At 39.1% G+C, this 144,179-nt stretch overlaps 2 protein-coding genes across 4 annotated transcripts in view; both read left to right on the forward strand.

The window, feature by feature from the left end:
* Nucleotides 1-7,486: 7,486 nt before the first annotated feature.
* Nucleotides 7,487-76,940, forward strand: HSDL2 (hydroxysteroid dehydrogenase like 2). Of its 3 annotated transcripts, none has more exons than XM_049636427.1 (11): nucleotides 7,487-7,841; nucleotides 19,525-19,688; nucleotides 20,844-20,942; nucleotides 26,619-26,733; nucleotides 32,481-32,584; nucleotides 33,269-33,367; nucleotides 44,735-44,929; nucleotides 48,824-48,895; nucleotides 56,556-56,705; nucleotides 60,907-61,035; nucleotides 66,331-66,609. In XM_049636427.1, exons 1-11 carry the CDS (start codon nucleotides 7,816-7,818, stop codon nucleotides 66,381-66,383), a joined length of 1,206 nt encoding a protein of 401 aa, XP_049492384.1. In that variant the 5' UTR covers nucleotides 7,487-7,815; the 3' UTR covers nucleotides 66,384-66,609. The 3 variants fall into 3 exon arrangements, with proteins under 3 accessions (XP_049492384.1, XP_049492374.1, XP_049492379.1); XM_049636417.1 differs by lacking the exon at nucleotides 66,331-66,609 and adding an exon at nucleotides 76,236-76,940 and having other exon boundaries at nucleotides 7,490-7,841; XM_049636422.1 differs by lacking the exon at nucleotides 66,331-66,609 and adding an exon at nucleotides 76,236-76,940 and having other exon boundaries at nucleotides 7,491-7,807.
* Nucleotides 76,941-91,104: 14,164 nt separating this feature from the next.
* The window catches only part of KIAA1958 (KIAA1958 ortholog), a 158,011-nt gene continuing 104,936 nt past the window's right edge, over nucleotides 91,105-144,179 (forward strand). The window contains exon 1 of the mRNA XM_049636173.1: nucleotides 91,105-91,190. The gene's annotated coding sequence lies outside the window, so the exon portion shown is untranslated. The remainder of the gene's footprint in view (nucleotides 91,191-144,179) is intronic.

A 144,179-nucleotide genomic window follows, 5' to 3' on the forward strand; every position in this document is an offset into this window, starting at 1 on the left:
TATTAATATAATAATATTCCCTCATGTAAACCTCAACCCTTTGGCTAATAGTTGTGTGCGGATGGTGTAGTAAATAAACCAACAAGCAAAAAAGTGAAATAAGGAATGATCCATACACCCACATACCTAGTCCACTACTTGCACTCAAGTAAACTAGCACTTGTCTATTGAGGGAATTGTTTCTTGGAATTCTACGAGATGGCAGCTGCAAAGTGAGGAAAACCCACAGTGTACCTTGGAGCAGTGAGAATATCAGAAGGCTATGTGGGAAACTCAGGAGGGTACTGAGACGACTGCCCCCCCCAACCCTAACCTTTCTTTCATGAATGTTGTAGGGGAAAGTTCACCTTTGAAGGAGCCACAGGAAAGGGGAAGGCTAGTCCCCCCCTCCCATGATTGTAACATAGATGCTGCTGTTCCAAGCATCACATCCAGAAATAACATCTAGAAGAGGCAACTGATTCTGTTGTCTTTCTTAAAATAAGAAAAACTTTCCCAGCAGACCTCACATTTGCCAGAACCAGATAACATGCCCACTTCTAAACAAGGCATCGGCAAGGGCCATGGGATTACATTGACTAAGGTCAGTGACTCTCAATCTTGGCCACGTATCAGAAGCACTCAAGGGGCTTTAAAAAAATACCACCTGTGTGAGGGGTGCCTGGGTGGCTCAGTGGGTTGAGCATCCAACTTTGGCTCAGGTCATGATCTCACGGCTTGGCTCGTGGGTTTGAGCTCTGCATCAGGCTCTGTGCTGACAGCTCAGAGCCTGGATCCTGCTTCAGATTCTCTGCACCTCCCCTCATACTCTTTCTCTCTCTAAAATAAATAAATAGGCAAACAAACAAACATTTAAAAAAATACCACCTGTGTACTCCGTGTCAACTTAATTAGAATCTCTGGCAGTAAGACCCAGACATCAGAATTTTTTAAAGACCCCCAAATGATTTCAATTTGCAAACATAGTTAAGAACTACAAACCTACGTCTTCTGGTGCCCCAACCAACAGCATTAGCATTACCTGGAAACTTAATGGAACTACAAATTCTTCAACTCCACTGTCTAGACTTAATCAGAAACTTTGGGTCAGTCTCATTAACCTGCATTTTACAAAGCTCTTTAAGTGATTCTGGCGCACATTAAAGTTTGAGAACCACTGGCCTAGACTAATCAGGATTTAAACATTTTTTTTAAATTTTTAAAAATTTATTTTAGTTTGAGAGAGAGAGGCAGAGAGGAAGGACAGAATCCCAAGCAGCCTCAGTGTCATCAGTGCAGAGCCCGATGTGGGGCTTGAACTCATGAACTGTGAAAACATGACCTGAGCTGAGATCAAGAGTCAGACATTCAACTGACTGTGCCATCCATGTGCCCCTAATCAGGATTTTATTCTAAACTGTAGTTATGTTTACCTTTTCTATTTAAAAAAAAATTTTTTTACGTTTAGTTATTTTTGAGAGAGAAAGAGACAGAGTGTGAATGGGGGAGAGGGAGAGAGAGAGGGAGACACAGAATTCAAAGCAGGCTCCATGCTCTGAGCTGTCAGCACAGAGCCTGACGCGGGGCTCAAGCTCACAAACTGTGAGATCATGACCTGAGCCGAAGTCAGCCGCTTAACCGACTGAGCCACCCAGGCACCCCTATGGTTACATTTTCTAAAGCATGGATGAACAAAATTAGCAAGGACTAGGAGCTGAAAAAGCACAGGCAGGCAAAGAATAGTGTCAGCTGTAAGCATTTGCTTTCGCTTAAAGAAAACCTTTCTAGTTTTTTTTCGTAATTTTTTTAATGTTTATTTTTTTGAAAGAGAAAGGGGGCAGGGAGGGGCAGAGAGAGAGGGAGACAGAGGTTCTGAAGTGGGCTCTGTGCTGACGGCAGAGAGCCCGATGCAGGGCTTGAACTTACAAACCATGAGATGATGACCTGAGCCAAAGTAAGACGCTTAACCAACTGAGCCACCCAGGCACCCCCAGAGCTTTCTAGTTTGAATTCATTTCCAGCTTAGAGGAAAGTTGTAATAAAAAAGGAACTCTCATATATCTTTACTCCAAATCACCAATTTTTAACATTTATCTACATTTGTTTTAGCATACCCTCTCTCTCTCTACACACCGCATGTGTGTGCACACGCACACGAATAGGTGGATCTTAATTTCCTTTTATTCCTTAATATTTCATACTAAGAACACAGACATATGTTCTCTTAACCCCAGTACAGTTATCAAATTCAGGAAATTTATCATTGACCTAATACTTTAACCTGTAGTGGGTAGACTATTCTAATTTGTTGATTGTGCTATGGCAAAAATTTTTTTCTATATAGAATCCAGTCTAAGATCATGTGTTGTGTTTAGTTGTAATGTCTTTTTAGTCTTCTTAAATATCTCTTACAGCTCTTCAGCCTCTCATTTTTCTATTACACTGACATTTTTGACTTCTCATTTACCTCCGTGATGATGTAAACAATCAGGGTTAACTTTGCTCTCCAGGGGCTATTCAGCAATTTTGGAGTGTCAAGACTGGAAGGGCTGGGATGGTGGTGTTGGTTGTACAACAATGCGAATGTACTTAAGGCTACTGTGCACTTAAAAATGGTTGACATGAGGGGTGCCTGGGTGGCTGAGTCAGTTGAGCGTCTGACTCTTGATTTCAGCTCAGGTCTTGATCTCATGGTTTTTGAGTTTGAACCCCACATTGGGCTCTGTGCTGGAAGTTTGGAGCCTGCTTGGGATTGTCTCCCTCTGTCTCTCTCTCTGCCCCTCCCCTGCTCTATCTCTAAAAAATAAGTAAACTATTAAAATTATTTAAAAAATGGTTAACACGAGAGCCCCTGGGTGGCTCAGTTGGTTGAGAGTCTGACTCTTGATCTTGGCTCAGGTCATGATCTCATGGTTTGTGAGTTGGAGGCTTGAGTCGGGCTTCGGAATTCTCTCTCCTTCTCTGTCTGCCTGTACCCCCTCGTGCTTGTGCATGCTCTCTCTCTCTCTCAAAATAAATACACTTAAAAAATTTTTAAAAAATGGTTAACATGGTAAATTTTACATTATATATCTAAACATACATACATGGAGGTGGGGGCTCTAGCATCTAAGGGGTACAGGCCAGGAATGCTGCTAAACATATGAATACACGTGGCAGACTCCTCAAACAAAAGATTATCCAATCCAAAAGGTCAATAGCAGCAAGGTTGAGAAATACTGGTCTAAGTTAAGGTTGACCCTTGAACAATGCAGGGGTTAAAGGCGCTGATGACCATATGGTCAAAAATCCGTATATAACTTTTGACTCCTTCAAAAAGTAACTAATATCCTCCTGTTGACCAGAAGCCTTAGCAATAACATCAACAGTCTATTAACATGCATTTTATACATTATATGTATTATATACTGTATTTTTACAATAAAGTAAGCCAGAGAAAAGAAAATGTTATTAAGAAAATCATAAAGAAGAGAAAATGATTATAGTACTGTACTGTGTTTATTGAAAAAAAATTCATGTAGAAATGGACTCCCACAGTTCAAACCAGTGTTGTTCAAGAGTTGACTATATTAGCACAGCCTTGCTAAATGGTGTTATGTATATCCATTGAACAAACAGTTTTGATTTTTGAATTCTAAGGAAAAATGAACAGTACACAATGATGCATGCACAGAAGCTTTTATTGCAAGACTGTTTATAACAGGGATGATGTTGAGACAAAATGTCCATCACAAATGAGAATGATAAAATTAATTTCAGTATATTTATATAAAAGAAAACTATGTACCTCTTTTTAAAAAGTCAAGGTAAACCGTTAGTTGTAAGCTTGTAAAGATGTCTATGATATATTAAGTAAAACAAAAACAGGTTCCAAAACAATCTCCCCTATGATTTACAAATGATCAAAACCTATATAAAAATTTCAAAGTCTTAAAGGAAACATGCCAAACTGTTAATGATTATCTCTGAAGGATGGTATTAGAGGGAAATTTTCACATTCTCTAGATTGGTGTAGTCATCAGAAAGATAAAGACATTAAAATACAGCATTGAGGTTAATATCCAACAGTTACTAATAAAATAGCGACTAGTAATAATTCTTTGAGCAACAGAAGTTACTTCTACCGGTCCAATGGGGGAAGATTTGGTACATTGTCAGAGGAGCTGCCATACCCTCAAAATCCCAGGGACTTCCCCTGTTTAACCTGGATCAGGGTGAGCTGTCCTGTGGGTGAAGGAAATGGAAAGTTTCAAGAGCCCTGACTCTTCCAAAGCCATTGAAAGCATCTGCATTGTGTTCTTGGCCTCTGACCATTAATTAGTAATTTTATATTTGACTGGAGAAGGCTAAAATATCTTAAAAGGCAAGTTGAAAAATCACAATGGTAAATTATAACACACTGAAACTGTGTTTTCCAAACAGTAGGTTATGATCCATTGGAGTCATCAAAATAATTTAGTAAGTTATGATCTGCTTAATATGATAGAATATAATAGATTCAATAAAATAGAAAATTGTGTTTACTGGATCTGGATGAAAATATCTTTCTTTATGTGGATGTGGCCAACAAACATGAATGTTACTGCATTACACACTTAAAAATATATATTCTTATGCAACATAGGGTTAGAAGAGTCCTTACTCAATAACTTAAGATTAAAGTTGTTCTCAGTGTCATGTCTTTTAATTTTTCAATTTAAGTATGCATTTTCAACTTCCCATGTGTTTGAAAATTACTTCTTAATGTTGGTAAAAGTAACTAATTAGTAATTAATTTAAATAATAAAAGATGAATTAGGATATCACATCCTGTTTATTTTTTATTAAAAAAATTTTTTTTATGTTTATTTTTGAAACGGAGAGAGACAGAGCATGAGTGGGGGAGCAGCACAGAGAGGGAGACACAGAATCCTTAGCAGGCTCCAGGCTCTGAGCTGTCAGCACAGAGCCCAATGCAGGGCTCAAACTCTTGAACTGTGAGACTGTAATCTGAGCCGAAGTCGGATGCTTAACCAACTGAGCCACCCAGGAGCCCCTAGAATATCACATCCTGTTTTTTAATTATACAAAGTATTTTCTTTAAGGAATTTAAAATTTATACATCCTATTTCCCCTTTATGGGAGCCCTGTAGCTCTTCATGCTATTTTTGCCTTAATGCAAGTCAGATTATATTATACCATAATATTGTTAATAAATTAACATTTTGCTTAATAGAATTCTGAATTTTAAAATAACAGTGCCATCTGGTGGTTCTTTCTCTTTGGGTATAAATCTCAAAGTGGAATTGCTCTTTTTTTTTTTTTTTTATTAACATTAGAGAGAGAGTGAGAGAGCACAAGCAAGGGAGGGGCAGAGAGAGGGAGACAGAAAGAATCCCAAGCAGGCTCTGCACTGTTTTGTTTTTTTTTTTTATTAACATTTATTTATTTTTGAGACAGAGAGAGACAAAGCATGAACAGGGGAGGGTCAGAGAGAGGGAGACACAGAATCTGAAACAGACTCCAGGCTCTGAGCTGTCAGCACAGAGCCCGACGCGGGGCTCGAACTCACGGACCGCAAGATCATGACCTGGGCCGAAGTCGGCCACTTAACCGACTGAGCCACCCAGGCTCCCCGGCTCTGCACTGTTTGAACAGACCCCGTTGTGGGGCTTGAACTCAGGAAGATCACCACCTGAGCTGAAACCAGGAACTGTGAGATCATAACCTGAGCCGAAACCAAGAGTCTGATGCTTAACCCACTGAGCCACCCAGGTACCCAAAAAGTGTAACTGCTCTTTTGCATATGGATATCCAGTAGGTGGTAACTTAAGGAGCTGCAAAACAGTTTCCCAAAGTGGTTTGTGCCTTTTCACATTCTCACCAACCATGTATGAGAGTTCCACTTTATTTATTTATTTTTATTTGTTTATTTTGAGGGGGTGGGGGAGAGAGAGAGAATTCCAAGCGGGCTACACCCTATCAGTGCACAGCCGATGCAGGGCTCAAACTCCCAAACCGTGAGATCATGACCTGAGCTTAAGTCAGACGCTTAACCAACTGAGCCACCCAGGAGCCCAGAGAGTTCCATTTTCTCCACTTCCTGGCTAACATTTGTTATTTTCCATATTTTCTATTATAGCTAGCCTAGTGTATGTAAAATGGAGTTCCATTGTAGTTTGGATTTGCATTTCCCTAGTAACAATTGTTGTTGGACATCTTTTCATATGCTTGCTGACCACTTGCATATTTTTTTTTAAGAAATATCTATTCAGATTCTTTGTTCACTTTTTAGTTGTGTTTTTCACGTTTTTGTTGCTGAGTTGTAAGAGTTCTTTATATATTCTGGTTACCAGACTTTATTGGATATATGAATTGCAAATATTTTCTCCCATTCCGCAGGTTGTCTTTTCACTTCCTTGAGTGGAGAGTAAGCTTTTCATTTAACAGTCCCTATCAACTCTTTTTGAAACAGCAAATATTTACAACATTCTAAACAACACATTGGCCACTCCTCATTCCTCCCACGTAGGCTGACCTTGTCTTTTTTGTCCTGCTGCATCTCGACAGTGACCAGCATGCACTAGATGCTGATATTTATTGAATAAAGAAATTCTTCTGTTGTCTCTAAGGACAATATCATAGATCGTCAATTCAAATACCTATAGGAGGCAGGCAGGAGATATACATGAATAGAGCCGTTTAGGGTTTGCAGTAAATGGTAGAGTACATACCTCATCTCCAAGCTAGTTTAACTAGTCCTCAGATAACAACCTCATCGCCCTGTTGTATCATTTCAAAATAAAATTTCTTCATGTCTCCCTAAAAATATGTTGGTCTTTAGTTCATTAGGGTAGCTAACTAATGTCCAAAGATACTACCAAAAGCAATACTGCAGTGCACTTGCTGTGATGAGCACTGGGAGTTGTATGGAAGTGTTGAATCACCATACTGTACACTTGAAGCTAATATTACATACACTGTATGTTAACTGGAATTTAAATTAAAACTTTATATGTAAAAAAAGGCAATACAAGATCCCAGAATTCACCTTCTTCCAGCACTGAGTTTGGATGTTCCTTCTACGGGACCAGAGCTAAATATGCATTCTTCCGCGAGACTCCTGCAGAGTTCTGACTCAGAAGCTGCTGCTCATCACAGGGCTATGTAGAGCTGGGTGAGGTCGGCAGGCTTTAGTCCAGATTCCATGGGAGAGTCCAAATGCGACGCTGGCCGGCTTCTGGCAGAAAAGTACCTGCCGAGGAAAACTGGTTCCTACTAGGGGAAATTCGACGGAGCGCATGCAGCTGGACAGGCTCCCAGGTTCGGGTCATAGAGGGAGAGAAGAGGGAGAGCCAAGTACTCGCAGCTCAGTGTCTGCAGAGGAGAAGCCGCACCCTAGCCTTCAAGGTCCCTAGTGCACGACTCAAAACGGCCACCCCACCGGCGCAGGAACGAAGCGCTGCGCCTAGGAGGCCTTCACAGAGCCGGAAAAAGCGTGCGTAGCGGCTGACGCCGACGGGAAACCGATTGTCACCGCAGAGCCCCGCGAGTGAGGTGGGGTGGAGTTGCCTTTCCCGACGCTAGCGCAGAGAGCTAGTTTCCAGGGGCCAGGCCGGGGAAAGAGGAAACTAGCTCCGAGAGCCAGGAGGCCCACGGCGTGCGCAGGCGCACTCAGAGATCTGCGAGTACTTGAAGCGTCCGTTCCCCGCAGGCCTCGGGGTGGGGCCTCGGGGGATTGGCGTAAATGAGGCGGGAAGGCCCGCCCCTCGCACACCGCTCTCTGCCGCTGATGCCATTGCTGTCGCCACCACTTTTGCCCTAGGAAAGTCATGTTACCCAACACCGGGTAAGGGGATGGGGGCGCCGCGGGAGGAGACCGGGTAAGGGGCGTGGTGCGCGGCTAGGCTGGAGTGGATGGCTTGGGTTCCGAGGGGTGGGAGGGCGCTCCTTGGAGTGCTGGTCTGCGCTGGACGCGGTGTTCATGGAATCTGCGGTGATGCGTGAGAGTAACCCGGAGTTATGTACTTCGGGGTGGCAGCCACGTGCAAATCTCTCTCACATGTAAAGGATCCAGAGTGGGTTACCCCGCCACTCGCGGGGCGGGCCCGACCGTGGGTTTCTCCTTGGCTTGTGAGGTCTTTCAAGTTCTAGGTGAAAGGTCACTGGAACGCTGCACCGCCAGTGAGCCTTCACTTTTCCTGAACGCTCAATTCTGGAATAATGAAATAATAATGGGGTGTTTAAAAAGTGATTTTCAAATGAGTAACAAACTAATCTTAAAGTATGGGTATCTTTTTGGGGGGGACGGTTCACTTAAGTTTTTTAAACATTGTGGTAAAATACACATAACAGTATCTACCATCTTAACGGTTTTTAAAAAATGGTTATTTTTCAGAGAGAGTGAGAGAGAAAACGCAAGTGGGGGAGGGGCAGAGAGAGAGGGAGGCACCGAACATGAAGCAGGCTCCAGGTTCTGAGCTGTTTGCACAAACCCCAAGGTGGGGCTTGGACTCACAAACTGAGATCAGGACCCGAGCTGAAGTCGGAGGCTTAATGGACTGAGCCACGCAGCCACAATTTTAAGTGTGCAGTAGTGTTAGGTAGATCCACATTATCTGCAGCCAATCTCCAGAACTTTTTCAACTTGCAAAACAAACTCTATACCCATTAAACAACTCCTTCTTTCTCTCCAGACCCTGGCAACCACCATTCTGTTGTCTGTTTTTGTAAAGTGTAGGTGTCTTGAGCTGAGTGACATGTCTATTTTGTAATTTGCTTGAAAGATACAGGCGCGTGGCAAAAAGACTTAAACAGCTCTAATGGTTAAGGTAAAAAGTGTGTTTTCTCATCCTTAACATTCAGTCCCCCAGTTACTCTGGTTTGTTTCCAGAGATAGTCTATGCATTTATAAACATTTGCACACCACCTTAAACACACACACACACACACACACACACACACACACACCACTTTTAAAAATAGTAGCAAACTCCCTTCTGGGCCTTGCCATTTTTACATAATATGTATTGGGACACACATTTTAGGTATGTATATGTGGATTTTTTTCTTTTGGTAGTTACATGGTATCCTATTGATGTACCATAATTTATTTACCCAGTCCCCTGTCATTGAATACCAGATCATTTCTAGGTTTTTGTTACTGCATATTTGCTGCAATGATTATCCTTGTATCCACTGTTTGCACATATTTGAGTGTGTCTATATATAAATTCCTGGAAGTGAAGTTCCTGAATGAAAAAGTATATGCCTGATATACTTTGATGGCTGATATCCTTAGCACTCCAAAGAGGTAAAAAGGATGAATGAGATTTTCTAATCCAACATGTTGGCAAACAACAAAATGTTTCATCATAAAAACCTAATTGAAAAAAAAAATGGCACTTCGTTACAGTTAAATTTTGCATCACGAGCGAGGATGAGGATCTTTTTACCAATTTGACCCTCATAGGACATTTGGCAATATCTGGGAACATTTTGGTTGTCCTAATTGTGTATGCGTGGGGGTGCACGCTGTTGGATCTTTAGAGTCCTGGAATGCTGGTAAATATCCTGCAATGCACAGGATGGATAGCCCTTTACAACAAAGACTTAACCTTGTCCAAAATGTTAGCAGTGCAGATGAGAAATTCTGATTTAAAGCCACCTGTGTGTCTTTTCTTTTTCTGGCTTACACAGTTAGGTTTGTTTGTTTGTTTGTTTGTTTGTTTGTAGTTTTTATTATTTTTTTTAGTAATCTCTACACCCAACACGGGGCTCAAACTCACCACCATGAGATTGAGAATTGCAGGCTCTTCTAAGCCAGCCAGGTGCCCCCACAATTAGGTTTTATTGATCTCTGAGAGTGCTATTTGAAAAAAATTTATCATATGTGGTACAAATATTTTTGGATTTTTTTCCACTGTGTCTTGATTTTGATTATACTATTTGTTTATCATGAAAAAACATGTTTTTACTAAGTCAGAGTTAATCTTTTAAGGCTTTGTGGTTTCGTGACAACCTATAAGGCCATCTTAAACTAGGATTTTCTTTTGAATTGGTAAGTATTCTTCTAGTATTTTTATTTGTATTACTTTTGTTTTTACTCAGATTTTTCATCCACCTGAGGTGAAATACTATTTTGCTTACTATTTTGACATAGGAAGTGGGTTAGAAAGTCCACTTCATTTTGGTTTGGATGGCTGGCTGCACAGTTGTATTAGTACCATTGACTGACTAATCTTTTTTTCTGTTAGAAACTCCACATCTATCATATATTGAATTCTTGTATGTATAAGGATCTGTTTCTGGATTTTCTATTTTATTACATTAGAGTGTCTATTCATGCACTATTGCCAAACTATTTTAATTACTCTAGTTTTATAAAATGTTTAAATATTTGGGAAGGGTGGTTTCTGTCTCATTTGAATTTTTTTCTTTTTTCAGAATTTTCCTGGTTATTCTTGGATGTTTATTTTTCTAAATGAACTTTAGAGTAACTTGTATAGTTTTTTTTTAAGTTATTGTTTTTCTTTTTAAAAATTGTTAATAAAAATTTCATCACATTGACTCTGATTTTGAGATACCAGAGAAGTTTGGTAAACTGTGTTGTAGATTAATTCTACATTAGCAAGTTTTAGCCATTCACAAGTTTAGATTCAGTGTGAGGAGAAAAATGTCCTTTATCCTACTGGGAATCAGTCCAGCTAGACCAAAGGCAAAGGGATGGAGCTTTTAAAGCAACAGTTAAGACATTTTCATGTTAATACTTAGACTAAAAAAATCACTTTAATAGTCTGTACCCCTGCACTTGGGTGGGTCAGTTGGTTAAGCATCTAATTCTTGATTTCCGGGTCAGACTGTGATCTTAGGTTTGTGAGTTCCAGCCCTGAGCCCTGCTTTGGGCTCCCTGCTGAGAGTGCAGAGCCTGCTTAGTATTCTCTTCCTCTCCCTCCCTTTCTCTGCCCCTCCCCCACTAGCATGCCCAAGCTCTCTCTCTCTCAAAAAAAAAAAAAAAAAGTCTATGGTGGGAGCCTGGGTGGCTCAGTCGGTTAAGCATCTGACTTTAGCTCAGGTGGTGATCTCACGGTTTGTGGGTTTGAGCCCTGCATGGGGCTCTGTGATGACAGCTCAGAGCCTGGAGCCTGCTTCGGATTCTGTGTCTCCCTTTCTTTCTGTCCCTCCCTCAGCTCATGCTCTATCTCTCTCTCAAAGATAAATAAACATTTAAAAAATTAAAAAAAAAAAGTCTGTATATACTACCTTTTGTATAAAAAAGGGAAAATTACACACACATACACACAGTGTGTTTTTATACATACATGTGTGTAGTTGCATATTTTGAAAAAAGAACTGCAAGGATAAGAAGCCAGAAGTAATTGAAGCTGGTTACCTACAGGTAAGAGATTTGAGTGTACATATTTATAAGGTTGTAACTTTTAAACCATGTCTGTGTTTTACAACATCCTTCACTAAAGATGAGGGGAAATAAGCTAAAATGGAATGCAAACATTAACAAAGGAAGTTAACTATATATCAAATTTATCCCAAATATACAGAGAAAAAGAAATAATTTTTAACATAGTAATTTGTATACCTTGTGAGGGATTTGGTCTCACAAAAGAAAGAAATATAAAGAGAACTTGAACTTAGTAGATTTATTATTGGAGGAGAGAGATATTAGTACAATAATTCAAATACTGTTGTAACTTATAGTATATACCTTCCTCTAGTTGGTCTGCTTCCTTAAGAGAACAGATGAAGATCCTTACTCTCCCCCTTTGCCTCGGGCAAGAGTGTGTTACTGGGGTTTTTTTCATATCCCCTAAGCTGGCTCCTGGCGCTCTTGTCCTTTTTCTTGTAGAAAGCCATACCTGTGTCAGCATCCCATCCTTGTCTCCCAAAACTGTCAAGGTCTGGAATTTCTTTTTTCTTTTTTATAATTTTTTAAAGGTTATTTCTTTTGAGAGAGACAGAGTGTGAGCAGGGGAGGGGCAAAGAGAGAGAAAGAGAGAGAATCCCAAGCAAGCTCCACAGGATCAGTGCAGAGCCCGACGTGGGCCTACATCCCACGAAACTGTGAGATGATGACCTGAGCTAAAATCAAGAGTTGGATACTTAACTGACTGAGCCACCCAGGTGCCCCAAGGTCTGGGATTTCTATTTATCACATTTAATGTATAAATTTTTTAATGTTTTTTTAAAAAAATTTTAATGTTTATTTGTTTTTGAGAGAGAGAAAGAGAGCACGAGTAGGGGAGGGTCAGAGAGGGAGACACAGAATCTGAAGCAGGCTCCAGGCTCCGCACTGTCAGCACAGAACCCGACCCGGGGCTCGAACCCACAAACTGCGAGATTATGACCTGAGCCGAAGTTGGATGCTTAACCGACTGAGCCACCCAGGCACCCCTAATGTTTTTTTAAATTTATTATTTTTGAGAAAGAGAGAGTGTGAGCAGGGGAGGAGCAGAGGAAGAAGGGGACAGAGGATCCAAAGCAGGCTCTGTGCTGACAGCAGAGAGCCAATGTGGGGGTTTGAATTCATGAATGGTGAGATGACCTGAGCCAAAGTCAGATGCTCAACTAGCTGAGCCACCCAGGTGCCACTTAATGTAGAAATTTTAACGTGTAAATAACTTAAAATCTCTAAAGTAAATAAAATTTTACCACTCCCTCAAACTGTAAGGATCTACAAAACTTAAACTCTAATCACTCTGTTTTAAACTTACATTATTGTAACAATACATTTTAATTCTTTAACCATACAAGTATTATTTATTATTTATGTTATTACTAATTATTATAAATACATTAATTGATTTCTGTTCTTAACTTACCAGTGTTTTTGTGGGGTTTTTGTGTGTGTGTGTGTTTTGTTTGTTTTAATCTTTTTGGTTTTAATGTCTTCTTGCATTTCTGACCTTCCATCTGGGAACAGTTCTTCGAATAAATAAGGCATGAGGGGTGCCTGGATGGCTCAGTCAGTTAAGTGTCCGACTTGAGTTCGAGCCCTACATCGGGCTCTGGGCTGACAGTGCAGAGCCTGCTTGGATCCTCTGTCTCCCTTTATCTCTTCCCCCTTCCTCTGCTTGCGTGTGTGCTCTCCCTCTCCTCAAAAATGAGTAAGCATTTTTAAAAAATTTTTATTAGGGGCACCTGGGTGGCTCAGTCGGTTGGGCGTCCGACTTCGGCTCAGGTCATGATCTCGCGGTCTGTGAGTTCAAGCCCCGCATCGTGCTCTGTGCTGACAGCTCAGAGCCTGGAGCCTGTTTCGGATTCTGTGTCTCTCTCTGTCTCTGACCCTCCCCCGTTCATGCTCTGTCTCTCTCTGTCTCAAAAATAAATAAATATTGAAAAAAAAATTTTTATTAAAAAAATTTTTTTTTTAACATTTATTATTGAGAGACAGAGAGACACAGAGCATGAGCAGGGGAGGGGTAGAGACAGAGAGAGACACAGAATCCGAAACAGGCTCCAGGCTCTGAGCTGTCAGCATAGAGCCCGACGCAGACCTTGAACTCACAAACCGCAAGATCATGACTTGAGCTGAAGTCGGTCACTTAACCAACTGAGCCACTCAGGCGCCCCCAAAATGAGTAAACATTAAAAAAAGTAATAATAAGGCATGAAAAAGAAATAAACGTCTCTGGATTGGAGAGAAAGAAACAATGCTGTCATTATTTGCAGTTGATATTATATAGAAAACCAAAATAATATATAACTAAGTTATTAGATTTAATAAGAGTTTAACAAATTTTCAGGATACAAGTCAGTGAAAAAAATCACATATCTACATAAAGCAAAAACTGCAAGTAATACAGTACGTTAGCAGTAAAACTCAGAAGTCCCAAATCTAAGATATGGGCTGTATACCACAGGACAAATAATCTATATTCTTGAGCAAATAGATGTCATAAATAAAATGGAAGGAGAGCTGTTACAGACTAAAAGAAACTTATAGCAATTAAATGCAGTGTGAGGTCCTTAGAGGATCCTGATTTGATCAAACCAACTATAAAAAGACATTTTTGAGATAGTTATGACTTTGAAAATGGGTAAGTAGTAGATGATGTTGAGGAATTACTATTAATTTTCTTAGTCATGATAATGGGGGCACCTGGGTGGCTCAGTTAAGTGTCTGACTCTTGATTTCAGCTCAGGTCATGATCTCACAGTCATGAGATCAAGCCCCGCATTGGGCTCCATGCTGGGCATAGAACCTGCTTAAGATTATCTTCCAAGGGGCGCCTGGATGGTTCAGTCAGTTAAACATCTGACTTCAGATCAGGTCATGATCTCACGGTTTGTGGGTTCGAGCCCCACGTCTGGATCTGTGCTGACAGCTCAGAGCTTGGAGCCTGCTTCGGATTCTGTGTCTCCCTCTCTTCTGCCCCTCTCCCACTCGCACTCTGTCTCTCTCAAAAAAATAGAAATTAAAAAATTATTAAAAAAAAAAAGATTCTCTCTTCCTCTCCCCCTTTTTCTGGCATGTGAGTGTGTGCGCACTATCTCTATCTCTCAAAAAAATAAATATACAAATTTTCTTAGTCATAATGATATTACGTAAAAAGAGATACACTATAAAGCATTTATAGGTGAAATTATATGACCTCTGAGATTTGCTTCCTGATAATCACTTTCAAAATTTTGATAATTGATGCATTGTTAAACATGAGATCTTACAGTATTTAAGACTTGCTTGAAAATTTCATAATAAAAATTTTATAGTGGTCTTTAAGTGTTTTTGCCTGGATTGTTGATTAGTTGCAAGGGAAAGAATAGTAATTAATAATGGAGATATCTAGTAACACAATGATTGGATGATCAAAATTAATATTACCAGTAAGTATAGATAAGCATTGTGTGAAGTAGAACAATATCATGTTCATTGATTGGAGCACTCAGGGTCGTATAGTTCTTTCCAATTGAATTATAGGTTCAATAAAATTTCTTATCAAAATCCCAACTGATTTGCTTACACAGTTAGATAAGCTGATTCTAAAACAATATGTAGGAAAGCAAAGATCCAAAGATAGCCAGGAAACTCTTGAGGAAGAACAAACTGAAAATATTTGCCTTATCAGTTATCAAGACTGATAAAGCTATTGCAATTAAGACAGTGCTGTCCGGGCACCTGGGTGGCTCAGTCCGTTAAGCATCTTACTCTTGGTTGCAGGTCAGCTCAGGTCATGATCTTACAGTTTGTGAGATTAAGCCCTTAGTCTGCCTCCATGCTATAGTGGGAAGCCTACCTGGGATTCTCTCTCTCTGCCCCTCCCCTGCTTATGCTGTCCCTCCCTGCCTCTGTTTTGCTCTCTCAAAATAAATAAACATTTAAAAACAAAACAAAACACTGAGAGGGGGTGCCTGGGTGGCTCAGTCAGTTGAATGTCTTGATTTCGGCTTGATCCATGATCTCACAGTCCTGAGAGCAAGCCCTGCATAGAGCTCTGCACTGGGCATGGAGCCTGCTTGGGATTCTCTCTCTCCCTCTCTCTGTGCGCCTCCCCTGCTTGTGTGCTCTCTCTCAACAATAAATAAACATTTAAAAACAACAGCAACCACAAAAATAAAGAAAAAATAAAACAACAACACCACAGAGAGGGGTGCATGGATGGCTCAGTTGGTTGAGCATTTGACTCTTGATTTTGGCTCAGATCATGTTCCCAGTGTCCTGGAATCAAGCCCTGTGTCAGGCTCCATGCTTCAGTTAAGTGGAGCCCACTTCAGAGTCTCTCTCTCTCCCTCTGCCCTTCTTCCCCACTCACATGTTCTCTTTCTCTAAAAATAAATAAATAAATAAATAAATAAATAAATAAATAAAATAAGTAAATAAATAAAAACACTGAGGTACCATTTCATGTCTACCAAATTGGCAGAAATTTTGAATGTCTGACATTAAGGCTTGGAAGATATGGGAACTTTTATGGGAACTTTCATATATTGCTGCTAGTAGGAGTATTAACCTCTTTGGAAAGGTGTTTAGCATTATTTGGGAAAGCTGAACTTCAATGTGGATTTCAGTTACCCATTGCTATATAACCAGTGACTCTAAAACATAATGGTTTAAAACAACAGTGATTTTTTTTTTTTTTTTAATCCACAGTGCTTGGGTTAACTGGGTTCTTCTGTTCTGCATAGTATAAGTTGAGGTCATTTATATGGTTGTATGTAGCTGAGTCCTTGGCTGGGCCTGAAACATCGTAGATGGCCTCTCACCCTCCAGGATTTGGCCTGTCATCGTTTGGTAATCTGTCCCTCTGCATCATGGCATCTGGCTACCAAGAGAGAGACAGTGAAAGCTGCCAGCTATCTTACAGTGTGGGGTTGGGAATCTCAGAATATCACTTCCGTCATATTCTGTTGCTCAGAAAAAGCCATAAAGCTAATCCAGACTCAAAGGGAGGGAAAAAATACATTCCTCTTCTTTTTTTTTTTTTTAAGTTTATTTTCAGAGAAAGAGAGCACAAGCAAGGCAAGGGCTGAGAGAGAGAGAGAGAGAGAGAGAATATCCTAAGCAGGCTCTGCACTGTCCTTGTGGAGCCTGATTTGAGTCTGGAACCCACAAACAGCAAGATTGTGACCTGATTAAGGGCCCACCCTACTCCAATATGACCTCATCTTTTTTTTTTTTTTTTTTAAGTTTACTTATTTTGAGATAGAACCAGTGGGGAAAGGGCAGAGAGAGAGAGAGAGAGGGGGACAGAGGATCCAAAGTGGGCTCTACTGACAGCAGAGATCCTGATGCAGGGCTCAAACCCACGAACCATGAGATCATGACCTGAGCTGAGATGCTCAACCGACTGAGCCACCTAGATGCCCCCAATATGACCTCATCTTAACTAATTACATCTGCAACAATCCTGTTTCCAAATAAGTTCACATTCTGGGGTACTAGAGGTTAGGACTTTAGCATTCACTTAGGTAGATACAATTCAATCCACAGCAGGGAGGTAATGTTTGGCTTCATTGAGGTTTAAAGTTAGTGTTCGCTATCATCAAATTGATGGTAGAACGTTCGTCTGTAAAAACTTTACAGATGAGCCTTGGCCCTAAAGTTTTTAGCTTTAGGACTATGCACAAACAGGTGGAGGGTTGGATTTGGCTCATGGCTTAGACACATTTATGTTGGTATTAGAAATGATAAAAAACAGGAATAAGTAATCCTATGTAAACTAGTTGTTACTTTGTGGGGTAGGAAAGAAAGGAGGAGGATAGAATTAGAGGAGTAGACCAGTGGCTTCTGGAGTATTGGTAATATTCTATTTCTCTTTCTTGCAATTCATATTATTTTGTTCTTTATATACATTAGTTTATGTGCTTTTTGTATGTTTGCTGTATTTCACTAAAAATAGTCACCACCTCTGTCTCTTCCCCTCTTCTCCACCCCGCTTCTTTCTTACCAAACTGGTTATTCATGATATTAAAACCCTTCCCATGTTCAAAACATGTTAACATTGTTAACAAACTTGCTAATCTTTGGGTACTGTCCCCTTTTCTCTTTGTCATTGTCACTTCCACTGTATTCTCTTCATCCTTCTCCTTAGGCAAGCTTTTTATATGCATTTAGAAAATAAACAGGGGAGTGGTTTTCCTCCCTATTCCCTGACTTTATTTCCTTTTATTTATTTTATTTTATTAAAATTTTTTTCAGAGAGAAAGAGAGAGAGCATGAGTGGGGGAGAGGGGCAGAGGGCAAGAGAGAGAATTTTAGGCAAGCTGCACGCTCAGCATGGAGCCGAATGTGGGGCTTGATCCCACGACCTGTGGATCATGACTTGAGCTGAAATCAAGAGTCAGACACTCGTGTTGCCTGGGTGGCTCAGTCGGTTAGGCGTCTGACTTCAGCTTGGGTCGCGATCTCACAGTTCATGAGTTGGAGGCCCGCGTTGGGCTCTGTGCTGACAGCTCAGAGCCTGGAGCCTGCTACAAATTCTGTGTCTCCCTCTCTCTCTGCCCCTCCCTCACTTGTTCTCTGTCTCTCAAAAATAATAAACATTAAAAGATTTAAAAAAAAAAGAGAGACACTCAACAGACTGAGCTACCTAGACACGCCCTACCTGATTTTATTTTAGATGTTTCCTTCCTGCCTAACACCTAAGTAAATAGAAAGTTTAAAGTTAAGACAGATGGGGGTGCCTGGGTGGCTCAATCAGTTAAGTGTCCGACTCTTGATTTCGGCTCAGATCATGATCTCACAGTTCATGAGATCGAGCTCTGCACTGACAGCACGGAACCTGCCTGGGATTCTCTCACTCCCTCTCTCTCTCTCTCTGCCCCTCCCCCACTCGTGTTCACATGCACCTGCGCTCTCTCTCAAAATAAATAAACTTAACAAAAAAAAGTTATGGTAGATGAATGTAAAGATGAATGGGCACAGAGAACTTTCCTCAGTACAGTTGGGTCAGAGAATTTCCATCAGTACTCTGAGCTCTTTGCCAGTCTTTTAGGTTTGTTTGTTTAACAACTTTATTGAGATGTGATTCACATACCACACAATTCATCCTTTTAAAGTATACTATTCAGTGTTTTTTAGTAAATTAACATACTTGTGCAACCAACACCACAATTTTTAAAACCTTTTTATCATCTTCAGAAGAGACCCCATACCCCTCAGCTCTCAACTCCCAACTACTCCTGCCCCCAGCCCTAGGCAACCACTGTCCTCATGTCTCAATAGATTTGCCTGTTCTGGACATTTCATATAAATGGAATCATACAATGTGTGGTCCTTTGTGACTAGCTTCTTTCACTTGCATAATATTCTCAAGGTTCACCCATTTAGCACGGATCAGTACTTCCTTTTTACTGTTGAATTTATTGAGCTTTTGTATGGATATTTAGGGTATGGATATGCTGCAGTTTATCCATTCATCAGTTGGATATTTACATTGTTTCCACTCTGGCTATTAAGAGCAATGATGAGCATCCATTATACAATTATTTGCTTTCAGGTAATTTCTTTTTTTTTTTTTAATGTTTATTTATTTATTTTGAGAGAGCATGAGTAGGAGAGGGGCAGAGAGAGAGAGAGAGAGAGAGAGAATGCTGTCAGTGCAGACCCTGATGCGGGACTTGAAGTCACAAACCCTGAGATCATGACCTGAGCCAAAATTAAGAGTTGGATGCTTAACCCAGACACCCCCAGATAATTTCTTTTAAGTGGGTTTGTATTCATTGTAGAAAATTTGAAAAATCCTGAAAAATATAAAAATATGATAAAATTTGTTCATAATACCACCACTCAAAAATAAGCTTTATTAACACTTTTTCTGTGGGGAAAAAAATACATGTCTATATAGGTTAATAATTCCTTATTTCTTAAGATTTACTTGTATCTGAGCAGATTTTGATTGCCAAATCATATCAAGACTGGCCAACAGCCGTTATAATATTATAGCAGTGGCAATATCACAGAATTATTAGCTATCAGGGAGGGAAGGAGGAAGGTTCAGAGCAAGTTTCAGAAGGGGAAACATACGTATTGTGAAATATGCAGAAGTTCCTGTTACTAATAAGTAATTAAAACATTGAGCTTCTTATAAGGTCATATTTGTTCTGTTGTAGGAAGCTAGCAGGATGTACAGTTTTTATCACAGGTGCCAGCCGTGGCATTGGCAAAGCTATTGCGTTGAAAGCAGCAAAGGATGGAGCAAACATTGTCATTGCTGCGAAGACCACCCAAGCACACCCCAAACTCCCAGGCACAATCTATACTGCTGCTGAAGAAAGTGAGTGAATGTGACAGTGCCATTTCATGAAATGTCCTAACCATGGTTTCAATACATAGAGAATTTACTGGAGAGTTTAATTGTAGCTATTGGAAAGGTACCCTAAAAATCATTTTATCTGGTTAAAGAAGTATCTTGTCAGCTGAGGGCAGTGATTCAGAAACTTTTTTTCCCATCACTTTTGAGCGATGTGAGAGACTCCCATTAAAAATCATGTCTCTTGAGGGCAGTTGTTCTTGGATCTACGCAGAAAATGGGGGAGTGGAAATGGAGAGGTGGATGATGTGAGCACTTCGAGAAAGCTCTCCATGTTATTTATTCTCTGTGCCATTTGAAAGTCATTATCTTAATACTTTCAGTTCACAGTTATCAAGTGCTTATATTCAAGGCATTGTGCTAGACACAGTACCGGGAGGGAGGGCTTAAAATTCAACTTTGGTTAATATTGCTAGTTTTGTTAGTCATGTTTATAGCATTGTGGTTATGTTAGGGGAACACATATGAGTGAAATGATGCCTGAGATTTGTTTTAAAATACATACCAGCCAAAAACAAAACAGGATCGGGGGTAGAAAAATTAAACAACTCAAACACCTGGCAAAGCATTAATAATCATTAATAAGTGATAGATTCATGGTAGTTTATTATACTATGTGTTGTATATTTTTTGTGAAATTTTTCATAATAAAGGTTTTTAAAATTACCTTCCCTTTTTTTCTTTTTAATAGGATATTTTTTACTTGCCCCCCCCTTTTTTTTTAAGAGAGAACGAGAGAGAGAGAGCAGGGGGAGGAGACAGAGAAGGAGAGAGAGAAACCCAAGCAGGCTCCTCACTGTCAGTTCAGAGGAGCTCTAAATCAGGAACCGTGAGTTCATGACCTGAGCCGAAATCAAGGGGCAGATGTTTAACCGACTGAGCCATACAGGCGCCCCCTTTTTTTTGTTTTTTAATAGAGTTGGCTTTTCTAATCTGAGGCTGGATATGGGTTAGTCAGTCTGTCCGACTGTAGGGTAGAATCACTAGTAGTTCTAAGACATATTTATTTATATTGATTTTCTGAAAATAGGATACTTATTTCTTTTGATTCATATCAGAATGGAAAGTTTAGTATTTGAATGCCTCAATGCTTTGTTTTTGTTTGTTTATTCTTTGTAGTCGAAGCAGCTGGAGGAAAGGCCTTGCCATGTGCTGTTGATGTGAGAGATGAACAGCAAATCAATAATGCTGTGGAGAAAGCAGTGGAGCAATTTGGAGGTAGTGCCTTAATTCTGAAATAATTATTGAATACTGTAACTATAATTTAAATTAAAAAAAATTTTTTTTAATTTTCTAAGTCATTGAAGGATCATCAGGTAGGAGTATTTGGTTATGTAGAAATGCAGCTTAAAACCATCTGATGACTTTTTTTATTGCTAAAAATTATTTTGAATAATATAACAAATCTACCATTCAATATAAAGTTAGGCCCTTGACAATACATATGTCTAATCAATGAGCTTCCCAGATCCCATCTTCTTGCTTCTCCTCAATTAATGTAGCCCATCATTTGATGACTCTTTGGTATTTATTGGATAAAGTGTAGATAACTTACTGACATTCAAGGTATTTCGCATTCTGATCTCAACAGACTTTTTTTGGTTCCTTTTTTTTTTTTTTTTTTATACCCCTGTGTAAATGCTTTACTCCTGCCCAGATAGTTTACTTCCATATCCTTGCCTTAAGATGTTGTCTCTTTTTCTCTTCCTCTTTCTGAGGCTTCTCTAGTGCCCACCTCTCCATCTCCAATCCTGCCTGAAATGCTCCCTTCTCTATCTTTTGAAATCCCACCTTTCTGTGGTTAAATCTTACCTTCTTCCTGACCTTGCTGACTTATCAGAAGTGTATTTTTCTTTCTCTGAATTCCTAAATCATTCCTTTGATCCTTCTCTTGTACTGCTTTAGATCTTAGTGGGTTTTTTCCTCCTCAGTTAGTTTACAAGCTCCTAGAAGGCAGGTGTTGGGGATTGAGCTAAGGCTTTGAAGGTATTATAGCAAGGCACCTGGCCATGTCCAAATCCTGCCCAAACCATTATCACTCTTCCCCATCCCCCATAGTATTCCAGAGACTGTATGTATACGTGAAAGATAATTGACAACAAGGTAATTGAAACAAGATAATATTTTATTGTTAGCATGGCTTGTGCTTATAACCTTCGGTGCAGAGCACTGTGTTATAAAGGATCGGAACACAGCTTTGGCTCAAGTGGGGCCTCTATCTTTAAATCCAAAGTCTTAACCCCTACCTGGCAAAGTAATGTCAATGCCTATGTGAGAAGAAGAAAGAATGCAAAATTATTGGTTTTATTTATTTATTTCTTACTGATAGGGACAAATGTGGAAGAGAAAGGAGAGGAAGCCACGTTCATGTGCAGGACCTTTTATCTAAAATAACTTCACCTGGTAGTAAAAGTAGCCAATTAGTGCTAATTAAGATTTGGCCTGATTAGCTTAAACATTCCTTTTTAGGGAAGAATTAAGGGAGAAAGTAGATAGTAGAAAGAGAAAGGGGGTAGACAGGAGCTTTTCCTTTCCCTATGTTCTTTTTTTTTTTTTTTATGTATGTATGTATATAGAGTACACACGTGCTTGAGTGGAAGAGAAGCAAAGAGAGGGAGAGAGAATCCCAAGCAGGCTCCATGCTTGTTAGCACAAGGCCCAACATACGTAAGGCTGGATTTCACAAATCACGAGATCATGACCGGAGCTGAGATCAAGAGCCAGACACTTAACTGGCCACCCAGGTGCCCCTCCTATATTTAGTTCAGTGTTAGTTTTTTCTGTTGTGTCTGTCAACTGAGGGTGAGTTTATCCTTCCTGGAGAATGAGATCATCAGAATATCAGAGAGAGCCACCACCACCTTTGTCTAAGCCCTTCCTGTCTTTATTTCTGTCTTTCTCCTGGAAAATGTCAGCAATTCAGCTCTTGTCAGTATGGTCCCAAGAAATGTAGAGACATTAGGTCAAGATAGGACGTTAGTTAAAGGTACTTAAAAGCCATACTGTATAGGCCCAGAATTCATCCCCTGTTTGACTTCCATCTTGAATTCTAGCTGTGCGATCTATCCTGATTCACCAGAAAGACTTACACATTCTATAGTACATGACAGCATAGCACATTAATTTATGCCTGTCAAAAATGGGACGCACCTCCACTGGGCAGTATTGGGCTCCTACAGAGAAATTGAATTCTCACAAATTAATTTCTTCTTGCCACAGAGAATTTAAGGACCCACATTGAAATCTCTTCAATTTTCATACTCTGTTTTGTCCCAGCCAAAGAATTTTCACTCAGAAACATGGATGGTCTGGATTTCTTATTTAGCCATTATAGATTGTCTTCCATTGGTTATGGGATCGTTCCTTCAGCATATTCAATGTTGGATTAATCCAGTTCTGCCAATCATATGATCTCCTTTTCCAGGACAGAGGAAATGAAAGGAGCAAAAGGAAATCTTGGCTTCTGTGTTTTCAGATGCCAGTTGATCCATACTATTGATCTGGCATTTGTGTCTCTGAACTTAAACTCTGTTGGTAGAAATTTTCACTTAAGCGGATGTGTTTTCCATACCTTTGAGGAAGAAAAAAATCTCTCAGTATATTTTGCTACTTTTTATTGAGAGAGGTGTCTGAAACACTTTTATCTTTTTGATAAATTTATAGATTGGCAGTGGAGTTATCTCTGTTTTGAAGTCTTAAGTTTTCCTTCCTTCCTCCTTAGTATCCACTTTGATGTATTTAAATTTTTTTGCTTTCCTTTTAACTATCAGCTTCTGCTTTCCTGCCATAACAATGCACAATTAAGAGGGAACCCGGTTGGGCCACCTGGTTGGCTCAGTTGGTTAAGCCAACCGATCTGACTTCGGCTCAGGTCATAATCTCGGGTGAGCTCCAGCCCCGTCTCAGGTGAACATGAGCCCCACTTCTCTCTTGCTCTCTACCCCTCATGGGATTCTCTCTCTCCTTCTCTCTCTCTTTCAAAAAAAAAAAAAAAAAAAAAAAGAGGGAGCTCTGTTCAACCACTCAGCTGCTCTCTCATAATTATGGTGGATGCCACATTTATAAGAGATGACCTCTAAGATGCTCCTTCCCCCCCCCCCCTGGTTGTTTTTTTTTTTTTTTTTTCCCACAAAGATCCCACACCTTTAGTTTTTATTTGTTTGGTTTTAGTTGCATACTGTGGTTGCTACTATTGTGGCCTTCTGTTTTGGAATTCTGTAGGCCTGTGAATTCTGCCTGTTGGGAAGACTTTACCTTTTCCTGATATTTCTCTGTGCTGGAGAGTTGTCTTTAACAAAGTTCTGAGCAGTTGATAATGCTTTCAAACCTGTGCCCTCAGGGTTCTCTACCACAGGGTGCTCCTTAACACCTTGCTTTCCCTCACCTTGAGTTGTCCAAGCCTTGAGTAAATTATGCTATTTCATAAACCACAGAAACATTCTTCCCTGCTACTTTTTTTCTTCTGTAGCTGGCGTATATATGCTGTTTGTGTATTATTTTTCACTGTTCCCTAATCCATTTTAATTTGGGCCTTTGGAATTTAGAAATTTTAACCTACATCTTGATTGGAGCCATTTTTTTTTTTTCTTTAGCATTGGCAAGTCAAATACAGCTTACCACACCAGTATATTTTCGTTTCTCATTTCCTTTCTTTGCCTGTGGGCCCAGATGTTTGTTCTGCTAACATACTTGTCATTTGTTGTCACATAGTGGGAGAGATGAAGTCAATAAAGTCTGGATTTGCTTAAGGAATCTATTGACTGGTTAGCCCCTGCTACCATCATCTCTCTGAAGAGGGTAATTCTATGCAAGTGGTGTATATACTCCTCAGTCCAGTGTTTCACTCAGATGTACACTCATTTTGCTTTGCTCCCACCTGGCTGCTTCTTTAGTGAGTATCATCTTTCTTGCCTCTTAGGCCCTAGCCTTATATAGAATAGCCACTCCATGATTATCTTTGATGTGGTTGAGTAGCTCATAGCTTTGTGGAATGAGAAGCATGTCCTGTATTTAAAAATTCTTTTCATAGGGGAATGCCTGGGTGGCTCAGTTGGGTAAGTTTCTGTCGGCTCGGGTCATGATCTCATGGTCCATGAGTTCGAGCCCCGTGTCAGGCTCTGCCCTGACAGCTCAGAGCCTGGAGCCTGCTTCGGATTCTGTGTCTCCCTCTCTCTCTGCCCCTTCCCTGTTCGTGCTCTGTCTCTCTCTCTCAAAAATAAACATTAAAAAAAAAATTAAGGGTGCCTGGGTGCCTCAGTTAAGCGTTCTACTTCAGTTCAGGTCATGATCTCCTGGTTCATGGGTTCGAGGCCCATTTGGACTCTGTGCTGACAGCTCAGAGCCTGGAGCCTACTTCAGATTCTGTGTCTCCCTCTCTCACTGCCCCTCACCTGCTGGTGCTGTCTCTCTCTCTCTTTCTCTCTCTCTCTCAAAAAAAAAAAATAAAACGTTAATAAAAAAAAATAAAAACTTTTTTTCACAGGTCTTTACTCCTTGTGAAGGCAGCCATCATTATGTTCCTTCTAGAAAGTTGGTAGTCACAGGGCCTGGTACTTGTCTCAGATATCCAGGTGATTTACTTGAGTTTGAGTTTTGTTATAATGAAGGTATAAAATGTAATGTAGTTGAGTCTAAAGTTATTCTAAGGACACATTTTAAGAAAACATTAGCAACACAAACTGTATACAAAAAGATGTAGAAATTGGGGAATGAGGATGTGATCAAAATGTTATAGTGTTAGTATATATGAAGAAAGGGTGCTTATGACAAAAATGTTTTAGTGAGTATAATAGACTTATTTAAGCCATTATCCACATACTGTGAGAGAGGAGCATAGGAAAGTTAAGAGGATAACAAATAATGTTTATTGCAACAGTATAACCCCAGCAGTAGAAGTTATGATATTCTATTTGATGGAATATTAAGTGCCCTTTATTTTTTCAACGTTGTTTTTTTTTTTTTTTTTTTTTTTTTTTTTTTTTTTTGGGACAGAGAGAGAGAGAGCATGAGGGGGGGGGGGGCAGAGAGAGAGGGAGACACAGAATCGGAAACAGGCTCCAGGCTCCGAGCCATCAGCCCAGAGCCCGACGCGGGGCTCGAACTCACAGACCGGACCGCGAGATCGTGACCTGGCTGAAGTCGGACGCCTAACCGACTGCGCCACCCAGGTGCCCCTTAAGTGCCCTTTAAAAAGAACTATGAATCATGTAGAAACAGAGAAGTGTTTAAGATACTTCTGTATTTTACCATTTTCATTTAACATTATTTAACTAAAACTTGTAATTAAACCTGTAAACAAAATATGTTACATATAGAGGAACTGGACAGAATATACATAAATAATTGTTATTCTAAATTAATTTTATTTTGTGTATGAATTACTAAAACAAATTTGATATACTTTGATGATTTACCTAGAATTGAAAATTCACTCTAGGTCTTTTTTCTTTTCCCAGTTCTCAAGACCAGGAAGGACCTCTTTTATTTAAGTGAGGGTCTTAGGAGGGAGGTCAGTGAGCTTGGAAGGAGGACAGGCCTTGGAAAGATGCTAGAGAGAAGGGAGAACTTTAAGGAAGTTAACCTAAGGTTCTTGGAGACAAGGAGGGAAGACCAGGAGGTAAGAGAACAAATAAGAATGGAAGCTACAAATCACTGAGGACTAAGCCTTACAGTTTCACGCGAAGCTCTGGCGATTGGCTATCTCCATTGTGCCGGTGAAAATACTTAGGTGTTTTAACACAGCTATTGAGTCTTGCATTGGCATATTGGTCAGTCATATTATCTAAAAGAAGTATTTGTGAACCAACTTAGGGTTCAACTATACAGTGTAAATGTTATTTCTTTTTGTTACAAAGTTTAAATTGCATTAATAGGAAGCTGATTATTTGAAAACAGGAATTGATATTTTGGTGAATAATGCCAGTGCCATTAGCTTGACCAACACATTGGAAACGCCTATGAAGAGAGTGGATTTGATGATGAATGTCAACACCAGAGGCACCTATCTGACGTAAGTTAGAGTTGTTGGGGAGAACATTGCAATGTTTTCTTAGAGAACTAGTTATAAACAGATTTGAACCAGATCAGCAATACAATTTAAAACCTAGTCACTTGTTACAAAGGCCTAAAAGTGCTCCAAGCTGGTAGATGGTATTTTAAACAGTTTTATTCAGAGCTCCTTTTCTCTGTGAATCTAATAAAGTCTAAAGTATAGCCCAAGCATTTTCAAACATTTGCATGAATAAACATATACATGCATACCAAGTCTTCTGATTATTCAAGCTAGCAATCACCTTTCCTTCCTCTGAAAAACCCGAGGTTTTAGTTATATAAGTAAGAGGAAGCCTGTTAAGAATCACATTTTTTTTCATTTTTATTAAATTTTTAATTTTAATTCCAGTATAGTTAACATAGAGTGTTATATTTATTAGCTTCAGGTGTCTGTGAATCCCATTTTATGTAACAAAGGCTAATGCTATCTTGGGGATTATCAGGGGCAATACAAAATACAGAATGAAAGCAAATGTAGTCGTGATCTGTTCTGGATGGGTCAGACAGCCCACTCTTGTTTGTTCCTTTTTTTTCTGTTTATTTACCCTCAGGTTCTACCATTTTTTTTTCATGTGGACACAAGGATAGATCAATATAGAACTTGTTGGTCTGCCTTCTAGGTGTCTCATATGTATCTGCCTTACATGTACACACAAAATAGTTTGTTAGGACCTTGGGCTTTGGCGTTAGACTCCTTTGAGTAGGATTCAAGTCCTACTTCCCACCCTTTCTGATGTGCTATCTCATAACTTTGTGCAAGCAACTTCTTGCAGATTCTGTTTCCTCGTTTGTAAGACGGGGATGATAAAATCACAGGATTCGTTGTGAGGGTTAAACGTAAAGTTTGTTAATAGTCTTGAACTTTTCTCTCAGATGTGTTTTGTTGGGTATGCAAAACTAGGCCTTGACCATTTTAAAAAGTTTGTTTTTATTAGCTACTTTGCTAGTTCAGAATTTTATTAGTTGCCTATATGAAAAAGATTAGATTTACACAAAGATCCAGATTTCTGGCTTTTTATTGAAACATTAGACAATGTGGCCACAGCATACTCATGTGGCAACCTTGAGCTGCTGTAGCTGAGTGAGAGTATTAGCTGCCTCAGTAGATGGCATGAGTCTGCTGTCTTTTGGATGCTGAGGACAGGCTTAAAGGTTGCCATTTTTATTGTTGTACTTGCCTTGCTGTTTTTCTTAAAGAGGGAAATAAAATATTTCTCATACCCATGTGTCTGTCTAAAGTGGGAAAATGAGACATATGCCAGGAGGACCATATGTTAAAAAAAATACATTAGAGTTTACTACTTTGTGGATGCGGCGCATATTTCTGTAAATTCAATATGCAAGATATTATCTCTCTTGAATGGAAAGTGTAGTGAATCAAATCCTAGTAAGAACTATGGCAAAGATATAGAAGAGATTGTGGTGAAAAACTTAATGAACTAGAAAAAGGACTAACATTTCAATAGGATTTGTGTTTATTTTCAGCTAAAATAAGCATTGCAGCTCTGTGATGTAGTCATATGTTACATGAAGAAATTATCTGGGCATCAAAATCTTTTACAGATGGTAACTTTGTGAAAGAATTTTGATTAAATATAAACATTCATTTAAAAAGCATTTAGAAAGTATAATCTAACCAGGAATACTGTTGCTCAGCATGTTGAATTAAGGCTTAGAAGGAAACGATTTGTGAAAAGTTAAATCATTTGTGGCAGTTTCAATTGTAGACGATGAAGCCACAGATATAAATACTCCACTCACCAAATTTTATTTATTTAAGGGATCAAGAGAATTTTGAGGTGATTAAGATTTTTTTAGACTAGTATCCATGACATGAGCATGGAAATGACTTGTTAAGTGTTGAGAAACGTCTTAGGAAGTTTAATAGATTTGTCAAAATTTTAGTAACCATAACTATAGATAATGCTATTGTGATGGTCATTGTTAACTTTAAGCCCAAATGGTCAGTGTTAATTTTAGACTTACTAAACTAATGTAGAAATGTTTCACAGAGATGCAGAAGATAATTTTGTTCATTGTGTTATTCATTAGGAATTGCTTTTGCTAAAAAGTTAACAATGGACTATGTTATGAGTTTTAAGAACCACATACACTTCCACGGTTTCAACCACACAGTTAGTTAGATGCTTTACTCATGTGAGCTACAAACATGATTGTCTGCTCTGTGATGAGATTATGTGGCAATGGTGTATTGTTGAAGACATTTTGGCTTTAATTTGAAAGAAATCAACTCTTTTTTTATTTAAACATTTTTTTAATGTTTATTTTTGAGAGAGACACACACACAAAGAAAGAGAGAGACAGAGCATGAGTGGGGGAGGGGCAGAAAGCGAGGGAGACACAGAATCAGAAGCAGGCTCCAGGCTCCGAGCTGTCAGCACAGAGGCTGATGCAGGGCTTGAACTCACGAACTGCGAGATCATGTCCTGAGCCAAAGTTGGATGCTTAACCGACTGAGCCACCCAGGCATCCCAGAAATCAACTTTTTACCACCCATGATAAAATCCCAACTCAATTCCTATAGAAAGATTGGATCAAAGACAGTTTTTTCAGTTGATATTATGACTTATGTAAACACAAATGTTTGATTGTCATTGATCATTCCTTGTGAAATTACGTCTTTGGAAAACTCATTTGGCAAGAGCAATCTGGCCCCTTTCCTATACCATGGTCATTTTCTAAACATGAAAATGATGGCCTAAACTACATTCTTGCAATTATAGATTTGAAGGTTCAGTTCAAAAGAAAACAAAAAAACCACTGTTTTCAAACTATAAGATAGTGAACTAACCTTGTTCAGCTACCTTTTTCAATGAATACTACTTGTGTAGTTGAAGAACTACAAATGGAACGTGTAAGCCATATGGCACTAAGGTACTCAAAACTAAATATGAGTACATTGAAATAGCATATCTACATATATCTCAGGAATAGATACCCTAAAATATAAACCCTTTTTTAAAACAAAGATTCTATTCATTGTTGAAAGTTCCTCCATTTAGGAACAGCTGTTTTTTTATTTAATTTTTTAATTTTTATTTTTGTTTTAAGTAGGCTCCATGCCCAGCATGGGGCTTGAACTCACAACCCTGAGTTCAAGGGTCACATGCTCTACTGACTGAGCCAGACAGACGCCCCTGGAACAGCTATTTTTAAAATAAAACTAAATATTTTTCCAGTTAAAGGCATATTGCAATGCTGAATGAAAGACTTGACATTGGCCTTTGGACCAGAGAAGAGGTGTCAGGTTTTTGGCCCTCTGTGGAAGGTGAAAAAGAGAAATTTGATAATGAAATATTTCCATTTTATTTTTTATTTTGTGACACCCATTTATTCATGGAGGGAAGGTATAGATTGTTTTCTCAGGCAAGCCTGAGAATCATTGTGAGGGAGAGAGTGGGGGCAAGGCCCAAAGAACTCACCTGTTTGGAGGTTTCAGCAAGGATCTAAAAGTGTTTCCTGATCCCTGGCACGCAGGACTCTGTGGCCTGTGACTTGTGTTGTAAAGGTTTAGAGAAACAGGGTTGGAAGGCAGAGAGGGGATAGAAGGCAGACCCTTAATTTATATTTTCAATTTATAAGTTTCAATGAAATATTTAACTTCAGGTGTTATATGTGTTGGTATCATGTTAAATGCTTATAGAAATTCAGTAATAAAGTTTAATTGTAGTATTTCTGAACGGTTGATTTTTCCTGTACCCAGCTTACTTTATTCATTTACTCAAATACCCTATAGGCATTTGAGCTCATAACCCTAATTAGGTAAAATAATTCGTGTAAGAGTAGTAAGTGCAGTGCCTAGCACACAGTAAGTTTTCAGTAAGCTTAACTATTTTATTAAGCTGAAATATTAGTACCTAAGCATGGCACTAATAGTTTTTAATATGTAAGATAGGGCTTATTACTGTTAAAACTGCAGCTGATTTAGGGTCAGTAATGCTGAGGGCCAGGTAGGCAAAGTGCAGGTGGAAAGGTTTTGTCTAATAGATCAAAGGAGAAGCTCTTGTGTATAATGTAAATGAAATGAGTTCTTTACTTTTTGAGTGTACAATGTGGTCATGGTCTTATTGCCTAGAATAGATTGGAGTTTTTTTCCTCTTGAGATTTTTGAGGTGCATCTTCACTATTTTAATGAGTATTAGCTGTAATATTGTTTGCCCCTCCCCAGCTCACCCCCACAAAAGTAAAGCACCTTTGGAAAGGGAAAACAATGTGTATTAAAAAACCCTTTGGTGATATGGATTGTATTTGGTTTCTAGGCTTGAAAAGATGTAGGCTTGAAAACAGGTAATGAGAATGTTGTACATGTTCATAAAACTAACGAGAAGAATGAACTAATTCCAAATCCTAGAAATTATTGAATGTGATGCAAAACTAAAAGCTATACAACTATTAATCTACATATAGTATGTTATAGCTTAATAAATTTAAAATATTGGATCTTTTTGAACATTTTTTTAAAAATGTATAAAAACTAAATATTGCTCCCAGAAGTATATTGCATTGCATATTGGTGCAAATTAAATTTGGGAATGTATTGGGAGTTTTGTTATTAAACTACACTTCCAGGGTAGCAGGAATACCACACCTACTAGGATGAAATAAGTTAGCATATGTAATAGTAATAATAGTTGTTTATTTCATGGTTAGTTATGCACTGTTTTTTTTTAAGTTTTTTAATATTTATTTTTGAGAGAGAGAGCGTGAGTGGGGGAAGGGCAGAGAGAGAGGCAGACACAGAATCCGAAGCAACTCCAGGCTCTGAGCTGTCAGCACAGAGCCTGACAGGGGGGGCTCGAACTCACGAACTGTGAGATCATGACCTGAGCTGAAGTCGGATGCTCAACCGATTGAACCACCCACGCGCCCCTGTGTACTGTTTTAAGTACCTCATATTTATCATCTCATTTTAATCCTTTGGTCAGTCTTCGATGGTAGTAGGTGTTACCAGCATTTACAAATGAACTGAGAGTTAGAATATATTTTGCCTAAGATCACACAATGAAGAGGCAGAAAGAGGGTATGAACCCAGGTCTGTCTGACTTGCGTACCATGTTCTCTACTACAGTGCTGCCTTTGCTGGCCGGCAAATACATTAACTTAACGAAAAGTGTGTGTGTGTGTGTGTGTGTGTGTGTGTGTGTGTGTGTGTGTGTTGGGGAGGGAGAATTGGAAGGATGTAGTTGAGGGTAGCCTCAGTTGGATTTAAGGCTAATGTACCAAGGATTTGATTATTTTCATCAAGCAGATCATGTTAGGCTAGTAAGCAAAACTTCAAAGATTGAAAATTACTGCTTTTCCTGTCTTTGTTCTAGAAAAGTGAAAACAAACAAAAAGTACACTACATTACTGAGCAAGTTTAGTTGCTTTGTAGAAGTAGTTTAAAATATAATTTTAGGGGCACCTGGGTAGCTCAATTGGTTAAGCATCCAACTTCAGCACAGGTCATGATCTCGTGGTCCGTGGGTTCAAGCCCCACATTGGGCTCTGTGCTAACAGCTCAGAGCCTGGAGCCTGCTTCTGATTCTGTCTCCCTCTCTCTGTGTCCTTCCCCTGCTCACGTTCTTTCTCTCTCTCTCTCTTTCTGTCTTAAGAATAAATTTAAAAAAAAATTTTTAATATATAATTTTAAAAAGTGGGTAAGTTGTTAGAAAGCTGTTGACTTGTGTTTTCTTTTGCTTTCAGATCTAAAGCATGTATTCCTTATTTGAAAAAGAGTAAAATTGCCCATATCCTCAATCTCAGTCCACCACTGAACCTAAATCCATTGTGGTTCAAACAGCACTGTGGTAGGTGGTTGGTTGAGGGGATGGTTTGTTTGGTTAATTTGCTTTGTATTAAGTCAGTGTATCTATGATGTGATCAAAATTTGTACATAGTATTCAACATTAAAGTTTCTGTGCAATATTGGTAGCACTTTGGAAAGTAGATTCTTCATCTTTTATCTGTAATTTAAAACGTTGAGGTATAGTTTACATTCAATAAAATGCACAGATCTTAACGGCTCAGTTTGATGAGTTTTGACAAATGTGTATACACCTGCATAACCAATAGCCAAATCGGGATAGGGATTTCCATCATTCCAGAAAGCTCCCTCCAGTCTCAGTAGGTGTGTTTTTGTATATAACTTATTCTTCAATGAAGTTGGTTAAAAGCTATGAAGTACTTTCACTTTCACAGCAAATTAATGATTTGAGGTGTGTATGCTAACCTATAAGAATTATGTATAAGTGCTTCCTTTAATATAGTTGCATCAGATACTTAGTCCTTTTTTGTACATAATTTACTAAAATTTGGACAGGCAATTGGAATAGAAACTCCCAGTAAAACTGAAAGAAGTTCAGTTTTAATTGACTAGATTAAACAGATTTGCAACTTTTTGTTCTTGTTTCACTGGCAGTATAGCCGCAGAAATTGGTTATACTCACAAATTAGTCCATTAATTAAATCCTATTCTTTGTGGTTTCTTTCAGCTTACACCATTGCTAAGTATGGTATGTCTATGTGTGTGCTTGGAATGGCAGAAGAATTTAAGGGTGAAATTGCAGTCAATGCATTATGGCCTAAAACAGGTATGTACTTAAAAAAATATATCCATTTATTAGATTTTCATTTATTGTCCTTGACAGTTTTGAGATGCATCTTGGGTGGGTAGGTTGAGGTGGCAAACAAGTTAAACTTTTTATTATACATACAAGGCTCTTTTCAGTCGCCTTCTACCTTTGACTTGGACTACATGACTGACTTTAAAGCCAGTTACTATGCTAGAGACATCGAACATTGGGACACTTGAAGAGTTTCATTAAAAAGAGGGGCACCCGGGTGGCTCAGTCAGTTCAGTGTCCCAACTCTTGATTTTGGCTCAGGTCATGATCCCAAGGTCATGGCTCAATCAGTAGAGCATGTGGCTCTTGATCTCAGGGTTCTTTTTTTTTTTTTTCAGGGTTCTAAGTTCAAGATCCACGTTAGTCATAGTTTACTTAAAAAAAAAAAACAACTAAATGCAACAGCTACTTAGGAGATTGAATTATAGCATAAAAATGCTTTCTGGATCTACACAGAGATTGTGTTTTGAGTTAAAAAAAAAAAACTGTAGTTGAAGGATTGAGTGGTCATTGTTAACACCTGAATAAGTAGCTTGGACGTTGAAGTGTAAGAGATATCTCAAAATGCAGAGCAAAAACACTCTGAAGAAAAAGAAAATAGACTCACGGGACTTCCCATGTAAATATCAGGAGCCCCAGAAGGAGAAAACAAATAGAGGAAAAACAATAATTTAACTAAAAATAGAAAATGGGTGTCTGGCTGGCTCAGTCAGAAGAGCATCTGACTCCTGATCTCAGGGTCATGAGTTCAAGCCCCATGTTGGGTATAGAGATTAAATAAATACATACATACATACATACATACATACAATTTAAAAAAAAAAGAAAAAGAAAACAATTCCCTTTAGCCAAAGACTTAAATGTGTCAGTTGAAAGGTTTACCAAGTGGGAGGCTGAATTTATGGGGGGGCGGGGGGGTGGTATAGACATCTGGGAGAATCTCTGAATTTCAAGGATAAAAAGAAAATCTTGCAAGCTTTCAGGCAAAATATGTTACTTACAAAGGAAAAAGATTGCATCAATACTAGAAGGCAGTGGAATAACATCGTGGATTACTGATAGGAAGGGACCCAGTCAAAATAACATTTATTGACAAGGGGAAGATATAGGAGCATGCAAGGATATCATATTTGAGAAAAATCTAGAAGTGCTGTTAACCAAACAGCAAATCGGTCATAGTAAAGACTTTTCAACATAGAGGGAAATGGAGTGGAGAGGAAATAATGGCAAGCAAAAAACCCTGTAATGCGTATGGTTAAATGTAAATGAGGTGTGGTAGAATGACCAAGAATATGAAATATAGGGTATCAAATAAGAACTCTTGGTATAGAAGACATGCATAAGAGAAAGCTTTAAGATTAGTCTCTGGGCAAAAGCACTAAACTGTCTTTTTAAAGCTTAGAAGTCAGGAAAGGACGAAATATGAAAGTAATTGAATTCTGAAGGGCTATATAAGCATTGGAAGATTGGGGAGGGAAAAGTATTCCGACAGTCTCATCTTGTGGCAGCCACAATACTAGATGGTATGCTTTTTAAAAATTATATTTTCTTTTTGGGGCTAGGGTATGGAAATGCTTTAGGCTCTTAAAGTTACAGATAACTACCTACCTTCTCTTTTAATTAATTTTTAATTTTAATTCCAATACAGTTACATAGTTATATTAGTTTCAGGTGTACAATATAGTGATTCAGCAATTCCATACATTACTCAGTGTTCATTACCATAAGTGTACTCTTAATCCCCTTCCCCTGTTTCACCTGTCCCCCCACCTACCTCATTTCTGGTGACCATTAGTTCTCCATAGTTAAGAGTCTGTTTCTTGGTTTGTCTCTTCTCTTTTCTTTCTCCTTTGCTCATTTGTTTTGTTTCTTAAATTCCACATATGAGTGAGATCCTGTGGTATTTGTCTTTTCTCTGACTGACTTATATCACTTTAGTTTTATACTCTCTAGCTCTATCCAGGTGTCTCAGGTACTTTCTCTGCAGTTGGTTTATTCACATCAGGATATAAACAGGTTTCACATAGGGGCACCCAGGTGGCTCAGTCAGTTGAGTGTCCGACTCTTAATGTCAGCTCAGAACATGATCCCATGACTGTGGGACCAAGCCCTGCATCAGGCTCTGCACTGAGCGTGGAGCCTGTTTAAGATTCTTTTTCTCTCCCTCTCCCTCTCTTTCTCTCTCTCCCTTTCCCCTTTTGCCCCTCTCCCCCGCTTGCCCTTTCTCTCTAAAAAAAAAAAAAAAAAAAAGTTAACACATTACATTTGTGTGATATTTTTCATTTAGAGTAGTTACACTTAATTTTTTTTCCTCATCACTGATTTCTTGAAAAACCAGGTCATTTATAGAATTTCCAAAATCCTGTATTTTCCTGATTCTTCCCACTGTGTCTTTTTTTTTTTTTTTTAATTTTTTAAATTTAATTTTGAGAGAGAGAGAGAGAGAGAGAGAATGCATGTGAGCACGTGAGCTGGGGAGGGGCAGAGAGGCGGGGGGGGGGGCGGGGGGAGACAGAGGATCCCAAGCCAACTTTGCCCTGATAGCAGGAGTCCAACGCAGGGCCTGAACCCATGAACCGTGAGAGCATGACCTGAGCTGAAGTCAGACGTTCAACCGACTGAACCACCTAGGTACCCCTCCCATTGTGTCTTTTAACATGTTTCTTTATTCTCTAAGGACCTTTATATTGTTTATTCCTATTCTTCTTCCTTCTGAAATTATTTTGTATATTCATTTATTGCTCAACAAATATCTGTTGGACAGTTACCATGTGGCAGACCTTGTGCCAGGGTACTGTGCCTACTTCTTTGACCTTTCACCTAATAGATGACTAGTTCGGTAAGAGTTGACCATGAAAAGCACATTTAATCCAGCATTTTTGCAAAGTATTGCAGCCCTAGTGGTACTTTTGAACTGAATTGCCACATATAACATGTGAAACATACCCAGAGTTCTAGCTTAAGGACAATTGAGAGATTTCTTTTTATCTTTATTCCCATCTGCTGAGTGAAGGGATTTCCTCAGCCTCAAGAAGTAGTGGAAGGGCCAGTGGCCTGTGGTGTTGAAGCTCAGGAAATGGGGCTGTAGGTAAGAATGTATGGAGCCCGAGGGCGTGTTGCTGATACAATTTCTAGGAAAATTTAGCTGTTGCAAGCACCTCTATAGTTACCACCTTGCTTTTCTTCTGAGGGCTCCAAGAATCAATTTTTAAAAATTCCTTTCTTCTGTTTGACCGAGATTCCTTTCTTCCCTGGCCCACTGTGGGATCGGAACCGTGTTTCGTTGCTTCTTAATTTCCCTGATGTTTCTGAAGCAGATACAGTTCTTTTAAGATTTTTCTGGAGAGTGATATTCTTTGCAGTGAGGCAAAAGGTGAGAGTGAATGAGTGCTTCTATAGCATTTTTCAAACTGCATGTCAGGACTCATTGGTGAATCATGAAATCAATTTCGTGGCTTGTAAAATTGAGTTAGAAGGTAGCAGCCAGAATTTCATTGTTTTGTTTTACTTCTAATGGAATAAAAAAGAAAATATTGCAGGTAGTTAGTCGGTACTATTTCATATTTGAATGAATATGTGTGTGAGTGTGTGTGTATGTATGTATTATGTATTACTAGTCATGTAGGTAAAAAGTGTTACTTATTGTGGATCACACTGAAAAACTTTAAAAGCTCACACTTTGTGGTGCTTTTCTTTTTCACCTTCTTTTCCTTCTCTCATCCTTTCTCAGCCTCCCCCCACTTCAGTCGTTGCTGTTACTGGTAGATAGTGAGGGTCAGGCAGTTAATTAGAAAGGGCTCTCTATGATAACAAAGTCCTAATGTAGTATTTTCCCTTTTTTGTACCTCTATTATGTTACTTGTCATTTTCTATTCATTCATCTTCTGAACATTTATATATGCCAGGTACAATTCTCTGCACTCTTTATTCGTTACACATCTGAAGATGATTTATGAAGTGTCCACTTGTGTACGAGGCATTAAGGGGAATGAAGATGCCTGTGATAACAGGCCTTACTCTTGGAGTTTACTGTTTAGGGTACCATTGTCTAAACTTTGTCCTTCCCTTCACCCCTCCACTCTGCTCACCTTTAGGTCTTTGGAATCATGGGGTAACAAAGTTAGAAAAAGCCTAGTCTGACTCTAAGAATTTTAGATTTTATTTGTACAACAGATAATTTTTGGATACCCGTTATGTCCAAGCTCTGTTTGAGTTGTTTAAGACACATCAGAGAACAAAACAGACAAGAAGCTCTGTCCTTTTGGAGCTTGCAGTTTAATTGGAAGAGATACAATAGACAGTTAACATAAAGAAGAGTCAAGTATATAGCATGCTAGAAGGTGATAATGCTATGTAAAAAAATAGAACAAAGTAAGGGGGATTGGGAGTCTCAGATGTTGGGAGGGTAGATTGCAATTTTAAATAGAGTAGAAGGGTTTATATTTTTCGAGAAGGTGACGTTTGAGCATAGACTTGAAGAGGGTGCTGGAGTTAGCCTCAGGAATGTGTTAGCTACAGGGTACCTGAGAGAAGCATTGAAGGCAGAGGAAATAGCCAGGGGAAAGGTCCTAAGAGGTGAGCATGCCTGGCATGATGAAAGAGCAGAGAGAAGGCCAGTGTGGCCAGAGTGAGGGGAGAGCAGTCGAAAATGAGATCGTGTCCATAAGGAAATGGGGATCAGATATTGTAGGTCCTTGCCAAGACTTGGGTTTTTACTCTGAGTGAAATGGGCAGCTTTTGCAGGGCTTTGAGTAGAGAGGGACCTGATCATACCTGAATTTTTTAAAGGATCTAAAGAATAGATTCTTGGGTAAAGGGAGAAACAGGGAGAGCAGTTCAGAGACTACTGCAGTATACATGTTGGTAGCTGTGACTGGGGTGATAGCAGTAAAGGTGATGGAGAGTGGTCACATCCTGCTGTATTTTTTTATTTTTATTTTTTAATGTTTATTTATTTTTGAGAGAGAAACAGAGCATGAGTGGGATATGGGCAGAGAGAGGGAGACACAGAATCTGAAGCAGGTTCCAGGCTCTGACGCAGGGCTCGAATTCACAAACCGTGAGATCATGACCTGAGCCGAAGTCGGATGCTCAACCGACTGAGCCATCCAGGTGCCCCTATTTTGGTGGAACCAACAGACAGGGAAAGCTGCAGATGGGGCAGGTTAGGGAGCAAGGTTAGGAATTCATCTGGGGGCATTGTGCTCATGCATCCGTATGGAGATGGTCAGTAGATGGTTGGATTTGTAAGTGTGGGTGTCAGGAGAGAGGTCCAGCAATTGGAGATAGCAATTTGTGGGCTATCAAATGTAAATGCTACATAAGAAGAGAAAGGACCATTAGCCATTGCAGCATTCAGAGATTAGGAAGGAGAAGAACCATATAGGAGAGAAAGGTAGGAAGAAAACGAAAGAGTGTGATATCCTGGAAGCCAATTGAAGAAAGTGTTTTAAGGGAAGAAGGGGAGAGATTCATTATGTTAAATGCTGCTAGCAGTTGTTATAAGATGGGGACCGACCACTGGATTTAGTAGTCTGTACATCTCCTTCACATCACTAACAACATTTGTAATTAAACTCTTGATGTTATTTAAAAAATTTTTTAAATATTTATTTATTTATTTTTGAGAGAGAGGGAGAGCACACACAGCAGAGGTGCAGAGAGAGAAAGAGGGAGACACAGAATCTGAACAGGCTCCAAGCTCTGAGCTGTGAGCACAGAACCCGATGTGGGGTTCGAACTCACAAACTGCAAGATCATGACCTGAGCCAAAGTCGGACAGTTAATCAACTGAGCCATCCAGGCACCCCTGAACTCTTGATTTTATAACTTGGTTGTTTAATGTCTTTCTTGCTAGAATGAAAGTTTCTAGAAGGTAGAGACAGAATCTGCTTTGCTCATTTTACTGTAGTCATGGTAGACATTCAGTAAATATTTGATGAGTTAATGAATGTACAGTATGATTACCTTCTGCCTAGCTCCAAACAGAATACTGCATGACAGAGAATGTGGAGGTCGCCACCAGGATTGGCAAGAGAAATCAGCTCACTGCCAACATCTTTGTTTTAGGTCTGAGATGTTCATTTTAGAAGTTTTACCAGACAACTTAGAACCATTGGTATTATTTTTTTTAGCCTAGACTTGATGGCACAGTAAGTTGAATTTACAGTCATGTACCTTGTGATATGTGGCATGATGGGATTGTGTACAGGATACTTTTGAAAGAGAGCAGGAGGGCCACGTAGCTCACGTTTAAAGGTCAGGAAAAGAGGTGTTCTAATAGAAGTAATCAATCGAAATAGGACCTCAGGGGGATGTTGGAATTAGCAAGAAGGAACATTGGGCAAGGCATTCCTAGCAGAGGGAACAACCAAGGCCATGGTATGGGAAAATACCGTGTGTTTGGTGGAACTGTCAAGGAATTTGATAATGGTGTATATGTGATAGGCTCTGAGCTTTTTATTTCCCACTGGACTTGGGCAGTTGTCTTGATTGTTGGGTAGGTGTGAGGTGGTGGGGGGAGGAGCTTGAGCTAAGCCCCAGGTCTTGATTGCCAAATTTAGGGGCTTGAATTCTAACTTGTATTCAATAGAGAGCCACTTTAGAATTTGAGAAGCAGGAGAGCAGAGGGAAAATAGGAGCAGTAGAGTGATGTGATTGCTGATGAGGTTTAAGAAGTTTAATTTGGCATCTGAATGTAGGATGGCTTGTAAGATTATGGAGAGAGGAGGCTGGAAAGCTAGCTAGGATGTTGCATTATTCATAACTGAGGCAATAAAAATGGATTCGAGAGGGTGTCCAGGCTCCTGGCTGTTTGTGAGGCCTCTATTTCAAAAACATGGTTTCTCTTCCTAGACTGTGTAGAGCGGCTCTCTATGCTTGCTGGAACCAGAAGTAATCTCCCAGCATTATTCCCTTCAAGGAAAAGGAGATTTATGACACTTAATGGAAGAGATACAGTGTAACATACATTGTCTACAATGTATGTGTCCTGGTCCACTCCTTGTCCTCTCTGGCTCACTGTTTCTTCTCTGAACCGGCTACAATCCCCCTTCTGGGTTTAGAACTTTTCACCCCACTGAATTCAACACATCCAGAGAAGGGATCAGAGAATAGCCCTGAGTGGTTGAACAACATGAGGATCTCAAGCCCCAACTAGGTCACCTTCAGAAGTTTGTCTTTTTACAAGACTTAGTTCATAGTTTCTGTTGAAGTGGAGGGTGGGGAAGGCAGGAGGGAGAAGAGCTGCCATTCAAAATGCCTGCTGCCTCTGACCTCTTGGCTGGTCAGAACAAGTGTGGTGGAAGAGGGAGGTCCACTTCGGGAAGGATTGCATGTGGGCTGGGGTGAGGAGTCTGGACATCCAGCCACCGATCTTGGTACTGGAAGCCGAGTGGAAGATAACAGATGTATCACAGAGCAGCTGCAGGCCTCTGCCACCTGGACCACCCTACATACAGGTGTGGTAACTCCGATAACCACGGAGGTCAGGGTAATGAAGTGGCAGCTGGCCTCTCTGGTCCTAGAAACCGAAACTAGTTTCCTTGTTTTTTCAGGGACTTGCTTACCAACTTGTTTAAATAGCAGTTTATATATATTTCATTGATTCTGAGATGCCCGTGTTTTCATATTTTTACATCTTTGATATCAGGCTGCTCTTACTATTAATGTTGTACAATAGGTTGTTGGCAGGTGGTTTGTTTCTTAGCGGAACACTTTATAATCAGTGGTATCTTTGGTTCAGTGAGTACCCAAAGAATATGTGTGTGTGTTTGGTGGCTAGCAGGTGTTTCAGAGGTGAGACAAACTTTCTTTCCAGAGAAGGAGTCAAAGGCAATGCTGATATTTTAAGTCTGATATGTACTCTATATGTTTATGTGAAAGGAAATCTTTGGTTGATACGAAGACTTGTTACTGTGTGTTTTAAATGGAGCATCAATTGGAAGCTATTAGATTTTTTTAAAATTATTCCTTAATAATACTTAAGTTTTAGGCTCACCTTTAGGATTCTTGTAATCCAAGGCATATCAGCTTTCGTTAAAACTTTTGCTTTTTTTCTTTCCCAGGAATCATCAGTGAATTTCATTTGTTGTATCCTATTGTTAACCTGTTTCTATTGTTGTCAGTCTTATGACCTATTAGGTCAGCCTACGACATTGCAAAACCTTTGCTGAGAATAACTCTGGCTTATTTCCTGATTGTGAGTGTATGTGCCTTTGTATCTTCCTTAGAAAGATTACTGAAGTAAACATAGGTTGCTTGGAGAAATCATTCATTGTTCTTATGTGGTGTGCAGGTCTATACATATGAACACACACAACACATGTATACATCCATGACATACTCTTAATTAAAGCTTTTAAGAATTCTTATACCATTCATATAGTCTACATTGAGACTAGAGTATATACATATGCATATAGACTTAAGGCGCACCGTATTGAAAAAATTTATTTATTTTTACATTATCTCTACACCCAACATGAGGCTTGAACTCATGACCTAAAGATCAAAAGTCATGTGGTTTCCAGATAGAGCCAGCCAGACACCCCTATATTGAAATATTTTTATTTTTATTTCTTTATTAAAAAAAATTTTTTTTTTAATGTTTTTTATTTATTTTTGAGACAGAGAGAGACAGAGCATGAACAGGGGAGGGGCAGAGAGAGAGGGAGACACAGCATCCAAAGCAGGCTCCAGGCTCTGAGCTGTCAGCACAGAGCCCGACGCAGGGCTCGAACTCACGAACCATGAGATCATGACCTGAGCCGAAGTCGGACACTTAACCGACTGAGCCACCCAGGCGCCCTGAAATATTTTTAGAAAAATTGTACAGTTTGGGGCATATGGGTGGCTCAGTTGGTTGAGCATCTGACTCTTTTTTTTTTTTTTTTTTAACGTTTATTTATTTTTGAGACAGAGAGAGACAGAGCATGAACGGGGGAGGGTCAGAGAGAGGGAGACACAGAATCGGAAGCAGGTTCCAGGCTCTGAGCTGTCAGCACAGAGCCCGACGCGGGGCTCGAACTCACGGACTGTGAGGTCATGACCTGAGCCGAAGTCGGACACTCAACCGACTGAGCCACCCAGGCGCCCCTGAGCATCTGACTCTTGATTTTAGCTCAGGTCATGATCCCAGGGTCGTGGGATTGAGCCTCACATTGGGCTCTGCACTGAGCATAGAGCGTGCTTGGGATTCTTTCTCTCTCTCCCTCTCTCTCTCTCCCTCTGTCCCTCTACCCTGCTTGCACACACTCACTCTCTCTCTAAAAAAATAAAATTCTGTGGTTTATGGGAGTGAGAATAGTGTAAACCAAATCTAAGAATGTTGGTTTACAAAGTATGACCCTTTAGTCTCTTGATGGTTAAGATCCTGGCTCTGAAATCAAGCTGTCAGATGTTTGAACTCTAGCTCCTGTAATCTTTTAACTCCTCTGTGCATGAGTGCTCTCATCTGTAAAATGGGAATAACAGTACTGACCTCACAGAATTCATTCACATAATGTATGTAAAGTCTGTAGCAGCATGCCCAGCATAGGCCACATTTAATAAATATTAGCTGTTATATATTTTTTTAAACGTTTATTTATTTTTGAGACAGAGAGAGACAGAGCATGAACAGGGGAGGGACAGAGAGAGAGGGAGACACAGAATCTGAAACAGGCTCCAGGCTCTGAGCTGTCAGCACAGAGCCTGACTCGGGGCTCGAACTCACGGACCGAGAGATCATGACCTGAGCTGAAGTCGGGCGCCTAACTGGCTGAGCCACCCAGGCGCCCCTAGCTGTTATTTTTTATTAATGAAGTGTCACACCAAGAGCAAGACCAGAGCTCTTGAGCTATTGGTTAAGTAAAAAATTCTTCCTAGTAAGAGACCATACTTACAAGATAGGAACAGGATGTATTTCCTAACTCTGTGCTTTTGGAGATTCCCCAAGTTGATTGTGTTGTCTTAGTAGTAGAGGTGTATGCTAAAAGGTAATCACCATGAAGGTAGGAACTTTTGTCTATTTTATCAACCCATTTGTCCCCAATCCCTACAATAATGCCTGACTTATTGCTCGATAACTATATGTTGAATGAATGTAAAGGGGTCAGTGGCTATTAAAAGCTCCAAAGTTTTTATCTTGTGGGCTGACTTATGTAAGTTCTTCCAATGTGTATTGATTTAAAATAATGGCTCGGCAATGGTATAGAGAGAACCTTATCTGAATTACTAGAAACCCTGAAACCTAAAGTACATTTAAACAAATTGACTTTCATTGCTTTAAATATAAGCTAAGATAATGTAAGTAAATTGAGATAAGTTACTGTTCACAATTTTGACAATGTATAATTAATAGTGTACTATTAATGGTAGAGTTTCAAGTTACTTCGTAAACACAGAATTTAAAAATTATACGCAGCTAAAATAGTAAAAATTGTATGCAAATTTTTAAAAATTTTTTAAATGTTTATTTATTTTTGAGAGAGAGTACACACGTGGGGGAGGTACAGAGAGAGAGAGGGAGACACAGAATCTGAAGGAGGCTTCAGGCTCTGAGCTGTCAGCCTGACAGCGGGGCTTGAACCCACGAACCATGAGATCATGACCTGAGCCAAAGTCTGACACTTAACCTGTTGAGCCACCCAGGTGCCTCTGTATGCAAATATTAATAGTAATTATTTCTGGCTAGGGGAATTATAGATAATTTTTAAATTCTTCCTTTTGCTTCTCTATTTTCTAGTATTTCCTGTATTAAAGGAAGTATCTGAACTTAAAAGGGACCACCAAAAATCCAACTAGTATTTATTGAGTGCTAATAATGCATTTGTCATTGTTTTAGCCACGAGGAATACCCTGATGAATGACAGAAACAAAATCTCTGTATTTTAATAGAGGGGTGAGATAATAAACTTAGGAAAGGAGCTTCTTATTGTAGAGTCCGGAAACAGGCCCAGAGATGTTAAAGTGACTTGCCAAAAATCCTGACATAGTTGGCCTAAAAATCTCACTCACCTGGCTTACTGCTCAGTGCTTTTTCTGTTATACCCTCCTGGCTTTCTCAACTTTCAGGAATCCTGTGCAAATTCTTGAGCATTCTAAATCAGAAGTCCAACTGAATTTTGCTGAGTCTCAGGAACCCATTCTATTGTATGAGGCAGCATTGTGAAGAGTAAGGAACATGTGTTTTCTACCCGGTTATGTCAGTAGAACATTCGGCAAATCCGTTAAGCTCTCCGGACCTTATTTTCATCATCTGAGAAGTAAAGAGATCAGCTGTCTGGTTTGTTACTTCCAGAGCCCCATTATTTGATCTGGAGTTCTCTGTATGTGTATTTGCTCTCTCCACAGCCATCCACACCGCTGCTATGGACATGCTGGGAGGATCCGGTATTGAAAGCCAGTGTAGAAAAGTTGATATTATTGCAGATGCTGCCTATTCCATTTTTAAAAAGCCAAAAAGTTTTACAGGAAACTTTATTATTGATGAAAACATCTTAAGAGAAGAAGGAGTAAAAAATTTTGATGTCTATGCAATTAAACCAGGTAATGCTTACAGTTTTTTGTTTTTTTTTTTAATTTTTTTTTTTTAACATTTATTTATTTTTGAGACAGAGAGAGACAGAGCATGAATGGGGGAGGGTCAGAGAGAGGGAGACACAGAATCCGAAACAGGCTCCAGGCTCCGAGCTGTCAGCACAGAGCCCGACGCGGGGCTCGAACCCACGGAGCGCGAGATCATGACCCGAGGTGAAGTCGGCCGCCCAACCAACTGAGCCACCCAGGCGCCCCAGTGCTTACAGTTTTTAAAAGTAGTGATGTCTGTTTCTGCATTTCCTGCAAGGAACACACCTCTGTTTTGTGTGCACGTTTGAGTCATTATAAAATTAATATGTTCTTTTAAAAGCCGTCCTCCTGATAAAGGGTAGGACTTAAAAGAGAGAAAGGAAAAATAGAAGTGAGTTGAGGGCTTTTAAAATGATATGCAGATATGGAAGGCATATCAGCTATTAGCCATTTCCAAATCTTGAAAGAAACCAAAAATGAAAATTGGTTTTTAAAGTTGGCCTTAAAATCAGAGGAAAGACTTTGTTCAAGGACGTGGAAACAGATGATACAGGAGTGAGTTTTTTACAAAACGCTGGGTGGCTCAGTCAGTTAAGTGTCGGACTTGATTTTGGCTCAGGTCATGGTCTCGCAGTTAGTGGGATTGAGCCCTGTGTCAGGCTCTGCGCTGACCATGTGGAGCCTGCTTGGGATTCTGTCTCTCCCTCTCTCTGCCCTTCCCCTGTTCTCTCTCTCAAATACTTAAAAAAAATATATAGACTCCTTCCAAATATTTGTGTCTCTCTCTCTCTCTCTCTCTCTCTCTCTCTCTCTAAATTAAAAAAGAGACAGAGGGAGAGAGAGGAAGACAGAATCCCAAGCAGGCTTTGCACTGCCAGCATGGACAAGGGCCTGAAACCCATAAACCGTAAGATCATGACTTGAGCTGAAGTCAGACACTTAATCATCTGAGCTCCCCAGACTCCCCCAAATGTTTGTCTCTTAAGTGCAGTCTCTTAGAGTAACTCACTGATAGATGGTGAAGATGAGTAAACACAATCTGTCCTTGGTACAAGGGTATGATTTGAGAAGTTCTCAAGGCCCCCTTGTTCAAAGATCATTCTTTCCAAAATTGTAGATGCTGGTGGTGAAAATGAATTCTGACTGTATGTATAAAATATTATATATATGTTTTGATGTTTTATTTACTTTTGAGAGTGACAGTACAAGTTGGGGAGGGACAGAGAGAGGGGAACAGAAGATCTGAAGCAGTCTATGCACTGAGAGCTGCAACCCCAGTGTGGGGCTCAAACTCACAATCTCTGAGATCATAACCTGAGCTGATATTGAATGTTCAACCAACTGAGCCACCCAGGTACCCCTAAAACATGATATATGTTAAATAATAGACAATATAGGGGTGACTAGGTAGCTCAGTCAGTTAAGCAGCTGACTTCGGCTCAGGGCATGGTCTCATGGTTTGTGAGTTCAAGCCCCGTGTCGGGCTCTGTGCTGCCAGCTCGGAGCCTGGAGCCTGCTTCAGATTCTGTCTCCTCTCTCTGCCCCTCCCCTGCTTGTGCTCTGTCTCTCAAAACTGAATAAACATTAAAAAAATTGAAATAATAGACAACATAGCCATAAGCGAGGGGTCTATTTACTTGTGCTAAAGTGTATTTTAAATAGGGGCACCTGGGTGGCTCAGTCTGTTAAGTGTCTGACTTCGGCTCAGGTCACGATCTCACGACTCGTGAGTTCGAGCCCCACGTCGGGCTCTGTGCTGACAGCTCAGAGCCTGGAGTCTGCTTTGGATTCTGTGTCCCTCTCTCGCCATGCCTCTCCCTCGCTCATGCTCTGTCTCTCTCTCTCTCTCTCTCTCAAGAATAAATAAAACATTAAAAGATAAAAATAAAGTGTATTTTAAATATTATTCAGTAGGTTGAGCTTCCACGTCATCCCTGTCTCTTCGGTTTGAACTGAATTAAGTAACTCTTTACAGTTTAACAAAGCCATTTTTTAAAGTTTATTTATTTAGTTTTAATTTTTAAAAACAATTTTTTTAATGTTTATTTGTTTTTGAGAGAGACAGAGAACACAAGCGTGGGAGAGGTGGGGGTGGGGGGAGACAGAGAATCTGAGGCGGGCTCTGCACTGAAAGCAGAGAGCCCAACGTGGGGCTCAAACTCACAAACTGCAAGATCATGACCTGAGCCAAAGTCTGATGCTTAACCAACTGAGCCACCCAGGCACCCCTATTTATTTATTTTGAGAGAGAGAGTACCTGTGAGCAGCAGAGGGGCAGAGGGAGAGACTCCCCAGTGGGCTCCATGCTGTTAGCACAGAGCCCAATGTGGGGCTAAATCTCACAAGATCATGACCTGAACCAAAATCAAGACACTTAACTGACTGAGCCCCCCAAGTACCCTTACAAGGCAGTTTTATATACATTATCTATTTAATCTTCACAGCAATCCTGTGAGAGAAGCAGTATTGTTTAGGGATTAAAAGCATGGAGTTTGAGAGAAGAAACCCAGGTTCAGATTCCAGTTCAGCTGCTCACTAGCTGTGTGACTTTAGGCATATCACCCACTTTCTCTGAGCTTCACTTATTTTACCTTATTGGTAAAATTAGGGGAATAATAGCTTCCATGCAGGATTTTTGTAAGAACTAAGTGCAATAATGTGTGTAATGTGTGTGTCACAGTGCCTGACATATGATACAATTGTAGTATTCAGTAGTTAATATTTACAGTAGGAAAACAGGCTTAAAGAGCTTAGTCTTTGCCTAGGAGCAGTCAGCTAATAAGTGGCAGAACCTGAACCAGATTGAGGTGTCCTGGGTCCTGGTACAATTATCACTTTAGGTTTGAAAGGCACAGGGTCATTGTGCACACAAAAAATTTTTTTAATGTACTCTTTTTTTTAATGTTTATTTAGTTTTGAGAGAGAGAGAGAGAGAGAGAGCAGAGGAAGGGGCAGAGAGAGAGAAAGACACAGAATCTAAAGCAGGCTCCAGGCTCTGAGCTGTCAGCACAGAGCCTGACATTGGGCTCAAACTCATGAACTGTGAGATCATGACCTGAGCTGAAATCGGATGCTTAACCGACTGAGCCGCCCAGGCGCCCCACTTGATACGATTTTTAATCTTAAATTTAAAATTCTGTGCACAATCGGGGCACCTGGGTGGCTCAGTCAATTAAGCTTCTGACTTCAGCTCAGGTCATGATCTCATGGTTTGTGATTTCAAGCCCCACATCGGGCTGTCTGCTGTCAGCACAGAGCCTGCTTCGGGTCCTCTGTCCTCCTCTCTCTCTGTCCCTACCCAACTCACGCTCCCTCTCTCAAAAGTAAATAAACATTAAAAAAAATCGTATCAAGCGTTGAGAGCTTAAGATGAATACGTACTATGATAAGTATTAGGATATAATAAAGACCAATGCCTTCCTGACCTCCAGTTTTCTTAATCTTCTGAGAGGGAGAGACAGAGACAGAGATGGGAAACAAGTTTCTTAATAAGGAACCCCCTTTTCTCAGGGGGCTAGGTAAGAAACGAGTCCTGAGTACTTCGGAGGGATGTAGGACAGAAGGGTTGCATGGATAGATGAGAAGGGGGCAGAGCCTCCTGGGAGGGCAGCTAGGAGCTTAATGTAACAGGTGACTCTGTTTGGATGTTAGTGATGAAATTTGCCATTGGAGAGGAGGATAACTGGGTTATGGGAAAAGTATTTTAGCTTTGTGAAAGTCAAGTAGTTTAACAGTTCTCATGGGAGTCTTTTCCATTGCACAAGAATGATTATTACAATAAAAACAGATATAATGTTCATTAAACAGGTGTTAGGAGTCTTAATATATTTAAGTTGTCTTAGTAACCTGATTATTTTTGGGGTCATTTTTCAGGCCATCCTTTGTTACCAGATTTCTTCTTAGATGAACACCCAGATACAATTATCAAGAAAGTGGAATCACGTGGTAAGATGTAGACCATACTTTATGTAGGAAAATAAAGATACTAACTTACATATTTCTTTCAGAATATAAAATTGGACATTGCTGCCTTCTGGTTTTGATCCATTGTAATTTAAACTAGAGAGTAATATGTGGTCTTGTTAATTCAAGAAGGTTGTCTTTTCCTTCCACCAGTAAGAAGTTCTTAATATATGCTTTTCATTTGACTCAAAAAAAAAATCTTAAAAAGAAAACAGACCCTTTTTTAAGATTTTTATTTCTTTTCCTTCGCACTGTGTTTAGGTATTTCATGTTGATGTGTTATTTTATTTTGAGGAAAAATGTGTCACATCAAAGTATACCTAACAGCATTCTCAGAGTTTGTGCTGTGTGACTGCTTTATTGGAGAAATTCACTTCAAAGGAGATTTTGGTTTTACTTTATTTTGCTTTTATAATTCAGAAACAATAGCCTCCCTTAATTGGTCCAGAGTTTACGTTTTAGTTTTTGTGTTCTGGCATTGTGTCACTAGCTTACTGAAAGATTTCAGAAGAAACACTGTTTAACAAATACCCATGAGAAGAATTTCTCTCATGGTTTATTAACAAGAATGGCTGTGCTTCTCCTGGGCCCTTACTTTATTTTATCTCACAGGCAGTGTGAATCTCCTAAGTGATCACAGATTCTTTAGATGGCTGCTAGAAAATTTAAGAACAAATTTCCTCTATACCTTTATAGCAAATTTATAGAATCTTATACCACAGTGCATTTTAGTGCCACCTTTTTTCTGGCTTAATCTTTTCTACCTTTACCTTATCTTTGTCTAAATTTTTGGAGATAGTCTTAAAAATTACTTAATAAAAATGGCAACTTTTCATTTGTAGCATGGAAAACTTGAAAACACATCTTATCAAAGTCTAAAAAGAGTCTAGGCTTAAGGCCAGGCAAGAGCAAAATCCTGATTTTTGTGCAGCACCCTAACCTTTGATCTGAGCTTCTCTAAATTCCAAGTTTAAATAATAAGAACCACTTATCGATCATGTATATTCATTTTGTTTTTCACCACATATTTATTGGGCACTACTGTGCATCAGACACTAAGCCAGGTGCTTTGTATGCATTGTCACAGTTAACACGAGCCTGCAAGACAAGTATTATTATCTTCATTTTACATCTGAGATCATGGCAGGTGGCGGAGCCAGGATTTAAATTTGTATTTCTCTGATTGCTAAGCCCGTAACTTTAACCAGTAAATTTAAATTGCTTTTCTAACTCCTGAATACTTAAAGTCCTTTAAATTAGCATATTTTCCCCCCAGTAATCCAACTTATTAATTTATAATGAGTTGCCATCTCATGGACTAGGCATACAGTTGCTATGATCAGCCCATTCTCTCCCTTGGGTCCTAATTACATAGGGAACAGAATCACGATCAGAAGGTTGTTTCATGACCATGGAATCAGAACAAGGGAGGTTAGATGAGTAAAATGTAAGATAAATGTTTACTGGCATCAAATTTTGATAGGAATGATTTTGCCTATGGGATCAGAATGTGTCACGTGCATTGACTACAATCCATATATCATCTCCACATGAGGGATGCCCTCAGCCTTGAGGTCACAATACTCAAATTCCTTTGGCTGAAGCTTTTCTTCCCCATATGCTGCTGGAGAGAGCGTTTGCTACTGTAGCTCTCTTTTTTTATTCCCTCTTCTTCCTTGTTCAGTCTACTGCAATTGTACTTAACATTTTCTGTACATACCTTAATATATTCATATAGTCCAGTATATCTGGCTTAGAATCTAACATCTTTCAGGTGATTGGTTAGTCCCTATCCACATCCTCTCTCTCAGAGGTCAGTGTGTATCCCTTATTTCCCAAGGGGGAGCAGCTCACCTTTCTATTAACGTTTGATTGTACCTTTTCTGGTTATTTGTGCTATGTATATTTGTTTTATATAGTGTATTTGTAATTATGAAGTATATTGTAGATTATGTTCATAATTTTAAGTGTTTTTTCTCATATTAAAAGCACTACTGTCATTTCTTCATTGATCTCCCTCCTCCCATTACAACACAGGGAACCCATAGTCTTTTTTGTCTGTTCAGTTTATTTTTGTTTTTTTTTCCTTTAGTTATACTTTTTATTGCTTCTGTTCCAGTTGCTCTGGATTCTCCTCAGAAACACTTATTCTTAGCCTGTTGTCCTTTTCCTTTCCCCTGTAGTTGTCACCATCTTTTATTATTTCTATCTTACTGTTCTTTTCTTCTGCATTCTGAGATACCTGCTCAAGTTTGTACTGTAAATTACCGGTAAGACTTTTGATGGGGCACCTGGCTGGCTTGGTTGGTAGAGCATGCGACTCTTCATCTTGGGGTTGGACTTCAAGCCCCACATTGGGCGTGGAGCCTACTTTAAAAAACAAAGACTTTTGGGGCACTTGAGTGGCTTAGTTCATTAAGCATCCAACTCAATATTGGCTCAGGTGATGATCTCACAGTTGTGAGATGGAGCCCCACATTGGGCTCTGTGCTGACAGTGCAGAGCCTGCTTGGGATTCTCGCTCTCGCTCTCTGCCCCTCCCCTGCTTGCACGCACACTTGCGCTCTCGCTTTCTCTCAAAATAAACAAACATTAAAAAAAAAAGACTTTTGACACTTTCATCTCTGTTCCCTTTGGCCTGTAATATTTATTTTAATTTTATTATATGTTTCATTTCTCATGTTCCCTCTTTCCTTGTCCATTTTATTCCATTGTCTTTTCATTCCAGCCAGTTATATATGACTTTGTGCCCTCGTTTCATATAGTTTTCATGTGGAGGAATTCTTGTGGGTTTCATAGTAAATTATTTTTAGAGGTAGATTTTTTTTCTCTTCAGAATAATTTTCCATTACTCTTGTGTTATGTTGTTTCTCATAGGCACCAGGTTATTTTTCCCCACTGCTAATTTATCTTCATATTAGGAAATATCTCTAGAGCTAGTAGAGTCAAATGACAGGGATGTATAGATTGCTTCTGGCTTCATTCCTTGTCCTTCTGGTAGAATTGCGTTCTCAGAGCTATAGTTTCTGAGTATAGTTGTGGTACCTGTTAGGCACATAGCTAGTGCCTGTGTGCAAGGCTGACATGGGAACTTCTTTTACCTCCTACTGTCCCCTTCATGCCCTGCTCCCAAGGTTCTTCCCTCCCCATTTTTATCAGTATTGCTTTGGGGTGTGTACTTCCCAGGGTGCCTCACTACAAGGGCTCCCCCTACTGTCTGCTCCTCTGATATTTGGGAGCTACAAGCTTTGAAATTGGATTTGAAAGATGGAGGCGTTCTTAAAAGGCAGCATTGTAGAACAGAGGTACAGATCCTAGTCTTCTAGTTGAAACAAGCCCAGAGTCTGGTCCAGTGGTTTAAAAATATGAAAACCTGTCTTCTTTGTTTAAGTTAGTAGAGCTATTCTTTCTCTGAGATCTTTCATGAGGCAAAGCACAGGCAGTTCCGTGTTTCTTAGGCTGACTCTGTCTACCTTAGAGTTATTGAACATTTGTTCCTAGATTCTGACAGTGATTGTTTGTGAGTCTAGGTGATGTTTAGTAATTTTTTTACATGTTTATGTAAGTATGGAGTTAGGGTGTGATGGGGGCTGCTAGTCATTATCTTTTTTTTTTTTTTTTTAAGGTTTTATTTTTAAAGTAATCTCCACACCCAGCATGGGACTTGAACTCACGACCTTGATATGAAGAGTCGCATGCTCCACCAACTGAGCCAGCTGGTCACCCCTCTTTTTTTTTTTTTTTATTTAATTTATCTTTTTAATTTACATCCAAATTAGTTAGCACATAGCACAACAATGATCAGGAGTAGATTCCTTAATGCCCCTTACCCATTTAGCCCATCCCCCCTCCCACAACCCCTCCAGTAACCCTCTGTTTGTTCTCCATATTTAAGAGTCTCTTATGTTTTTGTCCCCCTCCCTGTTTTTATATTATTTTTGCTTTGCTTCCCTTAGGTTCATCTGTTTTGTATCTTAAAGTCCACATATGAGTGAAGTCATATGATTTTTATCTTTCTCTGGAAGTCATATGATTTTTATCTTTCTCTTTTATCTTTCTTTAGCATAATACCCTCCAGTTCCATACACGTAGTTGCAAATGGCAAGATTTCATTCTTTTTGATTGACGAGTAATACTCCATCGTATATGTATATACCACATCTTCTTTATCCATTCATCCATCGATGGGCATTTGGGCTCTTTCCATACTTTGGCTTTTGTTGATAGTGCCACTATAAACATGGGGGTGCATGTGTCCCTTCAAAACAGTATATCTGTATCCCTTGGATAAATACCTAATAGTACAATTGCTGGGTCATAAGGTAGTTCTATGTTTAATTTTTTGAGGAACCTCTGTAGCGTTTTCTAGAGTGACTGCACCAGTTTGCATTCCTACCAGCAATGCAAAAGAGATCCTGTCTGCATCTTTGCCAACATCTATTGTTCCCTGAGTTGTTGATATTAACCATTCTTTTTTATTTTTTTTTTAACGTTTATTTATTTTTGAGACAGAGAGAGACAGAGCATGAACGGGGGAGGGTCAGAGAGAGAGAGGGAGACACAGAATCTGAAACAGGCTCCAGGCTCTGAGCTGTCAGCCCAGAGCCCGATGCGGGCTGACACGAACCGTGAGATCATGACCTGAGCCGAAGTCGGACGCTTAACCAACTGAGCCACCCAGGCACCCCTATATTAGCCATTCTGACAGGGGTGAGGTGGTATCTCATTGTGGTTGTGATTTGTATTTCCCTTATGATGAGCAGTGTAGAGCATTTTTTTCATGTCTTGGTTGGCCATCTGGATATCTTCTTTGGAGAAGTGTCTATTCATGTCTTTCGCTCATGTCTTCACTAGATTATTTGTTTTTTGGGTGTTGAGTTTGAGAAGTTCTTTATAGATTTTGGATATTAACCCTTTATCTGATATGTCATTTGCAAATACCTTCTCCCATTCTATCGGTTGCCTTTTAGTTTTGCTGGTTGTTTCCTTTGCTGTGCAGAAGCTTTTTATTTTGATGAGGTCCCAGTAGTTTGCTTTTGTTTCCCTTGCCTCTGGAGACGTGTTGAGTAAGAAGTTGCCTTGGCCAAGGTCAAAGAGGTTTTTGCCTGCTTTCTCCTCGAGGATTTTGATGGCTTCCTGTCTTACATTTATGTCTTTCATCCATTTTGAGTTTATTTTTGTGTATGGTGTAAGAAAGTGGTCCAGGTTCATGTCACTGTCCAGTTTTCCCAGCACCACTTGCTAAAGAGACTGTCTTTATTCCATTGGATATTCTTTCCTGCTTTGTCAAAGATTAGTTGGCCATACGTTTGTGGGACCATTTCTGGGTTCTCTATTCTGTACCATTGATCTGAGTATCTGTTTTTGCACCGCCCTCTTTTTTTTTAAGTAACCAAAATGTTCTTTCTCATTAAAGCTTACATATTTGTAGTCTACTGATTGTACCTTTCAAATATATTACTGATTTGTTTTTTGTCTCCTGAAGTTTTATTCTCTTGTGCAAAGTCATCATGCCATGTCTAAATAGTCCAGATGATCAAATTATGCAATTTATCACTTGGCAAATGTCTTTTGGGGCTACACTAAAGTTTTTGCTACAGTCTGCCACCACAGGCTTCTGGGGGACTTGTCATATCTTCTTTCTTTAAAAATTTTTTTTTTTACATTTATTTATTTTTGAGAAACAGTGAGACAAAACGTGAGCGGGGAGGGGCAGAGAGAGAGAAGGAGACACAGAATCTGAAGCAGGCTCCAGGCTCTGAGCTGTCAGCACAGAGCCCGACACGGGGCTCGAACCCATGAACTGTGAGATCATGACCTGAGCTGAAGTCGTATGCTTAACCAACTGAGCCACCCAGGCACCCCTATCTTCTTTCTTGACCTAGGTGATGATGACACAGTATATCCACTTATTGATAAGTTTTAAAAAATTATTGAAGTATAGTTGACACAGAATATTACCTTTGTTTCATAGTGATTCCACAGGTCTATACCTTATGCTGTGCATATCACAAGTGTAGCTACCATCTGTCACCATACAACATTACTACAATACCACTGACTGTATTTCCTGTGCCATACCTTTTATCCCCATGACTTACTCATTCCATAACTGAAAGCCTATGCCTCTTACTCCCCTTCACCCCTTTTTACACATCCCCCAACCCCTTTGGTAACTTTTTGAGCTATATACTTACGATCATTATTCATGCATGTTATCCATGAATAAAAAGCAAGGGCAAGGCAGTCGGAGTTGTTTGCCATGGGTGTAGGCAATAAAGAGGTGCACTCTCTAATGAATTTAAAAATAGTAAGAAACTAAAAGTTTATTTAAAAGTGTGTATCTTTGCTCCATTGGATCTTGAGGATTTCATCTTTAATATCTGTTTGGATTTTAACTTGTAAGAAGAGAAGGATTTTCTTGTTTATTTGTTTGGGTGTTTTTGTCTCTGGAATCATTATAGTGGAGGGTAATCTATATCCAGCAAATTCGGGATACTTTTATATTGCTTCTGTTGTACTATGGAATATTTTTGTGCTGCCAATTATATTTCATTTAATAACCTTTGGTGAGTTATATGGCTGGGTGTAATTTGAGTCGGAAAGTAGATGGAGAGTTCATTTTTAGCCTAGAGCACAGATTGGCCTTGGAATTAATTTAATTAATGAATTATTCTCACCTGTTTCTGGGGGCAACTGCTAAACTGCCCACAAGTGATTCCGGGAGGAAAAATAAAGGAATAGAGGTTGGCTTTGGAGGACAGCTTCAAGCTATGGCAATTGAACTGTCCTGTGGACTGCACATCTACTGGCTCGTTATACGCTGAATGGTTACGGCCAATGGGTTACATGGATACAAGTTTAAAAACACTATAACCTCCATTCCCCTGGCCTTATATTTCTAGGCAGGGGTGGGGGGGCTTTCATGAGGCTTGTAGTCTGATCTCCATCTTCATCCAATGGGGGGGACCAGTCTGATGAAACTGGAAGAGGAACTAATTTTGTGTGGTTTAGACTCTTGTGAAGGTTCTTTCTGTCTGAGCAGGTTGTCCCCAGTTTTCACATGACCTGTACTTTTAGAGGCATTTCTAAGCCCTGATGGGAGGAGGCAAATTCAATCCAGGGGTGAAGGAACTAAGTCAAATTTAGAAGCAAAGTTACTAGGAAGTTCACTTGGCTGTTAATTCAAGCTACAATCTCCAGTTCAGCTCTGCTGTTTACATGGTTGATGTTCTGATCTCCATGGTACTTACTCTAGTGTCTTTTCTCATTTGGTTTTAGAACTCGGAGCGGATGATAAAGGAGTGATTATTACTCCTAAAACTCCCAAAAGTTTGTTTAGGTCCCTTAAAAAAAACCAAAAAAACAAAAAACACTATTGTTTAGTAATGGTTTGTTTTTTTTCAACGTAATCTGAGAGTCAGCCTTTTACCTGGAGAGTATAAACCAACTGATGTGTAACTGATGTATTTGGATATTATTTCATCAGGTTGACTTAACACTTTGTCACCAAATATATTTAAAGTCATTTTGGTCAAACAGGTCTAATTGGTGGCAAGTCTCTTTTGCTAATTAATTAATTCTGTGTGGGGCCTTACACTGCCTAGGCTTTAAAGACATTTATATCAATAATGTTTTATAGGTGCTGTTCCGGAACTCAAAGAAGAGAAGCCACAGCCACCACCAAAACCACGTTCTGGAGCTGTGGAAGAAACATTTAGAATTGTTAAGGACTCTCTCACTGATGATGTCGTTAAAGCCACTCAAGCAATCTATCAGTTTGAACTCTCAGGTAAAAATCATATCTAGTAATTTGGCACTTTTGTGAAACAAAGTAGGGTATGTCCCTTGGCAGAAAATCAGCCTCCAGTAGTAATCACCTTGATAGTTGGCTGTATCCAGAACCCTTAACCCTAGAATGTAGACATTCAAGAATAGCAGGGTGCCTGGGTGGCTCAGTTGGTTAAGCGTCTGACTTTGGCAAACCGTGAGTTCGAGCTCCGTGTCAGTCTCTGTGCTGCCACCTCAGAGCCTGGAGCCTGCTTCAGATTCTGTGTCTCCCTCTCTCTCTGCCCCTCCCCGACTGTACTCTTTCTCTCTCTCTCTCTCAAAAATAAATAAACATAAAATTTCATTACCTATACTGTCAGTGTTAAATACATTTTTGGCATATGTAATTGAGAGAAAATCCTGTTTAGGAGGGCATGTGGATCATGACAGGCAGTATAATACAGTAATTTATCATTAGCCGTAGCACCTTACCATTTTTATCTTTGGAATTGTTTAGGTCAGTCTACATGTAGTCAGTTTTTTCAAACTTCTCAGTAGTTTTCTTCTCAACATAGTATTAACACATATTAATGATAGTTTTGAGAACTAGCTACTTTAGTCCCATTGAATGCAAACTTTGACATTATCAGTTCTTTTATCCTTTGCCTCCCCTGTTTCATCTCTTCTTCCTTTTTACCCTTTAGAACCCATGGTCCATTGCTTTAATCACTCTCTTGCCTGTATCCTAAATTTCCTGAACTTTTTGTGCTTATGTCACCATCTGTCAAAAGCCTAATCCTGGATGAATCACGTTATGTGACTGCCCCACAGTTGCACCCAGGCTGCCAAGTCCTCCTGGAGAAATGGAAAAAACCCATCACACCACCCGGTGGATCTGTACCAGTAGAAATTCATCACTGGGGCACCTGGGTGGCTCAGTCAGTTAAGCATCTGACTCTTGATTTCAGCTCAGGTCATGATGTTACGGATCATGAGATCAAGCCCCCCATCAGGCTCTGCACTGTCAGAGCTTGGATTCTCTCTTTCCCTGTCTCTGTGCCCCTCCCCTACACGTGTGGGCTCTCTGTCTCTCCCTCAAAATTAATAAACATATAAAAAAAAAGTTCTTTAAAAAAAAAGTAAAGAAATTCATCATTGCCCTTCTTCAACTGGGGTCTAAGCAGTGCCTGAGAATTCTCTATTTCTGTAGTCAAGCTTACTGCCTCATTTTTTGCAGTAATTATTTTATTTTATTATTTTCTAACTTTTTAAAATATAATTTATTGTCAAGTTGGCTAACATACAGCGTATACAGTGTGCTGTTGGTGTTGGGGGTAGATTCCCGTGATTCATCACTTACATACAACACCCAGTGCTCATCTCAACAAGTGCCCTCCTCGGTGCTCATCACCCATTTTCCTCTCTCCCCTGCTCTGCTGCCATCAACCCTCAGTTTGTTCTCTTTATTTAAGAGTTCCTTATGGTTTGCTTCTCTCCCTCTCTGTTTGTAACTTTTTTTCCCTTCCCTTCCCCCATGGTCTTCTCTTAAAGTTTCTCAAGTTCCACATAGGAGTGAAAACATGGTATCTGTCTTTCTTTGGCTGACTTACTTCATTTAGCATAATACTCTCCAGTTCCATCCACGTTGCTGCAAATGGCATCACTTCATTCTTTCTCATTGCCAAGTAATATTCCATTGTATATGTAAACCACATCTTCTTTATCCATTGATAGATCCATCCAGTTGATAGATATTTAGGCTCGTTCCATAATTTTGGCTATTGTTGAAAGCACTACGGTAATTATTTTTAACCTTCTCAGTGTTCCACAAATCTCCCAGCTCTCCCTTCACCACATCCCTGCCAGTGTCAGCAGATAATCCCACCTCCTCTTTCACAGAGATAATAGAAACTTGCAGACAAATTGCTTCAGCTTCCTGCCATCTGATATCAAATCAGCCATTATGAGCATCATTCTTTCTTCCTTCCCAGTAGAACAGAGTTCATCTCTAGATTCATGCATCTCAAGCTTTTATGTTCATATTGATCACCTGGGATCATGTTAACATGCAGAATCTGATTTAGCCTGTCTCCAGCAGAGTCTGAATTCTGCATTTCTTTTCTTCTTTTTTTTAATGTTTATTTATGAGAGAGAGAGAGTGTGCACAAGTGGGGGAAAGGGAGAGAGAGAGGGAGACACAGAATCTGAAGCAGGCTCTGAGCTGTCAGCACAGAGCCTGACACGGGGCTCGAACCCATGGACCGCGAGATCATGACCTGAGCTGAAGTCAGATGCTTAACCACTGAGCCACGTAGGCACCCCCACAGATCACACTTTGAGTAGCAAAGCTGTAGATCCCATGTCCTGTGGCCTCCTTAGGGACATTGTGCTGGTAATTATGCCCTCTCTCTGACCTGCTCATCCTACAGCCTACTCTCTGGTAGTATTTTAACATTCTCAAAGTCCATACCATCTTCAAATCAAAACACAACCCCCAGCCCCACTTCTGCCTCCACCATTCTTCTCCCTTTTAAGAGCCAAACATATTTCCATGTGCACTTCACTCTGCTCTGGTATATTTCTCCATTCCATTGAATTTGCTGTCACCAAAGTCCTCAGTGACTTCTATATCGTCAGTGGGCCTTTGTCATTCTTACCTTGTCACCACTTTACAGCATCTGAAACTGTTGACCACTCTTTCCTTCTGGAAATACTCCCTTCCTTGACTTCGCTGATAGCCCCTCTCCTCGCTTCCTTCCTCTGTCTGTAATCATCGTTGTCAGTTACAGACTTGCCCTAGAAAACCTCAGTCACTCAAATGGCTTCAATGACCATAGGAAATGATTACTCAGGGGAGCCTGGGTGGCTCAGTCGGTTGGGCGTCTGACTTCGGCTCAGGTCATGATCTCACAGCTTGTGAGTTCGAGCCCCACATCGGGCTCGGTGCTGGCAGCTTGGAGCTTGGAGCCTGCTTCAGATTCTGTGTCTCCCCCTCTCTCTCTGCCCCTCCCCCATACTCACTCTCTCTCTCTCTCTCTCTCTCTCAAAAAATAAACATTAAAAAAAAAGAGGAAATGATTATTTATGTATCTATATTTCTAGGCTAGTCAGACTTCATTTGACATTTTCCCTTGGCTGTCACAAAAATGCCTCAACAATCTGAAAATGCCTAAAACAGCACACCATTCCCAACACCTGCCTCAAACACTACCTATTCAATCTGTTTTTCTTCAGTAGTCGTCTCTCAGTAAAAAATACACCAGTTTTACCCAGTATCCTGAGCCAAAAATTAGCAAACCATTTTTATGCACTCTCCATACCTTTCCTCATCATATTCATTTACCCAATCTTGTGTTTCTTATTTGAAATTCTCAAATAAGCCTACTTTCCCATATTCCCTTTGTCACAGTTCTGGTCCAGGCATACATCCTCAAGTTCCCAAACTACCCCAACACCATCCTAACTTGCCTTTTGCATCCTCTTCATCCCTCTCCGGTATATTCTCTGCACTGCTTTTAGGGTGATTTATTGAAAATACCAGCCTTATGTCATTCTCCTTCCGTAGCCTATCCCTTTAGGATGAAGTCAGTGAATCTTTTACATGGCTCACTGCCCCCCCCCCCCCCCCCCCCCCCGCCCTGCATCTGGACCACTTCATGAGCTCATCTGATGCCACTCTTCATTCTCTTTCTGCCTTCAGTCCCAGTATACGTTTTTCAGTTCCTCATCTAGCTAATTCTTACCTGACTCTTACTCATTTTAAAGTGTTTACTTATTTACTTTGAGAGAGAGAAAGCATAACCAGGTGGAGGGGTGGAGAGAGAGGGAGAGAGAGAATCCTAAGCAGGCTCCACACTCAGCATGGAGCCTGACACAGGGCTCGATCTCATGAACTGTGAGATCATGACCTGAGCTGGATACTTAACTGACTGAGCCACCTAGGCACCCGCTTACCTGACTTTTAAATCTCACCTTCCGCTGGTCTTGCCCGACTCCACATTAACCTTCCACTTCTTCTTGTGTAAGAACCATGTTACTGCGGAGTATTCAGAGCCTAGCCTAGTGCCTGGCATGTGACTACTTAATGGATATTTGCTGAATTTGATAGAGGCCTGAGGGTTTTAACCTGGAAAAGAGCGTTTATTTTAACTGTAGCAGTTATTAAGTTTAAGAAGAACAGGGCTACTTTGGCATTTATTTTTACATCTTTATATTTTGTGTAGGTGAAGATGGTGGAACGTGGTTTCTTGATCTTAAAAGCAAAGGTGGGAACGTTGGATATGGAGAGCCCTCTCATCAGGCAGATGTGGTGATGAGTATGTCTACTGATGATTTTATAAAAATGTTTTCAGGTGAGTTTTCAATTTTATGAATTTACTGAGTGTTTAAGGAGACTTTAGTTCCAACTTGATTCCTTTCCAAATAATCAAGACTTGTTTTTGTAGCTGCAGACCCTTAGCGACTATTGATGTTGAAGAGCACATAGTCTGCAGAAGGTGATTCTTACTGTTTGGTACCTACTCTTACGACTAACCTCTCCTGCCCCTTCTACTTCAGCCAACAAGTGGGAAGTAGAAGTCAGAATTTCCTTTTTTCATGGCTGAGAAGCCCAAAGATAATATTAGGAACGGAGACGTAATTCAAGAGGACTTGTAGGTGGGCTTTATTTGTACTAGTTGAACTAAGAAACCCTTTCCGAGAACACCTGGGACACCAAAGGTGCTGCACTCAGCTGCAGCCCATTTGTTGAGAGTAAGGTCATATTTCAATCTTGCCGTGACTGTAATAGGAAACAGTGGCCCTCTCCCATGGCCCCATGAGCCTGCTTTCTGTGGCATCCCTAACCAGGAGAATCTTCTTCGTAGTTTTCCACTCTGCTCGTGTACCTCTTAACTGTGCCAGAAAACTTTAAGGGTATTTTTTCAATTTTCTACTCTTAGAACGCTACTCCAAACAGTAATTATCACATGTATTTTTTAGAAACAACACTTTAAACCGTTACAACATTCTAATCAAAAAGATTCACTTAATGATCTATAAGTGTTATTCATTCTTTGCTCTGTTTTAATCTTCAGAAATTGAAGATCACAGTGCATACTCCGTGCCTTCTAGGTCTTGCTTTCCATCTCCAATCCAGGGTGCTAGTGGCCTACATACTTTATGAGCCGATCTGTGTGTGTTACTAATGGTTGAGGTCCCTTCAACTTTTCCTTTTTTTTTTTTATTTTATTTTATTTTTTTATTTTTGGGACAGAGAGAGACAGAGCATGAACGGGGGAGGGGCAGAGAGAGAGGGAGACACAGAATCGGAAACAGGCTCCAGGCTTCGAGCCATCAGCCCAGAGCCTGACGCGGGCCTCAAACTCACGGACCGCGAGATCGTGACCTGGCTGAAGTTGGACGCTTAACCGACTGCGCCACCCAGGCGCCCCTCCTTTTTTTTTTTTTTTTTTTTTACAGTAGTAGTAAATATCCATGGTACAAAAATCAGAAAATACACTTAAGAAAAAGCAAAATAAAAATACTTCTTTATCACACTACTAAGAAATGACCATCAGTTGATTTTGATTTAGAGTCATATATATTTCTGTGAGTGAGTATATAAATACTCACACATGGGTCCCCTGGGTAGCTCAGTTCGTTAAGCATCCAACTTCAGCTCAGGTCATGATGTCTCGGTTCGTAGGTTCAAGCCCTGCATCTGGCTCTGTGCTGACAGGTCAGAGCCTGGAGCATGCGTCACATTCTGTGTCTCTCTCTGCCTTCCCCCCGCTTTGCACTTGCTGTCTCTCACTCTCTCAAAAATAAATAAATAAACATTTTTTAAAAATCGTGTTTTTCGGGGTGCCTGGGTGGCTCAGTAGGTTGAGCATCTGACTTTGGCTCAGGTCATGATCTCACAGCTCGTGAGTTAGAGCCCCGTGTTGGGTTCTGTTCTGACAGCTCGGAGCCTGGAGCCCGCTTCGGATTCTATGTCTCCCTCTCTCTCTGCCCCTAACCCACTTGCGTTCTGTCTCTGTCTCTCTCAAAAATAAATAAACATTTAAAGAAAAATTGTGTTTTTCAAAAATAAAAAATACACATATGTGCTTATAAAAACAGGATTATAGCATTACTACTGTTTGGTAATCTTTTTCACTAATATAACATCTTTCAGTGTTAATGAATAGTTATGTCTTTAGTCATTTTCTTTTATTTATTTTTATTTTTTTAAATATTTATTTTTGAGAGAGAGTGCGAGTGGGGGAGGGGCAGAGAGAGAGGGAGATACAGAATCTGAATCAGACTCCAGGCTCTGAGATGTCAGCACAGAGCCTGCCATGGAGCTCGAACTGACAAACTGTGAGATCATGACCTGAGCCGAAGTCAGATGCTTAACCAACTGAGCCACCCAGGCACCCCTCTCTTTAGTCATTTTCAATAGTGTTTTTAGTGTTTTAGTATTCCAACAGCTATTTCCTTATAAAACTTAAAGTGCTTTGTACATACTAGATGATCAGTAAATGTTGGCAAATTTGCACCTTATAAATAAGTAATATTTTGAACTTAAAGATCATTTAAAAATTTACTGTCGGGGCCCCTGGGTGGCTCAGTCAGTTGGGCGTCCGACTTCGGCTCAGGTCATGATCTCGCAGTCCGTGAGTTCGAGCCCCGCATCGGGCTCTGGGCTGACAGCTCAGAGCCTGGAGCCTGTTTCGGATTCTGTGTCTCCCTCTCTCTCTCTGACCCTCCCCCATTCATGCTCTTGTCTCTCTCTGTTTCAAAAATAAATAAATGTTAAAAAAAAATTTTTTTTAAAAATTACTGTCTATTTCTAAATTTAAATAACAATAATTATATGCATTATATGCATTGTATGGTTACTATGAGATGAGCAATACTCTGAAAAATGCTTTGAGATAAAATATTTTCTCCATTTTATAAAAATGGAGACTGAGGCATTGATGAATTAAATAATAAACCCAAAGTCACAAAGTGAGGAAATGTTGAAGCCGAAATTTGAATCCAGGCTAACTCTTTACTCATGCTCTTTTAATCATCATGTTACTCTGCCTTCCAAAGGTGAAAGAGTCAGGCCGCGACTTTAATTTACATTTTATTTATGTATCATAAACCTGTAATAATGGGCTTTCTGTTTATCTTTCTGTGAATGTGTCTTTGGATTGACTAGGAAAGATCAGTCAGATAAATAAGTTAAAAAAAAAAAGTATTCTTACAAGGTTTCTTTTATAGCAACAGTGAGTTTGCTTCTGCTTCTTATGTCCTTTCATTCCTACTCTATCCCATCTGCTTTCCTTTGGGCACAATTTAGACCTTATATCTTTGGTTTTTTAAGTTTTATTTATTTATTTATTTATTTTGGGGCGGGGAACAACAGGGGAGGGGCAGAGAGAGACAGACAGAGGATCCGAAGTGGGCTCTGTGTTGACAGCAGAGAGCTGGAGGAGGGGCTTGAACTTGTGAACTGTGAGATCATGACCTGAGCTGAAGTTGGATGCTTAACCCACAGAGCCACCCAGGTGCCCCAGCCCTTATATCTTAATATGGTTTCTCTTTTAAGAAACCATAGCCATTCCTGACCTAATTTATATAGCAGATACATTATAAATATAAAAACTTTAAGCAACTAGTGATTTTTTTTAATTTTTTTAATATATGAAATTTATTGTCAAATTGGTTTCCATACAACACCCAGTGCTCATCCCAAAAGGTGCCCTCCTCAATACCCATCCCCCACCCTCCCCTCCCTCCCACCCCCCATCAACCCTCAGTTTGTTCTCAGTTTTTAACAGTCTTTTATGCTTTTGCTCTCTCCCACTCTAACCTCTTTTTTTTTTTTTTTTCTTCCCCTCCCCCATGGGTTTCTGTTAAGTTTCTCAGGATCCATGTAAGAGTGAAACCATATGGTATCTGTCTTTCTCTGTATGGCTTATTTCACTTAGCATCACACTCTCCAGTTCCATCCACGTTAAGCAACTAGTGATTTTTAAGCAACTAATCAAAATCTCTTCTTTTGGCCAGTAGAGGCCACTGTATGGTAAAACATTGTAATAGAAAGGAAATAAATTGTACAAGATTACCTGATTAATATATGGGAAGAGAGATTCTAATAGGATATTGTGCTTACTAGCAATTTTTTAAAAGTTATTTTTATAAACAGTATTATTGAAATATAATTTATATATCATTAAATCCACCCAGTATGAGTGTAGTACGTAGTTTTTAGTAGATTCATAGAGCTGTACAACCATCACTAACAATCCAGTTTGAGAACATTTTCATCACCCCAGAAAATTCTCTCATGTCTCTTTGTAGTCAGTCCCCATTTTTACTCCCAGCTAGCCAACCAGTGATTTGCTTTCTGTCTCTACAGATTTGCTGTTTCTAGATATTAAATGAAATCAAACAGTATATAGAGCCTTTTGTATCTGGCTTATTTCACTTACCATAAGGCTTTTGAGATTCATCCATTCATGTCATAGTATTTATCAATAGTTCAGTTCCTTTTTATTGCTGAATAACATTCTGCTGTATGGCTGTACTACATATTATTTGTCTGCTCACCAGCTGGTGGACATTTGGGTTACTTCAAGTTTTTGCCTTTTGTGAATAATGCTGCTCCAAATATTGTCATACATGTATTTGGGTGGATATCTATTTTCATTTCTCTTAGATAGATTCCTAAGAGTGGAACTGTTAAAGTTTCTGTATATAAAACTTTTTCAAAAACTACCAGACTGTTTGCTAAAGTAGCTGCACCAATTTTACATTCTCATTAGCAATGTGTGAAGGCTCCAGTTTCTCCAAATCCTCACCAATACTTATTAGTGGCTTTTTTTTCTTTTACAGCTTTATTGAGGTATACTTGACAAAGACTATTTAAGGTATAAAACAGGATGATTTTTTATATACACACACACACACACAGTTAAGTTACTATAATCAAGCTAATTAAAACATTGATCATCTTACATGGTTAACTTCCTTGTGTGTGTAGTGAGAACACTTAAGATCTACCCTTAGTGGGGTGCCAGGGTGGCTTAGTTGGTTAAACATCCAACTCTTTTTTTCTTTTTTCTTTTAATACGAAATTTCTTGTCAGATTGGTTTCCATACAACACCCAGTGCTCATCCCAACAGGTAAGCATCCAACTCTTGATCTTAGCTCAGGTCTTGATCTCAGGGTCGTGAGTTCAAGCCCTGCATTGGGCTCACACTGGGTGTGAAGCCTACTTAAAAAAAAAAAAAAAAGATCTACTCTTAGATCTACTCTTAGCAAATTTCACATATACAATGCAGTTTTATTAACTGTAGTCATCATGCTATACATTGGATCCCCAGGAATTATTCATCTTGTAACTGAAAGTTTGTACTCTTTGACCAACATCTCCCTATTTCTCTTACTCCCAACCCCTGCCAACCACCATTTTATTCTCTGCTTCTGGGTTCCACATATAAGTGAGATCCGTATTTGTCTTTCTATGTTTAGGTTTATCTGTGTTGTTACACATGGCCCTGTCTTTGATACTATAGCCATTCTAATAAGTGTGTGGTGATACATCTTTGTGACTTTAATTTGTATTTTCTTAATGTTGAGCATCTTTCCATCTGCTTAATGGATATATACATTTGATGAACTTTTGCAGGGGCGCCTGGGTGGCTCAGTCCGTTAAGTGTCCGACTTCGGCTCAGGTCATGATCTCACGGTCCGTGAGTTTGAGCCCCACGTCGGGCTCTGTGCTGACAGCTCAGAGCCTGGAGCCTGCTTCAGATTCTGTGTCTCCCTCTCTCTGACCCTCCCCCATTGATGCTCTGTCTCTCTCTGTCTCAAAAATAAATAAACATTAAAAAAAAATTAAAAAAACAAAACTTTTGCTCGTCTTTGAATTGACTTATCATTTTATTGTTAGATTGTTAAAATTTTTTTATAAATCCTAGATGCATGTGATTTGCCAATATTTTCTCTCAGTCTGAGTTTTCTTTTCATTTTCTTAATGGTGTCTTTTGAATTACAAAAGTTTGTTAGTTTTGATAAAGTCTAATCCATCATTTCTTTCTTTTACGGTTCATGCTTTTTTTTCAAAGTATTTCATTCTTCTTTATGCTGTTGTGAATGGAATTATTGTCTTTAATTTTATTTTTGAATGATCTGTTCCTACTGTACATAAATATAATTAATTTTGTGTATTAATTTTATATCTTGTGAAAAACCAGTGCAGCCATTTAGCCCTGGGATTTTTTGGGAAAATTTTAAATTATTAATTCAATTTATTGTTATATATAACAATAGCTTTTATTTTTTAATAGCTTTATTGAGGAATAATGCACATACTGTACAATTCATCCATTTAAAGTGTACAGTTAAATAGTTTTTAGCATAGTCACAGATATTTGCAACCATCACCACAGTTACTTTCAGAACATTTTCATCACCTCAAAAAGAAACCCCATACCCATTAGCTGTTAACCCCATATCCCCATCTACCTACCTTCACTCCTAAGCAACCACTAATCTACTTTTTGTCTCTATAGATTTCTTAAATTTTTTTTTTCAACGTTTTTTATTTATTTTTGAGACAGAGAGAGACAGAGCATGAACGGGGGAGGGGCAGAGAGAGAGGGAGACACAGAATCGGAAACAGGCTCCAGGCTCCGAGCCATCAGCCCAGAGCCTGACGCGGGGCTCGAACTCACGGACCGTGAGATCGTGACCTGGCTGAAGTCGGACGCTTAACCGACTGCGCCACCCAGGCGCCCCTGTCTCTATAGATTTCTAATCCGAACTTTCATATGAACAGAATAGTATAATGTTGATTTGCTTGTGACTGGCTTCTTTCAGCATGTTTTTCCTTTTAGCATGTGTTCGAGTTTAATTTAAAAACAATTTTTTTTAATGTTTATTTATTTTTGAGAGAGACAGAGTGCAAGTCAGGGAGGGGCAGAGAGAGAGGGAGACACAGAATCCGAAACAGACCCCAGGCTCCAAGCTGTCGGCACAGAGCCCGACGCAGGGCTCGAACTCACGAACCGTGAGATCATGACCTGAGCTGAAGTTGGATGCTTAACTGACTGAGCCACACAGGTGCCCCTCAAATTTCATTCTTGATGTAGCACGTATCAGTACTTTCTCTTTTCTTTAGTGGAGATGAAATTCATTTGACATACAGTTAACCATTTTAAAGTGTACAGTTCAGTGGCATTTAATTTAGTGAATACACAATGCTGTGCAACCAGCATTTCCCTTTAGTTTCTTTTTTTTTTTTTTTAATTTTTTTTTCACGTTTATTTATTTTTGAGACAGAGAGAGACAGATCATGAACGGGGGAGGGTCAGAGAGAGAGGGAGACACAGAATCCGGAACAGGCTTCAGGCTCTGAGCAGTCAGTACAGAGCCCGACGCGGGGCTCGAACTCACGGACCGTGATATCATGACCTGAGCCGAAGTCGGACGCTTAACCGACTGAGCCACCCAGGCGCCCCCCCCTTTAGTTTCAAAGCTTATTCATCACCCCAGAAGAACACTCCATACCATTTAAGTAACACTTTTCATTCCAGCCTTCTCCATCCCCTAGCAACCACTAATAATGCTTTCTCTCTTGCTCTCTATGGATTTGCCTATTCTGGATAGTTCACATAAATGGGATCATGCAACAGGTAACCTTTGTGTGTAGCTTCTTTCACTTAGCATAATGTTTTCAAGGTTCATCTAAGTTGTAGCTTATATCAATACTTCATTGCTTTTTATGACCAAATAGTATTCCATCATAGAGATATGCCATAATTAGTTTATCCTTTCACTGTTAACAGACGTTTGGGTTGTTTCTACTGTTTGGCTGTTATGAGTAATGCTGCTATAAACATATGCGGCCAAGTGTCTGAGTGGACTTACGTTTTCATTTCTCTTGTATTGCTGGGTCATGTGGTAATTCTATGTTTAACTCTCTAAAGAACTGCCAAACTGTTTTCCACAGCAGCTGTACCATTTACATTCCTACTAGCAGTGTTATGGAGGCTTCTGTTTCTTTGCATTCTTGCCCTTACCAGCACTTGTTGTTTTTGTTTTTGTTTTAATAGCCATCCTGGTGGGTGTGAAGTGATACCACGTTGTGGTTTTGATTTGCAGTTTCCTAATGACTAATGATGTTCAGCATTTTTTCATGTGCTTATTGGTTATATGTTCATCTTCCTTGAAGAAATGTCTCTTCAGGTCCTTTGCACATTTTAATTGGGTGTCTTTTTTTTTTAGTTGGTTTTTATTATTATTTTTTTCCATCCTAGAGACAGAGAGAACACAAGTGGGGGAGAGGGGTAGGGGGAGAGAGAAAGAGAACCTTAAACAGACTCCATGCTCAGCACAGAGCCTGATGTGGGACTCGATCCCATGACCCGGGGATCATGACCTGGGCTGAAATCAAGAGTCAGACATTCAACCCACTGAGCCACCCAGGAACCCCCCCCCCCTATTTTTTTTTTTACTGTGTTTTAAGGATTCTTTATATATTCCAGGGGTACCTGGGTGGTTCATTCGGTTCAGCATCTGACTCTTGATTTTGGCTCAGGTCATAATCTCGTGATTTGTGAGTTTGAGCCCGCATCAGGCTCTGCACTGACAGAATGGAGTCTGCTTGGGATTCTCTGTCTCTTTCTCTCTCTCTCTCTCTCTCTCTCCCCCCTGTTCAAGTGCTCTTTCTCTCTGTCTCTCTCTCTCTCTCAAAATAAATAAACATAAAAAAAAAAGCAACAACAAAAAAAGACCTTCTCTATTAAAAATAAGTATTCTCTATACATTCCAGGTATAAAGAAGATATTGTTTATGAAATACATCATTTGCAGATATGTTCTCCCAATTTTGGGGAGTTATCTTTTCACTTTTTTTTAAATGTTTATTTATTTTTGAGAGAGACAGAGTATGAGCAGAGGATGGACAGAGAGTGGGAGACAGAGAATTCCAAGCAGGCTCCATGCTGTCAGCACAGAGCCCAACACAGGGCCCAAACATAAAAACTGTGAGATCATGACTTGAGCTGAAACCATGCGTTAGTCACTTAAATGCCTGAGGCCTGAGCCACGCAAGCATCCCTGAGGGTTTTTAGATTTAGCTCTCATATTTAAGCCTCCAATCCATTTTTTTAAATGTTTTATTCATTTGAGAGAGAGAGACAGAACGTGAGCGGGGTAAGGGCAGAGAAACAGGGAGACACAGAATCCGAAGCAGGCTCCAGTTGTCAGGACTGAGCCTGAGGTGGGGCTTGAACTCACAGACCACGATATTGTGACCTGAGCCAAAGTAGGACGCTTAACCGACTGAGCCACGTAGGCTCCCCAAGGCCTCCAATCCATTTTGAGTTAATATTTATGTATGGTGTGAAGTAGGAGCCCAACTTCATTTGCTTACGTGTGGATATCCAGTTTTCCCAGCACCATTTGTTAAATGGACTATTCTTTTCCCATTGAATGGTCTTGGCAACCTTGTTAAAGATTAGTTGACCATAGATGTACTGGTAAAATTAATATAGAATTACCATATGGGGTGCCTGGGTGGCTCAGTTGGTAGAGCATCTGACTTCAGTTCAGGTCATGATCTCACGGTTTGTGGCTTCCAGCCCCACGTTGCACTCTGTGCTGACAGCTCAGAACCTGGAGCCTGCTTCGGATTCTGTGTCTTCCTCTCTCTCTGTCCCTCCTCTGCTCACGCTCTCTCTCTCTCTCAAAAATAAATAAACATTAAAACAAAACTAAGAATTACCATATGACCCAGCATTTCCACGCCTATATTCAAAAGAAAATAGACTCTCAAATACGTGTATACTCATGTTCATATCAGCTCTATTCACAGTAGCCAAAAGTTGGAAACTACCCAGATGTCCATTAACAGATGAATGGATAAACAAATATTATTCAGCCATAAAAAGAGATGAAGTACTGATTCATTGTAGAATGTGGATGAACCTTGAAAACTTAAATAAGTGAAAGAAGCCAGACACAAAAGATCACATATTATATGAATCCTTTTATATAATACACTGGAATAGGTAAATCCATGGAGACAGAAAGCTGATTGGTGGTTGCCAGGGCCTAGAAGGAAGGGGAAATGTGAATGCATAATGGATGTAGGTTTCCTTTTGGGGTGATAGAAATGTTTTGGGACTAGATAGAGGTGGTGGTTGTACAACACTGTGACTGTACTTAAATGCTGAATTGTTCACTTTATTTTTTTCTTTTTTTAATTTAAATTTCTGTTAAACATACAGTGCAATATTGGTTTCAGGAATAGAATTCAGTGATTCATCACTTACATAAAACACCCAGTGTTTGTCACAAGTGCCCTGCTTAGTACCCATCACCCATCTAGCCCATCTCCCACCCACCTCCCTTGAATTGTTCACTTTAAAAGGATTAATTTTGGGTGCATAGATGGCTCAGTTGGTTACGTGGCTGACTTCAGCTCAGATCATTATCTCGCTATCCAGGAGTTTGAGCCCCGCAATGGGCTCTGTGCTGACAGCTTGGAGCCTGGAGCCGGCTTCTGATTCTGTGTCCCTCTCTCTCTTTGCCTCTCCCCCACTCACACTCTGTGTCTCTCTCTCTCTCTCAAAAATAAATAAACATTAACATTTTTTTAAAAATAATAAAAGGGTTAATTTTATATCCTCTGAATTTCACCTCAGTTTTTAAAAGTATATATTTTTATTTTTTTAATTAAAAAATGTTTAATTAAAAAAAAATTAACATGGGGCTTGAACTCATGACCCCAAGATTGAAAAGTTGCATGCTCCACCAACTGAGACAGGTGCCCCAAAGTGTATGTGTATTTTTTTTTTTTTGAGAGAGAGAGAGAGAGAGCATGTGAGAGTGGGGGAGAGGCAGAGAGAGAGGGAAAGAGAGGATCTGAAGCAGACTTTTTGCTGACAGCAGCAAGCCTGACATGGGGCTTGCCCAGGAACCTCGAGATCATGACCTGAGCCGAAGTTAGATGCTTAACCGACTAAGCCACCAGGCGCCTCCAAAGTATATATTTTCAAAAAGTTTTCTTTGGCCTTTCCCCCTTTTTCTCCACAGAGGTGATCTCCTTCAGGTATTTTTGGTATTTCTTTCATTATCTAACTCCACATTTTTCAATGCGATCACATTTCTCAATGTTAGATGTATACTTAATGCTGTTTTGTTTAGATTCAGTAAAGACTGGCAGGTGGGATTTAAGTTCTCTTTATAGCACCTTGATTTTGCTTTACCTCCCCCTCTCCCATCCTCCCAATTAATTATATCACCATTTTTGCTTAAGTCAATACTCTGTGTTTGTTGAAATAATTATGATTCTGATGTAGCTTCCTGCTGAGTCAAATAGTATACTATTATTATGTTTCCTCTCAGAACTTTTCTTTTTCCTGGACATAATAATTGCCCTATTTTTCCCCATTAGAATAGGTGTAAAGAAACTGAGCAAAATCTTCCTATGCTCTCTTCCCACAACCTTTTGATACACTTTTCCACTGTGCCAGTTGTGTCGGATTACCAGTCTACTTTTTTCCTGGAGCCCTTTGTCTTGTTATAATAGACAGATAGGCTCATTAAGCCTGCCACGCAGCTGTGATCCTAGAAATTTTTAACTCTCTTCAGCACTGAACCTCTTTTTTCCTGTGTCTCATGTTTTTTCTTGGCTTACATCCTCTTTTGGTGGCTGGCACACATTCTCCAGTAGCTTCACGAGAAAGGATACAGAAGAGGTAGTATTTTGTGAGTGTCTAAAACTACTTGTATCCCCCCAACACATTGTTTGGCTGGGTAGAGATTTCTGGGTTGAAATTCATTTTTCTTCAGAATTGTGAAGCCATTGCTCCATCTTCTAAGATTACCATTGAGAATTTGGTACTATTGTTGTTCTTAATCTTTTGCGTCTACCCCCTCTTCTTTCTAAAAGCTTTGGAATCAGAATGCTCTCTTTCTCTGTAGTGGTTTGAAATTTCACAATGATGCAGGGTCGTGTGGTCTTTTTTCTTTCTCTTTTTCTTTTTTTTTTTTTTTCATTTTCCTGGGTATTTGGTGGGCCCCTGGGAATGTGTCTTATCTCTTTGATCTCTCAGTTCTCACTTTCTGGAGAAAACGTTTGATCTTTCATCATCTCTTTCTTCGGTTGCACATCTCTCTTTGTATAACCTTTTTATTTTTTGGGAAATTGATTCACCTTCCTGTTTTGAACTATTTTCTTTTTTTATATAGTAAGGAGAAACTTAATTTGGAAAGACTGTTTTTGGGGGTGGTGCATGGAGAGAGACTTTTGCAGTGGGAGGGGGATGGTTGCAATAGAGAGTTGACTTCTGTGACCAGAGATCTGCAAGTGCCTCTTTCCTATTGTACTTTAGTATTATCTGTCAACTTTTTAATTTCCAGGCATTCACCTTTGTTGTCATTGGTTTTTTTTTTAATTTCATTAATTTTTTCTTTTCAAATTTTAATTTAAATTCTAGTTAGTTAACATACAGTGCAGTATTGGTTTCAGGAGTAGAATTCAGGAGTGATTCGTCAGTCACAACACCCAGTGCTCATCCAACAAGTGCCCTTCTTAATGCCCATCACCAGTCTACCCCATCCTCTCCCCACCTCCCTCCATCAACGTCAGTTTGTTCTCTATCATTAAGAGTCTCTTATGGTTTGTTTCCCTCTCTTTTATTTTCCCCCCTTCTCATATGTTCACCTGTTTTGCTTCTTAAATTCCAGTCATTGTTTCTTCTCTTACCGTCCCCTTCCTACTCACTCAATCCCATTTTGTTCGCCTTCTGCTGCTGCTTCTCTCCCTTCCTTCTCATTTTCCTCCCCTACCCCTTTAAGTTGCTTCCTCTTTTTTTCCCTCTCTCCTGTGCTTTGTTCTTCCCCCTTTCTCTAGCATTCTGTTCTTAATACCTTGTTGTTATGTCTTCTCTTAACAATAAGGACATGAATTATGGAATTTTTTATTTTTCATTTACTTTGTTTGAGTTTTCTTCAGTGCCTCACTGTTTCCTCCAGATGGCTTTTACCTGTGTGTTTTGTTGTCTCCACTTGATGTCCATTCTTTTTTATTTGTTTTTAATGTTTATTTATTTTTGAGAGAGAGATTAGACAGTGTGAGCTGGGGAGGGTCAGAGAGAGGGAGACACAGAATCCAAAGCAGGCTCCAGGCTCTGAGCGTCAGCACAGACCGTGAGATCATGACCTGAGCCGAAGTTGGACACCCAACTGACTGAGCCACCCAGGCGCTCCTTTTTTTTTTTTTTAAATGTTTATTTATTTTTGAGAGAGAGAGACAGAGCATGAGTCGGGGAGGGGCAGAGAGAGAGGGAGACACAGAATCCAAAGCAGGCTCCAGGCTCTGAGCGGTCAGCACAGAGCCTGATGCGGGGCTTGAACTCACAAGCCATGAGATCATGACCTGAGTTGAAGTCGGATGCTCAACCAACTGAGCCAGCCAGGCGCCCCTTTAATTTTTTTTTAATGATGTCTATTCATCTTTGTAGGCAAGTCTCCATAAAGCTGGTTGGAAGCTGCGTATGTGTGAGTAGGGCTTGAGGACTAGTAGGTTCCACTGGAGGGTGACAGAACAGGGAGCCAATTTTTTAGCTGAAGGGCACCTAGATGTCAGTGATTGTAGGTTTCCAGAGAGCTGTTCTGTTCATTTATTTATTTTTTTTAACGTTTTTTTTTGTTTGTTTTTGTTTTTGTTTTTGTTTTTGTTTTTGTTTTGAGACAGGGAGAGACAGAGCATGAACAGGGGAGGGTCAGAGAGAGGGAGACACAGAATCTGAAAGAGGCTCCAGGCACTGAGCTGTCAGCACAGAGCCCAACGCGGGGCTCGAACTCACGGACCGTGAGATCATAACCTGAGCAGAAGTTGGCCGCTTAACCGACTGAGCCACCCAGGCGCCCCTGTTCTGTTCTCTTAAAGAACAAAGATCGGGGTGCCTTGGTGGCTCAGTCAGTTAAGCGTCTGACTTCAGGCTCAAGTCATGATCTCACAGTTTGTGAGTTCGAGCCGCACATCGGGCTCTCTGCTGTCAGCACAGAGCCTGCTTCGGATCCTCTGTCCCCCTCCCTTTTCCCTTCCCCTGCTTGGGCTCTCTCTCTCAAAAATAAATAAACATTAAAAAAAAAACCCAGATTTTCCAGTATCCTAAATGTAAATAAAAATTACCCTTTATTTACTTATTTGTAAATGTTGGTATTTTAACATCACATTTCCGTAGAAGGTTGCACAGCTCAGTTTATTCATTAAAGTAAAAGAATTAGACTTGATTCTTTCTATCCCTAAGCAATCTATAATATTGTGTTACAACCCCTACATAGAATAATTTAAAGGTGTTTTGGTATGCCTGTGGCTCTGTCAGTCGAGCATCTGACTCTTGATTTTGGCCAAAATCATGAGTCCCAGGGTTGTGGGATCTAGTGCTACATCAGGCTCTGCCCTGAGCATGGAGCCTGCTTAAGATTCTCTCTCTACCTCTCTCCCCCTCTCCGCCTCCCCCCCTCTCTCCCCCTCTCTCCCCCTCTCCCCCTCTCCCCCTCTCCCTCTTCCCCTGCCCTCCCTTCCTCCCTCTGACCCTCTTCCCAGCTTGTGCGTCCATGCTCTCTCTGAAATAAACATATGTTTCCTAATTTTTAAAAAGAAGAATTTGAAGGTATTTAATATCTCAATATATATAAATACATTAACCCACACAAAGATCCTGTCTGTGTGTGGCCCAGTAGAAGTCTACTAATGTACCAGACATATATTGTGCCTGCTGGAGATGTGATCTATATATAAATTGGCATGCTATAGGTCAGAAAACTATAAATGAGAATCAGAAACACCTGGCTTTGAATTGCAATACCATTATATACACGCTATGTGACATTGGGGAAGTCAAAATCCTCTCAGAGCCTCAGTTTCCTCATTAACTCCACTATGTGCCAGACCCTACATGTACTAACACTGGAATAAGAGTAGCAAATAAAAATTTACTCCCTCTGTGGAGCTTCAGTTTATTTTATGTTGTTATTAACTACAATTCCATTTTAATACTCAGGTTTTACATCCTGGCATTTCTGTGGTTAAAATATTGCTAACACTTTTGTTGTCCCTACCCTATATTTTTAATGATAATTTCTTAAGAATATCATATGTATTTACAACATTTGATTTTTTTTAAATATAAACCTGAAATGCTAAAGTTTAACGAACAAGTAGATTGGAAAATCAACTAAAGTAGGTAGATTTGTTTACTATAATTCATCTGAGGGCGATGTACCTTTAATGTACTGTAACTTGTATATAAATATTGCATCTTCAGCTTTTTGATATAATCTTTTGCTGATTGTTGTTTTTACATTATCTCTCATACTATAATATATTTTTAACGTCTAAGCCTAGGAATCGGGATTCCCAAGGTACTGATAAAAAAAATTATGGAATAGGAATTTGTGTGCTTCCGAGATTTATAGAACTCAAGGAGATTCTTTTTATAATGTGTGTTCTTGAAGTGGTATATCCCTAAGGGCACTAATGGATGCTTTTCCTTCTCTCATTTTCTCATTTTAGGGAAACTAAAACCAACAATGGCATTCATGTCAGGGAAATTGAAGATTAAAGGAAACATGGCCCTAGCAATCAAATTGGAGAAGTTAATGAATCAGATGAATGCCAGGCTGTGAAGGAAAAGGGAAAAAAATTGTTGACTGCCAAGCTTAAAAAGTAAAAGGGCTCAACAGTTAAAAATCTGTCTGTTTTCTTCTCTGTCATGTTATAAGGATATGCATGTTTGTTCTGGAAAAAATAGAATTTCTGTATCTATAAGACTTGAAATTGTAATTAAAAGAGCTAGCTAACATAAGTTTCATTACATGGAATTCTAAGACAGTCTGCCTTTTGTATTTAGTGAGTTTTGCCCTCTGAGCTCTATATTTCATTCACTATTTTCTAGGAAAGTTATTATGAGCAACTAATCAGGTCCCAGCAGTAAAATTAGCTCTTTTCAACACTTTTTCCCTTATAAAAGGAGACTAATCTCTTTTAAACTTTTCAGTTTTGGATTGTATACTAATGGAATCTGAATGATATTTTAGATTTTTATATACTTTTTTGAAGAAGATCATCTACAGTGCATTTTCACAGAAATCACATAAACTACTTAATAATACTATTTGTGAAGACTAATGAAACAAAAAGTTTTTCATTTTAACTAGATTTCTAGGTATGTTACCTATAGTAAAATATTATTAATGTAATTCAAGTAATTATAGTATGTATTTTTTTTTTAAAGTAGGTAATAATGTCCTAAAATAAAATAATTTCTCCCCAGAAGTATGCGTTTGGTCACAGCATTTTACAGTGAACATTAGGGATGCCTTGCTGACTCAGTCTGAGGAGCACGTGACTCTTGATCTTGGGATCATGAGTTCGAACCCCACATTGGGTGTAGAAATTACTTAAAAATAAATAAAAGCTTTTAAAATGAGAACATTAGAATAGTTGGTTGTTACCAGCTGAACTGCATGCTCCAAACTCATTTGTTGAATTCCTAACCCCAGTACCTCAGAATGTGACTGTACTTGGAGATAAGGCCTTTAAAGAAGTGATTAAGTTAGAATGAGACTTTTAGGGTGGGCTCTAATTCAGTCTGACTGGGTTCCTTATAAGAAGAGGAAATTTGGAGATAAAAGACCAGGGACATACACACAAAGTAATGACCATGTGAGGAACAGCAAAAAGGCAGTCATCTGTAAACCAAGGAGAGAAGCCTCAGAAGAAGCCATTCTACCAAGACTCCTGCTCTCCAGAACTGTAAGATTTCTGTTGGTTTAGCCACCCGGTCTGTGGTATTTTGTTATCGTAGCCCTAGCAAACATAATGATTTGTTTTTCTTTTTTTAAAAAGCTAAGGATAAAAAAAAAAAAAAACAAAACAAGAAACAACCCTTTCCTTTCATTTCATATGTTAAAAATTCTTGCTCAGAGATGCCTGGGTGGCTCAATTGATTAAGCGTCTGACTCTTGGTCTCAGCTCAGGTCATGATCTCATGGTTTGTGAGTTCAAGCCCCACATCTGGCTCTGTGCTGACAGCACAGAGCCTGCTTGGGATTCTCTCTCTCTCTCTCTCTCTCTCCCTTTCTTTCTCTCCTCCACTGGGGCTCTTTCTCTCTCTCTCAAAATAAGTAAACTTAAAAAAAAAAAAAAACTTGCTTGGTGTAATTCTTTTACTTCTCATTTTACATTCTCTAATATTACTGAGCTTAATTCTGGCATTCCATAGAATCATAATATTAAAAAGTATTTATCTGTATAGTACAAATGAGGAAACCTGATCAGAGATGGGAATAGACTAGCCCAAAGCCAAAATTAACAGTCCCTATCCAATGAAAACCTCCTAGGATATTATCGTTGAATAGAACCTGAAGACTGCCTCCTCATTCAGGAAGCCCAGATGGATTGCCTTTGGGGTGGCAGCCTCACAACTGCCTTTACATCTGCCAGTCATTTCTAGCTACATGAAGATCCCGGTCAGATGTTGCCAGCAGGCTCGTTTTCTGCTGAAGTTTACTAATTTTTTTTAATGTTCATTTTGAGGGAGAGAGAGAGACAATGTGAGTGGGGGAGGGGCAGAGAACAAGAAGGAGACAGAGTCTGAAGCAGGGTCCAGGCTCTGAGCTGTCTGCACAGAGCCTGATGCAGGGCTGGAACCGAGAGATTATGACCTGAGCTGAAGTCAGAGGCTTAACTGATTGAGCCACTCGGGCGCCCCTTTACTGAAGCTTATTAAAGACTTCTCTTTTCTGTGCCTTCTCCTAAGTGTCTCAAAGCTTTGGGAAAATAAAAAGTAGAAAATCTAGTGAGACAAGAATTCTGGGTTCTGATCACTCAAACATGAACTTGCTTACTGAGGCTTTAGAACATTAGGAAAAAGTATTTTCACAAGGCCCTGGTATTCACATCTCTAATTGAGGAAGTTGGGTTAGGTCATCTGCAGCCCCTTTGTGCTCATTATTACTAAGAAGTTCTGAGCCATCTGCAGTATTGTGTCAGAAATAAAGGTGGCCACACCTATATTCCTGAAGCCTTCTTCTGCCACATCCGCCAGATGCCTTGATGAATTCACCTGTTACCTTTTTTTGGTTCTTACCCATCAGCTGCATTGAAGTTGTGGAACCTCCCATAAGTTTTGAATGGCCATATTGTGTGTTGTCCAGCAACCAGTTGAACCCTATTTCTGAAATTAAAAGGTTTGGAGGGAAATCAAGGTCACTGGGCTTGTGAGTGATTGAGTGAAGTTCCTTAGACATTTTGAAGATGGTTTGTTGCTAGTAATCCTATATTTCAACAAATCCTCTTATAAAGAACCTCTTAAGCAGAAGGAAAAATGTCTTTTTTTCCTCTGCCTATCAAGTTCTCAGTTGGAGGCTTATAAATTAGATTAACAAAAGATAGCTTAAGAGAAAAAGAAAGAGAAGTGTATTAACATGTACGTTACACAATTTGACAATAAATTATATTTTTAAAAAAGTGCATTACAAATACATGTGGGAGTATTCAGACATGAGTAACTCAAAGGAGTGGTTAGAACTTGAGCTTATATAACATCTTAACAAAAGAAAATACATTTTTAGAGAAATAATACCAAAAAAAAAAATGAGTTTCTAGGGTGGCAAATTGTGCAAAAGAAAATACATGGTAGCAAGTTTAGTTTTATAAGAAACTGCCAAGGGGTGCATGGGTGGCATCCGACTTTTGATTTTGACCCAACTAATGATCTCACTGACAGTTGGTGAGTTTGAGCTCTGAGTTGGGTTCTGAGCTAACAGTGCAGAGCCTGCTTGGGATTCTCTGCCTCTCTCTCTCAAAAAAAAATAAACAAACTTAAAAAAAAAAAAAAGAAACTGCCAAACTGTTTTCCAAAGTGGCTGTACCATTTTGCATTCCCACTGGCAATGAATTAGTGTTCCTGTTTTCTACATCCTCTTCAGTATTTGGTATGGTCAATGTTGTGGATTTTGGCCATTCTTTTTTTTTTTTTTTTTTTTAACGTTTATTTATTTTTGAGACAGAGAGAGACAGAGCGTGAATAGTGGAGGGGCAGAGAGAGAGGGAGACACAGAATCCGAAACAGGCTCCAGGCTCTGAGCTGTCAGCACAGAGCCTGATGCGGAGCTCGAACTCACGGACCACAAGATCATGACCTGAGCCAAAGTTGGACCAGCCGCCCCGGATTTTGGCCATTCTAACAGGTGTGTAATGGTATCTCATTTTAGTTTGCAATGCTGAACATCTTTTCATATGCTTCCTTGCCTCTCTATCTTCTTTAATAAGGTGTCTGTTAAGGTCTTTGGCCCATTTTTAAATTGAGTTGTTTTCTTATTGTTGCAGTTTAAGAGTACTTTGTGTATTTTGGAAAACAGACCTTTATCAGCTGTCTTTTGCAAATATTTTCTCCCAGTCTGTAATTTGTTTTCTTATTCTTTGGACATTGCCTTTTGCAGAGCAGAAGTTTTTTATTTTAATGAAGTCCAGCTTAGCAATCATTTCTTTCATGGATTATGCCTTTGGTGCTATACCTAAAAAGTCATTGCCATTCACAAGGCCATCTCAGTTTTCTCCTCTGTTATTTTGTAGGAGTTTTATAGTTTTGCATTTTACATTTAGATCTGTGATCCATTTTGAGTTAATTTTTGTGAAAGGTATAAAGTCTTTGTTTAGATTTGTTTTATTTTGCATATGGATATCCAGTTCCAGCACCACTTTTTGAAAAGATTGTCTTCTCCTTTGTCAAAGATCAGTGGACTGTATTTATGTGGGCCTATTTCTAGGTTCTCTATTCTTTTCCACTGATCTATTTGTTTATTCTTTCATCAATACCACACTGTTTGGTTACTGTAGCTTTATAGTAAGTCTTGGAGTCAGGTAGTGAGACTCCTCCAACTTTGTTCTCCTTCAATATTGAGTTGGCAATTCTGGGTCTTTTGCTTCTCCATATAAACTTTGCAATCAGGATCACCTGTCTGGCTTAGTCGGTGGAACATGCCAGTCTTGATCTCGGGGTCATAAGTTCAAGCCCCATATTGGGTATAGAGCTTACTTAAAAGAAAAATTAGAAAAAAAACAAAACAAAAGTAAAAGTATTTCTCAATTAAAAAAAAAAAACAAAAAACAACACTTGAGAATCAATTTGTACAGATGCTGGGTGGCTCTGTCAGTTAAGCTTCCGGGTCATGATCTCGTGGTTTTTGCGTTCAAGCCCCACGTCAGGCTCTGTGCTGACAGCTCCGAGCCTGGAGCCTGCTTCAGATTCTGTCTCCCTCACTCTCTGCCTCTCCCTCACTCATGCTCTATCTCTTTCAAAAATAAACATTAAAAAAAAATTAAAAAAAAAAAGCAAAAGTATTTCTCAATTAAAAAAACACGTTAGAATCAATTTGTTGATAGCCACAGAATAATTTGCTGGGATTTTGATTGGAATTGCACTGAATCCATATATTAGTTTAGGGCAAACTAACATCTTGACAATCTTGAGTCTTCCTATCCATGAATATGAAACACCTCTTCATTTATTAAGTTGTTCTATGATATCTTTCATTAAAGTTTTATAGGTGTCCTCATATAGATCTTGTTAGATTTTGTTAGAGTTGTACCTAACTATTTTGCAGGATGCTAATATAAGTGGTAATGTGTTTTAAATTTTAAATTTCAGTACTTCCTTAGTGGTATATAGGAAAGTGATTGACTTTTGTATATTAACCTTGTATCCTGCAACTTTACTATAATCATTATTATTTCCAGGAGGGATTTTTTAGCCAATTTTTTCAGATTTTCTATATAGACAATTATGTCATCTGTGAACATAGATAGTTTTTATTTCTTTCTTCTTAATCTCAATACCTTTTATTTCCTTTTTTGATGTTATTGCATTAGCTAGAACTTATGCTTATGCTTATTGCATAAGCTAGAACTTATGCTTATCATGTTGAAAAGCATTAGTGAGAAGGGACATCCTTTTGCCTTATTCATGATCTTAGAAAGTTTCTAGTTTCTCACCATTTAAGTATGTTAGCTATAGGTTTTTTGTAGATATTCCTTATCAAGTTGAGCAAGTTCCCTCTGTTCCTAGTTTACTAAAAGATTTTATCATGAGTATGTGTTAGATTTTGTCAAATGGTGTTTCTCCATGTATTGATATGATCTTCTTTAGCCTGTTGATGTCGTAGCTTACATTAATTGATTTTCAAATATTGAACCAGCCTTGCATACCTGAGATAAATCCCAGATGGTTGTTTCCATATGAATGTTCATGTCTCCCCTCTTCCCCCGTTTCATGTGGTGAAACCCTAACCCACAAGATAATGGTATCAGGAAGTAGGGCCTTTGGGAGGTGATTAGGTCATGAGGGTAAGGCCCTCATGATTGATATTAGTGCCCTTATAAAATAGAACCAAGAGAGCTAGTTAATCCCTTCCACCATGTGAGGACATGGCAAGAAGTTCCCGTCTATGAACCAGAAATTGAACCCTTACCATATACCAAATCTGTGTGTGCCTAGCCTCCAGAACTATGCAAAATAAATTTTTAGTGTTTAAAAAACTACCCAGTCTCTGGCACAGAGGGTCCCTGACTTAATGATTGTTTAACTTACAGTTTTTCAACTTTATAATGGTGTGAAAGCGGTACACGTTCAGTAGAAACCACACTTCAAATTGGAATTTTATTCTTTTCCTGGGCTAATGATACCCGGCAAATACTCTCATGATGCTGGGCAGTGGCAGTTAGCTGCAGTTCCCAGTCAGCCACACGATCACAAGGGTGAACAACCTATACACTTACAAACCGTTCTGTACCATACAACCTTTCTATTTTTCATTTTCAGTATAGTATTCAATAAACTGCATGAGACATTCAACATATTATACAATGGGCTTTGTGCTAGATGGTTTTGCCCAACTGTAGGCTAATGTAAATGTTCTGAGCATGTTTAACGTAGGCTAGGTTAAGCTAGGATGTTTGGTCGGTTATCTGTATTCAATGCATTTTTAACTTAACAATATTTTCAATTTACAGTGGGTTTATTGGTACAACCCCGTGGTAAGTTGAGGAAGATCTATACTTTGTTATGGCAACCTGAGCAGGCTATGAGAGTCATGGAACATAGTTCATTTTATATATTGTTGGGTTCAATTTACTACTGTTTTGTTGAGGATTTTTGTTTCTATGTTCATGAGATAGTGGCCTTTAGTTTTCTTATAATGTCTTTGTCTGGTTTTGGTATTAGGGTAATGTTGGCTTCATGGAATGAATTAGGAATATTTTCTCTGTTTCTTTCTTGTGAAAGGGACTATAGATAATTGGTATAATGTCTTCATTAAATGTTTTTTAGAATTCACTAGTGAGGGGCGCCTGGGTGGTGCAGTCGGTTAAGCGTCCGGCTTCAGCCAGGTCACAATCTCGCGGTCCGTGAGTTCGAGCCCCGCGTCAGGCTCTGGGCTGATGGCTCGGAGCCTGGAGCCTGTTTCCGATTCTGTGTCTCCCTCTCTCTCTGCCCCTCCCCCGTTCATGCTCTGTCTCTCTCTGTCCCAAAAAAAAAAAAAAAAAAAAAAAAAACGTTAAAAAAAAAAAAATTAAAAAAAAAAAAAAAAAAAGAATTCACTAGTGAATACTTCTTGACCTGGTGCTTTATGTTTTGGAAGGTTATTAATTACTGTTTTGCTTTCTTTCCCATTCATTCTGTATATCTTTGTTCTTCTATTTTCTAGTTCTTCTTCTGTCTTCCATTTCATTCTGTCTTCCATGTAATGCAAGAATATCACAAGATATTTCCTTTACCCATTCCCATCCTTTGTGTTGTTTTTGTTATACATTTTATTTCCTGTATGTTATAAGCTCCACAGTATATCGTTTAATAGTTCTGTTAAACAAGTAAATTATCTTTTTAAAAATTAAAAGATGAGAAATGTCGGGGCACCTGGGTGGTTCAGTCAGTTAGGCATCCGACTTCAACTCAGGTCATGATCTCATGGTTCGTGAGTCAAGCCCCATGTCGGGCTCTATGCTGACAGCTCGGAGCCTGAACCCTGCTTCGGATTCTGTGTCTCCTTCTCTCTCTGCCCCTTTCCCATTCACACTCTGTCTCTCTCTGTCTCAAAAATAAATAAAAATTTTTAAAAAATGAGAAATGCCTTTTAAATTTATCCATATGTTTACTATTTGCACTGTAAATATATATCCCTCACTAACTATCCAAAAATAAACATATCCAAAAGTTTCCTTCTGCCCCTTTGTAGTCATTTGTGCTCATCTTCCACACCATTCCTTGCCACTATTGACCTTCTTTCTATCACTAGATTCATTTGCATTTCCTTGGAATTTATATAAATGGAATTATACAATATATACTCTATCATTCTGGCTTTCAATCTGCATAATTATTTTGAGATGTGTTCATGTTGCTCCATATATCAATAGTTCATTCCTTTTTTATTATTGCTGAGTAGTATTGCTGAGTATCCATTATATGGATATACCAAATTCGTTTATCCATTCACTTGTTGACAGACATTCAGGTTGTTTCTAGCTTTTGGCTATTACAAATAAAGCTGCTATGAACATTTATGTACAAGCCCTTGTTTTCTCTTGGGTATGGAATGGCTGGATCATATGGTAAGTGTATATTTAACTTAAGAAATTTCCAGGGCTCATTTGCAACTATGTGGATGGAACTAGAGGGTATTATGCTAAGTGAAATTAGAGAAAGACAAATATCATATGACTGGAATGAGGAATTTAAGATACAAAACAAATGAACATAAGGGAAGGGAAGCAAAAATGATATAAAAGCAGGGAGGGGGACAAAATATAAGAGACTCTTAAATATGGAGAACAACAGAGGGTTACGGAGGGGTTGTGTGTGTGGGGGAGCGGTGGGCTAAATGGGGAAGGGGCATTAAGGAATCTACTCCTGAAATCGTTGCACTATATGCTAACTAACTTGGATGTAAATTAAAAATTAATTAATTAATTAATTTTAAAAAATTGCTGGGGCGCCTGGGGTAGCTCAGTAGATGTAAGCATTCTGGCTTAAGCTCAGGTCATGATCTCATGGTTTGTGGGTTCGAGCCCCCACATTGGGCTCTGTGCTGACAACTCAGAGCCTGGAGCCTGCTTCGATTCTATGTCTCCCTCTCTGCCTCTCTCTCTCTCTCAAAATTAAACATTAAAAAAATTAAAAAAAAAAGAAATTGGTAAATTTGTTTCCAAAGTGGTTGTACCATTTTATATTCCATTAGCAATGTATAGAGTTTCATCTCTCCACATTCTCATCAACACTTGATATGTTCAGTCTTTTAAATTTTATCCATTCTAATATGTTGTGGTATCTCATTGTATTTTAATTTTCATATCCGTGATGATGCTAAGCATCTTTCCATGTGTTTATTTTACATTGTATACCTTCCTGGTGAAGTGTCTGCTCAGACCTTTCGTCCATATTTTATTACATTGTTTTCTTATTGAATTATGGTAGTTCTTTATATATTCAAGATACAAGTCATTTTCAGATATTTGCAAATATTTTCTCCCTTTCAACGGCTTATGTTTTTCATTTTCTTACCAGTTATATACATACATTTTTAATATTGATGGAGTTTTAATTTATCCAATTTTTTTAATGAATCATGATCATGCTTTTGGTGTCATAATTAAATCTTGGCTCAACTGAAAACTCTGGAAGTTTTATAGTTTTAAGTATTGCATTTAAGTCTATGATACCAATCAAGTTAATTTTTGTACATGTTGAAAGGTGTAGACCATTTTTCTAACTAGGGCTATTCAATTATTCCAGCATCATTTATTGAAAAACAGCAGATTTTAAAAACAGCTGAAGAGGAACTTCTGGGTTGATGAACACGTGGAGAGTGACACATCTAGAGAAGGCAATGAAGCCTCACACCCTTTCCCCACACCTTCCATATCTTCCATCTGGCTGTTCCTGAGTTACTAGTAACTAGTAATCTAAAACAGGTTAATTAAAAATAAAAAGAATCTAATAGAACTTTGAAATGTATAATATAACCTATTAAAACTTTGCAATAATATAACTTGAGGGTTTCATTATTGTAGGGTTAATGCAAAACATTGTTGAAACACACACAAAAAAGCATGACAGTAAAGTTAGTGAAACTTAAAAGTATACACAGTTGATCATATATTTATCCAAGAAAGGACCAAATCACTTCCCAGCTATTCCCTACCCCTCTAGGAGATAAGAACTTTAATTCTCCCCAGTTTGAGAATAGGAGCTGGGCAGAGGATGGGAGCCAGTATCAAGTGGCATTAGATCTAAATTTGAAATATGGTAGGGTGTTTTATGGCAGTTTACTAATTTTCATGTTTGCTGTGTCCAATCTGCTGTTAAACCTATCTATTGGATTTAGAATTTTAGTTAGTACAGTTTTTGGTTCTGGAAAAATTTTTTTGGTACTATCTTCTTTTTTTTTAATGTTTATTTATTTTTGAGAGACAGAGTGAGCAAGCGAGTGGGGGAGAGTCAAAGGGGGGACAGAGTATCCAAAGCAGGCTCTGTGCTGACAGGAGCAAGCCCGATGGTGGGGCTTAAACCCACGAATTGTGAGATCATGACCTGAGCCAAAGCCAGATGCTCAACCAACTGAGCCACCTAGGCGCTCCACCTTTTTTTTTTTTTTTTTTTTTTTTTTTAATGTTTACTTATTTTAGAGAGCATGAGCAGGGAAAGGACAGAAAGAGAGGGAGACAGAGGATCCAAAGTGGGCTCTATGCTGACAGCAGCGAGCCTGATGCGGGGCTTGAATTCATGAACCATGAGAGATCATGACCTGAGCCGAAGTCGGACACTCAACCAACTGAGTCATCCAGGCACGCAGTACTTCTTGTAACAGCTTTATTGAGGTATAATTCACATACCATATAATTCACCCATATAAAGTGTATAATCTAGTGGTTTTCATATATTCAGAGTTGTGAAACCATCATCAGCATCAAGTTTAGAAAATTTTTCATCACCTCAGAAAGAAACCCTTTATTTTTTAGCAGTTACCCCATTTTCCCCCCAAAGCCTCTCAGGCCTAGACAACCACTAATCTATTTTTTTGTCTCTAGACTTGCCTATCTGGACATTTCATATAAATAGAACCATAGAATATATGGTCTCTTGTGACTGGCTTTCTTCACACAGCATGTTTTCAAGGTTGATCCAAATTGTAGCATGTACAGTACTTCATTCCTTTTATTGGCTGAATAATACTCCATTGTATGAACGCACCATTTTTTACTTATCCACTCAGCAGTTGATGAACATTTGGGTTGTTTCTGCTTTTTGGTCATTATGAATAATATTGCTATGAACATTCATGTACAAGTTTTGTGTGCATGTTTTCATTTCTCTGGGGTATATACCTAGGAGAAGAATTGCTGAGTCATACAGTAGCTTTGTTTTACCTTTTGAAGAAATGCCAGTCTGTTATCCAAAGCATCTGCACCATTGTAACAATATCACTAGCAGTGTATGAGGGTTTCAGTTTTCCACATCCTTACCGACACTTGTTATTGTCTTTTTCATTATAACCATCTTGGTGTGTAGTGATATCATTGTGGTTCTGATTTGTGTCTCCCTGATGGCTCTATTCATTCTTTTTTAAAGGTTCTAGCTCTCTAGTGAAATTCTCCATTTTGTTATTGATGTTCTTGAACATATTAACCATAATTGTTCTAAAAGTTGCATATAAAACTACAGTATCTGGATCATGTGTACATCTAATTCTAAAGTCCTTTTTTTTTTTTTTTTTAAGAGAGAGAGCACAAGTGGGGTAGAGGGGCAGAGGGGGAGAGAAAGAGAGAGAGAGAGAGAGAGAGAGAGAGAGAGAGAGAGAAAGAATATCCCATGCAGGCTCCATGCTCAGTGTGGAGCCTAATGTGGAGCTCGATCCCCCCATCCTAGGATCATGACCTGAGCTGAAATCAAGAGTTGGATGCTCAACTGATTGAGCCATGAAAGCACCCCTGTTTCTAAAGTCTTTTTTTCTTCTTCTTGGCTTTTGTGCAGTTAGTTTTTTCTTGGTGTATTTGGTGATTGTTGATAGAATGTTAGATATTGTATATGAAATATTAAGATTCTTCAAAGAAGATTTTTTTCTTGCAGGCACATAGAACATGGAAAGATCATCTTGACCTAGTCATTTAAATAGTTCAGGCTGGGGCACCTGGGTGGCTCAGTCGGTTGAGCGCCCAACTTAGGCTCAGGTCATGATCTCACGGTCTGTGAGTTCAAGCCCCACGTCGGGCTCTGTGCTGACAGCTCAGAGCCTGGAGCCCGTTTCAGATTCTGTGTCTCCCTCTATCTGACCCTCCCCCGTTCATGCTCTGTCTCTCTCTGTCTCAAAAATAAATAAAACATTAAAAAAATTAAAAAAAAAATAAATAGTTCAGGCTGTTTCAGGCATTGTTAGTGCTATTTCTGATATGATTTTACTCTTAGGGTATAGTTCTTCAAGGGTCTCAACTGTAAGTTTGAGGTTTCACTGGGACCCTTCCTTCCTGTTTAATTCTCTCTAACACTATACGACAGTCAAGTGTTGTTGCCAAGATTTTTTTTTTGGGGGGGGGTACTCAGCAGTTTCATGGCTTCTTGCCTGTTGCGTGCACAAAGCAAATGCCTGTTGTGTGTACAAAGCAAATGACATATAGAGTGATTGACTCCTTTTGCCATGATTGCCTTTTCTCTGGGATGTTGGCCTCTTAAGTCCTAGCTGCCTTGATAGACTTGACCTCCAAATTTTGTATCCATAGCCCAATCAGACTGTTGAAAATTCTAGGATGCTCCTCACTGGTTTCTATACTCCTAGACACAAATCAACAATGCCCTAAGAAGGAAAAGTGATTGAGAATATAGGATTCACTTCAATGTGTTTCCTTTCTTGCTGAGCTCTGGGACTCTCAAGCCTTGGTTGCCTAGGTTGCTCTACAACAGCTTTAAACAGTTTTTGTTGTTGTTTTAATGTTTTAAATACAGATTTTATAGTCCTTAGTGGGAGAAGTAGTTTGTTCAACAAAGTATCCCGCCATAGCTGAAAGCCTGCATCATTGAAGAAATTCATCATGATGGAAATATCCTTTAAATGGGACTGCATTCTTTTTGTTTATTTATTTATTTTGAGAGAGACAGAGCTCAAGTGGGGGAGAAGCAGAGAGAGCGAGGGAGAGAGAGAATCCCAAGCAGGCTCTGTGCTATCAGCACAAATGCGGGGCTTGAACTCACAAACCGTGAGATTATGACCTGAGCCAAAATCAAGAGTCAGATGCTTAACCAACCGAGCCACCCAGGCACCCCAGGGATTGCATTTTTAAAAAGTTATTTGTAATAAAACCAAAACAAAAACATGTAATATAAAATTTATCCTGTTAACCACCTTTAAGTTTGTAGTTCAGTAGTGTTAACTATATTCACATTGTTGTGTCACAGATCTCTAGAACTTTTTCATTCTGCTAAACTGGAACTCTATTCTCGTGGAACAACTCCCCATGTTCCTCTCCCCCAGTGCCTGGCACCAGCCATAATACTGTACTTTGTTTCCATGATTTTGGCAACTCTAGGTATTTCACATAAGTGGAATCATGCAGTATTCCAATAGTCCTTTCGTGACTAGTTTACTTCACTCATCAGAATATTTTCAAGGTTCCTTCCTGTTGTAGCGTTTGACAGGATTTCTTTCTTAAAATTTAAGACTTAAGTCTGAATAAGATTCTATTGTATGTATATGCCACATTTTGTTTATTTATTCATCCAACTGTGGACATTTGGGCAACTTCCACCTCTTGGCCATTGTGAATATGCTGCAGTGACCACGGGTGTGCAAATAACTCTTCAAGTTTCTGCTTTAATTGCTAGACATATACCCAGAGGTGGGATTTCTGGCTCATAATTTTATTCTTTTTGCGGAGCCTCCATACTGTTTTCTATAGTGGTTACACCATTTACATTTCCATCAGTAGTGCACAGGGTTCCAATTTCTCCACAGGATAACATATTTGAAATATGTGGCAAGTAACTGTTGTTTGTTTTTTGGACAGACATTATTTTGTCAAAAATGTTCACATGGATTTTTTTTTTTTTTAATTAGCCTATGCCAGGAGGAGTCCTGATGTTGACAGAGCAAGGTGTTAAGAATCCTTCTTTGTTTAGAAGTTAGTCTCTTTCTCCGCCTCATATTCTTCTCTCCCCTCACATACCCCAAGCGTAAAAGGGACTAAGGTGTCCTTTGTCACAGTGGGGTGAGGCAAGGATGTGAGCACCCCATAGCTAATAAGATATGCTTTAAATGTTATTTATTACCACTATTACTTTTTGGAGATACTTAATGCTGTAAGTAGAAAGGGAGTTAAGAGCATGGTGCCAAACTATCTGGGATGAATCTGGGTTCCTCCAGCTACCATCTGATCCTGGGCAGATGTCTTAATTTCTCTGTGCCTGTTTCTTCATCCATAAACTGGTAATGCTAACAACACTCACTGCATAGAGTTCTTCGGATTAAACAAATTAATATTCTCTAAGCACTTAGTGTTAACCCCGAACACATATTAAGTGCTATAAAAGTGTGCTAGATAAAATAAAGGTGGAAGGCGCCAGCCCTACCTCTGTTGTACCAAGCTGTCCTCCCTGGTTCTAGTGTGTTTTAGGTGTTAAGTTGCCCCTCTCTCTCTATGGGATGCACGCGAGTGTGGTAGTTGGCTTGGTAACTTCTACTGGGCTGTGGTGACTGTGGGTTAGATGTGTCAGCAGGAGGTGTTCCTGGACGTGCCTGGGTGTGGAGGTGACGCTACTCGGTGCGTTAAAACAGGTGTTACACACCAGACGAACGGAGCAGGTTCTTGCAAGTTCTGCTCCTTGGGTTTAGGTGGAGCTGTATGGAGCTCCAAGGAGCAGTGGGGATCGCGGCAGGACGGAGAGCTGCCCACTTCAGAACGTAGCGGGGATAGTGAGTTTCACACCTGTCTGGGTGCAGAGACCCGAGCCCGTGCGCGCCGGTGTGTGGTAGGAGGGTCGGTCCACACCTCCTCCGGGCAGCGACGACCGCGAGCTCGGAGCGCCTCGTAGGAGGTGTCGTTACACACTTCCTGTAGGTCTCGCGGACCACGGCGCGTTTCCGGTGCCGGCTGGAGCCCGGGGTCCGAGCCCCCGCCCCGTTCGCCGGCCCCGCCCCGCCCGCGCCCCGCCCCCAGCCCGCCGCGCTCCGAGCCGGGCGCGCGGAGCCCGGGGCGCACGGAGCGGCGCGCGCCGGTCGGCAGAGCCAGGCTGGCGCCCCCGCCCCCCGCTCCGCGCCTCCGTCCGCCCGGCGCCTTCCCCGCTTTTCTTGCCGCCGCTCCCCGGCCCTCTGGCCGCTTTCCCTCCCTCCCCTCGGTCCCGCCCCGTCCAGCCCGGGCTGCCCGGCTCCCGCAGGCCCCCCCCGCCGCCCGCGTTCCTATGGACAGACGCACAGACACCTGCAGGTGGGTGAGAGCCCGCGCGCGGGGCGGGGACGAGCGCGCCGACGCTGCGACCTGGGCCGGGGAGCCCCTTTGTGTGGGGGGCGGCCGCGCTGGGGTCCGGGCTGTCTCCCCTTCGGCCGCCAAGCAGTGACCCGCTGAACCCTCTTTTGTCTTCTCTGGGGGGGGGGGGCGGGGTGGGAAGGCCGAGAGTCAGGGCAGCGACCCGGGCGGCCAGCGGTCGCCGGGCTTGGGGGCGCGACGGGTGAGACCCCAGGCGGCCGAGCGGGCTCCGGGAGCGAGCTTCGGCGGCCGAGGCTCTGGTCAGCCTTCGCGGGGCCGGCGCGGCGCCCGGCATCTCCTGTCGCCGCCGCGGGCGCGCTGCGTGGGTCTGGCTCGCCTGCTCCTGCTCTTGGGTCTGTTTGGAGGTGGGAAGGAGGGCGGGAAGGAGAAAGAAAAGATCTGCCCTCTTAGTTTCCAAGTGTTGAGATGGTTGTGGAGAGAGGGAGAGAGGTGGTTCGGGTCTTTGCCCGACTTGTTTCCCTCGCGAGAGGCACGCTGAGGTGCGTGTGGGGCGTGTGTGGAGGAACGTGCATCGCTTCGGTCCCTTATTTATTGTTTCTAACGGAGGAGGGCTTTCTCCGAAGCGCTCTTCCGCCCCCTCCCCCATCCGAGGCTGCGCACAGTGATTTGTGTTTGTTATCAAATACATCGACAAATGTATTCCCTGGGTGCAAGGAGGCTGGGTTGACCAGAATCAAACCCAGATCAGAGAAGGTTTCTGGTTTTCGGGTGGTTCCTCTTCTGTTTCTTAAGATTAGGTTGGGACTTTCAGGCAAATCAAAGATGAACATGGCTGTGATTTTTTTAGGAATTTTTGGATATCTATCCATATTTTAAAGTTTGATGATAAAGTTTTGCTATTTCCCAGACTCCTTAGGATTAGCCTGACCGAATCTTCTACCTATTAAGTAAACAGTTAACAAGCGACTCAGATAGTGATAGCTTCCACAGTGGAGGTTAAGTTGGAGTGCAGTAAACATCTAGTTTTCCGTTCAGGCTAAAACCTTTATTTTTGCTGGTTTAAAATATGAGATCTTCCACAGCGTATGGGGAGATCGTGAATGTTAGAACTGATTTTTCTCCCTGTGATTGTTCTTTCCCTCTTTTATTCTATGTTTTTATGTATTCTCTCTTTACAAAACCTAACGATTGGGTTGCACTGGTGGATATAATTTTTTGAAAAGTACCGTGGGTGATATTTCCGGTTTATGTTATTTATCTGAGTTTCTTATGAAGAGTTGATATATATTTGTAGATATCCAAATTGTAAGTGAAGTTGAATAAGTACCCAGAAACTTAATATTGCACGTTCAGATTTTTAATGCAGGTACAGATTTATATCTTTATATTAATCTCAGTTTACTCACTTCTGGAGACTTTTTTTTTTCTTTTTGTCTATTGTTTGGAATCCATGTAGACAAATTTAAATCTGACTTATCAAGGAGATTAAAAAAATAGTTTTGGGTACACTCAGTTATATATACAGCTTTATGTAGAAAACAGAGGCTTTCCTTGAAAAACATAGTGGTGCAAAATATTTAAATTTTCATCAAATGAGATATAGAAAGCAATGTGCTTCTACAGACACAATGTGCTTTCATCAGAAAGCAGAGCACACTTTAAAAAAAAAAAGGTTTTCTTTTTACATTTATTTATTTTTGAGAGACAGAGTGAGACAAAGTGAGAGTGGGGGAGGGGCAGAGAGAGAGAGGGAGACACAGAATCCGAATCAGGCTCCAGGCTCTGAGCTGTCAGCACAGAGCCTGACACGGGGCTCGAACCCACAGACCGTGAGATCATGACCTGAGCCGAAGTCGGTCGCTCAACAGACTGAGCCACCCAGGTGCCCCAGCAGTGCACAGTTTTAATGCAGTTTTAATTAGGCAAACTGATTTTTGTCCTTATGAAGAGGAGACCATTTTAGTATGCCAAAAAGAGTGATCTTCTTCTAGGAGAAAAATTTATCCTAGATTCTTGCCCTAGTTACATTAACAGATTAATATTATTGCATGCCTAATTTTATGTATACCTGGAGTGTACATTTTTGTACACTTCAAACCTAGAAGAGGCTACTTCTAACATTTGTCTCACCAGCCCCTTTGAATTGATCAAATTATATTCCTGCTTTGACTTCCTGTCTAGATTAGCTAAACCAAATTAGGCTGCATAGAGCTCAGTTCAAGGCACTAGTAAGCTCTTGAGCAGGGTTCTTCTTTTTCAATAAGGATGGCCCAAAGAGCATGGGTATTGAAATTTGTTCGGGCTTATTGTCCTAATTTGTTTTTTTGTTTTTTGTTTTTTGTTTTTTTTATTATTGTCCTAATTTGTATTAGGAATGGGATGGAATTCGAAAACACTCCCAGAGTTTCAGCTATTAGATTACACACTCTTTATCAGTTCTTAGAAATTTCAAAAAAAGATAAGCTAACAACTTGAATTGCTTGTTTATGTATTTATTTATAGGACTGGCAGTTGGAGGGATAAGGTTTAACAAAGAGTCAGTGTGTAAATTAAACATTAAGAGTGTGTGGCCTGTTTTGAGAATTGCTTGGCAACTTGTAGTTATGCCTAACAGTTTTCTGGGATTGGCAGTGTAGTGTCTTTACGTGGGCTGGCTAAAAGATAACACCTAGTTTTTTTTGCTTTGTTTTTATTTTTGGCTCTGATATGTGGATATTTTTTGGTTTTTGTATAATTAGCAGTAACATTTTAGTGTAATCAGAAGCAGTGCAGAGAACCTTACATATTTTCAATTGATTTCTCTTCTGTTATGTCGGTGTTTAGGAAGGCATATAAATTATTTTTCAGTCTTCATGGTTGAAATTTTTTTCAGCTACTAAATGTTACTTCCAGAAATTTTGAATTTTTATGTAAAGTTGGGTTTTAAATATACTTGAGCAATATAAACTGACATTTACCAGTTTCTTTTTTTTTTTTAAACAACACTAAGCTGTCCAGTTAAATTTGATAGGCTTGAAAATCTATAGACTTTTCCTGCTTGTTAGTTACCAGCGTGTTACCATTAAAGGAAACCCAAAATGGCCACTTGAGATTACTTGGAACCCTCAAAGGACTAGTATTATCATTAGTAATAACCAAATGGAAGCTGAAAAGTAGCAATTTTATTCTTTATAATAGATCTGTGACTTTCAGATCCTTCTTTTTCATGAAGTTTTTTGTAGCCTGGTGTGGAAGCAGGTCTTGACTGTTAGAAGTGTGGACAGTGACCTCTCATTCCAGCCTTTATCGTCCTGCATTGTTTAAGAACGGCACAAACTTGTGCTGCTCTTGGAAAATGCAGAATTCATTCTTGGATTAATATTCTGCTACCAGATGTACGAGGCTGGCTCTGAAGAAGCTTTTTCTTTTAAATACTGTCAAAAATAGAGAAGCTGAAGATTGGAGAGAAGCCATTTATTTTGAACAGTTTATTTTTTGACAGTTTGTGTTTGTAAAGAAACCTGCTCATAATATTTACTTAAGAGAGCTACATAGTTGCCTGAGGAAGCCCCACAGGTTTCTTTTTTCCTTTAAAAAAGTTTCCATAGAGCTTAACTCTTATGTGATACTTCTTGACTTTGCTTTTGATTAGTTGATTTATGGACTTTATTTACCAGCATGATTGGAGAATTCTTTTGCTATACAGAAATTGCACTCTGCCTGTGCTCTGATCTGTTTCCTAGGTAACAAATGTACTGCATAGATTCCATAATGAGGACTGTGGTTGGCTAGTTACAGTGTAAATTCTGTTGTTTGGTAAAGCTTAGTCTCAAATTCAAATAAAGGTCAAGAAACCAAAAGTACTCAAGATGCAGATTTTTGAATTTTATTTTGTATTCAATGTCAACAAAGTTTAATATGCTTTTCTGGAGAAAGGCAAATTATGCAGCAGTATTCAAGTGTATTTTGTAAAGTCTTGAAACAGTTGGAGAGCCTTTTCACTATTCTATATTGGTAATACCAATGGCTTTAGTGACAAGATGTATTTCAAAACTTTGTCACACTTTAATATAGATAGCGAAGTGTTGCTGTCTAGGACATCTGTAATTGGTTCTTTTGTACTGAAAGAAAAGTAACATATATGTTGCTAACTTGTGCAATTTCATGTAAAATACAACTTTAAAAAACTTTAAGAAGGCATTAAAACATTTAAGAAACTTTTAAAAACATTAAGAGTCTTGTTGTAAAATGATGCATTTGACTCTAGCTATTTCCCCTCTGATCTGCCTGAACTTTGGCCCCCTCAGCACCTGGGAGCAAGTCTCTTTTAGGTAGCTACAAATTGGAAAATAGCTTTCCCCTTTACCTTACTGTTCTCTCAAAATCTATGGCCTGTATAGTTTTAGATACAGGGCAAGAAATAATATAGGTTCAATTATTAGTGATTATTACTGTTTAAAAAAAACTTGCAATGAACCATAATTTCATTAATACTCACTGAAACTATCTTTTCATTTGATGCTTGCAACTGTTTTTGTTTGTTGATCGTCAGGGATTCTGTTAGCAAAAAAATTTTTTAAGTTATTTATTTATTTATTACATTTATTTATTTTTGAGAGACAGAGAGAGTCAGAGTACAAGTGGGGGAGGGGCAGAGAGAGAAGGAGACACAGAATCTGAAGCAGGCTCCAGGCTCTGAGCTGTCTTACAGAGCCTGATGCGGGGTTTGAACCCACAAACCATGAGATCGTGACCTGAGCTGAAGTCGGATGCCCAACTGACTGAGCCACCCAGGCGCCCCAAGTTATTTATTTATTTTGAGAGAGAGTGGGAACGAGTGCAAGTGGGAGAGGGGAAGAGAGAGAGGGAGAGAGAATCCTAAGCAGGTTCTGTGCTGTCAGCATAGAGCCTGACATGGGGCTCGATCCCAAGAACTGTGAGATCATGACCTGAGCTGAAATCAAGAGTTGGTGCTTAACCGACTGAGCCACCCAGGTGCCCCTGAAATTTTTTTAAAGTTAATCTGAGGAGGACTTGGCTGGCTCAGTGGGTAGAGGATGCAGCTTGGGGTCGTGAGTTTGAGCCCCATGTTGGGTGTAGAGGTTACTTTAAAAAAGTTAATTTGAATTCTAAAGAATTATCCAAAGTTGCTGCCATTACTTCCTCTTGCTTGGCAGGATTGTTTATGTATTATTTACTTACTTTTTTAGTTGATTTCAGGAATAAGACGTATCTTATTTGGGTGTTCCTTCTTCTTGGTTTTCCTTAGAACTGACACTACTTGAAACGTTTCTGGGCTTTTCAAGTTGCAGATATTGTGTCCATTATGTTTTCTCTTGAATGTTCACTATTTAAAGGTTTTTTTTGGATTATTATTTTTTTTCTTTTCTTTTCCTTTTTTTAACGTTTATTTATTTTTGAGACAGAGAGAGACAGAGCATGAACGGGGGAGGGGCAGAGAGAGAGAGGGACACAGAATGGGAAGCAGGCTCCAGGCTCTGAGCCTTCAGCCCAGAGCCTGTCGCGGGGCTCGAACTCACGGACCGCGAGATCATGACCTGAGCTGAAGTCGGACGCTTAACCGACTGAGCCACCCAGGCGCCCCTATTTTTCTTTACAATATTTTTAAGTAGGCTCCACGCCCAATGTGGGGCTCAAACTCACAACCCCGAGATCAAGAGTCTTGTGCTCCAGGGGTGCCTGGGTGGCTCAGTTGGTTAAGCATCTGACTTCGGCTGAGGTCATGATCTCAGGGTTCCTGAATTTGAGTCCCACATGGGGCTGTCCACTGTCAACGCGGAGCTGGCTTTGGATCCTCTGTCCCCTTTTCTCTCTGCCCCTCCCTCCCTCTCCCTCCCTCCCTCTGTCTCTCCCTCCCTCTCTCTCTGTCTCTCTCTCAAAAATAAACAAACATTAAAAAAAACAAGAGCTGTGTGCCCCTATTTAAACATTTTTTAATTGGGGTGCCTGGATGACTCAGTTGATTGAGCATCTGAGTCTTGGTTTCCATTCAGATCATGATCTCATGGGTTTATGGGTTTGTGGGTTCGAGCCCCACATTGGGCTCTGTGCAGACTTTGTGGAGCCTACTTGGGATTCTCTCTCTGCCCTTCTCCCCTCATGCATTCTCTCTCTCTCTCTCTCTCTCTCTCTCTCTCTCTGAAAATAAATAAATAAACATTAAAAAAAATTTAGATGTTTATATTTGAGAGAAAGAGAGACAGAGCATGAGCAGGGGAGGGGCAGAGAGAGAGACACACACACACAGAATTCAAAGCAGGCTCCAGGCTCTGAGCTGTCAGCACAGAGCCTCACCTGGGGCTCAGACCCATGAACTGTGAGATCATGATCTGAGCTGAAGTGGGACACTTGACCAACTGGGCCACCCAGGTGCCCCCCCCCCCCCCCCAAAAAAAAAAAAAAAAAAATAATCATTGTGTTATTTAAGGCATAGTCACCACATATCAAAAGCTCTGCTGTTCTGAGACTTCATACTTCTGGGACAGAGTTAACAGTATTTGTGAACTCCTATCTAGCCAGAACTACTTCCTCTTCCTAGCCAGTATTAGTTAATAAGGGCTGCCATAACAAAGTATGACAAACTGGGTGGTTTAGACAACAAAATTTTCTTACGCTTCTGGAGGCTAGAAGTCCCAGATCAAGATGTTGGCAGAGTTGGGTTCTTCTAAGGATTCTCCTTGGCTTTCGATGGCAGTCTTCCTCAGATATTTTCACTATGTGCCTGTCTGTGTCCTATATTCCTCTTTTTATAGGACATCAAGTCATCACCTTAGAACTCACCCAAATGACCTTATTACCTCTTTAAAGGCCCTGTCTCCAAATATTGTCTCATTTTGAAGTCCTGGGTATTAGAACTTAAGTATATGAATTTGGCAGGGGCAGGGGGTGAACAATTCAGCTCATAATACAGCCCATTCCTCCACTCATTGCCTTTCATGCATACCTACTTCACTCCATATGTGTGATATAATCAAGTCCCTAGACTACTTGGTTCCTGCTTCCCAAGATTTCTCAGTTCTGTTTGCCCCATACAGATCACATAGTACTCTGTCACCTTTGCCTATCATTGGTCTTGGTTCTACAGTTAAATATATTCAATGCACAACACAAGTCCTTATGCTAAGGCTTCTGTAATCATCATTTGATAGTTTAAATCTCTTTGAACCCTCATAAATGCCTCATGTGAATAATGTGTCCTGTCTTTCATGTTTAAAACTGTTTGTGGCTTTTATAGTTGAAGGTCAGTTTTGCTGAATATAAGTACTTGGCTCACATTTTCTTTCCTCGGGTTTCTTAAATATGTTACTCTCTGGTAGGGTTTGGCAAACCTTTTCTGTAAAAGGCCAAATGGTAATTATTTTAGGCTTTGTGGAACATAAGTCACTGTCAAAATTACATAACTTTGCCACTGTAGTGCAGAAGCAGCCATATAGAGTATGTAAATGAGCAAGCATGACTGTGTTTAGAGAAACTTTATTTACAGAACCTGACAGTGGGCTGGATTTGGTACCCAAGCCCTAGTTTGCTGAGCCCTATTCTATTGTATTCTGGTAAAAAGTGTTGTTGTCAGAGTCTAATACCTGTGATTTTTTTTAAGTGACTTTATCTTTTTCTTAGATGCCCAAAGGACTTTTAATCTTTAAAAACCGATACTTTTACTAGAATATGTATTTTTAAAGGTTTATTTATTTATTTTGAGGGAGAGACAGAAAGAGCATGAGCAGGGGAGGGGTAGAAAGAGAGGGAGAGAGAGAATCCTAAGCAGGCTTTGTGCTGTGAGCGCAGATCTTCATGATCTGAGCCAAAATCAAGAGTTGAACGCTTAACCAATTGAGCCACCCAGATGCCCCTAGAATATGTATTAAGTGTTGGCTGTTCTCATAAATATTTTCATCAGTGATAGATTTTAGTATTTAACGTTTCATTGCTTTCATTTTCTTTTTGGGGTCTCCTGTTACATGTATGTTGGATCTTCATTGCTTGTCTTTTATATCTACATCTTTCCTCAAATTCTTTTTATCTTATTTTTAAAGTTTGCTTTATTTTTGTATTTTTCCTTTTTATCCTTTATTAAGCAGTATCCCTGGTATCTGTCCTTTAAGTCTAGTGTTCCTCCAGTTTTGTCTTCCTTTCTGAATTTTTTTTCTTTCTTATTCTGTCCAGAATTTTGTCATTGCTTTCGTAAATGCTCTGGTTATGTCTACATTCTCTCTCTCTTTTCTTTTTTTTAGGTTTTCTATTTCTGATTTATTCTTTATAGCTCCTGTCAGTTTCTTAGTTTCTTTTAATTCATGTTAAGATATTATGTTACAGTTCTTATCTACTTTATGGCCATATTTTTCTGATGTGCCTTCATTGGTTAATGCATTATTTGGTTCTTTTTGTCTTTTTATCACAGTACTTCACATAGGATTAGATTGCATTCTTTTCTCTTGTTCATGTTTAATTTAGATGGATTCACCTGTACTTTAGAGAAGGTTTCTGTGATGGAGGTGGAAGTAGGCCAAGATAGTTGTTTATTATTATTATTATTATTATTAATTTCTAAATATTTTATTTATTTTAGAGAGAGAGTGTGTGTGTACACATGTGCACAAGTGGGACAGGGGCAGAGAGGGAGAAGGAGTCAGAGGATCCAAAGCAGGCTCCACACTGACAGCAGAGAACCTGATGTGGGTCATGAACTGTGAGCTCATGACCTGAGCTGAAATCAAGAGTCTGACATTTAACTGACTGAGCCACCCAGGTGCCCCTGAGTTTTACATTTTATAGTTAAGTCTGATCTGTTTTGTGTTAATTAAAAAATTTTTCTTAATGTTTATTATTTTTGAGAGAGAGACAGAGTGTGAGTGGAGGAGTAGAGAGAGGAAGACACAGAATCCAACGCAGGCTCCAGGCTCCAGGCTCTGAGCTGTCAGCACGGAGCCCGATGCAGGGCTCAAACCCCATGAATCATGAGATCATGACCTGAGCTGAAGTTGGACATTTAATCTACTGAGCCACTCAGGCACCCCAGTGTTAATTTTTATTTAAGGTGTGAAGTGTAGGTTGAAGTTCATTTTTTTGCCTGTGAATGTCCAGTTGCTCCTGCACCATTTGTTGAGAAAGCTGTTCTTCCTCCATTGAATTGCTTTTGCATCTTTGTAAAAAAGCAGTTGAGCATACGGATGGGTCTGTTTCTTGGTCTATTCCATCTGTTTTTGTGAATAGATTTGAGGAGAATCCAGAACTAAGCCTTTGCTACTGTTTAACTTGCTTAGAACTCCTTGTTCATTCTTTTTTCCCTCCTTGTTCATTCTTAAGTATGATTTTTTTTTTGTTATTATCGTGGAAAACTTTTTTTTCCTGTTGGTCAAAGGGGACAAATATTAGGTTAAAAAAGGTTAAGATATGCAGTAATTTGATTAATAGTTTTTTGAGTTTATTTGCTTTATAATATAGTGATAAGCTGACATAGATTTGTTTCAGAGAATTCAATTCTTTTGTAAATTACTTGGGTTGTTAACATTTTCCTGACAATTGTGGTTCAATAATAATAGGTATACTTTGGCATCTTGAGAAAACAGAGCTCCACATTAATGAATTTTTGTATAACTAAAGTTTATTTCTTGTACAAAACTTAAGATTTTAATTATTTTTAGGGAAAATGTTTCCCATCTGTGGTTAAATTTAAATAAAGGGTGGCAATTCAGTTACTTATGGAAATCTGCCAAGAATCCTCTTCTGGCATTTGGATGAACACAAGCAGATAAAGAAATTTGTTTCTGTCCCCAGAAAATTCTCTTCAGCTTTCTGGCTCTGAAGTTTTGCAACTTTAGACAGGTTTCTTACAACAAATGCAAGGAAGATTCCATCCACCTAACTGACAAATCGATCAAATTCATGGATTTACCAAAACCTTGTTTAAACAGTCTTTGAATATTTCTGTGAAATTTTAGCTGAAGGTATTCCCATTCTACCTTCAGAGCAGCATTTTAAGGAATGTTCTGGGTTTTTTTGTTTGTTTTTAGGAATGTTCTGTTTTTGAAAGCAAAGATTATATGATGGCGTAGTCTTTTTGTAAATATTTTCTTTCTAATGTATTTCATGCAAAAGTGTATATTCAATGAAAGGTATATATTTTTGTAAATAATATTCTACCAATGAATATGTTTTGTTAAATATATTTAGTATTTGTGAATATATTCTTAATATGCAGTACTCATAAATTGTTTTTTGGCCAACTGGCTGGTTTACTTCTGACAGACAAAAGTCTTACCGCAAATTATATTTCCTGTATATTTAGCATTTCTCTGATCATGTGTTTATACACTGATAAGGTATAAAACTCTGCACTTTTGGGGTACCTGGGTGGCTCAGTTGGTTAAGTGTCTGACTCTTGTTCTTGGCTCAGGTCATGATTTCACAGTTTGTGAGTTTGAGCCCTGCGCCAGGCTCTGTGCTGACAGCATGGAGCCGGCTTGGGATTCTCTCTCTCCTTTCTCTCTCTGCCAGGTTCTCTCTCAAAGTAAATAAATAAACTTAAAAAATCTACACTTTCCATTAATAAAGTAATTGCCTCAAATCTTTAGTTGTTTTTTTTTTTTTAATGTATATTTATTTTTTGAGAGAGAGAGAGAGTGAGTGAGCGCATGTGTGAATGCAGGAGGGGCACAGAGAGAGAGAGATGCAGAATCTGAAACAGGCTCCAGGCTCCTTGCTGTCAGCACAGAGCCCGATATGGGATTCAAACCCATGAAGCGTGAGATCATGACCTGAGCCAAAGTCGGATGCTTGACCAACTGAGCCACCCAGGCATCCCTTTTTATTCTTTTTAAAGTAAACTCTACCCTCCCCCCCCAATATGGGGCTCAAATTCATGACCCTGAGATCAAGAGTTGTATGCTCTACCATCTGAGCCAGGCAGGCACCCATAGGGTTTTTCTTATTAAAACTTATTTTTAGAGTCAAAATTCATCCTGTAGATTTGTCTTAATACCTTTTTAGTTGATGCCTTCCTGTTAATCATCCAAATAGATATTTTATTTGTCTAAGAGCATACTATTAGTCTGAGAAGTAGGGATATCCTTATACATTATGTAGTAAGAAACAATATTTTTGTTTAAAATGAAAGAATGTAGTTCTATATAATAGTTTTTTTTTTCTTTTTTGAGAAAAGATTACATAGGTGAAAAGGTCCGTCAGTTTGGCTATGTGAAAACTTAAACTTTTAAAAAGTTTGCTTTTGGGGTGTCAGGGTGACTTGGTTGAAGCGTTGCACTCTTTTTTTTTTTTTTTTACAGCATGATAATGTTTATTTTTATTTTTTTTCAAGGAAGTAATCTCTTTAATTTTTTTTTCAATATATGAAATTTATTGTCAAATTGGTTTCCATACAACACCCAGTGCTACTCTTTTTTTTTTTTTTTTAATGTTTGTTTAATTTTGAGAGAGACTGAGTGCGAGTGGGGGGAGGGGCAGGGAGAGAAGGGGAGACAGAATCGGAGCAGGCTCCAGGCTCTGAGCTGTTAGTGCAGAGCCCGATGCGGGGCTCAGACTCACAGACCGTGAGATCATGACCTAAGCCAAAGTCAAAAAGCGTCCCACTCTTGATTTCGGCTCAGGTCATGACCTCATGGTCACTTATGTAAGATTGAGCCTTGTGCAGGCTCGGTGTTGAGTGTGGAGACTGCTTGAGATTGTCTCCCTCTCCTCTTGTCCCTCCCCAGTGTGTGTGTGTGTGTGTGTGTGTGTGTGTGTGTGTGCGCGCACCTGAACTCACTGTGCTCTCCCTCTCAAAACACACACACACACATAAACGCACAAATAAAAAGTTTGTTTTTAAAAAGATAATGCAATTAAAAAGAAAGGCAATAGTTTGTAGAAAATGTAGCAATATGATAGGGAGTTGAGGTCTTCATGGCACTGTATTATTTTTATGATTTACAAAAGAATTAATAAAACTTCAAGGACAATTAGGTTAAATGAAGAACAAGAAAAATGTTCAGCCTCACTGATAATTAAGCAAAAATAATATAGCAATCCATTTACTTTTAATTTGCTTTCTTAATTCCAGTATAATTAACATACAGTTTCAGGTGTACACTAGTTCAGCAATTCTGTATGTTACTCAGTGCTCATCACCAAAAGTGTGCTCTTAATCCCCTTATCTATCTCACCCATCCCCCCACCTACCTCCCCTCTGGTAGCCACCAGTTCTCTATATATGCTTTTTTGTTTGTCTCTCTTTTTCTGTGTTCCTTTGTTTTGTTTCTTAATCATTTGCTTTTTAAAAAATCAGCAAAAATATAAAATGAGATAATGCCCATTGCTGGTGGGGGGAAAAGAAGGGAGGAAGTTATTCTCATATCTTGCCGATGTGTATATAGAATTATTTATTTGTTCTTTTAAACTTTTTTTTAAAGGAAATTTCCCTTTTTTTAATTTTAATTTTTTTTTAAATTTATTTATCTAGAGAGAGAGCAAGAGAGAGAAAGCATGAGTTGGGGATAGAGGGAGGGAGGAAAGGGGAGAGAGAGAGAGAGAGAGAGAGAGAGAGAGAGAGAGAATCCAGAGCAGGTTCTGTACTTCCATTCCAGTACTTCCAGTGTGGAGCCAGATGCAGAACTCAAACCCATGACTAGTAGATCATGACCCAAGCCAAAATCAAGAGTTAGCTGCTTAACCGACTGAGCCACCCAGGTGCCCCTGTTCTTTTAAACTTTGAAGGTGTAGGGGAGGTAAAACTTGGTTCTACCCTGCTCAATTCTGTGGTAGGGCCTGAGTAATAAACATGGTAAGAGAAAAACATACAGATGTTACTTAATATTAAAAATTTTTCAGGGGCCGCCTGGGTGGCCCAGTCGATTAAGCATATGACCAGCTCAGGTCATGATCTCGCAGTTTCTGAGTTCGAGCCCTGCGTTGGGCTCTGTGCTGACACCTCAGAGCCTGGAGCTTGCTTCAAGTTTCGTTTCTCTCTCTCTCTGCCCTTCCCTTGCTCATGCTCTGTCTCTCTGTCTCTCAAAACTAAATAAACAGTAAAAAAAAATTTTTTTAAATGTCTATTTGTTTTTAGAGAAAGAGAGAGAGAGAACTTGGGAGCAGAGGAGGGACCAGAGAGAGAGGGAAAGAGAAAGAATCCCAAGCAGGCCACACTGCCAGCACAGAGCCCAACGCAGGGCTTGAACTCACAAACTATGAGATCATGACCTGCATGAAAATCAAGAGTCGGAAGCTCAACCTACTGAGCCACCCAGGGGCCCTGAGATGTTATTTAATATTTTTATGTGCACACAGGGTCTTCATAAGGGAAATTAAGACCTAAAGAAATGGGTTGAACTGAGAGTTTATATAGTTTGTTTGTTTTTTTAGTGTTTGTTTATTTTTGAGAGAGAGAATGTCAGCGCATGCAAGTGCAAGTGTGTGCACATGGGGGAGGGGCAGAGAGAGAGGGAGACAGAGAATCCGAAGCAGTCTTGACACTGTCAGCACAAAGTGGGGCTCGAACTCACAAACTATGAGTTTATGACCTGAGCTGAAGTTGGATGCTCACCTGACTGAGCCACCCAGGCACCTCAGAAAGTTTATATAAGTTTTAAACGAAGAATCAATAAATTTGATGGGAAGTGACTAGGCAAAGGAATTTCAGCTAGAGGCCATAAATTGTGAAACAGTGACTAGAAAATATATGGGAGAGACTAATGGAAGGTAAGGGTTATTTTAGTAGGTTTGGTTGTACAGATCCATTTTGGCATCATCTCCCAGTCTCTAGTGCTAAGAATGTTCTCTTCTGGTATAAAGAGGGCATCTTTCTCATGGGAAATTTTATGACCTGCTTTTGGGTAGAAAGAGGGAGGTCAGAGAGACTTTCCTGAATTTTCTATTTCTCAAGTGTTTTCAGCCCAAAATAATATGCCAAATTGACATATTTTGGGGTGGCATGTTCTGAACCCCTTCAAAATATAATGTGTACCAATAATGAACATATTGAGTATACAGTTGAATTTTAACAAATTGTATAAATGTGACTAGCACTCATATCACTAAGCAGGATTTTATCAGCACCCTAGAGGAACCCCTTGTACTGCTTTCTGTATCTAACACAGTCTTTTTGAAGGAAAATAAGTATCCTGACTGATTGCTGAGTCAGGGTATATATGCTCAGCTTTAATAGATACTGCCAATTTCCCAAAGTAATTGTATCAATTTATACTGCCATCAGCAGTGTGTTAGTGTCCCAGTGGCTCCACTTCTTCATGATTATCCTTTTGAAAAGCATTTTGACAGAATGTATCAGGAGACATAAATATATCTATAGCCAATTATCTAGTAATTCTACTAATTGAAAAGATGGGAAAAGATACATGCACAAAAACATTCCGTGAAGCAGAGATCAAAGACTATAGGCTAAATCTGGCCAGCTATAGCCCACATCCAGTTTCAACCATTTGTTTTTTGTGGCTACTTTTGTGCTATAATGGAAGAGTTTAGTTGTAGAAACCTCGCAAAACAGAAAATATTTACTATCTGACCCTCTCCAGAAAAAGTTTGCTGACCCCTGCATCAGAGCATTATTTAGAGTAGTGAAAGATTAGCAATAACCAGTATATCCATCAGTTGGGGAATTACAAGATAAATCCTGGTGTAAGCACTTGATGGAGTAGGATATAGTCATTTAAAATGATGACAGAGGGGCACCTGAGTGGCTCAGTTGGTTAAGTGGCCAACTTCAGCTCAGGTCATGATCTCACAGTCTGTGGGTTCAAGCCCCACGCCAGGCTTCATGCTGACAGCACAGAGTCTGGAGCTGCTTCGGATTGTGTGTCTTTCTCTCTGCCCCTCCCCCACTCACATTCTGTGTCTTTCTCTCTCAAAAATGAATAAACGTTAAAAATTGTTTTAAATAGTAAAATGATGATAGAGATTATTAATCCAGCAAATATTTATTGGGCATTTGCTATGTGTTAGCTACTTTTCTAGGTGCTGGCAAATCAGTAAAGACAAAAATTCCTGCCCACATAAAACTTTAATTTTAGTGGAGGAGATAGAAAATAAATGAGATAAATATCTAAAATAATATGTATGATGTAAGTGCTAAGATGGAAAAAAAAGGGAAGGGAGATAAATATTTTAGGGTGAGGGCTTGATATTTTAGATTGCCTTCTTTCTCTGAGAAAATGACTTTTGAGTAAGGGCTTAAAATAAGTGAAAGGGCTTGATATACAGGGAGTTGGAGGAAGAGCATTTGAGGCAGAGGGAAAATCAAGCATAAAGGAGCAAAGTTGGAAATGTGCTTGATGTGTTCTGAGAACGACAGTAAGATGAAGGGCTGCAGTAGAGTGAAGGAAGGGGAGAAGAGTAGCAAGGGATGAGGTTGGACAGGTAATGGGGGTGGGGGTGGCTGTGATAATGCATCATGGTCAACCTTGTATAATTTAGCTATCTTTTATAATAAAATGCATATTTTGAAACTTGAAGGATTTTGCATACTTTAGTAGTCAATTACTTCTAGTTGATTGTAGCCTGCCAGTGGACAGCACTGTCTTAAATCATCTTAGGAATTGCTGGTTTTTTAATGATTAATTTTTCAGTGTTTGAACCGGAAGAAACTGTGGAGACCCCTTTATTTTTTGTTTTATGGGTAAAGGAAATGATCTGAAGAAGTGAAGGAACTCAGGCTTTCAGTTTTTTTCCATATGTCTTTGTATGTTCCATCACTGTTTAATCTGAGGTTATTCTGTATTTTAGTGATTTTTGTCATTAATAACTTATCTAATCTTTAACATAAAAAAATCCTTTTTAAAATAATGAAATTTAAATCTCTCGTCCAGATTTTCTCAGTGCCAAAACCCCTGTAGCCAATGTGGTGTTAATAATGAATTCTTTTGGCTAGCACCCTGGTTGAGACCATATATATAGAAGGACTCAGACTACCTGGGTTTGTTTCTGGCTCTTATTAGTACTTAACCTCCCATTTATAAAATGATTTGGTACTAACTATGTACCTCATAGGGTTGTTGTGAGGATTAAATGAATTCATGTGGGTAGAATGCCAGGCAACTAGGCCAAATTACTACGGAGGCTTAAATATCAGGAAGGGAAAGTATTTGAGCCTTAGATACCAGAGAAATTTGAGTTCGACAAGTACTTGGATTGTGTTATTGAAAGTTTGTGTGTGTTCCTCTACTTTGACTTAGTAGGTAACAAATAGCAATTTATTAACATTTTAATTAACATCAGCTTAATTAGCATAGTGAGTTCAAATCATGTGCTGTTGTAGCACTTATATTATAAACCCTTCACAGCTATCAAATTTTGGGGGGAAGAATACTTATTTTAACTTCAGTAGGAGAAATACTGTGACTTAGGTGAGTGGCCTGAGTGAGTGGGTCACATGACTAAACACAGCACAGGATGAATGATAAAAGGCCACTGGCTGGCCTGAAAGCTATTGGCACAGTGTCCAGCCAGCTCTAGGAAAGATTGCTTGTTTACTGGAGCATGCAAGAGCTTTGCTTTGTGCGTATATAGGTCAGGGCAGTAAAGAACTCTGCATACACAGACACAAATTGGTGAAAGGGAATCAAGTAGAGAGTGATGAGGATGTAACCCTGTCCTTTGAAGCATGCCACCAAAATTCTAGTACTTGAGTGCCCCTAATCTCAGAGAGGCTGAGCACCAATGAACTCAAATAATGGATATAGTTAAGAATTAACACTTTTTTTTTTAGTTTTTCTAGAAAATGACTTTCAAAATGTATTATAAAGCTTGCTAAAATTTGAAGTATGAAAAAAAAAAAACAAAACCCAGAATTTAACTTACAGAGTACTTCGACAATTTATGGAAAAAAAAAAGTTAGATATATTTTTCTTAGTGGTATTTAATTCAGTGAAGGATGATTTTATATACATACTGTGTCCATAATATATTTTGTGTTTGTGACTATTTGGGGGTTGCATAAAATTCTATTACTTTTTAGTGGGAAAAATCTGAAATCTTTTTGCACTGTTGATTTTGTTTTCTTCAGTGCTAAGTCTTCAGGAGTTTTACTTGCTCAAGCTGCTGCTTTTTTTCTTTTTAACATAGCTGGATAAATGCAGATATAGTCAGCAGTGTTTCTGCCTTCCTTGCAGAATCATAGGTTATAACTTAGGGTTTCTGTGGGCACATTAATTCTGAATAGAACCTAGGGATTGTGCTTAACTAGAAATGTGGTGGTTTTGGTAGTGAGTTCCTAACAGAACTCAGGTACTTATATGCTCAGTAGGACATTGCTGTTGTAGCTGTTGTGGTATTTAATTGAACCTGAAGGTCCCTTGGAGCTTTCCTAGTCCATTATATTAAACTGAGAAAGTTTTTAAAAATGCAATTCAGTATTTATGATTTAGTTAATAGTTAAGCTAAGGACTTTTAGAAGTATTTAGAGGTGGGAGGAAAGAAGCCATACATTTACAGAGACTTTCATGAAACATAAAATTGTGACACTGAATTAGCCTTTTTTTTCCCAGCCCTCTGCTGTTACCCTAGGCTCTGGTCCAAAGAGGTAGCATAGGACTCACACTCCCCCTAACACCTTTGTTGTTGGGTTCGTTATTCTTTTCAGGGTTGGGTTGGTGTATCGAATGCACAGAATTAATCTGAATACTCAGGAAGGATGTAGGGAATCTCTCTTTAGGTTGTAAGAAATGACTATGATTGAATATTTTAGTTTGAGTCTTTTGACTAGGACTTTCTGTTTTGTGTGATAAATATACTGCATTAGCAGCAGGGGAACTAAATTTCTATTGACTAGGATATCAGTCAAAGTTTATATTCCTGTAAGATCAAGTATGACTCTGAGATACTGTATGTTTTAGCTTGACTTGGTAATTCTTAATCTTTTTGTGGGTCTTTGACCCCTTTGAGAATTGGATAAAAAATTTGGATTCTCTTCTCAGAAAATGTACATCTGCATATATAGCATACAATTTTGTATACATTTTAGGAAAAATTTAGATCTGACACATTATGCTAACAACCTCTATTTTGTGTATTTGTATTTTAGCATGTGACTTTCTTCTGTCTTCATAAGAATGGAAACCTTAAAGGTTTGAGATAAGAATTAGGAGAGTGAACTTATGGACTTCCAGGGAAAATTTACGTTTTTGAAGGAGGGGATACTATGGTATTTTTCCATCAGAAATCCATTTAGACTGTTGTTTCTGATAAATGTACGAGTAGTGCATCTGGTTAAATCATTCTTCTGCACTGTAGGTTATGAAAAAATAGTGTCTCACTACTGGTACATTCACAAAGGCAGTCTAGCAAGGAAAAATTTAAAAGCTTAAATTCTCATTCTCATTTCTGTGAGAATAAAGAGGGTGAATTCATTATGTCAAGCATTACAAATAAGCATGTATTAAAGCGGCTACATATGATGATGGCACATTGTTGGAACACCCCATGAAAGATAATTTGCATGGAAGATGATTATTCAATAGGGCTTTAATTTACAAGAAACATTCCACAATTTAATTGAGCCCTTTTTGCACACACTGCTTCGCTTCAATAGATTGCATTTGCTCCCTGCATATGTACAATGCCATGAGGGTGGTTAAAATCTGATTCAGTCTAGCTGGAAGGTGAAACAACAGCTGAAAGTCATGTCATAAAAATATACATTATTAAACATTTGAGAATTGTTTTTGAAATCAGTTTTCTGTTGGCTGATGTGTACCATAAAGCTGATTGTCTAATTTTCTTTTTTCTAATAAGATTTGTATAAGATTATTTGGCCCTGCTGGCCACTAGTTAAACTATATGGTTCAATTTAAAAATTATTCACTTTTATAGGCTAGTCACCTATATTGTACTTTTGCATACATATGAGCATACATAGCCTGCATTTATAGTTATTACAGAAAGAAAATTATTTTGTGTAAAAAAGACACTAAAATAAACATTTCAACAAATAGCTGACTTATAATTAAAATGCCTAGAAAGATAATACAGTAGTCCTCCCTTATCCCGTGGGGGGATATATTTCAAAACTGCCAGTGGATGCCTGAAATTGCAGATAGTATCAAACTCTGTGTGTGTGTGTGTGTGTGTGTGTGTGTGTGTGTATGTGTATACCAATTATAAAGTTCAGTTTATGAATTAGACACAGTAAGAGATTGACAACAATAATAAAATAGAACAATTAGAACATTATACGTAATAAAAGTTATGTGAATGTGGTTTCTCTCAAAATATCTTATTGTGTTGCATTCACTGTTGTGATGATGTGAGATGATAAAATGTCTAACTGATGAGGTGAAGTGATGTGAATGACACAGTGTTAGGCTGCTGTTGACCTTCTGACACTATATCAGGAGGATCATCTGCTCAAGACCACAGTTGACAGTGGGTAACTGAAGGCAGAACCTCAGATAAGGGGGACTACTATACATGGTGTTAAAAAAAAAAAAAAAAAAAGAAGTAATGTAGCTATGTCTAATGTCTTCTCTGTTAGCAGAATAGTATATGGATAACTTTATTATAGAGAAGAGGTTTTGTGTGGGCCTGAACTGACTGACTCCTTGTAGATGTTCCATTTTTGAGCATTTAAAAAAAAAATTTTTTTTTAAACGTTTATTTATTTTTGAGACAGAGAGAGACAGAGCATGAACAGGGGAGGGGCAGAGAGAGAGGGAGACACAGAATCGGAAGCAGGCTCCAGGCTCTGAGCCATCAACCCAGAGCCCGACGCGGGGCTCGAACTCACAGACCGCGAGATCGTGACCTGAGCTGAAGTCGGACGCTTAACCGATTGAGCCACCCAGGCGCCCCAGTTTTTGAGCATTTAAAATAAGCATTGTTGTGAGAAGCCAGGCCCATTCTTAGTGGGGAAACACTAAAAACATATGGAGGTAGTAAAGGTATGTCCACATGAGGAAAACACTGAAGGCCTTCAGGTTAAGTCAGAATGTCTGTTAAGATAAGGATGTCTGTTATCACCATTGTTTTGCAAATCCTAAGATAGGCAAGAAAAATGGATATAGATATTGGAAAGGAAACCATATAATTATCACCATTTGTAGGAATAGTGATGGGATAGAGGAAAAGAATATTTAAAAAAAAATTTTTTTTAACCTTTATTCATTTTTGAGAGAGAGACAGAGCATGAGTGGGGGGAGGGGCAGAGAGAGAGGGAGACACAGAATCAGAAACAGGCTCCAGGCTCCGAGCTGTCAGCACAGGGCCTGACGTGGGGCTCAAACTCACGGACTGCGAGATCATGACCTGAGCTGAAGTTGGAGGCTCAACCGACTGAGCCACCCAGGCGCCCCAAGGAAAAGAATATTTTTGAGAATAAGATGAAAGTTTAAATTGGAGGGAAGGGAGATTGAAACATTTTCTGTTGGTCCTCCAAGTTTTTGGTGAATGAAGGCTTTCTGCAGAAAGTGGTGGGGGGTGGGTAGGGGGGCGCTGAGAGGGAAATTGAGCAACTAAGAAGAACGAGAAGAAAGAATTTAGAGTAGCTGTGATGAAAGAAAGAATTTAGAGTAGCTGTGATGAAAAAGTATGTGGTGTACCTCTAAGGGTTCAACTGAGGGTGAATCGTATGAAGACACTGTGGAGTCATTCAACAAAGGTTGGTGCCTGTGAGTCAGGGTGATTTCTGAATTCTCTGAGCATAAGCAGTTGATTACCTGTGTGGGCACCTTGATAACCACCTGAGGTGGTAAAGAAGTAGTTCATCTTCTTCCACACAATTTTGCTTCTGAGATCTGATGTTTGACTCCATGAGACCCTGAAGTTAGAGATCCTACAGGATCAATTATAAGTAAGGTAAGGGAAAAAGGAAGGAGGAAATTATTTGGAGAAGAAGCCTGTGTTATTTATTTATTTTTTAATAAAGCTGTTTTTATTATTTAGTTATTTGATAGAGCATCCACTTGTGTGAGTGGGGGAGGGGCAGGAGGAGAGGGAAAGGGAGACTCTTAAGCTCCTACATGGAGCCCTACATGGGTCTTGATCTTAAAACTGTGAGATCATTGGGGCGCCTGGGTGGCGCAGTCGGTTAAGCGTCCGACTTCAGCCAGGTCACGATCTCGCCGTCCGTGAGTTCGAGCCCCGCGTCAGGCTCTGGGCTGATGGCTCGGAGCCTGGAGCTGTTTCCGATTCTGTGTCTCCCTCTCTCTCTGCCCCTCCCCCATTCATGCTCTGTCTCTCTCTGTCCCAAAAATAAATTAAAAAAAAAAAAAAAAAAAAAAAACGTTGAAAAAAAAAAAAAAAAAAACTGTGAGATCATGACCTGAGCTGAAATCAAGAGTCGGACCCCTGACTGAACCACCCAGGAGCACCAGCCTATGTTATTATTTTTTTTTTTTCTATGTTATTTTTGTAGTGGGAAAATCTGTTAGTAGAGGTCTCTGATTATGTTCAAAAAGGTCTAGATGAAGTTCCTACTTCCTAGGGTTATTGTAGAGATTAACTAAATTAGATGTGACGGTATAAACTGTTTCCTACAGTGCTCTGCATTATAGTAAGCTCTTAGTAGATACCTGGTTTAAAAACAAATGTAAAAATCCTGTGCCCCATGAGCCCATTCTTTCCAGATATTTAAGCAGTCTTGTCTCCCATGCATCCTTTCAATATTCACCATCCTTAAACTTTTTCTTTGCACTGGTCCTAGCCCCTGGTCCTTCATCCTTGTCTTTGCATACTGAGAAACCTGTGCTTGAGCCTGCCTGCTACTTCTTGTTCCTATTTCCTTTCTTTCATAGCCAAATTCTTAAATAAATGGATTATGGTGCTATCTTTTCTCTTATCACTAACTCTCTTTAATCTTAGGGAATTTGGCTGTCTCTGCCCCTTCTACTCAAAGTCTCCACAAAATTAGACCTACCTAATAGACAAACACCTAAGAAAATGATCAGGTGATAATAAGTGCTGTGAAGAAAAATAATTCAAGATAGGGGGGTTTGGGAGTGCCAGACACATATTGGGGTGGGGGTTTATAAGGTGGTCTGGGAAGGTATCTTTATTAAGAGGACACTAAAGCAGGTTTAAGGAAGTGAAGGAGCAAATCATAGAGATATCTGGGGAGAAAAACATTCTAAGCAGTCAATGCACAGTCCCTGTAGTGGGGGCAAGGTTGATGCATTTGAGGAAGAGCAAGGAGGGTTTTGCAGATGGAACAGAGTGACGGACAAGGGGATGGTGTCAGAGAAGTAAGTAGATGCACATTGGGAGCATGTGAAAGTTATCTTCTGATTGCTTATGTTTCCTCAGTGAGAGTAAGGATGGAGCAGAAGGAAGTGGAGATTTGAAGAGCTGTTCAATTAGGACAGTAGAGAGAGAATAGATTTGAGCAAAGTGTATCCCTGGGCCAGCAGCACCAATATCATCTGGGAATGTGTTAGAAATGCAAATTCTTGGGTCTCATCCCAGACCTACTGAATCAGAAACTCTGGAGGTGAGGACAGTCAATGTATGTTTTAACAAGCCTTCTGGGATATTATGCACAAAAAAGTTTGAGAGCCATCGGACTAAAGAGATAAGTACAAATTAGTACATAGCCATGAGGACCCACTTGAGTTTAGTGATCTTAAGTTTAATGTGAAAATAGTCATTAGGTTATGTTGAAGAAAGAAAGGGATGAGGGAATTGAGTGTGTACAAGGTATTGTTTTAAATGATATACCACAAAATCTAAGTTGCATAAAGAAATAAGGGAGGATGGATCATTGGGACAGCGAAAACATGGTAGGATTGACTTTGAGTCCCAATGAGTCAAAGAATTGGTCAGTGAAAGAAATTCTGATACAGATCTCTGATTAACTCTAAATTACAAGTATTTTCCCTTCAGTCAGGTGTCTCCAAAAACTAGTATTTCCTGACTTTAGAATTGTATGTCAGAGCAAGTGATTTTGAGTCAAAAGTTTTGAGTTCATGGGAATGCAAGCTGGTACAGCCACTCTGGAAAATAGTATGGAGGTTCCTCAAAAAACTAAAAATAGAACTACCCTACGACCCAGCAATTGCACTACTAGGCATTTATCCAAGGGTACAGGTGTGCTGTTTCGAAGGGACACATGCACCCCCATGTTTATAGCAACACTATCAACAATAGCCAAAGTATGGAAAGAGCCCAAATGTCCATTGATGGATGAATGGGTAAAGAAGACATGGTATATTTATACAATGGAGTATCACTTGGCAATCAAAAAGAATGAAATCTTGCCATTTGCAACTATGTGGATGGAACTGGAGGGTATTATGCTAAGTGAAATTAGAGAAAGACAAAAATCATATGACTTCACTCATGTGAGGACTTTAAGAGACAAAACAGATGAACATAAGGGAAGGGAAACAAAAACAATATAAAAACAGGGAGGGGGACAAAACAGAGGAGACTCATAAATATGGAGAACAAACCGGGTTACTGGAGGGGTTGTGGGAGGGGGGATGGGCTAAATGGGTAAGGGGCACTAAGGAATCTACTCCTGAAATCATTGTTTCACTATATGCTAACTAATTTGGATGTAAATTAAAAAAAAAATAAAAAATAAAACAAGTTTAAAAAAGTTTTGAGTTCAGGTCCTGCCTTTTTTCTTTTTTTAATATGAAATTTATTGTCAAATTGGTTTCCACACAACACCCAGTGCTCATCCCAACAGGTGCCCTCCTCAATGCCCATCACCCACTTTCCCCTCCCGCCCATCTGCCATCAACCCTCAGTTTATTCTCAATTTTAAGAGTCTCTTATGGTTTGGCTCCCTCCCTCTCTAACTTTTTTTTTTCCTTCCCCTCCCCCATGGTCTTCTGTTAAGTTTCTCAGGATCCACATAAGAGTGAAAACATAGTATCTGTCTTTCTCTGTGTGACTTATTTCACTTAGCATAACACTCTCCAGTTCCATCCACGTTGCTACAAAAGGCCCTATTTCATTCTTTCTCACTGCCAAGTATATAGGTCCTGCCTTTGTTAGTTGGCCTTGGGTAAGTTACTTAACTTTTCTAAATCAATTTCAATATTTGTACAATAGAACTAAAAGTACCTAATAGCTTAGTCTCACAGTTGTTTACAGTATGAAATGAGAGACAAGCATATGAAAATATTTTATAAAATTACTCCTAATAATAAAGTCACATCTCCTAGTAATAAAGTCACATCTCCTAATCATTACCCTCCACTGTTTTCCACACTGCCCTCCTCCTCTTCTATATCCTGAGTTTTGTTTATGTAGTACAAATAATTTCACCTTATGTCTGTTAAAAAGATATGAATCTTGTAGAAAAGTAAGAAAAAGTATTGATGACTCTTATTGCTTGCCTTGTAATAAAATGTTGTCTTAAAAATACCCAAGGGTACAGGTGTGCTGTTTCAAAGGGACACATGTACCCCCATGTTTACAGCAGCATTATCAACAATAGCCAAAGTATGGAAAGAGTTCTGCTTCTGGCCAAGGTAGAGTAACTGGGAGCAGATTTATCACCCCACCTGTATTATTAGTCAGAATTCTGCAGAGAAACAGAACCAATTGGATGTGTTTGTTTACATATTTTTTATAAGGAATTGGGTCGCTTAATTATGGAAGCTGAGAACTCCCAAATTCTGCAGTCTGCAAGTTAAAGACCCTATAGAGCCAATGATGTAGTTCCAGTCCAAGTCTGAAGGCCTGAGAACCAGGAAAGCTGATGGTATACTTCCCAGTCTGAAAGCCTGAATTCTCAAGACCCAAGAAGAGCCAGTGTTTTTTTTTTAGAGTCTGAATGCAGGAAAAGACTGATTATTCAGTTCATTTGTCAAGCAGGAAGAGTTTCTTCTTACTCAGCCTTTTTGTTTTATTAAGGTCTTCAGTTGGTTGGATAAGGTCACTCACATTAAGGGGTGCAATCTGCTTTATGTAGTCTACTGATTCAAATGTTAACGTCATCCAGAAATGCCCTCACAGACTCAACATACCAACATAATGTTAATCAAATGTCTGGGCACCCTGTGACCTGTCAAGTTGATACATAAAACTATCACTCCACCTGAAACAATTAAGAAACCAGACAAAATATATTAAACAGTAATTTTTAAAACATTGGATATCAGGCATTGACGAACAAGTGATTTCTGAGAGATGAGAAACAAGTAAGGTGAACCCCATGACTGCTTCAGCTTACTACCTGGAAAGGATTTCTAGGCTGTGGTGCAAGGAGGGGGAACTCAAGTGGAGACTGCCAGTTTCGCTGAGTTGAAAAGGTAGGGATAGAAGTCTGAGGAGGCCAAGGTGACTAGAGTTCACAGAATTCACAGGAAGAGGTAAAACTATCTCTATTCACGGATAACCTAATCATATATATAGAAAAACCCAAGGAATCCAGTAGAGATAATAAATGATTTCAGCAAAGTTGCAAGGTACAAAAATCAACACACACAAGTCACTTGTATTTCTGTACATATTCAGGAAACAATCCAAAAAGGAAATTAAGATGGCAATTCCATTTATAATAGCATCTAAGAGAATAAAATACCTAAGAATAAACTTAACCAAGGCAATGAAATACTTGTACACTGAAAATTTTAAAACAATGCTGAGGGGTGCCTAGGTGGCTCAGTCGGTTAAGCGTCTGACTTTGGCTCAGGGCATGATCTCACAGTTCGTGAGTTCGAGTCCCGCATCAGGCTCTTTGGTGACAGCTTAGAGCCTAGAGCCTGCTCCAGATTCTGTGTCTCCCTCTCTACCCCTTCCCCACTCACACTCTGTCTCTCTCTCTTTCCAAAATAAACAAACATAAAAAAAATTAAAAAACAACAGTGCTGAAAGAAATTAAAGAGGACCTAAGTAAATTGAAATATAGCTTGTGTTCATGGATAGGAAGACTTAATATTGTTAATATGTCAATATTCCCCTGAGCTATTCTTATCAAAATTCCAATAGCCTTTTTTTTTTTACAGAAATTAAACAACTGATACCTAAATTCATTTGGAATTGTGAAAGATCTTGAACAGCTAAAACAATTTTGAAAAAGAACAATTGGTAGGTGCCTCCGTGGCTCAGTTGGTTAAGTGTCTGACTTCAGCTCAGGTCATGATCTCATGGTTTAGGAGTTAGAGCTCTGTGTCGAGCTCTGTGCTGACAGCTCGGAGCCTGGAACCTGATTTGGTTTCTGTGTCTCCCTCGCTCTCTGCCCCTCCCCCACTCACACTCTGCACCTCTCTTTCAAAAATAAATAAACATTAAAAAATTTTTAAATTGGAGGACTCATACTTCCTGATTTCAAAACTTACTACAAAGCTATTATAATCAAAACAGTGTGGTATTAGCATAAGGATGGAAGTATAGACCAGTGGAATACAATTAACAGTCTAGAAATATATCCTTATATATAGGGCTGATTGATTTTCTTTTTATTATTATTTTTTTTAATGTTTATTTTTGAGAGAGGGAGAGAGACAGAGTGTGAGTGGGGGAGGGGCAGAGAGAGCGAGGAAGCCACAGAATCCAAAGCAGGCTCCAGGCTCTGAGCTGTCAGTAGAGCCCGACATGGGGCTTGGGCCCACAAGCTGTGAGATCATGACCTGAGCCAAAGTCAGATGCTTAACTGACTGAGCCATCCAGGAGCCCCAGGGCTGATTGATTTTCAACAAGGGTGCCAAGTCCATTCAATGGGAAAAGAAGTTTCTTCAGCAGGTGGTGCTGGGACAATTATATTTCCACACACAAAAGAGTGAAGTTGGATCCCTACTTCATACCATAAGGTAAGGTATGGTAGGAAATTTAACTTAAATAGGAAATAGGAAAATTAACTTAAAATGAATCAGTAACAACACCTTGTAAGACCTAAAATCATAAAAATCTTAGAGTAAAATAAATGACTGCTAACGAAAGCATATGAAATATTATTCTTTGCTGTTTTTAGTGTATGATTTCTCTGTTGATTGCTCTATGAAACATCATGCGGCTTTTACTAAGTATGCTATTATTATAGTAACGTGAATTTTTTTTTAAGTTTGTTTATTCTGAAAGAGACTGCATGCATGTGAGTGCATGCAGAGAGAGGGAAAGAAGAAATCCCAAGCACGTTCTGTGCTGAGCCAAAATTTTGAGCCAAAATTAACAGTCGGATGTCTAACCAACTGAGCCACTCAGGTGCCTCGCTAATGTGAGATTTAACACAAATGAGATACTCCTTTATGATGTCTAAACTTGGATGCATAGCATACTATATACTGTTCAGGATCCATTTGGAAATTTCATGATCTAGTTTTTGTGTGTTGATTACTACCAGGACATCACATGTTCTGGTGTTTAAATATAACTTCACAGTAGCAAAATCTTTTTCAAACTCAAATACAGATGACTTTCAGGCTTTTAGGGATTGCTTGTTTTAAATTATTCTTATGACTCTGAACAAAAGTTTGCCTTCCTCAGTACCTGGTATATAGGTACTCAGTGATTATTTATTGAGTGAGCAAATATTATGTAAAGTGTGATTATCATGAAAATTAATTCCAAATCCTTCAGTTCTTTGAGGCCTTTCCAGCAGATACATACTATTTTTACAAGTCAATTATCGTAAGAAATGCTGGTGTACCTTTTGGAGTTCAAAGACATTTTCGTACCATCTTGTTTCTGATGAAACAATTGGATCCCATTGGATTATGTTCATGTAATTGTTGGATTATTAAAACATTTAATTTTTATTTTAGTAAGTGCTAATATAAATACATTACCTTGTGTCTTGTTCCTAATTATATTACATTGCAGGAAGTGGACAAGTATAATAAAAGAAAGGTGTTTCAGTTCCTTCAGTGATATGTCATCTTAATTAAGATCAAGGATTTCTTAAGTTGGTGTGTTTGGGGAAAATGACAAAGTGAAAATAGTTTTTTTGCAATTTACAAAATCGCACCAATTTACAAAATTGGTTATGTAGAAAGCAGCAAATTAAATTGCTTTTATATTTTTAAAACATGGTAGGAAGTAGAAAAGACAGGTAGATAAAATACTATGTCTATATTACTTCCAAGGAAATTTAATTCAGCAATGGCTGAATTGTCTTCAGCAATGGCTTTGAGTAGAAGTACTATCTTCAGTTGTAGATAAAATAATGCATGCGGTATAGTCTCAGGTAACTAGAGACAGAATGAAATTGATATTTTGCATTAGTTGTGCATTATTTATCATGTCTGATAAAGCAACAGCATATGCCTGATGCTTTTACCACCATCTACATGATGATACTCTATGCTCCGAGTGAGTGGGTATATTAATCCTAGATTAACTTTTTTACAGTAAGTTGTGGACTTCCTTTGTAAATTAACATCCATAAACTTAAAACTACAGTTAGGAGAATGATAGAGGATGTAGAAACACAGATAAGAAAGAAAACTGAAGGAACAGAGAAATGAACAGGTTATTGAAACTGTGAGAAATATATCAATTCTCTTTTTTACTGTAACTGTTCATTATAAGTGATTCTAAGGGAAGAAATCCAGATCATCAAGAAAATACTGAATACAAGTAAATGTTAATGTTTTTTTTCCAATAAGTACAAAGTCAAACTATAAAGATTAAAAATGGACACTGGAGGGGCGCCTGGGTGGCGCAGTCGGTTAAGCGTCCGACTTCAGCCAGGTCACGATCTCGCGGTCCGTGAGTTTGAGCCCCGCGTCAGGCTCTGGGCTGATGGCTCGGAGCCTGGAGCCTGTTTCCGATTCTGTGTCTCCCTCTCTCTCTGCCCCTCCCCCGTTCATGCTCTGTCTCTCTCTGTCCCAAAAATAAATAAAAAACGTTGAAAAAAAAAAAAAATGGACACTGGAAACACAAAGGTCCTGAGGTTTTCTTCTAGGAATCCTTTCTAGACCATCTATGGTTTGGATCAGACAAGCATATGTTGCTGTTTTTTGGGGTTTTTTTTCAACATTCTGCCCCTAGCACCTGTCGTACAGTAGTTGGAGTTGAGATGTGCCCAATAAATAATGTCTACATTTGATCTTTTTCTCCCCCTCATGTTTTGACTTGCTTCAGTTGCCATCTCCTCCTTCATCTTTTTTTTTTTTTTTGGTTTTATTAATTTCTCCTTTACCTGTAAGCCCTTAATTCTAGTTTCTTTTATCATGTTTCAAGCTTGTTGAGTTTAATATTTAGTTAACTTATTTTTCAATTTTGAGTTTTTTTTCTAGTAAAAGCATATAAGGCAATTCATCTTCCTGGGTCCATTGCTTTGCCTGTTCTCCTTGGATTTTAATGTGTGTTATTCTCAGTGTTTTATATTTCTGAATAGTGTGTCTTATTTAAAATAGTATTTAAAAAATTTTTTTAATGTTTATTTTTGAGAGAGAGAGAGAGAAAGACTGAGTGCAAGTGGGTGAGGGGCAAAGAGAGAAGGAGACACAGAATCCAAAACAGGCTCCAGGCTCTGAGCTGTCAGCACCGAGCCCGATGCGGGGCTCGAACTCACAGACTGTGAGATCATGACCTGTGCCAAAGTTGGACACTTAACTGACTGAGCCACTCAGGTGCCCCTAAAATAGTATTTTAAAGATTTCTTCTTCTTTTGATTATTATGCTAATTTTCAATTTTATTGCATTTTGGTCATAAATAAGGCTTTTCGCACTTTAGGATTTTGAGATTTCTTTTGACATATTGCATGATAATTTTTGAGAAAGGTTTTATTGGCATTGGAAAAGAATGTATATTCTCTATTTGAAAAAAAATACATCTATTCAGGTCTAATTGTGTTCTCATTTTTTTTATGTCTGCTTGAAATCTTTGTTCATATTTTTCATATCACTGGAATATGTTCTTTATTCTTTTTTTTCCTCCAGTAAAAGTGCATTGGGCTGATTATGGCCTTAACTTCCCTAAATGAATATGCCTTTATTTTTGTCCACCCACTTGAATGATCATTGCTGGGCATAGAATTCTGGTTTTATTTTATTTATTTTTTTAATGTTTATTATTTTTGAGAGAGTGTGTGTGTACGAGCAAGCAGGGGAGGGGCAGAGAGAGAGGGAGACAGAGGATTTGAAGTGGACTCTGTGCTGACAGCAGAGAGCCCAATGTGGGGCTCGAACTCACTCAGATCATGACCTGAGCTGAAGTCCGTGCTTAACTGACTAAGTCACCCAGGAGGCCCAGAATCCTCATTTTGAATAGTTTTTCCCCAAGAAACTATAGACCATCTTTATTGTTCTCTAGTATTTCATGTTGTAGATAAGGTATCTCATATTTTGATTTAGTACTTTATCCCCAGTACTACTTTCCAACCACAGCTACTCAAGTCTTAACCCTGTTCTGTTTAGTATTTCTACCATCTCTAAGTAGCTCTGGTCCTACTTTCATTTTATCTGAGTCACATTTGATATCTATCCAGTCTCTGTTTTCATACACCTATCTCAGCTCCTAAGACCTTTCAAAAGGCCGGGATTCCCTACTCTTTGGTTCCATACCACAGAAATGATAAGCTTGCCACGTGCAGGCCTTCTCATTGCGTACTTTGACCTAGAACCCTGGCCCTTGTTGATCCATTTGGGATCAGCTTCCTTATCTCCCCTTGGCATATCTACTTTTCTGTGGCTTTCTTCCTTGGGTATAGCCATAGAGCTTATCCCCCTTAGCCAGCCCCTAGTCTGAAGCTGGGCAAAATGAATGTACTGCTTCAGAAGGACTTGGCTCAGCCTCTGGTGGGTCCTTGGAATAGCTGCCCAAAGTACCAGTACAGGAACTTACTGTGTAGATCTAACATTAGTCATCTGTCTTTTGATCACATTAGATGGACTGGAAATTTGAATTCATGTGGCTCAGACTGCTTTTAGAGTTGAGTGGATGGTAGGGGTATCCACAAATTAACAGTTTTGGGTGGCCTGACTTAGCAAGATACAGGGCTGTGTGAGGACAGCTGGGTAATATGTTTTCTACCCATAGCATAGTCACCTACCATCAAAACCAGCTATCATCACAGCCACCCATCAGAAACGGATTTCTTTTTTGTACTTATGACTTCTGATTTGAGAAGTGACATAAGAATGAGACTCTAAGGGTGGAGGGTAGTCCTGTAAGATGTTGAGACTTTTCCAATACATGCATAATTAGATGTGTTGATTTTAAAGAATCAACCAGTAGATGTGTCATTTTAGAAGCTTGTCTTGGATTACATGAAATTTAAGCCATTTATCAGATCTGGTCTCTGGCCTGGAATTTCCTCACCTTGTTTTGTGCTTTTGAAAGTCCTGGGGAAGATAGTTTGGAATTTCTTTGTGAAATATTTTTTCTAAAGGTAATTAAAAGTGAGCCCTTTCACAGATCTTTCTGGAAGGTGTATATATGAGCACATGCTCTAGTATCTTTTTAGTATAGGTTGTTCTATAACCTCTACACTTGTGTGGAACTGTCCCTAGTATTAACAGGCACTGATGCGGAGGGCTGGAGTGCCAATTGGAGAGGGGCAAGGGCACTGGTTGGCTGTAGAGTGTGCTCTGAGATGCCATAATTAATGAATAGACGGGGTCAGTAAATCTGCAAATGAGCAGAGGTGAGGTGAGGGGATAGAGCTGAACTGATCTGGATGACGAGTGTAGTACTATAAAAAATAATAGCTACCATTTATTAAGGACAGACTATGTGAGCTAGGGCGAGTGCTGAATGTACAGCAAAACCTGAGGGGCAGTTGGCTGGACCAGACAGTGGCAGTCATGCAGAGAGAAGTTTCTTAAATAACCCTTTTGCTGGATGTGATGTCAGTCTTTTACATACGCTATCTTGCTACAGCTATACAACTAAGGTATTGTGGCTGTTATTTCCATCTTATAAATGTGAAAATTGAGTCTCAGAGGTTACATAAATTGTTCAAAGTTATACAGCTAGTAATTGCTGGAGCCAAGATTTGAGTCATGTCTGTCTGGTGCCAGACCTTGTGCATAGTGTATCGAACCACTGTGTACAGCAGATAAGGCCCACGAGGTGATACTTATCTGTAAATCTTCTTGAATTCTATTAAAAAAAAAAAAAGCTTAGAAGTTTACTCAACTATGTCTTAACAGACAGATTTAACAGGAACTTTGACCTGACTGGAAATTTGCAAGTAGCTCTTTGGTTTAAGATTTGAGGATTGAATGAGAGGTAGTGTAGTAGGTTCATTCAGCATACATCCAACGGTAAATCTGTGTGTTGCCAGATGGTTGCACTGGAGCCCACGTCACACATATGATGCTGTTTCAAGAGAGTTGGCTTCTTTCAAAGGCCAGTTGTTCCATGTTTACAGACTGCTAACAAATGGGATTAGGAAAGTAGTGTGGGTGGTTTAGCAGAACCATAGAAAACTCAGTGTATATGACCTAAGCATGGTTAGTGAAGTTGTTAATATTTCTCTCTATATTAAAAGAAATGCTAAAGCAAAACTCAAGATGGAGATACAGTGATAAAGTTGGCTCTGATTTATTTGTTTTTAAATTTTTTAACATTTATTCATTTTTGAGAGACAGAGACAGAGCGAGAGGGGGCGGGGCAGAGAGAGAGGGAGACACAGAATCCGAAGCAGGCTCCAGGCTTCGAGCTATCAGCATAGAGCCCAACTCAGGGCTTGAACCCATGAACCGTGAGATCATGACCTGAGCCGAAGTCAGACGCTCAACCGACTGAGCCACCCAGGTGCCCCTATTTGTTTTTTTAAATATAATTTATTGTCAAATTGGCTTACATACAACATCCAGTGCTCATCCCAACAAGTGCCCTCCTCAATGCCTATCACCCAGTTTCCCCTCTCCCCCACCCCCATCAACCCTCAGTTTGTCCTCTGTATTTAAGAGTCTCTTAAGGGTTTGCCTCCCTCCCTCTCTGTTTGTAACTATTTTTCCCCCTCCCTTCCCCCATGGTCTTCTGTTAAGTTTCTCAAGATCCACATATGAGTGAAAACATATGATATCTGTCTTTCTCTAATTTATTTCACTTAACATAATACCCTCTAGTTCCATCCAACTTGCTGTAAATGGCATGATTTTATTCTTTCTTATTGCCAAGTAGTATTCCATTGTGTATATAAACCACATCTTCTTGGGGCACCTGGGTGGCTCAGTCGGTTAAGCATCCGACTTTGGCTCAGGTCATGATCTCGCGGTTCGTGAGTTGGAGCCCCGCGTCGGGCTCTGTGCTTTTACTTCAGAGCCTGGAGCCTGCTTCGGATTCTGTGTCTCCCTCTCTCTCTGCCCCTCCCCTGCTTATGCTCTGTCTCTCTGTGTCTCTAAAAAATAAATGTTAAAAAAAATTTAAACCACATCTTCTTTATCCATTCATCAGTTGATGGACGTTTAGGCTCTTTCCACAATTTGGCTATTGTTGAAAGCACTGCTATAAACTTGGGGTACATATGCCCCTATGCATCAGCACTCCTGTATCCCTCGGGTAAATTCCTAGCAGTGCTATTGCTGGGTCATAGGGTAGCTCTATTTTTAATTTTTAGAGGAACCTCCAGACCGTTTTCCAGAGCGGCGGCACCAGTTTGCATTCCCACCAACAGTGCAAGAGGGTTGCCCTTTCTCCATATCCTCACCAGCATCTATAGTTTCCTGATTTGTTCATTTTAAGTTGGCTCTGATTTAGATGGCTTTGCTTTTATTCTGGGACCTCATGGGTGAATAGGCATTGTTTATGTAGGGAGTTGTGTTCCTAGAAGTCACTATATACATCAAATATGCCTCAAGTGGTGAGTGTGCATAAGATGCAAACCCCATATAGATTTAAGGCCGGAAACTTGAGTAAGATTTCATGATTGAGGAGCACCCCATCTTATTTCTCCTTTTGATTTCAGCTCTTTTTTTCAGTGTTAATCGATCATTTCCCAACCACATTACCACATACCCAAAGCCAACAAGATGCTACTGGTGGCACTGATGTTCATGCTGAGGGATTAACATGGTCTGAAGGACAGAATTGTTCATGGTGGAAATTTGAGGAGGGGTCTATAAAATGTGGATGGATCCAAGACACAACTAACGACATGTGTAAACTCAGAAAACCAAAGCATGGGCAGTAGAACTGGACTCCAGGAATTGCCCCTTTTTTGTATGCTCACAACCACTTACAAATTCTTGGCTTTTGTGTGTCTCATACTTGAAGGGGGTCCAGTTTAGTGACCAGTTGCAATTTGTGCCACACCTTGGAATATAAGGAAAGAATGTAACTGAGAGAATTTTTCCCCCCTTTGTTGTGGTAAAATACGTATAAAGCTTACCATCTTACCATTTTCAAATATACTGTCAGTGGTATTTAGTACATTCACGTTGTTGTGCTATCATCACCACTGTCCATTCCTCAGAGACCTATTTTATGATGTTGTTAGAAAAGTGAGAATCTTTAATTCGTAAAGATGTGAAGGTAGCGAGTGCTGTCCAAAAGAACTTTAGGCAATGATGGAAATGTTTTCTTTCCGCGCTTCCCACTGTGGTAGCATTAGCCACATGTGGCTGTTGAGCACTTGGAATGTGGCTAGTAAGGAACTGAAATTTTAATTATATTTAATTTTAATTATTTTAAGTTTAAATAGCCACTGTAGAATAGAATTAGTAAGTCTTTAATGACTCTCTGGTGCCCTGGCATCTTGGGGTTGTTGCTGGATAGGGTTTTGCTGCCTACAAAGGAGTCAGAGTTTGCTGTCTATGGTAAACTAGAATTGCATTTTCTCACAGGAATAATAATAAAAATTCTAGTTGGCTGTGGTATGCAACAATTAGTTCTGTTTCTGGTTAGCAGAGAGGGTTAAATGAGATTTTGGTGGGTGGCCTGAGAACTTAATTATAATTTGTATAGCACTGCTTTTGTGATAAAATCCTCATTTGTTTTCTAAACTAATTGATTTACCATTTTTGGTGTCCTTGTGGAGACTTGTCACGTGTTTATTTCCCAGAATCCCCTTCACAGCAGATTATAGCACATACTATGTAAGGCTTACTACATGTTGATTCTGTAACTGGTATGCCAGAGATCATTTCATCAATGAAGGTATTTGGGTGTGTGTTCTATATACTGAATAATCAGAGAACATTTTACTGGGCTGGTTATGAGTTGACATTGACACATTTCCTTTTCTACTTTGCTGTCTGATTTCCCATCAGTCATCCTTTGCCCATCCTCTCAGGTCCATAAACACTAGAAATACATTCTTTCCTGAAATCCACAGCACTTGACCTCCCTATAAGCATACAAATCTTGAGAAAATTAGCATATCCTATGGTTTTCATTTATTCATAATAGCATGTTCCCAGTAATGGTGAAGTAGACTGATTCTGGGGACCACCAGTGAGTGGTCTGTTCATTGCCTGAATTATTTGGCTGTTCCTAATGATGCCATTACTCCTGCCTTATTGGTGTTTATTGTTGCAGTTATTCATATATAAAAGTAATTTTGCCTAGTACCTATTATATGAAGGAGAATTTATTACATATTTCTTTTTTATGTAATTTTCTAGTCCTCACAGAATTGCACAATTTTATTTCCTGTGAATGAGAGAGGCCACATTGTGTCCTTGATTATTGTTGCTGTTTTGTAAACTTACTACATTACATAACCAAAATAGGAACAAATAGACCCTAAACTTAGTGAGTCTAGATGAGCATAGAAGAGAAGGAATAGGACAAAGGGATTCAGGAGCTATCATTACGGACCTTGGGAGTGGGAGAAATTGGGAGGCTTCTTTTAAGTTTTTTATTTTGGTGTGTCCCCATCAGTGAATTCTCCCGGTGCTATCCTAATCATTGGCTGTCAGTGGTCTTGGTGTCCATATTTATCTGAATTGTTCTACAGGGTTTAAAGAAAGGAATCTTGTACATCTCTGAGAGGTGCTAAATAGATTGAAGTTACTGCTGCTTTACATAAGGAAGCCTATATAGTGTTTGTGATGAACTCATTCAGGCACTAATATGTTTATGTACTTGTTTTTTTCATCTCAGCTTTTAAATAGTAGACTCGGCCTTAAGACACTTTTCTACTTCAGCATCTTTATACTTAGTGTTGTCTTTGCCTAACATTTTTTCCCCACACCACTTTACATGACTTGCTCCTTCCTGTTTCTCCATCCTCAACTTAAAAATCACTTTTTCAGGGGTATCTACATGGCTCAGTCTGTTGAACATCTGACTTTGGTTCAGGTCATGATCTCGTGGTTCTCAAGTTCAACCCTGACATCAAGCTCTCTGCTCTCAGCACAGAGCCCACTTCAGATCCACTGTACCCCCCCTTCTCTGCCCCTCCCCGGCTTGTTCGTTTTCTCTCTCTCTCTCCCTCAAAAATAAACATTTAAAAAAATAACCTTTTGAGAAAGGCCTTCTCTGACCATTCTCATTAGATCTCCTATAATTGTCATAGCAGTTTGTTTAAATTCTTTTCAGCATTTATCACATCTGTGATGATTTAGCATGTCTTTTTTTATCTTAAGTTCTCCTCTGATTGACCTTCTGGTTTATATATTCACCTACCTATTGGGTGCTCATTTATTTATTTGCAATCATTTATTGAATGTCTATTGTGTGCTGGATGCTGAGAGGACAGACAGTCCTGGCCTCTGCCCTATCCTTGTGGTTTTACAGATTATAAAGCAAATAATGGTAATCAAATATAATTGATCTTCATTATTCGTGGATTCTCTATTTGTGAAACTACCTGTTCACTAAAATTAATTTGTAACTGCAAAATCAGTACTTGCAGTACTTTTGGAGTCATTCGCAGACATGTACAGAGCAGCAAAAAAATTGAATTGATGCACATGTTCCCAGCTGAGGTTGAACAAGGCAATGCTCTGCTTCTATTTTGGTTCTCATACTATTAACACGTGTCCTTTTCATGCTCAATGTGATGCCACACTTTTTGTATTTTTGTGCTTTTTGATGGTGATTTCAGTGTTTAAAATGACCCTGTAGTGTAGTGTTAATGTGCTTTCTAATGTTCCTGAACACAAGAAGTCTGTAATTTGTCTTATGGAGAAAGTACTTATTACATAAGTTTTGTTCAGACATGAGTTATAGGGCTGTTGGCCATGAGCTCACTGTTAATGAATCAACATATACAGTAATGAATAATTACTTGAATAATTAATGAATAGGTATCTTTAAACAGAAACACAAATAAAACAGGATTATATGGTGACCAGTTGGCAAAAATTTTATGACCAATGGCTCAGAGGAACCCTATATTTCCTCTAGGAATTTCAGCATTTAGTATTTGCAGTGACTTTACAGAACGTAGTTACTACAGATAACAAGAATCAGCTGTACTTGCAAAGTATCTTAAATGCAAAGAAAGAACAAATAGGATGTTATGATGGAGAATAACTAGCAATGGTAAGACAGAGACTTCCCTTATTTGGAGCCTCTTGGGAAGTAACATTTAAGTTGACATCTATGGAACAAATAGGAAGAAGAATATTTGAGGCATAAATGGTGCTAGAACAGGAAGGAGCTTGATATTTTTAAGGAATTGAAAGAAAGGCATTGTAGCTGGAGGAAGGTAACGCAGAATGAAGTTGGAGAAGAAAGCAAGAATTTGATTATGATGCCCTTTGGAGAGCACACTAAGGACTTTAGTTTTAGAATATTCAGTGGGAAGACCTATGGAAGGTTTTAAGGGGTGTGTGTGTGAGATGACCTGCTTTATCTTTTACAAAGATAATTCTGCTTGTTGTGGGGGAATGGGTTGAACAGGACAAAGGCTGAAGTAGAGAAATGAGTTAAGAGTATGGTGATCCATATTTAATAATTGCCAAATCTGCCTATATTAGCTCCTAAATTGTTCTCAGTTCTGTTCTCTCACTGTCGCAGGCCACCATCCTTGCCTGTTGTACTCTCACAACTTCACAGCAATCACTCAGCCTACACCCTGCTCCACTGCCTCCAGAGAGATGCGATCTATTGAAGTCACCCCCTCACCCCATCAACTCCCTAGACCTCTAGATAGTTTGACACCTCCTTGCCTTTCAAGCACTGTCCATCACTGTGCTTTGCCTGGCATCCAGTGCCCCATAGAGAGAAATGTTCTCTATTTCTCCTTGTGTCAGTTGTTTTGGGCTGCTTGACTTTCTTTGCCTGGGAATCCTTCACCACTTACCATCTCATGCAAGATGAAGTGCTTCTGGTGTGTACTTTCATGATAATCCAAAGCAGTTGTGAATTTCATGTTTTGTTTTTAAATCTCCAACATACTCTTTTGTGAATGGAATCATAGAAATAACACTGGTGTCTTAAAACCAATATATCCATTTACTCATTTCAAAAACGTTTATTGATTACCTAAATGTGTTCTAATAGTGGAGTACAGAGTAGTGAACAAAACAAAGTCTCTGTCTGCTGCTGTCTTGGAACTTAGATGTGTGTATGATCTATCAGTACCTATATATCCATTTCAAACATTTTGTAGATACTTTTAATTCTAGAATAGTTTTAGATTTACGGAAATCCTGTATTACTAACAACATTAGTATGGTAAATGTGTTATAACTAATTAATCAATATTGATATATTACTATTAACTAAAGTCCATACTTTTTTTAGATTTCCTTTGTTTTTACCTAATGTCCTTTTTCTGTCCAGGATCTCATTCATGATACCACATAACATTTAATCATCATGCCCTCTTAGGCTCCTCTGAGCTGTGACAGTTTTCAGGGTTTACTTGTTTTGGTGACCATTACAGTTTTAAGGAGTATTGATATATTCTGTAGGATGGAAATGTCCCTCAATATGGGTTTGTCTGATATTTTTCTCATGATTAAGTGAGGATTATGGGTTCTTGCGAAGAAGATCACAGAGGTAAAGTGCCATTCTCATCATATCAATGGTACATGTTATCAACATGAATTATTGCTATTGATGCCTTGATCACTTGACTGAGGTAATGTTTGTCAGGTTCTTGCACTGTAAAGTCCTCCCCCTCACTGCCACATATGTTAGTTACTTTTTGGAAGGAAGTTACTATGTGCAGCCCACTTAAGTGATGGGGAGTTATGCTCCATCTTCTTGGGAAGGAATTCTTCTGTACAATAGATTTGTCTCTTCTCTCGCAGTTATCTAGTCAATCATTTATTTATTTTATAGTTTGGCTTATAATCCAATACTACTTTATTGATTGCCCAAACTGTATTTGGGCATTGAGAACTCATTGAGTTGGCTCCTGTGTCCCTTCGGCATGCTCCCATTGGTTTGTGTTTTGAATGCTTCCTTATTTTCTAGTACTATAAGGATATTCAAATATGTATTTTTGAAAATTTAAATAATTTCCCCTCAGCGATTTTCTATAGAATTTGAAAATAATTTTATGTACTTATATGAACTCAAGACTATTAAACAGATAAATCTTCAATCGTTATTGTTTTTGTTTTTTTGTGATGGTCTGTATAGTTACTTTTAATCGGTAAAATATGAGTATGAATTTTCTCAGAATGTATTGTATTTCTCAGAATAAATACTGTATAAATACTTCTTAGAATAATATTGTGACCAGTTTATACTTTTAAATTATCAGGTATAACTTCCATTTTGCTAATCATATTAGAAAAATTTTATATTTCTCTAGCTTTCAGGGATATTTACAGTTGCCAGTAGCTGAGCACATATTATGCAGGAAGTGTTTCAGTGATTATATATGCTGAGTGGTAAGATTGCTTAGTCTAAAAAAAGGACTTCATAATATTTGGCTTTTGGTTGTAATTACCAGTCATGCTCGCCAGAAATTAAGTTTAGCTCTTAGGAGCCCAAAATTCTTTGTATGTTTATCTGTAACTAAATATTTCAGAGAATGTTATGAAACTGTCAGTAATTCCATTATATATTGTATATTCAGCTTATTCTTGCGTTATAGCTGATGGAATAACATATAGCAAGTGATTGTATAGCAACATGGGAAATGCTTAATATAAATAGTAATAGTTTGATTATAACTTTGTTTTAAAGGAAACTAACTGACCATACATACAAACAACCATTTGGAAAATATCAAAATATTAATAGTGAATGTCTTACTAGGTGGTGTGACCCGGCTTTTCTATTATTTTTCAATTTTAGAAAATGGCATGTGTTACTTATTTAATGAGGCAATGAGGGCATTTTTTAAATTTAGGAAAAAGCGTATTTTGCAAGGATTTTTATCAGGTGCTAATTTGTTTGTTCCATTTTAGATACTGAAAGTTAAAAAGACTTTAAAAAAAATACTCTGTAACTCAGGCTGGTTTTCTCCACCGGTGAGCCAGTTCTTTTTTTATAATAACACTTTACAGTTTACAGGTTTTTAAGTACATCTTATTTCATTTAAAAAATCTATATCAGATGGATTTTACTTCAATTATACACAGAAATGGGCCACAGTATAAAGGTTAATGCTCAATGTTGATATATTGAAACCATGACTTGGTTAATGTCGCTCAACTGGACAGATTTGGGAGACCCAGGGCCCTAAATGCTGCCCATTAAGCCTCAGCTTTGCTGTTGCCGCTGCTGCTACTGCTGCCAGACAGACCACATTTTGAGGGACAGCCTCACATTCCTCTCACTGGAGACTAGTGGCCTCAATAGATACCTTGGGGAACCTCTTTGGATTAAAAATACCTAGCATTATTGAGCTGCTTTTAATTTTTTAAACTTCGGATGGTGAGGAGGAGGTGAATTGAGGCTTGGAAGTTGCAGTCTTTCGCAGGCTGCTATCTCTGGGTGGCCTCAGGATGGGTCATAGATAGAAGATTATAGTTTATAAAAGATATGTTCCAGTGTTAAAAATTATGCCAGATTTGCCACAATTAAAGGCAGATGCATTTTAAATCTTTTCTTTTCGTAAAGCCTTTTCTTTTTAGTATTTATAGATATATTCAAAGAGAATGTAATTTTTGTCCTTAAGCCAGAGGAAAATTCCTTTTCTTTTTTTTTCTCCTAATATGACCTTGGTCTCTAATAGCCAGTGCTCGATCTCTTGTTCTTTCTGTTGCTGGGAAATAACACAATATATAAGAGAGTGGGGACTGGAGTGGTCATTTCCTTGGTTGCCTCCTGGGGGTCGGGGGTGGTAGTCTGTTTTAAGTTTCTGATATAACAGTGGTGAGATTACCACAGCATTTGGTAGCTCAGCCCTGGAATTAGGACTGCAGCATCAAAAACTGGGCTTGTGTTCTAGTAGCCTGGTTTCATGATGTTAGTGGGATTAGTTATTCCAGTCTGTCCGTGTGCTACTGTGCATGGCATAAGGTTGCCCTGTGCTTTGATAAGCAAGTGTGCCTTTCACTAGAATGCCCATGAATTTTTCATAATGAGATTCATGTGTACACTAAAATGATAATCAAGAACTGTGCAGAATAATAGCACCTCTTTTCTTAATAATGGCCCTCAAAGTTGCCCTTTAGAAATCATTGCAACAAAATTTGGCTGTTCACAAAACTGTTTCAATATTGAAAAATCACTGTCATAAAAAAAACCCTACTGTTAACATTTGGTCATATTTGCTTTACCCATTTTTAAAAATATTTTATTTATTTTTAAAATGTTTATTTATTTATTTTGAGAGAGAGAGAGAGAGAATATGAGCAGAGGAGGGGCAGAGAGAGAAGGAGAGAGAATCCCAAGCAGACTCCACACTCAGCCCAGAGCCAGACGCAGGGCTTGATCTCATGACTACAAGATCACAACCATGAGATCACAACCTGGGCTGATATCAAGAGTCAGTCGCTCAGCTGACTGAACCACCAATCTCTACACCCAATGTGGGGCTCGAATTTATAGCTCAGAGATCAAAACTCAGTCCTTACTGATTGAGCCAGCCAGGTGCCCCTGCTTTATGCATATTTTTGTGTGTATATGTATGTTTATATGTGAAATCATGTATGTATACACATACACACTTTTTTACTGAATCATTTGAAAGTAAGTTGCAGATGTGATGCATCATGGATTTCTAAGTGCAATTTGTCTAAATAGAACCTGTATTGCATTGCTACTACTTCCTTCCATTCTAGTCACCCTTTCCCCACATTAGCATCCCCTATCTGGGTAACCCATATTGATACCATAGTATGTGTCCTTCCATATTTATTCCATGTTCCTATAATTACATACATGCATATATTCATATATACGGTTTTGTCACTGTCTTACAAAAATGAAATCATGTACACACTTTTCTGCATGTTTCTTTCCTTACTCAAATATGGCATAGGGAACTCTTAAAGTCAATTGATGTAGCTGTAATTAATTTCTTATTTTTAATAACAGTTTTAGGATGTATTTCACATACCTTAAATATACATGTTTAAACTGTACAATTCAATGGTTTTTAGTGTATTTACAGAATTGTGCAACCTGATCACCCACAGTCAGTTCAAGAAAATTTTCAAAATCCTAAAAAGAAACCTAGCATCTATTAGCATTTACTCCCAAATCCTCCCCCTCCACCGACCTTCTCCCAGTCCTAAGCAACCAATGATCTACCTTCTGTCTCTAGAGATTTGCCTGTTGTACCCATTTCATGTAAATGTAATGTGTGGGCTTTTATCACTTAACTATTTCAATTAGGATACTGGGGTGTTTTTTTTAATGTTTATTTATTTTTGAGAGAGAGCGGGAGACATAGCGTGAACAGGGGAAGGGGGCAGAGAGAGAGGGAGACAAAATCTGAAGCAGGCTCCAGGCTCTGAGCTGTTAGCACAGAGCCCGACATGGGGCTCAAACCCACGAAGTGTGAGATCATGACCTGACCCAAAGTTGGACTCTTTTTTTTTTTCATGTTTATTTATTTTTGAGAAAGAGAGAGAGACAGTGTGAGCGGGGGGAGGAGCAGAGAGAGAGGGAGACACAGAATTCAAAGCGGGCTCTGGGCTCCAAGCTGTCAGCACAGTCTGACATGGGGTTCGAACTCATGAACCTTGAGATCGTGACTGAGCCACCCAGATGCCTCAGGATACTGTTTTTAAGGCTCATTCGTGTTATAACTTTTGCTGTGTTACATGAATGTTTTACGATAACCAGGTATAAAGAAAAAACAATATTTAAAGGTTGTACTCTAATGTTTTATGATATTAATAATAATTGTGTGAGGATTTTTGGGTGATCACTTTATTAGTCTGTCAACTTTTATCTATGTTTGACAATAATAAGAAATTTAGAAAAAAAGCTCCACTAGAAAGTTTTCTTTCTATGATGACATTTTTGTAATATTTACATATTAATATGTTAAAATCATGCTTAAAGAGAAATTCCTTAAACATCCCAAAATTATGAAATTATTTTTCTAGTTCTTTTGTTTTTTGTTTAAATTTCTAAGCTAATTAGAATTTTGTATTCTCTGTTTATTAATTCCATTAAAAAATTTATTATTCTTGGGGTGGGTGGGTGGCTCAGTCGGCTAAGCGTCTGACTTTGGCTCGGGTCATGATCTCACAGCTTGCGAGTTCAAGCCCCATATCGGGCATTATGCTGACAACTCAGAGCCTGGAGCCTGCTTCGGATTCTGTGTCTCCCTCTCTCTCTCTGCCCCTTTCCCGCTCGCACTCTGTCTCTGTCTGCCTCTCAAAAACAAACATTAAAAAAAATATATGTTGAAAGATAATTCTAAAAGGTGGAATGGAAATTATACCTGAAGGTAGATTGTAATAATTGGCTGATAGGGCTGCCGGAAGTTTTAACATTGATTTAGTCTTGTATATGTTCCAAATCAATGAGTTTGAGTAAAATAAGAAAAACATAGATGTTACAGAGCCTGTGAGAGCTGAGAAATACTGGGACACCACTGGCACATGTCCAAATGAGTTTCACAGGGTAAATCCTGGGGCCAGTATGTACTTGGTTGGAGATAAAAACCCTTCTAGAAGGCAGGATGCCAGTTCATCAATAAAAACAAATATATTCTTAGCACTGTTTTAAGGAACGTTCGTTTTGTCAAAGGTCAGAATTATCGGATGGGTTTGTTGTGTTGTGAATATACTCTTCTTGAATATATGCAATGAATATGATTGTAGTCTTATGAATATATTCTTAATGAATCTGTTGATATTCATTAAGTTTTAAACTGAACTCAAAATTTTCCAGTATAGGTTAAAAGTACAGGCCATGAATATGAATATATGCTGATGAAAATATGAATATAGTCTTAGTGAATATATTGATATTCATTAAATTTTAAACCATCTTCAACAATACCCCAATATGGTCAAGAACATAGCTCATGAATGTGAATATAAACTTATGAAATGTTCATGAATATATTGATATTCATTAATTTTAAACTACATTAAAACGTTTTCCCAATAGGGCAAAGAAGAATATATTCATGAATATATTTATAAGGAGGATATATTCATGAATATAATCATAAAGAATATATTCACATCTATTGAATATATTCATGAAGAATATGTTTATAAGAAAACTAAACCACTCTACAACTCTTTGCTTTTTGCAAATTAAATAGTTCTTAAAATGCTATGAAGCAAATTCTAAAATTTCACTGAAATATTGAAAAAGTGAGAGTATAAATTTGATATATTCAGTGAATTGATCTATTTATGAATTGACTGCTAGTGAATGGTTTTGGCAAATTAATTTAGAGCCCTCTGTCTCAACATGAGATGGACCATTATTTATTACAGCATCTATTCTGGGAAAACCAAGACAAGAAAGAGAGGGTATTGAAAACAGCTGGGCTATCTGTGTACTCAGAGATTGATTGATGACACTAAAGAAATGATGGTACCTCTTACAAGGGAGGCCTTCAAACCCTACATAACTTCTAAGGAGCAAAGTACTCAGGCAAATGAATTTAATATGCCGGGCAGGGAGTGTAGCCAGACACTGTTATTTTAACTTTCTGTTTATTTCTCTTGGGTTCACATTCATGAAACTGTACAGTTTAGTAATAAAGAATAGGTTTCTAGGGTTGGACTACTTACAAGACTTTGAGTCTTTTTTTTTAATTGAAGTATAATTTACATACAGTAAAATGCACACATCTTAAGTGTATAGAGTGATAAATTCTTACATATGTATACAATTACTTAAATGCCATCAACATAAAATGTGGGACACTTCCCTCACCCTAGAAAGTTTCCTTGTGCCCCTTTCTAGTCGATTTTTACCGTGTACAGATAACCACTATGCTGGCTCTTGTCATTATAGATTGTTTTGCCTGTCCTTAAAATTCATATACATGGGGGAGAAAATTCATATACATGGAATATACAGTAAGTATTCTGATGTGCCTTGCTTCTTTCACTGAGCATATTTCTCAAGTTTATTAGTTATAGTGGTGTGTATCAGTATATATTTTTTATTGCTGTCCATTTTTATAAATATACAACAAATTTTCAACCCAATTTTTATTTGGGGCTGTTTCCAGTTTCGGACTATTAGGAATAAGACTACTAGTTGTATGCTTGTGCTTTTATACTCATTTCTCAACATTTTTTTAAATGAAAGGATTTTCAAATATAGTGTATTAAATACCTAGTATGTATTAAATAGCATATCTACTTTGCTTTGAGACAAATATACTGGTTAAAATGAAAGTTTCAGGGGTGCCTGGGTGTCTCAGTCGGTCTGACTCTTGATTTCAGTTCAGGTTTTGATCTCAGGGTTGAGAATTCAAGCCCCACATTGGGCTCCGTGCTAGCTGTGGAGCCTATTTAAAAAAAATAATAAAATGAAAGTTTTAGCAACAAAATACAAAATAATTATGAATATAACTGAAAGGACTATCATCCTAGTATTTATTAACAGATCTTAGTTTAGATATGGACTGGAGAAGTTGGAATGGGTTGTTTCAGAATGGGCTTTACAGGCCACTTAGGGGTCAGGATCTTTTTTTCTTAGTGAAGTGTCATATACTTATGTTAGGTGCTTTACCATACCTTCTCATTTAACATTCACAGTAACATTAATAAGTGGGTGCCACTTACATTAGGTTGCAAACACATCTAGGTTGTACCTGTCAGGCACAACTCTTTCTTTTGCTATAGGATAATTTAATATGTTTTCAAACCTGGAGCTAATGATACTCTGCAGTTTACTATTTTCTTTTGTTGAATTGGTAGTATTTAGGGGCTGAGGAGTTTGGCCTCATTACCATCTGCAAATTGAGAGAGTTAAACTCAAAATGGAGGGACACTGGGAAACACATGGCTTGCATTTTGAGTTTCTTACTTCATTTTCATGATTTGGTAGTTCATAAAGGAATGCTGAGACTTCAGACAGTTTGCTACTCTGAGATCTCATAAATCAAGCATATTTCATGGCCTGTATTCACTCTGAGTCGATTGAAGCTCTGGAAAGCTTGAATACTGTTCACCCAGAGGCTTCCTGCCAGCAACAACCCAAACTTCTCAACCCATTTAATTAAAACCCCCCCACATTATAGGTGCATCTTTTGGAAAAACAATATAATTAAAATTTCTTAACATTCCATGTATATTCAGAAATAACCATCTATTTCACATACATATTTGAGTAAACAGTCAACCATTAAATGTAAATAAATAGATGCTGAGTGGGCTAGATCTTGTGAATACCTTGGTTATATAATGTTTTGCATGTGATATTGTTTGATGTTTGTACAAAGAATTCTGTAAAATGTGTAACTCCTTTGGGGCACATGAGTGGCTCAGTTGGTTAAGTGTCTGATTCTTGGTTTCAGCTCAGGTCATGATGTTGCGGTTCATAGGTTCCAGCCCCACATTGGGCTCTGTGCTGATAGTGCAGAGCCTGCTTGGGTTTCTCTCTCTGGCTCTCCCCTCCCCCCCCCACCCCGCTCTCTCTGTCTCTCAAAATTAATAAGTAAACATTAAAAAAAAAGAATCTTAAAATGCTTAACTCCTTTAGTAACCACTAAACTGTGAGCTTCTTAAGATTAGTACCCATGTCTGATGTAGATTGGCTAAGCTATGGCATTTAGTACATTTATTGTATGTAGAAGATACTTAATCTTTATATTTAAAATTTTTTTTAACGTTTTTTGTTTTTGAGAGAGAGCATGAGCAGGGAGGGGCAGGGAGAGGGAGACACAGAATCTGAAGCAGGCTCCAAGCTCTGAGCTGTCAGCACAGAGCCCAGTGTGGGCTCACACACCGTGAGATCATGACCTGAACCGAAGTTGGACGTTTAACTAACTGCTCCTATATTTTAAATGAATAAATATATGAAACATCAATCATAGAAATACCTTCTTATGGATGATTATCATAATATATGTAAGAGATGTCCGCTGAAATGCCAAGTCATTGGAACATAGATTTTCCTACAATAGTTACATTTTCTCTGTGATATTTATGTTGCTGTTTTGTCCATTAACTAGTTCAAGGAGGTAGGTGTGAACCTTTGTCTGTGTCCCTGTTTTCCTAATACAGAGGTCCTCTGTTCATATATGTACCCAATCTTTTTGCACTAAGATCCTCCTTCCCTCAGTTCCATAGTATATTAGATTCATTTCTGAGCCCTTTTCATATCTGTGTCCTTGTTTTTTACTATAAAATGGAGGAAAGTATGTAGCAACTTGAAAAGTTTTTAAAATTTTATATACTGTTGGACTGGAAGTGAATGTCAGATCTGGGAGGGTCCTGAGAGATCACTATTCAACCCCTTTATTTTACTGATGAAAGAACCTTAAGTTCTAATTACTTCCTCACTATAACTCACCTTCCACTGTTTTATAATTGCCTAATTGTAAGCATTTCTAGCCAGACTTTAAACTCAGTAGGAATAGGGCTACATCTCTCTTATTTAATACTGCATCTCTGGCCTGGGCACAGTACTTGGAAGAGAATAGATGTTCAGTTACTGGTGTTGAATAAATAAATAAATGAACCAAGCTTGGTGAAGGGACTTGAAGCTCACAGCTGTTGAATCCTATTTCAGCACACTAAAAGTTGGACATTTGTAATCTACTCCACCATCCTAGAGAGTAAGGACCGGTGGAAATGATTAATTTCCTTAAGTGCATGCCATACTCTACAACTTACACATTTCCACACATTGGCTTTCAACATGCAGAGGACTTCTGTACAGAACAGCAGTTGACCGAAGAAACACCAGAGGATGTGCTGCCTCATTTTTGCCATAATATATAAGCTCATGCTTGATAACATAAACTCAGGAATGGCATTTGTAGAAGGGACTGTAACAAATACCATCTGTTTCAGTCCCCTGATTTCTCATTCCCAGTATAGTTCAGGCTCTTTAGCATGGCCTTTATAACTCTGTGCTATTCCACCCTATTTTTCTTAACTCATATCCTGTTACTTTCTTTAACCCGTTCTGTTCTCAAGCAAGTGAAAATGTTTGCTATTTTCTGTACAACCTGAGCTTCCCAATTTCTTTCCTTACTTCAACATTGTTTTCTTCCTTTAATTCCCATATTACTCCATATATCCTGATCCTGTCCATTTGATCCACAAGTATTTATTGAGACCTCATTGTATGCCACACACTGGGTTAGGAGTTGAGACTATAATGATTAGTAAAATTATAAGCCTTATGCTCAAGGAGTTAACACTGTAGTGGAGGTGGGCATTTACATAGGGTAACAGGATCCCAGGGGAGCAAATGGAGTGGCACCTAAAGCGACTTTTGGGGGAAGTGTTGAAGAAATGACTAAATCAGTGGTTCTCAAACAGAGGTGGGGTACAGAGAGGGAAGCATTTGACAAGGTCTGGAGACAGTTTTGGTTGTCACAGCTTGAGGGAGAAGAGTGTGCTGCTGGCATCTGGTGAGTAGAGGCCAGGAATACTGCAAAATATTCTATGCACAGGACCATACCCCAAAGAAAGATTTACTCAGCCCCAAATGCTGATGGGTGAGAAACCCCTAAATTAAGTTGAAAAGATTGAATAGGAGGGATTTAGTCAAGCCAAAAAAAAAAAAAAAGCAGTATTTGTAAAGATCTGGAGTTGAGATACCATAGTTTGGAAAACTAGAATAAGTTTATTAACATGGTTGGAGCTGAGATGTTGAGTGGGAAGAAACTAAGCTTGAGAAGTAAGCTTCACTGGCAAGGTCTAGATCAAGAGGCCTCAAAAGCCATGCTGAGAAGTTGGGACATCTTCTCTGGCTATTTGAAGACTTTGATGGAGAGTGATGTTACTGTAGGCAAAACCTTAAATCCACATTAATGTAAATGTAAAAGAGGTGAACAGTTTACATACTCTGGTGCTTTGTAACTAGTAACAAATCTGAGTTCATCAGTAGACACCCATGGTAGGACACTTGGGCTGAAAAAAACCATTCTAGCAAGTCTGAATTCTTGGTTACCTATCTACTAAGGATCACTAATGAAGCTATGTAAAGCAGTTCCTTGTTAGCTGAGTATAACTGGCCCTGAAAGGGTATGTATGCATGTGTATGTATGTATTTAAATTCAAATTAGTTAATATACAGTGTAGTATTAGTTTCAGGAGTAAAACCCAGTGATTCATCACTTCAATATGTCACCCAGTGCTCATCCCATCAAGTGCTCTCGTAAATGCCCATCACCCATTTAGCCCATTCCCACCCCCCCCCACCTCCCGTCCAGCAACCCTCCGTTTGTTCTTTGTATTTAAGAGTTTCTCAAAACTGATTTAAGCAATATAATGGAACAAGAATTTAGAATAATAGTCATAAAATTAATCGCTGGGCTTGAAAAAAGCATAGAGGACAGCAGAGAATCTATTGCTACAGAGATCAAGAGGCTAAGAAATAATTTTGAGGAACTAAAAAGTGTTATAAATGAGGTGCAAAAAAAAAATGGAGGTGGCCATAGCACAGATTGAAGAGGCAGAGGAGAGAATAGGTGAATTAGAAGATAAAATTATGGAAAAAGAGGAAGTTGAGAAAAAGAAGAAAAAAATCCAGGAGTAGGAGGGGAGAGTTAGAGAACTAAGTGATGCAATCAAACGGAACAATATCCATATCATAGGAATTCCAGAAGAAGAAGAGAGAAAGGGGCTGAAGGTGTACTTGAATAAATCATAGCTGAGAACTTACCTGATCTGGGGAAGAAAAAAGGCATTGAAATCCAAGAAGCACAGAGAACTCCTTTCAGACGTAACTTGAATCGATCTTCTACATATCATAGTGAAACTAGCAAAATACAAGGATAAAGAGAAAATGTGAAAGCAGCTAGGGATAAACAGGCTCTAACTTACAAAGGTAGACACAGAAGAATAGTAGCAGACTTATCTACTGAAACTTGGCAGGCCAGAAAGGAATGGCAGGAAATCTTCAATGTGATGAACAGAAAAAAATATGCAGCCGAGAATCCTTTATCCAGCAAGTCTGTCATTCAGAATAGAAGGAAAGATAAAGGTCTTCCCAAACAAACAAAAACTGAAGGAATTCATCACCACTAAACCAGCCCTACAAGAGATCCTAAGGGGGATTCTGTGAGTGAAATGTTGCAAGGACCACAAAGTACCAGAGACATCACTACAAGCATGAAACCTACAGACATCACAATGACTCTAAACCCATATCTTTCAATAATAACGTTGAATGTAAATGGACTAAATGCTGCAACCAAAAGACATAGGGTATCAGAATGGATAAAAAAACAAGACCCACCTATTTGCTGTCTGCAAGAGACTCATTTTAGACCTGAGGACATCTTCAGAGTGAAAGTGAGGGGATGGAGAACTATCTATCATGCTACTGGAAGCCAAAAGAAAGCTGGAGTAGCCATACTTATATCAGACAAACTAGACTTTAAATTAAAGGCTGTAACAAGAGATGAAGAAAGGCATTATATAATAATTACAGGGTCTATCCATCAGGAAGAGCTAACAATTATAAATGTTTATGTGCCGAATACAGGAGCCCCCAAATATATAAAACAATCACAAACATAAGCAACCTTATTGATAAGAAGGTGGTAATTGCAGGGGACTTTAATACCCCACTTACAGCAATGGATAGATCATCTAGACACAGGATCAATAAAGAAACAAGGGCCCTGAATGATACATTGGATCAGATGGATTTGACAGATATATTTAGAACTCTGCATCCCAAAGCAACAGAATATACTTTCTTCTCGAGTGCACATGGAACATTCTCCAAGAGAGATCACATACTGTGTCACAGAACAGCCCTTAATAAGTATACAAGAATTGAGATCATACCATGCACACTTTCAGACCACAATGCTATGAAACTTGAAATCAACCACAGGAAAAAGTCTGGAAAACCTCCAAAAGCATAGAGGTTAAAGAACACCCTACTAAAGAATGAATGGGTCAGCCAGGCATAAATTAAAAATTAAAAGAATTAAATAATTAAAAAATTAAAATTAATTCCATAAATTAAAAAATATATGGAAACAAATGAAAATGAAAATACAACAATCCAAATGCTTTGGGATGCAGGGAAGGCATCCTGAGAGGAAAATACATTGCCATCCAGGCCTATCTCAAGAAACAAGAAAAATCTCAAATACAAAATCTAACAGCACACCTAAAGGAAATAGAAGCAGAACAGCAAAGACACCCAAACCCAGCGGAAGAAGAGAAATAATAAAGATCAGAGCAGAAATAAACAATATAGAAATCTAAAAAAAACTGTAGAGCATATCAGTGAAACCAAGAGTTGTTTTTTTGAAAAAATAAACAAAATTGACAAACCTCTAGCCGGGCTTCTCAAAAACAAAAAGCGGGGGGGGGGGGGAGATGACCCAAATAGATAAAATCATGAATGAAAATGGAATTATTACAATCAATCCCTCAGAAATACGAGCAATTATCAGGGAATACTATGAAAAACTATATGCCAACAAACTGGACAACCTGGAAGAAATGGACAAATTCCTTAGCACCCACACGCTCCCAAAACTCAAACAGGAAGAAATAGAAAACTTGAACAGACCCATAACCAGTGAAGAAATTGAATCAGTTATCAAAAATCTCCCAACAAATAAGAGTCCAGGACCAGATGGTTTCCCTGGGGAATACTACCAGACATTTAAGGCAGAGATAATCCTTCTCAAGCTATTCCAAAAAATAGAAAGGGAAGGAAAACTTCCAGACTCATTCTATGAAGCCAGCGTTACTTTGATTCCCAAAACAGAGACCCAGCAAAAAAAGAGAACTACAGGCCAATATCCCTGATGAATATGGATGCAGAAATTCTCAACAAGATACTAGCAAATCGAATTCAACAGCATATAAAAAGAATTATTCACCATGATCAAGTGGGATTCATTCCTGGGCTGCAGGGCAGGTTCAACATTTGCAGATCAATCAATGTGATACATCACATTAATAAAAGAAAAGATAAGAACCATATGATCCTGTCAATCGATGCAGAAAAGGCATTTGACAAAATACAGCATTCTTTCTTAATAAAAACCTTCGGGAAAGTCGGGATAGAAGGAACATACTTAAACATCATAAAAGCCATTTATGAAAAGCCCATTTATGAAAAGCCCTCAATGGGGAAAAACTGAGAGCTTTCCTCCTGAGATCAGGAACAACAGGGATGTCCACTCTCACTGCTGTTGTTTAACATAGTGTTGGAAGTTCTAGGATCAGCAGTCAGACGACAAAAGGCAATCAAAGGCATCAAAATTGGCAAAGATGAAGTCAAGCTTTCACTTTTTGCAGATGACATGATCTTATACATGGAAAACCTGATAGACTCCACCAAAAGTCTGCTAGAACTGATACATGAATTCAGCAAAGTCGCAGAATACAAAATTAATGTACAGAAATCAGTTGCATTCTTATACACTAATGAAGCAGCAGAAAGACAAATAAAGAAACTGATCCCTTTCACAATTGCACCAAGAAGCATAAAATACCTAGGAATAAACCTAACCAAAGATGTAAAAGATCTGTATGCTGAAAACTATAGAAAGCTTATGAAGGAAATTGAAGACACAAAGAAATGGAAAAACATTCCATGCTCATGGATTGGAAGAATAAATATTGTTAAAATGTCAATACTACCCAAAGCAATCTACAAACACATTCTATGCAATCCCAATAAAAATTGCACCAGCATTCTTCTTGAAGCTAGAACAAGCAATCCTAAAATTTGTATGGAACCACAAAAGACCCCGAATAGCCAAA

The sequence above is a fragment of the Panthera uncia genome, chromosome D4, assembly GCF_023721935.1.
Source record: "Panthera uncia isolate 11264 chromosome D4, Puncia_PCG_1.0, whole genome shotgun sequence".
NCBI classification, from domain to species: domain Eukaryota; kingdom Metazoa; phylum Chordata; class Mammalia; order Carnivora; family Felidae; genus Panthera; species Panthera uncia.

What these genes read in the sequence shown, in the direction of transcription:
- HSDL2 (XM_049636417.1), top strand. Translation starts at nt 7,816, where the DNA reads ATGGGGGCGCCGCGGGAGGAGACCGG. An exon ending in ACCAGAGGCACCTATCTGAC is followed by an intron (nt 26,734 to 32,480) that starts GTAAGTTAGAGT and finishes TTTTGCTTTCAG; the next exon opens with ATCTAAAGCATGTATTCCTT. An exon ending in TGTCTATGCAATTAAACCAG is followed by an intron (nt 44,930 to 48,823) that starts GTAATGCTTACA and finishes GTCATTTTTCAG; the next exon opens with GCCATCCTTTGTTACCAGAT.